This window comes from Ranitomeya imitator, chromosome 2 (genome assembly GCF_032444005.1).
Source record: "Ranitomeya imitator isolate aRanImi1 chromosome 2, aRanImi1.pri, whole genome shotgun sequence".
Lineage (NCBI taxonomy): Eukaryota > Metazoa > Chordata > Amphibia > Anura > Dendrobatidae > Ranitomeya > Ranitomeya imitator.
Window position 1 is genome coordinate 309,224,443 of NC_091283.1, and position 144,179 is coordinate 309,368,621.

Below are 144,179 nucleotides of genomic sequence, written 5' to 3' on the forward strand. Positions count from 1 at the left end.
GTAAAAAAGTTAAAAAAAAAATTTTCAAAATGTGTAAAAAAAAATAAAAAAAAATATTCCTAAATAATGAAAAAAAAAATAAAAATTATTATTTCCCTAAATACATTTCTTTATCTAAATAAAAAAAAAAACAATAAAAGTACACATATTTAGTATCGCCGCGTCCGTAACGGCCCGACCTATAAAACTGGCCCACTAGTTAACCCCTTCAGTAAACACCGTAAGAAAAGAAAAAAAAAAAACGAGGCACAAAACAACGCTTTATTATCACACCGCCGAACAAAAAGTGGAATAACACGCGATCAAAAAGACAGATATAAATAACCATGGTACCGCTGAAAGCGTCATCTTGTCCCGCAAAAAAAGAGCCACCATACAGTATCATCACCAAAAAAAAAAAAAAGTTATAGTCCTGAGAATAAAGCGATGCAAAAATAATTATTTTTTCTATAAAATAGTTTTTATCATATAAAAGCGCCAAAACATAAAAAAAATGATATAAATCAGATATCGCTGTAATTGTACAGACCCGAAGAATAAAACTGCTTTATCAATTTTACCAAACGCGGAACGGTATAAACTCCTCCCCCAAAAGAAATTCATGAATAGCTGGTTTTTGGTCATTCTGCCTCACAAAAATCAGAATAAAAAGCGATCTAAAATTGTAACGTGCCCGAAAATGTTACCAATAAAAACGTCAACTCGTCCCGCAAATAACAAGACCTCACATGACTCTGTGGACCAAAATATGGAAAAATTATAGCTCTCAAAATGTGGTAACACAAAAAATATTTTTTACAATAAAAAGCGTCTTTCAGTGTGTGACGGCTGCCAATCATAAAAATCCGCTAAAAAACCCGCTATAATAGTAAATCAAACCACCCTTCATCACCCCCTTAGTTAGGGAAAAATTTAAAAAATGTATTTATTTCCATTAGGGCTAGGGTTAGGGCTAGGGTTAGGGTTTGGGCTAGGGTTAGGGTTAGGGTTAGGGCTAGGGTTAAGGCTACAGTTAGGGTTGGGGCTAAAGTTACGGTTAGGGTTTAGATTACATTTACAGTTGGGAATAGGGTTGGGATTAGGGTTAGGGGTGTGTCTGGGTTAGAGGTGTGGTTAGGGTTACTGTTGGGATTAGGGTTAGGGGTGTGTTTGGATTAGGGTTTCAGTTATAATTGGGGGGTTTCCACTGTTTAGGCACATCAGGGGCTCTCCAAACGCGACATGGCGTCCAATCTCAATTCCAGCCAATTCTGCGTTGAAAAAGTAAAACAGTGCTTCTTCCCTTCCGAGCTCTTCCGTGTGCCCAAACAGGGGTTTACCCCAACATATGGGGTATCAGTGTACTCAGGACAAATAGGACAACAACTTTCGGGGTCCAATTTCTCCTGTTACCCTTGGGAAAATACAAAACTGGGGGCTAAAAAATAATTTTTGTGGGAAAAAAAGGATTTTTTATTTTCACGGCTCTGCGTTATAAACTGTAGTGAAACACTTGGGGGTTCAAAGTTCTCACAACACATCTAGATAAGTTCCATGGGGGGTCTAGTTTCCAATATGGGGTCACTTGTGGGGGATTTCTACTGTTTAGGTACATTAGGGGCTCTGCAAACGCAATGTGACGCCTGCAGACCATTCCATCTAAGTCTGCATTCAAATGGCACTCCTTCCCTTCCGAACCCTCCCATGCGCCCAAACAGTGGTTCCCCCCACATATGGTGTATCATTGCACTCAGGACAAATTGGGCAACAAATTTTGGGGTCCACTTTCTCCTTTTACCCTCGGGAAAATTCAAAACTGGGGGCTAAAAAATAATTTTTGGGGGAAAGATTTTTTTTTTCAATTTTCACGGCTCTGCGTTACAAACTGTAGTGAAACACTTGGGGGTTCAAAGCTCTCACAACACATCTAGATGAGTTCCTTAGGGGGTCTAGTTTCCAAAATGGTGTCACTTGTGGGGGGTTTCAATGTTTAGGCATATCAGTGGCTCTCCAAACGCAACATGGCGTCCCATCTCAATTCCTGTCAATTTTGCATTGAAAAGTCAAACGGCGCTCCTTCGCTTCCGAGCTCTCCCATGCGCCCAAACAGTGGTTTACCCCCATATATGGGGTATCAGCGTACTCAGGACAAATTGTACAACAATGTTTGGGGTCTATTTTCTCCTGGTACCCTTGGTAAAATTAAACAAATTGGAGCTGAATTAAATTTTTTGTGAAAAAAAGTTAAATGTTTTTTTCATTTTTATTTAAACATTCAAAAAATTCCTGTGAAGCACCAGAAGGGTTAATAAACTTTTTGAATGTGGTTTTGAGCACCTTGAGGGGTGCAGTTTTTAGAATAGTGTCACACTTGGGTATTTTCTATCATATAGACCCCTCAAAATGACTTCAAATGAGATGTGGTCCCTAAAAAAAAATGGTGTTGTAGAAATGAGAAATTGCTGGTCAACTTTTAACCCTTATAACTCCCTAACAAAAAAAAAATTTGGGTTCCAAAATAGTGCTGATGTAAAGTAGACATGTGGGAAATGTTACTTACTAAGTATTTTGTGTGACATATCTCTGTGATTTAATTGCATAAAAATTAAAAGTTGGAAATTTGCGAAATTTTCATAATTTTCGCCAAATTTCCGTTTTTTTCACAAATAAACGCAGGTACTATCAAAGAATTTTTACCATTGTCATGAAGTACAATATGTCACGAGAAAACAATGTCAGATTCCCTGGGATCCGTTGAAGCGTTCCAGAGTTATAACCTCACAAAGGGACAGTGGTCAGAATTGTAAAAATTGGCCCGGTCATTAACGTGCAAACCACCCTTGGGGGTAAAGGGGTTAATAAGTAGATTTTTTTTAATAAAACAATGGTTGGATCCATCTCAATATTACATGTATTGTTCTCCAATATTTCCTCTCTATTATTCTTATCTGTGTATTATCGTCTTGCGTCTTTTTCCTTCTTCCTAATATTCTGTGTTCCGCAGCTGCAGGAGTAAATGGTGAAAGTAATGACTATCATGAAGGAGAATCTTCTCCAGGTACAGGCAAGTGTCTATGACCAATCAGCGAGACTGAGGCAGTTCCAGCCCGGGAACCCCATGCTAGTGCTTTCACATGTAAAGCGCCATGGAATAAATGGCGCTATAAAAATGTATAATAATAATAAAATAATAATAGTGCTTATCTGTTTGGCGGAGAGCAAGTTCCTAGCTAAGTGGAAAGGCCCATATGAGGTGGTGGAAAAACTGGGTGAAGTTAATTACAAGGTACACAGCTGGGCTGAAGGAAGCCGCACCAAGTCTTATCATGTGAACTTGCTGAAACCTTGGTGAGACCAAGAATTGCTGGACGTCCCTTGCCTGGGAGCCAATCCCCAAGCCACAGTGGACAATGTCACTGTTGCGGAGACTCTTACACCCACCCAGAGGCAACGGTGTCGGGGGCTGTTGCAGCAGAACCATGACCTGTTCTCGGAGGTGTCAAGGCATACTGAGGTGGTAGAGCATGACATGTTAACAGAACCGCATGTCAGGGTGAACCTCAAGCTCCGGAACCACGTCAGGAGGTGATTTCAAATGAGATGAAGATGATGCTAGATCTCGGGGAGATAGAGGAGTCAAAAAGTGGATGATCGAGTCCAGTCTTCCTCGTGCCAAAGCCTGATGGCGAGTGGCGGTTCTGAAACGACTACCGCAAGCTGAATGAAGTCCAAAGATTTGATGCATACCCGATGTCTTATGTGGACGAGCTCATCGGGAGACTTGGTCCCGCAAGGTACATTACAACCCTAGACCTGATGAAGGGATATTGGTAAATCCCCATGTCCCATAGTGTGAAGGAGAAGATGGCCTTCTCGATGCCAGATGGATGTTTTCAATACACCAGAATGTCCTTCGGTCTTCAGTGGGCCACGGTAACCTTCCAGAGGGCGATGGATCGGATCCTGACTCCGCATAAGAAGTATGCCGCAGCGTACCTCGATGACATTGTGGTCTTTAATCGTGACTGGGCTAGTCATCTGTCAAAGGTACAGACAGTTATGGATGCTTTTAGAAATGCGGGGTTCACCATAATGCCAAAAAAATATGCCACGTACCTAGGCTATGTCGTTTGGAGGGGCGAAATTAAGCTACAAATAAACAAGATCGAGGCGATTCAAGACTGGCTGCAACCACTTTCCAAGAAACAAGTGAGGGCGTTTCTTGGAATTGTGGGGTACTATCGGCTATTCATTCTGAGTTTCGCTATAGCAGCCATGCCATTGATAGATCTTCTTAAAGGCACCTGTTAGTTAAAAAGTAAGAAATTGTTATTTTTTCTAAGAGGACAGTGAGGATAGAAATGAAAACAATATTGAATTGTGTGGATAAAACAAATCTTGTTTAAAGTTCATTCAAAAAATTGATTAGAAAAATGAAGAAAAGTTCATAGCACCCAAAAATATGTATTAGATTATAGTAGAGAAAACAAGCATTCATTGGTTCTTACATATGGTCTTGAGGTTGATGTGGTCTGGGTTGGATATTCTCAAGGTATGAGAGATCTGTCTGAACAGGAGTTAGGTCGGCTTATGTACTATTTTGACCCATAGACTTACATTGGTTGCTCTTTTTCCTGTCTCATAACCACATATGGCGATTTGCCGCTATATTCATAGCCTCTACCATATTAGAACAACACTAGTAACTTATGGAATATAATTTTTATTTATTTGCACATTACCTCATTTTGAAACACTTAAGCCTATGGCCTATGACCTTTGGGAACCATTTACTATCTCGAAATAGACACATATTGACAGTTCTGACAAAAGCCCTATACTTCTGACAGAGCACAGATGTATCTACCAAAGTCCTCAGAAATTATAACTCAGTCGCTCACTAACCAGAGTTAGACTTAACTGCATATGTTAAGTAATCTATATTTTTCATTATTGAAATAGATATTTTACAGTCCCCCGGATTATTATTTGAGAAATATTATAATCAATTCTAAACTCATTCTCTCACCATTCATATCACATTCATTCTTAATTCTGAAAACTTTGTATCAACACCTGTGTTGAATGACATCTGAGCTTTGAAAATTATATAAAAATTAAATCAGAGAGTTATATTTTTCCGTTTTATCATCTCTCTTAAAATATCATCTCTTTTCATTTCTGTCTTTATCTTTTTATAAATTGTCTTAATTATACACATAACTATTTGATATATTATACACAGCAAAACCACAATAAATATAAACAATCGGATTAGATAATACATTTCCTGCTGCCATTTTCGCTGAAGACTGTGACCAACTAGTTAGTGATTTCCCTAAATTTCTCCACCAAGATGAGCCTAACATACTCGTCCATTCATGTTCAATATCATTTAAATTCCCTTGCTCATGTCTGAATACAGTTTCAGCTTCTTTTAATTGTTTTGTTAACACATTTAAAGGGAACCTGTCACCCCCAAAATCGAAGGAGAGCTGAGCCCACCAGCATCAGGGGCATATCTACAGCATTCTGCAATGCTGTAGATAAGCCTCCGTTGTACCCTGAAAGATGATAAAAAGAGGTTAGATTATACTCACCTGGGCGGGCGGTCCGATCCGATGGGCGTCGCGGTCCCGGGCCTCCAATCCTCTGGCACAGGCGTACTTTGTCTTCCCTGTTGAGGGCAGAGCAAAGTACTGCAGCGCCCAAGAGCCGGACCTTTCCCGGTGCCTGCGCACTGCAGTATTTTGCTCTGCCCTCAACAGAGCAGACAAAGTACGCCTGTTCCAGAGCAGCAGCGTGAAGACAAGAAGAGGACATCATCGTAAGATGGGAGGCCCCGGACCGCGACGCCCATCGGACCGGACCGCAGCGGGACCGCCCCTGGGTGAGTATAATACAACCTCTTTTTTTTAGCAGAAACAACTTCTTTTTCTGACATAACTTGGAAACAAATCTTGTTAGCGCTTACTGGTGTCACCAAGTCATGTATCGTGTGTACATTCTCCACTCTGGCAGGTCATGAGGTATGATTATGGAAACATGAATAATTAATGACTTTATCCTGTCCAGGTAGACACATTACCTTAGGCCGGTTTCACATTTGCGGTTGTGTCCGCAGCGTTTTATACCGCATATATCCGCATGTGTTGTGTGTTCCTATATTTAACATTAGGGACGCATGCGTTTTTGATTGTTCACGTTTTGCCACGTTTGATGACGCATGCGTCGTTTCGTCGTCTGCGGCTTGGCGCGGAAATGCAACATGTAGTAATTTTTAGAGTCGTCAATTTGCCGCCTGGAAACGTATGCGGTCTATTGCACAAGGATTACGTCAAAAATCCACATTGCTGTCTATATGAACGCATGCGTTCACAAGCACATGCGTTTGCTTGCGTTCGTGAACGCATGCATTTCACAAGAGAAAAACATGTCTAGACAATGATAAGCCACCCCCACATAGAAGGAGATAAAGGGAGGGAGTGGACATTGGCAGGTCACTACTCAGCAGACAGCCAAGCAGAGCAGATAGCCAACAGCACCATGGAGCAAACAAGCCTTGCCTCTGAACAATGTGAGTATATCCTAGCAAATGCCTTTATTTTCTATTTTCTTTCTCTACATGTCCTAATTTCCCGCATTTCTTTCTTTCTACATGATCAGAATGTCTTCTTCTGATGAGGAGCAACGTCCTGGGCCTTCGGAAGTTGAACATGTCAGTGAGGTGAGTACTTGCCTCGTCCGATTGGCAAGTATTCACTGTCACATCTACACATATGACAATTTTTCTTTTTAATTTTTTTAGAACTCTTCTTCTACTGTGGCAGAGACTGGGCAGGAGCAGCGGAGTCAAGGTCGGGTTGGAAGGCGGCAGCGTGTATGTATACAAGGCTGACTGTTTACTGTATCCTCAGTGTAATATTCTTGAATCTACCTTTATTTCCATTCCTATTTCTTTACTTTTTTCTTCTGGGATCCTTTTGTATGTTGACTTTCCTATTCATGACATTTCTCAGCCTCTGTTTTCTTTCTTTTCCTTATGTTAATTGACCAAACTTTAATGACTTTATTTAATTTTTAGGTTCCACAACGGCAGGATGATCTAATCGAAAATGACCTCCTCATCTCCCTGGTCCAGGAGCGAGTCCCGTTGTGGGACACCCGGGATCCACTGCACTCAAACAACGTCACGAGCCGGCGCTTATGGAATGAGGTGGCCAAAGAGATGTGGGATGGCTGGGACAACGCCCCAACTCGGGTCCGAAATGCATTTGGTAAGTATTGCACTGCAGTGTGAAGCAGCAGAGACCTTGGCCGTGCTCACTCGACTGTGTGTGATGAAAGAAACTCTCAAGAGTTTCTTTCATCACACACAGATGTGTGAGCACGGCCAAAAGTCCTTTTTCTGACCATAATGTATTTTTTTTAACAGTGGCCAAAGTCAAAACACGTTGGCGTTCGATGAAGGACTGCTTCAACAAGGACCTGCGTCAAGAGAGCCATGTTCCCAATGGTTCAGGAGCAAGGATCAGAAGATACAAATACCATTGAGTTCTGGCATTTTTAAGACCGGTCCTTGCCCAGAGAACGTAAGTATTTATCACGTGCATAAGGTTGTATTGTAATGCCATAATCTGTATTTTTCTATTCCACAGGATTTTGCGTCCACAGGATTTTTGGTTAATTTTTGGTATTAATTTTCTTTTCCCTTTTTTCACAGCACATGGAGCGCTACTGTTGGCCCAGGTTCTGGAGCGGTCCTTCATCAAACAGCCACGGACCCGTCCCAGCCATCCAGCGGCGCTGCAGCAAGTGGGCCTGCCACACTAACTGGAGACCAGGAAGCTGGTCCATCAGGTGTTCCCCTTTCGCAGTCCTCTGCCACTGCCCCTTTTTTTGGGGCTCCTCCCGGCAGCGGCAGAAGGCATCGGACAGGTTCCTCATGCCCAAGTTTTTGCACTTGAGCTCGGTTTTTCACGAAGGAATCAAGGCTTTGGGTGACCGAATGGATAGTTCACAGAGCCTCTTGAATGCACGTATCCAGGAGGTCAGCAAAAGCCTTGACCAAGTGAAAGCCGACCTCCAGAGGCCAGCACATCATTTTTTTAACCAAATTGAGCAGGGCATGTCGGAACCTTACTCCTGATCTCCAGCTTAGTGTCATGCAGGCCTGCAATGTGCTTACGTGCAGGCTATGCAGCAGAGTCAGTATTTCCAGCAGACAGTGTCGGCATATCCACCTGTGCCTTCACTGTCACGATTAACCTCAATGCTGACCTCTGCTGCATACAACTGCACGGCCACCTCAATTCTTAGCACTGCCAGACACCACTACAGCACCACCACCATGCCGAGTGCAGTTGGACAGCCCACCGCCACCACCATGATGACCGCTGCTCCTGCTTGGACCTCCTCCACTGACACCACGATGCAGCAGGACCCCGGCATGACCTTCCATACCACCAACACCACAATGCAGCAGGACCCTGGCATGGCCTTCCATACCGCCACCACCACGATGCAGCAGGACCCTGGCATGGCCTTCCGTACCGCCACCACAACGATGCAGCAGGACCCTGGCATGGCCTTCCACTCTACAAGCGCTATGGACTCTTGCATGGCTGCACGCTCTACAAGCACTATGGACTTTGGCATGGCTGCACGCTCTACGAGCACTATGGACTCTGGCATAGCTGCACGTTCTATGAGTACTATGGACTCTGGCATGGCTGCACGCTCTACGAGCACTATGCACTCTGACACAGTGCAGCTGGACCCTGACAGGTCACCCACAACCACCATGTCACACCATATGAGCCCGCCAAGGCTTCCCAGAACCCAGCAAACCCCCCAAAAAACAAAAAAAAGCAGACTTAGTATTCCTCCCCCTTCACCTCCCAATGTGTCTGTAATGTCAGGTTTGTCTCACCCTTCCAGTGCGTCTCAAGCTTCTCATGTGTCAAGCCCCATCCCCGAACTTCCAGACCCCACTAGTTTCATTGCCCCTTCTGCCACCTCTGCGTCGTCCACGGTTAGCCAGGCCTCAGTGCTTCAGACCCCCTGTTTACATCACTCTACCCCAAGCCAGCGCAGTTAAATAAATTTTTTGGTTGCTAAAAAATAAATACAATTTTATTTGCCCCAATTATGTTTGGTTTATTGTGTCTTTCGCCGCCGGCAACACACACCGTGCGCCAAATAAGAAACTTCGCCACACACTTAATTTTTGGGCCACATCATATCTCCAGTAGTTATCAAATAAAAGGCTGCAGCTTTGTGTGTCTTTAGTATAAAGATATGAGGTGGGCCAAAAAAATAATTGATATATTATTTCCATAATCTATTCTTTCTGCTTAGTCTCTGACTAGTGTTGCAGTCTGAAGAGAAAATGGCGGAAATACAATGCAGAACTCTACTCAACAGGTCAGGTGTCAAAAAACTCATTAGTAAGGACACCTCACCTGGTGAGTAGAGAACTGCCTTGTATAACCTCCATTTTTTCTTCTGTGTACATAATCTATTACACACAAAGTGAAGGGACGATGGTGGTCACACACAGCATATCTATGCTCACCTGCACAGGTGTCAGAAATAGTGAATTCATGAGGCTGTTATATGTGCATCATGAATTCATTATTTAGGACACCTGACTTGATCAGTATAGATCTCTTTAGTGTGACAGTCATTGTCTCTTCAGTCTGTGTCCAATGGATACAGCAGAACAGAATCAGGACGCAATGACGTCAACAAGCTTACCAATAAAGCAACATGGCTGCCGTCACACTAGCAGTATGTGGTCAGTGTTTTATATCAGTATTTGTAAGCCAAAACAAGGAGTGGAACAATTAGAGGTAAATTATGATATTAACATAATAACTAGCACCTCTGCCTTTATCACCCATTCCTGGTTTTGGATTACAAATACTGATATTAAATACAGACCAAATACTGCTAGTTTGAGGACAGCCTTGGTTTGTAGAGGAAAACATAGGAGACACGGTCAACACAACCAAAACTAAAGTTTATTAATGACTCGGTGGTGTGCTTCCAGGCTATATGGTCCCCATGGGATTATTATGCAGCGGGATCCGACCTGTAGTTCGACTGAGTTCGGATTTGATTAATCGATTTAACTGAGGTTTTTCACTTTTTTTTGTTTTTTTCCTCTCTCTTTCCTCCCTTCCCTCTACCCCTTATTGTCTTGTCTTTGTCATTTACGTCTTTGTAGAATTAAGGTCATTGATGGCCTTATATCGTCTATATTGTTTATATCGTTTACTGTTCATGCATTCTATACAGAAACTAAATACTTGTAAGACCCTGTTTTGTTCTAAAATGTTTAATAAAATAAAAATTTTATGGTTAAAAAAAAAAAGTTTATTAATGAGAAATGTTATTATCATTTAAGAAAATTACTTGTACAGATATAATTACAACAGGACATTTACACAACATTGTCCTGCCATGACACACGTCCAATATCAGAATAAAAAAAGGCAGCAAATTGGTCCCGCATGTGACCAACTGCTGCAGTTGACCACATCGGGTGATGCTGGAAATCGGGCAGTGGGTGTGCAACTGGTTCATCCATTTCAATGTTGGGTTGCTCCTTAGCCATTATATAATTGTGCAGAACCACACAGGCTTTGACCACCTCGTCGACTGTCTCCACTTTTAGATTTATGGCTGATGCAAGAATGCGCCATTTAGAGACTAGAATGCCAAAGGAACACTCTACTGTTCTTCGGGCCCTGGTCAGTCTGTAGTTAAAGATCCTTCTAGTGTGGTTCAAGTCCCGACTGGAATTGGGCTTCAGTAGGTTTTCACACATCTGAAAGGCCTCATCCCCAACCATAACAAATGGCATCGGTGGACTTGTCCTTGAGTGTTGGGGAGAGGTTGTGGCGGTGGAAAATTAAAATTTTTGCCATATACACAGCGGCCCATATCCGAGTTCTTGAAAGTCTGGGAATCGTTGCCACGGCCAAAAGCTCCAATGTCCACGGCGATGAAACAGTCCGCATCGGCTATTGCCATGAGCACAACAGAAAAATATTTTTTATAGTTGAAATACTCCGATCCTGTTCTGGCTGGTTTGATAATGCAGATGTGCTTTCCATCCACCGCTCCTAAACAGCTGGGGAAATCACACACACTCCAGAATTTTTCTGCAATTTCAAGCCACATGTCCAAGGTGGGTAGGGGTATATACTCATCCCGGAGTACATTCCACAAAGCCCGGCAGGTGTCCACAACTATTCCGGACAGGGTGGATATTCCAAGCCGGTATTGGAAGTGGAAGTGGAGGGATAATAAACTCTCTCCGGTTGCCAGAAATCTGTAAGAAAAACAAACCCCCAAAAAATTACAATCTATTCTATTTATGGTGTGGTTACGCTAAAGAAAGAAAGGAAAATACCCAAAACATACATGTCAGAAAACACAAAATTTGGACTGTCATTGGTTTAAAAAACGAGCCGTGATACAGCATCATCAGCAAAAAAATAAAAAAGTTATAGTCCTGAGAATAAAGCGATGCCAAAATAATTATTTTTATTATAAAATAGTTTTTATCGTATAAAAAAAGCGACAGAACATAAAAAAATGATATAAATGAGATATCGCTGTAATCGTACTGACCCGAAGAATAAAACTGCTTTATCCATTTTACCAAACGCGGAACGGTATAAACGCCTTCCCCAAAAGAAATTCATGAATAGCTGGTTTTTGGTCATTCTGCCTCACAAAAATCGGAATAAAAAGCGATCAAAAAATGTCACATGCTCAAAAATGTTACCAATAAAAACGTCAACTCGTCCCGCAAACAACAGGACCTCACATGACTCTGTGGACTTAAATATAGAAAAATTATAGCTCTCAAAATGTCGTAACGCAAAAAATATTTTTTGCAATAAAAAGCGTCTTTCAGTGTGTGACGGCTGCCAATCATAAAAATCCGCTAAAAAACCTGCTATAACAGTAAATCAAACCCCCCTTCATCACCCACTTAGTTAGGGAAAATTTTAAAAAATGTATTTATTTCCATTTTCCCATTAGGGCTAGGGTTAGGGCTAGGGTTAGGGCTAGGGTTGGGGCTAGGGTTAAGGCTACAGTTAGGGTTGGGGCTAAAGTTAGGGTTAGGGTTTGGATTACATTTACGGTTGGGAATAGGGTTTGGATTAGGGTTAGGGGTGTGTCTGGGTTAGAGGTGTGGTTAGGGTTACCATTGGGATTAGTTTTAGGGGTGTGTTTGGATTAGTGTTTCAGTTATAATTGGGGGGTTTCCACTGTTTAGGCACATCAGGGGCTCTCCAAACGCGACATGGTGTCTGATCTCAATTCCAGCCAATTCTGCATTGAAAAAGTAAAACAGTGCTCCTTCCCTTCCGAGCTCTCGTGTGCCCAAACAGGGGTTTACCCCAACATATGGGGTATCAGCGTACTCAGGACAAATTGGACATCAACATTTGGGGTTCAATTTCTCTTGTTACCCTTGGGAAAATACAAAACTTGGGGCTAAAAAATAATTTTTTATTTTCACGGCTCTGCGTTATAAACTGTAGTGAAACACTTGGGGTTCAAAATTCTCATAACACATCTAGATAAGTTCCTTGGGGGGTCTAGTTTCCAATATGGGGTCACTTGTGGGGGGTTTCTACTGTTTAGTTACATTAGGGGCTCTGTAAACGCAAAGTGACGCCTGCATTCCAAATGATGCTCCTTCCCTTCCGAGCTCTGCCATGCGCTCAAACGGTGGTTCCCCCCCACATAATTGATATCAGCGTACTCAGGACAAATTGGACAACAACATCTAGTGTCCAAATTCTCCTGTTACCCTTGGAAAAATACAAAACTGGGGGCTAAAAAATAATTTTTGTGGAAAAAAAAATATTTTTTATTTGCACAGCTCTGCGTTATAAACTGTAGTGAAACACTTGGGGGTTCAAATCTCTCACAACACATCTAGATGAGTTCCTTAGGGGGTCTACTTTCCAAAATGGTGTCACTTGTGGGGGGTTTCTACTGTTTAGGTACATTAGGGGCTCTGCAAACGCAAAGTGACGCCTGCAGACCATTCCATCTAAGTCTGCATTCCAAATGGTGCTTCTTCCCTTCCAAGTCCTCCCATGCGCCCAAACGGTGGTCCCCCCACATATGGGGTATCAGCGTACCCAGGACAACAACTTTTGGGGTCCAATTTCTCCTGTTACCCTTGGGTAAATGTGCTCACCACACATCTAGATAAGTTCCTTAGGGGGTCTACTTTCCAAAATGGTGTCACTTGTGGGGGGTTTCAATGTTTAGGCACATCAGTGGCTCCCCAAACGCAACATGGCATCCCATCTCAATTCTTGTCAATTTTGAATTGAAAAGTCAAATGGCGCTCCTTCGCTTCCGAGCTCTGTCATGCGCCCAAACAGTGGTTTACCCCCCACATATGGGGTATCGGCGTACTCAGGACAAATTGTACAACAAACGTTGGGGTCCATTTTCTCCTGTTACCCTTGGTAAAATAAAAGAAATTGGAGCTGAAGTAAATTTTTTGTGAAAAAAAGTTAAATGTTCATTTTTATTTAAACATTCCAAAAATTCCTGCGAAACACCTGAAGGGTTAATAAACTTTTTGAATGTGTTTTTTAGCACCTTGAGGGGTGCAGTTTTTAGAATGGTGTCACACTTGGGTATTTTCTATCATATAGACCCCTCAAAATTACTTCAAATGAGATGTGGTCCCTAAAAAAAAAATGGTGTTGTAAAAATGAGAAATTGCTGGTCAAATTTTAACCCTTATAACTCCCTAACAAAAAAAAAATTTTGGCTCCAAAATTGTGCTGATGTAAAGTAGACATGTGGGAAATGTTACTTATTAAGTATTTTGTGTGACATATCTCTGTGATTTAATTGCATAAAAATTCAAAGTTGGAAAATTGCTAAATTTTCAAAATTTTCGCCAAATTTCCATTTTTTTCACAAATAAACGCAGGTAATATCAAAGAAATTTTACCTCTATCATGAATTACAATATGTCACGAGAAAATAATGTCAGAATCACCAGGATCCGTTGAAGCGTTCCAGAGTTATAACCTCATAAAGGGACAGTGGTCAGAATTGTAAAAATTGGCCCGGTCATTAACGTGCAAACCACCCTTGGGGGTAAAGGGGTTAAGCATAAGGAAATGTCTAATTGTTTAGTGTTTGTGCCATCAAATGCAAAATATGTGTCCTGTAATTGATAATATAGCAATTGTGTTTGACTAACAGGAATTCCCAGAACAGTTATAGGAACCAGGATTTCTTCTCTTCCCGACAACCATTGTTCTATTCCCATTTCCATGTTAATGAGATGTGATTGACACTGGGGATATCTAGAAGATTTTTTCCAGTTAGACAAGTTAAAAGTCCATATCATAGTCATAAACACTATATCTCGTAATAAAGGTTTAGATTGGAATTGATTGATTTGGAAAGGAGTAGATGGTTGAAACCTTGTCTACTGCTGACCATCCACTTCACATTCACATCTTTACATTGTTTGTCTTCATTTTTACTTAAAACGCAACATTGATAAAGTCCAGAATCCTAAGGAGGTGGATTATCTACAGAAAAAATAAAATTCTTATTCAACCAACTCACATTACCGGATTCACCTCTGTGTATAACATTTGTTGGACCATTTGAAAACTTCCCAAAAATAATCTATCTTTGGTCCATGACAACAGAGATTCTGAAGGTAATTCTAACCTTGTGTTGCATTTTAATAATAAAGGAGACATATTTTCTTGGCTATGTACTGCTTGTGGTGTAATCCCTTACTTCTGGAGCTAGAGTATTTGTTACTGTAAAAACTACAGATACCTGTACTTGTACTGGTTCTCTGTAAGTTCCATGTTTTTACCCAATCTTCATCTCCTTCTGTAACAGAAAGTAATGAAGGATCCAAAATTTTCCCTAAAAGTTGTGTCGTTAACCAAATATTTGTTTTGCATCTTCCATCTTTCCGTTTTGTGATCATATAATTTGTAATATCACCTGAGCACACAGCTTTGTCTTCACCTCTTACCTCTATATTCCAGTATAACAGATCTGTAGGATTACATTCCCATGTGCCTGTCTTATTATTGTGTACATAATCTCCTTGTAACTGTATAAACCCATCTAAGGTCCTGTGATAGCATGTAATATTATGTCAGTGTCATGTATGAAGTGTAGCTCAATACAGCATTTTACACCATAACCCATGCAAATGTTTCCGGTAATATCTACTGAATCATCAGGTATGTTGTCATCTATTAGGTTTTGTAGACTAGATCCTTTTGGTTTCTGTGAACGTAGAGTTCTTTTGAAAGGTTCATTCATTTCACTAGTATTCGTTCCATGATGTAAAATATCTTCTGCATAGATCACAGTTGAAATAGTACAAAGAAGCAGAAATTTAATTCCCATCAGATAGTAGCTTTTCCTGGGAAATGTCTTCTTCTCCTGCAGGATTGATGCTGAATCCCTTCCATCAAGGACATGGTGTTTCATATTCCAACTCTTATTGGAATCCATTTCTTCCTAAAAGAAATGCAGTATCATTATTTTGCAACATACAATTTGCATTGATCGACATGTACAAACACTCTTTGTTGTCTGTGGGTATTTTTAACCATATTAGATGATCGTCGTACAAGAATCATACCTTGTCCTATGGTTTCGATTATCTCACAGGGACCTTCCCAGTTACTTTCCCATGGTCCACTCTTCCTGAAAGTTTTAATCATCACTAGAGCCCCTTTCTTGAATTTGGATTCATATGGTGGCTCCATTCACTGCATTCTTGATGCAACATGTGGAAGAATAGTTTTCAAGTTTTCCGGCAACAATTACAACCATTTGGACCTTGCAACAGCATCTTTGTGAGGTGTGGACAAAAATGGTTCATGTGGAAAAATCAATGGCATTTTTTCTTCCTGTCATTAGTTCAAAAGGAGTAAATTGAGTTGTGGAAGAAGTTGTTCCTCTCACACTCAACAGTACAAAAGGTACGGCATCGACCCAAGTATTGCCTTTGTCCAATAGCATCTTGGCAATTCTGATTTTATTGTTCTATTCATCCTTTCCACAATACCAGCAGACTGTGGATGGTAATGTACATGGGACTGTTGTCGTACCCCTAGAATAGTACATACTTGCATGATTTTTCCTGTAAAGTGACTTCCTCTATCAGAGGAGATCATTCTTCGGATCCCACAAGTACAAAAGACATGATTAACTAATGCTCTAGCTGTAGACAAAGCATCATCTTTCCTGACAGGTAAAATTTCTATCCATTTAGAAAAAACATCTACTACAACCAATACATACCGGAGACCATTTTTACCTGATGGTAACGGACCAATGTAGTCGATTTGTTACGTAGACCGTGGATCATCTGCAGTTGCAGTTCAGAGTAGTGGCGGTTTCTTTCCTTTTGGTCTTGGATTAATTTGGGCACAAATGAGACATGATTGAACAATACTTTGAACGGTCCCTTCCATCTTTTCCCAGTAAAATTTCTCTCTGAGAATGCCTAACAAACTCTGTTGGTCCAATTGACCCAAACTTTCATGATTATATCTTGTGAACTCAACTTGCAGATGTTTTGGTACAACAGGACACAACTTCCCGTTTAAGTCATGACACAAAACACCGTTTTCACAAACAAAGGGACGTTTTGGATAAACCCGGTAAGCAACAAGAGATGTGTCTTCTTGTTTTTCCACAAAAGAAGGGATATTCGTGTCTGTTCTTTGAACTGCTGAAACCTTTAGGGGTTCAGGTTCAAACACTTCTTCTCCTGTCAGGCTGCCTCTTTGGCTAAAATATCTGTGGTGGCATTTCCAACAGATAATTCATCATCAGATTTTTTATGGGCAGGGACTTTGCAATAGCGAAACCATTAGGGTTTTTTGATGCTATCTCAAAACTTGTTTTCAGCATATCACTATGTACAAAAGTCTTATTAGAAGAATCTACATAGCCTCTTTTTTCCCAAACTGGCAAGTAACATAGTAACATAGTTAGTAAGGCCAAAAAAAGACATTTGTCCATCCAGTTCAGCCTATATTCCATCATAATAAATCCCCAGATCTACGTCCTTCTACAGAACCTAATTGTATGATACAATATTGTTCTGCTCCAGGAAGACATCCAGGCCTCTCTTGAACCCCTCGACTGAGTTCGCCATCACCACCTCCTCAGGCAAGCAATTCCAGATTCTCACCGCCCTAACAGTAAAGAATCCTCTTCTATGTTGGTGGAAAAACATTGTCTCTTCCAGACGCAAAGAATGCCCCCTTGTGCCCGTCACCTTCCTTGGTATAAACAGATCCTCAGCGAGATATTTGTATTGTCCCCTTATATACTTATACATGGTTATTAGATCGCCCCTCAGTCGTCTTTTTTCTAGACTAAATAATCCTAATTTCGCTAATCTATCTGGGTATTGTAGTTCTCCCATCCCCTTTATTAATTTTGTTGCCCTCCTTTGTACTCTTTCTAGTTCCATTATATCCTTCCTGAGCACCGGTGCCCAAAACTGGACACAGTACTCCATGTGCGGTCTAACTAGGGATTTGTACAGAGGCAGTATAATGCTCTCATCATGTGTATCCAGACCTCTTTTAATGCACCCCATGATCTTGTTTGCCTTGGCAGCTGCTGCCTGGCACTGGCTGCTCCAGGTAAGTTTATCATTAACTAGGATCCCCAAGTCCTTCTCCCTGTCAGATTTACCCAGTGGTTTCCCGTTCAGTGTGTAATGGTGATATTGATTCCTTCTTCCCATGTGTATAACCTTACATTTATCATTGTTAAACCTCATCTGCCACCTTTCAGCCCAAGTTTCCAACTTATCTAGATCCATCTGTAGCAGAATACTATCTTCTCTTGTATTAACTGCTTTACATAGTTTTGTATCATCTGCAAATATCGATATTTTACTGTGTAAACCTTCTACCAGATCATTAATGAATATGTTGAAGAGAACAGGTCCCAATACCGACCCCTGTGGTACCCCACTGGTCACAGCGACCCAGTTAGAGACTATACCATTTATAACCACCCTCTGCTTTCTATAACTAAGCCAGTTACTAACCCATTTACACACATTTTCCCCCAAACCAAGCTTTCTCATTTTGTGTACCAACCTCTTGTGTGGCACGGTATCAAACGCTTTGGAAAAATCGAGATATACCACGTCCAATGACTCACCGTGGTCCAGCCTATAGCTTACCTCTTCATAAAAACTGATTAGATTGGTTTGACAGGAGCGATTTCTCATAAACCCATGCTGATATGGAGTTAAACAGTTATTCTCATTGAGATAATCCAGAACAACATCCCTCAGAAACCCTTCAAATATTTTACCAACAATAGAGGTTAGATTTACTGGCCTATAATTTCCAGGTTCACTTTTAGAGCCCTTTTTGAATATTGGCACCACATTTGCTATGCGCCAGTCCTGCTGAACAGACCCCGTCGCTATAGAGTCTCTAAAAATAAGAAATAATGGTTTGTCTATTACATTACTTAGTTCTCTTAGTACTCGTGGGTGTATGCCATCTGGACACGTAGATTTATCTATTTTAATCTTATTGAGCCGGTTTCGCACCTCTTCTTCGGTTAGATTGGTGACCCTTAATATAGGGTTTTCATTGTTTCTTGGGATTTCACCTAGCATTTCATTTTCCACCGTGAATACCGTGGAGAAGAAGGTGTTTAATATGTTAGCTTTTTCCTCGTCATCTACAACCATTCTTTCCTTACTATTTTTTAAGGGGCCTACATTTTCAGTTTTTATTCTTTTACTATTGATATAGTTGAAGAACAGTTTGGGATTAGTTTTACTCTCCTTAGCAATGTGCTTCTCTGTTTCCTTTTTGGCAGCTTTAATTAGTTTTTTAGATAAAGTATTTTTCTCCCTATAGTTTTTTAGAGCTTCAGCGGTGCCGTCCTGCTTTAGTAGGGTAAATGCTTTCTTTTTTACTGTTAATTGCCTGCCTTACTTCTTTGTTTAGCCACATTGGGTTTTTCCTATTTCTAGTCCTTTTATTCCCACAAGGTATAAACCGCTTACAGTGCCTATTTAGGATGTTCTTAAACATTTTCCATTTATTATCTGTATTCTTATTTATGAGGATATTGTCCCAGTCTACCAGATTAAGGGCATCTTTAAGCTGGTCAAACTTTGCCTTCCTAAAGTTCAGTGTTTTTGTGACTCCCTGACAAGTCCCCCAAGTGAAAGACAGGTGAAACTGTACAATATTGTGGTCGCTATTTCCTAGATGCCCGACCACCTGCAGATTTGTTATTCTGTCAGGTCTATTAGAAATTATTAGGTCTAAAAGTGCTGCTGCTCTGGTTGGATTCTGCACCAATTGTGAAAGATAATTTGTCTTGGTTATTAGCAGAAACCTGTTGCCTTTATGGGTTTCACAGGTTTCTGTTTCCCAGTTAATATCCGGGTAGTTAAAGTCCCCCATAACCAGGACCTCATTATGGGTTGCAGCTTCATCTATCTGCTTTAGAAGTAGACTTTCCATGATTTCTGTTATATTTGAGGTTTGTAACAGACCCCAATGAGAATTTTGTTACCATTTTTCCTTCCATGAATTTCGACCCATATGGATTCGACATCCTCATTCCCTTCGCTAATATCCTCCCTTAAAGTGGACTTTAGACAAGACTTTACATAGAGACAAACCCCTCCTCTCCGATTTTTACGATCCTTTCTTAACAGACTGTAACACTGTAAGATAACTGCCCAGTCATAGCTTTCATCTAATCAAGTCTCGGTTATTCCCACTATGTCAAAGTTACCTGTAGATATTTCTGCTTCTAGTTCTTCCATCTTGTTTGTCAGGCTTCTGGCGTTTGCGAGCATGCAGTTTAGAGGATTTTGTTTTGTTCCAATCTCCTCGCTGTGGATTGTGTTTTGAAATCTGCTTTTGGGCTCCCTCCGGTGGTTGTAGGTGGTAATGCAGTTGTCCCTGGGCTGCAGTCCTGGTCAGGTGTATCTGCTGATTGCAATTCTGACTGGGGTATTTAGATTTGCAGGATTCATTAGTGCTTTCCAGTTGTCAATGGTTCTTGGGAGGTGTTGGACCTCTGTCTGGTTTCTCCTGCTTAGCTGCCAATTCAGCAAAGATAAGTGTCTGTTTTTTTCTATGGCACACATGCTGTGTGCTTGATTTTTGTTTGTATTCCTGCTCTGAGTGTAGGATTCTCTGGAGTTGCAGATATACGTTCCACGTCTTTAGTTAGATGGAGGAATTTCTTGTATAATCTGCTGTGGATATTTTTGGAAGGGTTTTAATACTGACCGCACAGTATTCTGTCCTATCCTTTCCTATTTTAGCTAGAGTGGCCTCTTGTGCTAAATCCTGTTTTCTGCCTGTGTGTGTTAAGGACTGGCGGAACACACCAAGTATAAGATGATATGGAACTAGGTGCGTTCGCAGTCCGAGGTCCACCGTGCAGGTAAAAACCCTGCTGCTAGTAAAGACGGACTATATGGCGGTGGCGGTACTATAAGAATACACACATGGGTTAACTTCACCCTGTGTGAAGGAAGCGACCCTGTTGCGTCACAGGACCGCGGTACCGCACATAGAGCGCAAGCAAGGAGTCTCTAATCTCAAACCCAAGACTGAGGATTTGAGTTCAGAAGACCTCATGCGCTCGACACCACAACTGGGGTGTCAGAGAAACATAAATTGTGCGTGCGGTGCCGCACTGACGGACGCCACAAACCCAGGCTTGGGTCAGGAAAGCGCAGAGAAAGCGCACGGCGCCGTACTGGCGGACACAGCAACTGGACGCTGTGATGTGTGTTACGTGCTGATGGCTAGTCGGGCGCTAGATAGCTACCTCCATTCACAAACAGACAACAACACTAGGAATGGGATATTTAGGAGCTTTCATCCTTCGACATACATCCATCTACACACACATAATATCAAAACAATACTAGCGCATGGCCGTGCGGTCATGCGCAGTTTATATAGTTGCAGCACAGGAAGCTGCTACCGAAGTTTTGCCCTTTCAGGACCTTCCTGGAGGACCAATGGGATGTGCTGCAGTACCTGAGCATGTGACCCTCGACCTCCAACGGGAGATCTTGCCCTGGGCATGCTCAGTGTGTGTAAATAAGGATTTAGTCCCAGAGAAGCCTGCTCGCCGCAGATCAGTGCAGGGTACCATAGGAAAGCCAGAAAAGGCAGTAGTGACCCTATGCACAGAATCAGCCTCAGCGAGATGCTGGGAGCGACGTCTCCGCAGAGCAGACCCCACTGCGGCCGATGCAGAATGGGAGACCGCAGCAGACACGGATCGAGATTCCCCCTGTGCAGCAGAGGAAACTCGACTCCTAACATTACCCCCCCTCCTAGCGCCCCCCCCTCCTTGAGCCTCACTACGCTCAAAAGCTGCAATAAGCAGTGGAGCCCGAATGTGCTCCACAGGCTCCCAGGTTCTATCCTCTGGGCCGTGAGCCTTCCAGTCCACCAGATAAAATTTCTTGCCACGTACCACCTTGCACCCCACAATGGCATTCACCTAAAACTCATCCGTGGATGAACCCGATGTCCCAGCAGATGACTCAGAAAACCGGGACAAACGAACGGGCTTTAAGAGGGAAACGTGAAAAGTATCGGTGATACCAAGGCGTGGAGGAATAGCCAAGCGGTAGACCACAGGGTTGACCTGTTCCAGAACCTTACGTAGCGAGGAGCAAACTTAGTGGTCTCAACTCGCAGCCTGATGTTACGGGCGGAGAGCCACACTAAGTCGCCAGGAACAAAGACCGGAGCGGGGCGCCGGTGTGTATCAGCCGAAACCCTCATTCTCTCCTTGGAGGCCCGGATGGCATCCTGTGTGCGGTCCCAGATGTCACGTGCCTCCACCGCCCAGTCTGCCACCCTAGAATCGGTGGATGACACGGGCATGGGCACAGGGACACGCGGATGCTGGCCGTAATTAAGGAGAAAAGGAGTCTGACCAGTGGAATCGGCTACGGCATTGTTCACTGCAAATTCCGCCCAAGGTAGCAAAGATGCCCAGTCATCCTGCCTAGCAGAGACGAAATGTCGCAAATATGTCACCAGAGTCTGGTTGGTTCTCTCCACCAACCCATTCGTCTCGGGATGGTATGCAGAGGAGAGGTTCAATTCTATGCTGAGTAAACGGCAGAGCTCTCTCCAAAACCGAGACGCGAACTGGGGACCCCGATCGCTGACAATCTTATCAAGCATACCATGCAATCGGAAAACGTGCTTAACGAACAACACCGCCAAGGCCCGTGCAGAAGGTAACCGAGGAAGTGGCACCAAATGCACCATCTTAGAGAAATGGTCGGTGACAACCCAAATAATGGAGCAGCCACGCGACTTGGGTAAGCCCACCACAAAGTCCATCCCGACCATCTCCCAGGGCCTGTCTGCCACCGGTAGAGGGTAAAGCAACCCAGCAGGCCATTGCCGAGGAGACCGATTCTGGGCGCAAGAAACACACGCCTGAATATAGTCCCTGACATCTCGGGCCATATGCGGCCACCAGTATGTTCTCGCCAAAAGCTCAGATTAAGGGCATCTCTAAGCTGGTCAAACTTTGCCTTCCTTAAGTTCAGTGTTTTTGTGACTCCCTGACAAGTCCCCCAAGTGAAAGACAGGTGAAACTGTACAATATTGTGGTCGCTATTTCCTAGATGCCCGACCACCTGCAGATTTGTTATTCTGTCAGGTCTATTAGATAGTATTAGGTCTAAAAGTGCTGCTGCTCTGGTTGGATTCTGCACCAATCGTGAAAGATAATTTGTCTTGGTTATTAGCAGAAACCTGTTGCCTTTATGGGTTTCACAGGTTTCTGTTTCCCAGTTAATATCCGGGTAGTTAAAGTCCCCCATAACCAGGACCTCATTATGGGTTGCAGCTTCATCTATCTGCTTTAGAAGTAGACTTTCCATGATTTCTGTTATATTTGAGGTTTGTAACAGACCCCAATGAGAATTTTGTTACCATTTTTCCTTCCATGAATTTCGACCCATATGGATTCGACATCCTCATTCCCTTCGCTAATATCCTCCCTTAAAGTGGACTTTAGACAAGACTTTACATAGAGACAAACCCCTCTTCTCCGATTTTTACGATCCTTTCTTAACAGACTGTAACACTGTAAGATAACTGCCCAGTCATAGCTTTCATCTAATCAAGTCTCGGTTATTCCCACTATGTCAAAGTTACCTGTAGATATTTCTGCTTCTAGTTCTTCCATCTTGTTTGTCAGGCTTCTGGCGTTTGCGAGCATGCAGTTTAGAGGATTTTGTTTTGTTCCAATCTCCTCGCTGTGGATTGTGTTTTGAATTCTACTTTTGGGCTCCCTCCGGTGGTTGTAGGTGGTAATGCAGTTGTCCCTGGGCTGCAGTCCTGGTCAGGTGTATCTGCTGATTGCAATTCTGACTGGGGTATTTAGATTTGCAGGATTCATTAGTGCTTTCCAGTTGTCAATGGTTCTTGGGAGGTGTTGGACCTCTGTCTGGTTTCTCCTGCTTAGCTGCCAATTCAGCAAAGATAAGTGTCTGTTTTTTTCTATGGCACACATGCTGTGTGCTTGATTTTTGTTTGTATTCCTGCTCTGAGTGTAGGATTCTCTGGAGTTGCAGATATACGTTCCACGTCTTTAGTTAGATGGAGGAATTTCTTGTATAATCTGCTGTGGATATTTTTGGAAGGGTTTTAATACTGACCGCACAGTATTCTGTCCTATCCTTTCCTATTTTAGCTAGAGTGGCCTCTTGTGCTAAATCCTGTTTTCTGCCTGTGTGTGTTAAGGACTGGCGGAACACACCAAGTATAAGATGATATGGAACTAGGTGCGTTCGCAGTCCGAGGTCCACCGTGAAACGTGAAAAGTATCGGTGATACCAAGGCGTGGAGGAATAGCCAAGCGGTAGACCACAGGGTTGACCTGTTCCAGAACCTTAAACGGGCCAATGTAGCGAGGAGCAAACTTAGTGGACTCAACTCGCAGCCTGATGTTACGGGCGGAGAGCCACACTAAGTCGCCAGGAACAAAGACCGGAGCGGGGCGCCGGTGTGTATCAGCCGAAACCCTCATTCTCTCCTTGGAGGCCCGGATGGCATCCTGTGTGCGGTCCCAGATGTCACGTGCCTCCACCGCCCAGTCTGCCACCCTAGAATTGGTGGATGACACGGGCATGGGCACAGGGACACGCGGATGCTGGCCGTAATTAAGGAGAAAAGGAGTCTGACCAGTGGAATCGGCTACGGCATTGTTCACTGCAAATTCCGCCCAAGGTAGCAAAGATGCCCAGTCATCCTGCCTAGCAGAGACGAAATGTCGCAAATATGTCACCAGAGTCTGGTTGGTTCTCTCCACCAACCCATTCGTCTCGGGATGGTATGCAGAGGAGAGGTTCAATTCTATGCTGAGTAAACGGCAGAGCTCTCTCCAAAACCGAGACGCGAACTGGGGACCCCGTCGCTGACAATCTTATCAAGCATACCATGCAATCGGAAAACGTGCTTAACGAACAACACCGCCAAGGCCCGTGCAGAAGGTAACCGAGGAAGTGGCACCAAATGCACCATCTTAGAGAAATGGTCGGTGACAACCCAAATAATGGAGCAGCCACACGACTTGGGTAAGCCCACCACAAAGTCCATCCCGACCATCTCCCAGGGCCTGTCTGCCACCGGTAGAGGGTAAAGCAATCCAGCAGGCCATTGCCGAGGAGACCGATTCTGGGCGCAAGAAACGCACGCCTGAATATAGTCCCTGACATCTCGGGCCATATGCGGCCACCAGTATGTTCTCGCCAAAAGCTCAGATGTCCTCTTTGTCCCAAAATGCCCACCCACTCTGGAGGAGTGAGCCCAAGAGAGAAGCTCCGGTCGCAAGTTAGCTGGCACGAAAGTCTTGCCCGGGGGCACAGACTCTAGCTAAACCGGAGCTACAGTTCTCAGGCTCTCAGAAGGGACAATAAGCCGAGGCTCCTCCTCTTCAGATGACACTACGGAGCGGGAGAGAGCGTCGGTCCGAACGTTCTTCTCCCCGGAGAGAAAATGGAGAGTAAAATGGAACTGGGAGAAGAACAGGGACCATCTAGCCTGGCGAGAATTCAGCCGCTGGGCCGTTTGTAGATATACCAAGTTCTTGTGGTCAGTGAAGACTTGGAAGGGAAAGCGAGCTCCCTCCAAGACATGTCTCCACTCTGAAAAAGCCAACTTCATGGCTAGCAACTCCCTGTCCCCGATTGAATAATTCCTCTCCGCTGGTGTGAAGGTCTTGGAGAAGAAGCAAGGATGCTTCCGACCTTGAGCATCCTTTTGGAAAAGGACTGCTCCAGCACCAACGGATAAGGCATCCACCTCCAAGATAAATGGTTTATCAACATCGGGGCGATGTAGGATGGGAGCGCTAGCGAAGTGTGACTTGATCGAGAGAAAGGCTTTGGAGACCTCCTCTGACCACAACTTGGGATTTGCTCCCTTCTTGGTGAGGGCAACCAAGGGAGCTACCAAAGTTGAGAAGTGTGGAATGAACTGGCGATAGTAATTAATGAACCCCATAAAGCGCTGCACCGCTTTAAGAGAATGGGGTTCATGCCAGTCCATTACAGCCTGTAGCTTGGCAGGATCCATAGCCAAACCCTAGGCAGAGATGATATAACCAAGGAAAGGCAAGGACTCCTGCTCAAACACACACTTCTACAACTTGGCGCAGAGGGAGTTTGCCCGTAAGAGGTCGAAGACTTTGCGAACATCTCTCCGATGGGAGTCAATATCTGGAAAGTAGATGAGAATATCATCCAGATAGACTACGACCGAGGTGGTGAGCATATCCCGGAAGATGTCGTTCACAAAGTCTTGGAAAACGGCTGGGGCATTACAGAGCCCGAAGGGCATCACCAGATATTCATAGTGCCCATCCCTGGTGTTAAAAGCCGTCTTCCATTCATCCCCCTCACGGATGCGAATCAGGTTGTAAGCACCCCGCAGATCTAACTTTGTAAATACCCTCGCTCCCCGTAGCCTGTCAAACAGCTCAGATATCAGGGGTAATGGGTACTTGTTCTTAACGGTGATGGCGTTAAGACCCCTGTAGTCTATGCATGGACGTAAGTCTCCAGTCTTCTTCTGTACGAAGAAGAGCCCAGCCCCTGCCGGTGACACTGACTTCCTAATGAATCTTCTTGCCAGATTCTCTTGGATATACTGAGACATTGCCTCCGTCTCCGGGAGAGATAACGGATAGACTCGACCCCGGGGAGGCTCAGCACCAGGCAAGAGGTCAATAGGACAGTCATAGAGGCGGTGAGGCGGAAGGGTCTCTGCAGCTCTTTTGGAGAACACGTCTGCATAGGGCCAATAGTGCTTGGGGAGAGAGGAAAGATCTGCGGGTACCTGTGTAGTAGCAACCTGAACGCACTCCCTCTGACATCTACCCTTGCAAGATTTACTCCATCCCAAAATTCTCCCAGAGGACCACTCAATATGAGGAGAATGGTAGCGAAGCCATGGTATCCCCAACAGGACCTCATCAATTCCCTCAGGAATGACTAATAGGGAGATTATCTCCTGATGTGATGGAGACACAGAAAGCGTGAAAGGAATGGTTTGGTGGGTAATCTGTGAGGGTAGTGTTGACCCATTTACCACTCGAACGGTTACTGGCTTGGCGAGCATCACCAAGGATATTGCGTGACGCTGGGCAAAAGCGGAAGACATAAAGTTACTCTCTGCCCCAGAATCCACGCATAGCTCGACCATAAGAGTGGATGGGCCTATGGTAATTGTCCCCTTGAAGGACAACTTTGAGGCAAACGTTGCCGTGTCTAGTGTACCTCCTCCAACTGCCACTAGACGCTGACGTTTCCCCGACCGCTGAGGACCCTTGGAGGCAAGATGTCCTGACTGCTGGCAAACATGACGGACCTTATGTGCACGGGCGGACTGAGATTTGGATCCCGCTCGTGTCATCTCTAAGGCCTCATGTGACTCGGATGCCTGGATTGGAGATTCCAAAGGTTTGGCGAAGGTGGGAGCCAGCCGAAACCTCTGCCTACACTGGGCTCGCTCTAACCTCCGCTCGTTAAAACGGAGGTCAATACGAGTAGAGACAGTTATTAATTCCTCCAGTGTGGCAGGAATCTCCCTAGTGGCCAGAGCGTCCTTAACGTGATCAGCCAGGCCCCTCCAAAATATGGGGATAAGGGCTTTATCCGACCACTCCAGCTCGGAAGCTAAAGTACAGAAGCGGACGGAAAAATGGCTGACCAAGGACTCACCCTGAGTTAATGCCAGTAGTTGGAGCGCTGTGTCATGGGTGACTTGAGGTCCTAAAAAGACCTTTTTCAGAGTGTTCAGGAACAACGGAGCACTCTGCACCACATGATCACCACGCTCCCACAGCGGTGTAGCCCACTCCAACGCCCTGTCCGACAAGAGAGACACAATAAATCCCACCTTAGCCCGCTCTGTAGGAAAACGTGCAGCCAGGAGCTTGAGATGGATAGAGCACTGACTCACGAATCCCCTACAAGTTTTGCAATCTCCAGAAAATTTTTCTGGCAACGGGAGGCAGGATAATGTCGGAACAGGGGTGGCAGTGGACAAGGCTGCTGCAGCCATGCTAGCAGCCTGTACAGCAACTGCGGTAACATCCATAGCTGAGGTTGAGCTCTCGAGAGCCGTCAACCTACCTTCCAGCTGCTGGATATACCGCAAAGATTGCTGAATGTCCGCCATTTACTAGCCAGACCTTGGCGTTAGTATTATGTTAAGGACTGGCGGAACGCACCAAGTATAAGATGATATGGAACTAGGTGCGTTCGCAGTCCGAGGTCCACCGTGCAGGTAAAAACCCTGCTGCTAGTAAAGACGGACTATATGGCGGTACTATAAGAATACACACATGGGTTAACTTCACCCTGTGTGAAGGAAGCGACCCTGTTGCGTCACAGGACCGCGGTACCGCACATAGAGCACAAGGAGTCTCTAATCTCAAACCCGAGACTGAGGATTTGAGTTCAGAAGACCTCATGCGCTCGACACAACTGGGGTGTCAGAGAAACATAAATAATAATATATAAAGGCACGAGAGTGCGTGCGGTGCCGCACTGACGGACGCCACTAACCACCCAGGCTTGGGTCAGGAAAGCGCAGAGAAAGCGCACGGCGCCGTACTGGCGGACACAGCAACTGGACGCTGTGATGTGTGTTACGTGCTGAAGGCTAGTCGGGCGCTAGATAGCTACCTCCATTCACAAACAGACAACAACACTAAGAATGGGATATTTAGGAGCTTTCATCCTTCGACATACATCCATCTACACACACACATAATATCAAAACAATACTAGCGCATGGCCGTGCGGTCATGCGCAGTTTATATAGTTGCAGCACAGGAAGCTGCTACCGAAGTTTTGCCCTTTCAGGACCTTCCTGGAAGACCAATGGGATGTGCGGCTGTACCTGAGCTTGTGGCCCTCGACCTCCAACGGGAGATCTTGCCCTGGGCATGCTCAGTGTGTGTAAATAAGGACTTAGTCCCAGAGAAGCCTGCTCGCCGCAAATCAGTGCAGGGTACCATAGGAAAGCCAGAAAAGGCAGTAGTGACCCTATGCACAGAATCAGCCTCAGCGAGACGCTGGGAGCGACGTCTCCGCTGAGCAGACCCCACTGCGGCCGATGCAGAATGGGAGACCGCAGCAGACACGGATCGAGATTCCCCCTGTGAAACTCGACTCCTAACAGTGTGTGTCTTTCCTCTCCTACTCACAGCCGATATTTGTGGGGGGCTGCCTATCCTTTGGGGTTCTGCTCTGAGGCAAGGTAGAATTCCTATTTCCATCTATAGGGGTATTTTGTCCTCCGGCTGTGACGAGGTGTCTAGGGTTTGTTAGGCACACCCCACGGCTACTTCTAGTTGCGGTGTTAGATCAGGATTTGCGGTCAGTACAGTTACCACCTACTCCAGAGAAAGTTTCATGCGGCTCCAAGGTTACCGGATCATAACAGGATTGTTTTAGAAATGTTCTTACCTCCCTTCTGAGTATGTTTTCCTGGGTCTTCTTTGTTTGAGTCTAATGTTTTTCTTCCCATCCCCTCTTCTTCTAGTTTAATGCCCTCCTGATGAGTGTAGTGAGTCTTCTGGCGAATGTGTGTTTCCCAGGTTTGTTGAGGTGTAGTCCGTCTCTGGCGAGGAGTCCATCGTACAAGTAATTCACACCGTGGTCCAGGAATCGGAATCTTTCTTGTCTGCACCATCGTCTTAGCCAGTTGTTCGCATCAAGGATCCTGTTCCATCTCCTGGTGCCATGCCCATCTACTGGAAGGATAGAAGAAAAAACTACCTGTGCATCCAGTTCCTTTACTTTCTTCCCCAACTCTTCAAAGTCCTTGCAGATTGTCGGTAGGTCCTTCCTTGCCGTGTCATTGGTGCCAACATGTATCAGAAGAAATGGGTGGATGTCCTTGGAGCTGAAGAGCTTTGGTATCCTATCGGTCACATCCTTGATCATCACACCTGGAAGGCAGCATACTTCTCTTGCGGTTATGTCCAGTCTGCAGATGGCTGCTTCTGTGCCTCTCAGTAGTGAGTCTCCCACCACCACCACTCTTTGTTGCTTCTTGGCTATACTTTTTGCTGTCACTTGTTGATGTGTGCCCTTTTCTTTTTTGTTTGCTGGTATTGCTTCATCCTTAGGTGTGCCATCTTCATCATCTACAAAGATTTGATATCGGTACTTCAGTTGTGTGGTTGGTGATTTCTCCATGGTCTTCTTGCTTCTTTTGGTCACATGCTTCCACTCATCTGCTTTTGGAGGTTCTCTGACACTTTTTTCACCTTCTGTGACCAGTAGAGATGCTTCTGTTTTGTCTAGGAAGTCTTCATTCTCTTTGATGAGTTTCAAAGTTGCTATTCTTTCTTCCAGACCCCGCACCTTTTCTTCTAAAAGGGCCACTAGTCTACACTTCTGACAGGTGAAATTGGATTCTTCTTCTGGTCGATCTGTGAACATGTAGCACATGCTGCAGCTCACCATGTAGTTTGTCACATCTGCCATGTTGCTCCTAGATCCTGCTGACTTGCTGTGTGTTTTCCTTCTTGTGTAATCTACTCAGCCAAGCTTTCTTGCAATAATGTCCTACAGGCAAAAATTCCCTGATTTGGTGATGCTTTCCAAGCAGCTGGTCCCGGCTGTACCCAACGATCTTCTTGCTGAGGGAGACTTCGCTTTTCCCAGAAGGCACCTGGAATATGCAAATTATCCTCCTCAAGCTTGAATCCCTGGTTTGGTGATGCTTTCCAAGCAGCTGGTCCCGGCTGTACCCAACGATCTTCTTGCTGAGGGAGACTTCGCTTTTCCCAGAAGGCACCTGGAATATGCAAATTATCCTCCTCAAGCTTGAATCCCTGGTTTGGTGATGCTTTCCAAGCAGCTGGTCCCGGCTGTACCCAACGATCTTCTTGCTGAGGGAGACTTCGCTTTTCCCAGAAGGCACCTGGAATATGCAAATTATCATCCTCAAGCTTGAATCCCTGGTTTGGTGATGCTTTCCAAGCAGCTGGTCCCGACTGTACCCAACGATCTTCTTGCTGAGGGAGACATCGCTTTTCCCAGAAGGCACCTGGAATATGCAAATAATCCTCCTCAAGCTTGAATCCCTGGTTTGGTGATGCTTTCCAAGCAGCTGGTCCCGGCTGTACCCAACGATCTTCTTGCTAAGGGAGACTTCGCTTTTCCCAGAAGGCACCTGGAATATGCAAATTATCATCCTCAAGCTTGAATCCCTGGTTTGGTGATGCTTTCCAAGCAGCTGGTCCCGGCTGTACCCAACGATCTTCTTGCTGAGGGAGACTTCGCTTTTCCCAGAAGGCACCTGGAATGTGCAAATTATCCTCCTCAAGCTTGAATCCCTGGTTTAATTGTGAAAGATGCCCAGTTAGTTGTTCATGCATATAAATACTGGTAGGTACTGTTAGATAAAAGGGCTGTACTCATTAACCCCTATTTCCACAAGAAAAAGTTATGCAATTATACACAATAAAGAACAATGCATATTCATTATGATGCACGGGGTCTATTAAAGGTACATGTTTCAAGTCACCATATCCCATGCCAGACCCTCATGTTTTTCAACAAAATGTTTAGAGAAAGGGTGGCCTGTTTTCCGAAATGCATTGGTTTGAATGGTCATTACTACGTTCCGTACCTCTTTCAAGTCACGCAGACATCACCTGGTCTAATACATCACAAAGGCCCTGCTCCAGCCGCAGCAATTACCTTACTGGCACGTGGAGTAAGCAGGAACTGAGAAGCATCATCGGAACCTGCAGTAGACACAACGATCGCAGTATCGAGGCGCAGCCCCGAGGCACTGTGACGGGACCCACCGCTGATCTTAGAAGATACTGAACAGAGATTTACTGGCACTGGCCGGGGCAGCTCTCTGCTATTTCTCTTGTGCAATTGCCTGGCAGACAACAATCCAAGGAAGACATTTGATCCTTCAGTGCTGAGACTGAGCCATATTCTATACGGTAGCAGTCAGACTAATACTGCTTTTACCGTACCAACATCTACCTTTAATACACTCTGTGCAGCATAATGAATAGGCATTGTTCTTTATTGTGAAATTCAAAAAATATGGAGTCAAAACTACTGTCTACAAAATACAAAAAAGCATTTATTAAATAGCAATGTCACATAATAAAGTAAAAGTTACAAAAGTACAATTAGATACATATAACCATCACAAGGGTATCAAAAGCAAGAAGGACACAGGTAAAGAGTCCAGAAAAGCACACTGAAAGTCCGACCAGAGGATTCAAGCTCTTAAGGCTAGTAAGCCTTATAATGAAGTATATGTAGGTCTTAAAAAAACGCTAGTCAGATAAATGAGCCCAAGACTGATCCTTACCCATAATGGTCGCAGTGTGGAAGCGGACTGCCAGCCCCTCTTCCACACTGCGACCAAGGGAAGGGAACAGAACAGATGCCGTGTTATCACACCCTCATTTAAATTTTTACTAGACCTTGCACTTAGTGCATAGACTTTATGAGTCTAGAAGTCCCACTTACTAACAATTTTAAAAGAATGTTTATGAGACCCTCCTTTATGTCTAATACAGGGTGTATCAGAGTCCCTCTTCCTACTCATTTTTGGAAGTTCTTGCATTGTCCGCATAGGATTTGTGATTTTCAGAGTCCCTTTATAAAGTAAACAGGATGTGCCTCACTATGTCACACACCACATGTCCAGATAAGGTATTAAAATATTAAAATTACATTTACAATGAATGTTTTTTTCACCATTCAAAGCAATGAGAAAATGGAAAAATGCAGCAAAGAGGCTACGTGTAAACACAAACTAAGGGGTGAAGGAAGATTATTTTTTCTCTTTTTTAAATTGCCTTATATACAAGAACGAATGTTTTTACTTGTAAAACACATTTTATTTTCGTAATGCAAATGCGGAACCAGCAAATCACAATGGCGCTAGTCATATTGTGCCTGAAGCCAAAGCAGCAGGCAATCCGACAGGTGTGGTGTGTAAAACTGCCTTAAAACCGAGAAATAAATGAACAGTAAAAGTTAGATTGCTGCGCTGAGAGGCACTTACAGGTGCACGTGTGGTCCTATAAAGGGTGGTCGGACTTGCGTGGTAGTTTCCTGCCCAATGTCCACTTGTATCAGATGCGGGAGCGTCCTCCCAAAGCTGCAACACCCTGTGAAAACTCTGGTGTTCACAGCGGTTAGCCTCAGCCGATAGCGCCGCTGTAGGAGTAGCATGGTGAGCGGGGGGCGTGACTGAACGGTGACGTCACCTGTCCGTTAATGACGGACGTGTGTAGGGGCCAATCCCCCTGTACATTTTATTTTCGGTTTTGGCTGTTTTGTTGTCACTCCTTAAAAGTGGCGTAATACTCCGACAACATTGATCCCAAAAGTTACCTGAGAGTCAGAGATGCATCCAGCCATCTTCCCCATGCTGTTCTCATTCCAATTTAGCGCAGTTTTCATCCATTTCAGAAATTTTCCTGCCCCCTCAGTCTTCCTGGAAACGTCTGCTGAGCATGCGACCTGTTGACTCAAATATTTTAGTGCTCGCTCATCGCTAATAATGACTGCTATCTGTGTGGGATTTTAGATGTTTAAAAGGGTTGTCCACCACTAGGACAACCCCTTCTTATTCCTCATAATTGGTCTATTTAACCCCTTAAGAACCAGGGTTATTTCTGTTTTTGAGTTTCCATTTTTTGTTCCCCTTATCCACACAGCCATAGCTTTTATATTTTTCCGTCAATATGTCCATGTGAGGACTTGTTTTTTGTAGGACAAGTTGTACTTTTGAAAGGCACCATTTATTTTACCATACCATGTAAGCGAAAATGGGAAAAAAAAAAATGCAAATGCGGTGAAATTGCAAGAAAAGTGCAATTCCACAACAGTTTTTTTTAGTTTTTTTTTACCATGTTCACTAAATGCTAAAACTGACCTGACATTATGATTCTCCAGGTCATTACAAGCTCACAGACACTAAACTTCTTTATTTAAGTGGTGAAAAAAAATTCCACAGTTTGTAAAAAAAAAAAAAAGTTGCCATTTTCCGAGACCCATAGCGTCTGAATTTTTCGGGACCTGGGGCTGGATGAGAGCTTATTTTTTGCGTACCGGTCTGACGTTTTTGTTGTTACCATTTTGGTGTAGATACGATCTTTTGATTGCATTTTATTGCAATGTTGCACCGACCAAAAAAACATAATTCTGGCGTTTCAATTTTTTTTCTCGCTACACAGTTTACTGATTGGATAAATTCTTTTTATATATTGATAGAGCAGGCGATTCTGAACGCGGTGATCCCAAATATGTGTATATTTGTTTTTTTTTATTTTTTTGAATGGGGGGAGAAGGGGTGATATAACTTTTATATTTTTTTATTTTTTTATATTTTTAAAACATTTTTTTTAACTATCTACTTGCTTCAATAGTCCCCATGGGAGACTAGAAGCTGCACTTGTGTGATTGCTTCTGCTACATAGAGCAGGGCTACAAAATACTTTCCACATTCTGAACATGAAAAAGGCTTCTCCCTTGTGTGGAGTCTCTGGTGTCTAACAAGATCGGATTTCTTCACAAAACGTTTTCCACATTATGAACAGGAAAAAGGCTTCTGCCCTGTGTGGGTTCTCTGGTGTCTAACAAGATCTGATTTCATCACAAAACATTTTCCACATTCTGAACAGGAAAAAGCCTTCTCCCCTGTGTGGCGTCTCTGGTGTCTAACAAGATCTGATTTCATCACAAAACATTTTCCACATTCTGAACAGGAAAAAGGCTTCTGCCCTGTGTGGGTTCTCTGGTGTCTAACAAGGAGATATTTCTCTGCAAAACATTTTCCACATTCTGAACAAAAAAAAGGCTTCTCCCCTGTGTGGAGTCTCTGGTGTCTAACAAGATCTGATTTTGTCACAAAACATTTTCCACATTCTGAACAGAAAAAAGGCTTCTCCCCTGTGTGGGTTTTCTGGTGGCTATCAAGATGCGTTTTCCGGATAAAACATTTCCCACATTTTGAACATGAAAAAGGCTTCTCCCCTGTGTGGAGTTTCTGGTGTATAACAAGAACTGATTTTGTCACAAAACATTTTCCACATTCTGAACAGAAAAAAGGCTTCTCCCCTGTGTGGAGTTTCTGGTGTGTAACAAGATGTGATTTTGTCACAAAACATTTTCCACATTCTGAACAGAAAAAAGGCTTCTCCCCTGTGTGGAGTTTCTGGTGTCTAACAAGATGTGATTTCGTCACAAAACATTTTCCACATTCTAAACATGAAAAAGGCTTATCCCCTGTGTGGTTTCTCTGGTGGCTATCAAGATTCACTTTGTGGATAAAGCATTTCCCACATTCCGAACAGGAAAAAGGCTTTTCTCCTGTGTGGATTCTTTGGTGTCGATCAAGATGATGTTTCCAATTAAAACATTTCCCACATTCTGAACATGAAAAAGACTTCCTTGCTTTAGGAGCAGTTTGTTTTTTAATGCCTCTTTTGGGTTTTTGATTTTCCTTAGTAGTCGGTATTGAATCAGATGACAGATCTTTGCTGTGAAGGGATGATACTCCAGATATACTAATGGCATTCACTTCAATTGTATCCTGTGAGATCTCAAGATCATCTGATTTTAAAATTGAAGATGTCAGCTGTCCCTCTGATCTCCAGGTACAGTCATCTGTCAAGAATAAAACCAATTATTTTTCAATAAAATATCCTTGAACTTTATATTTTTGAACATTTCTCCTAAAACTGTCTGTAAAAATGGTAAGTTGATGTATATACTCAAGTATAAGTAGAGGTTTTCAGCACATTTTTTGTGCTGAAATCCCCTCCCTCAGCTTATCGAGTGAGGTGTCCAGAACATGGAGGGGGAGAGGCAGCGGCAGAGCAGCGGGTCACAGAGGTAGGACCCGGCTGCTGCAGCTAACTGCGGTGCCCGCTGCTAAAAAGAAATTAATATTCATTTCTCTGTAAAAGCTCGCGCAGTGTCAGCTGCAGCAGCCGGTCCTGTAGCTGCCGGGAGGTCACATGTGCCGCTACTTAACAGAGATGAATATTCATTCTGAATATTAATTTCTCTTAAGTAGTGGCACACATGACCGCCTGGCGGTTGACGCTGTGTGCGCTACTTAATACTAACTTCCCCACACACACAGTTCAGGCGTTGGGAGCGGTGAGTATTCCGGAAGTCGTGCTCTGCTTGTGAGCAGCGCATGACTTCCCTGCCATGCAATGCTTACAAGCATAAAGCAGCTGCTGGCATCGAGACAAGACGCTGCGAGGGAGCGAAGGAAGGTAAGTGTAATGGTTTATTTTTTTATGTTTTTTGATGGAGGCCAATAATACAAGGATAGGGATGGGGCCGTACATACAAGGATAGGGATGGGGCCCATGCATACAAGGATAGGGGTAGAGCCATGCATACAAGGATAGGAATGGGGCCGTGCATACATGGATAGGGATGGGGCCGTGCATACAAGGATAGGGATGGGGCCCATGCATACAAAGATAGGGGTGGAGCCATGCATACATGGATAGGGATGGGGCCGTGCATACAAGGATAGGGATGGGGCCGTGTATACAAGGATAGGGATGGGGCCGTGCATACAAGGATAGGGATGGGACTATGCATACAAGGATAGCGATGGGGCCATGCATACAAGCATAGGGATGGGGGCCAATCATACCAGGATAGGGATAAGGAGCCTTGCATACAAGGATAGGGATGAGGAGCCTTGCATACAAGGATAGGAATGAGGAGCCACACATACAAGGATAGGGATGAGGAGCCATGCATACAAGGATAGGAATGAGGAGCCACGCATACAAGGATAGGGATGAGGGGACAATGCATACCCGGCTTATACTCGAGTCAATAAGTTTCCCACTTTTTTGAGGTAAAATTAGGTGACTCACCTTATATACGGGTCGGCTTATGCTCGAGTATATACGGTATGTAAAAATAGCTTTATTGATTTATTCTCATTTGCACAAGGAAAGACTAGAAGCAATGGGATGAAACTGAAGTGGAGGAGACACAGATTGGATATTCGAAAAAAACCTTTTGACATTGATGGTGATCAATGAGTGAAACAGTCTGCCACGAGAGGTGGCGAGTTCTTCTTCATTGGAAATGTTCAAATAGCATTATGACTTTTATAAACCAATCCATCTACCTTATATACTCGAGTATAAGCCGAGATTTTCAGCCCAAATTTTTGGGCTGAAAGTGCCCCTCTCGGCTTATACTCGAGTCACGGTGGGCGGCAGGGTCGGCGGGTGAGGGGGAGAGGGCGCTGAGGCATACTTACCTATTCCTGGCGCTCCTGACGCTGCCCCTGCCTGTCACACTGTCTTCGGGTGCCGCAGCTCTTCCTGTCAGCGGTCACGTGGGACCGTTCATTAGAGAACTGAATATGGACTCCACTCCCATAGGGGTGGAGCCACATATTCATTCCTCTGAGCGGTGCCAGTGACCGCTGACAGGAAGAGCTGCGGCACCCGAAGACAGTGTGACAGGCAGGGGCAGCGTCAGGAGCGCCGGGACTAGGTGAGTATTTTATATTCACCTGTCCGCGTTCCACACGCCGGGTGTCGCTCCATTTTCCCGGCGCCGCTCTGTCTTCCGGCATCTCTGCGCTCTGACTGTGCAGGTCAGAGGGCGCGATGACGCATATAGTGTGCGCGCCGCCCTCTGCCTGATCAGTCAGTGCGGAGAGACGCCGGGACCGGACGCCGGGAGCTGCAAGCAAGAGAGGTGAGTATGGCTTTTTTTTTAAATTATTGCAGCAGCAGCAGCAGCAGCAATGGCACAGCTTTATAAGGAGCATATATGGGGCAATAATGAACGGTGCAGAGCACTATATGGCACAGCTATGGGGCAAAAATGAACAGTGCAGAGCACTATATAGCACAGCTATGGGGCAAAAATGAACGGTGCAGAGCACTATATGGAGCATCTATGGGGCAAAAATGAACGGTGCAGAGCACTATATGGCAGAGCTATGGGGCAAGAATGAATGGTGCAGAGCACTATATGGCAGAGCTATGGGGCAAGAATGAATGGTGCAGAGCACTATATGGCACAGCTAGGGGGCAAGAATGAACGGTGCAGAGCACTATATGGCAGAGCTAGGGGGCAAGAATGAACGGTGCAGAGCACTATATGGCACAGCCTGTCACAGCTATGACAAACAAGATGGAAGAACTAGAAGCAGAAATATCTACAGGTAACTTTGACATAGTGGGAATAACCGAGACATGGTTAGATGAAAGCTATGACTGGGCAGTTAACTTACAGGGTTACAGTCTGTTTAGAAAGGATCGTAAAAATCGGAGAGGAGGAGGGGTTTGTCTCTATGTAAAGTCTTGTCTAAAGTCCACTTTAAGGGAGGATATTAGCGAAGGAAATGAGGATGTCGAGTCCATATGGGTCGAAATTCATGGAGGGAAAAATGGTAACAAAATTCTCATTGGGGTCTGTTACAAACCCCCAAATATAACAGAAACCATGGAAAGTCTATTTCTAAAGCAGATAGATGAAGCTGCAACCCATAATGAGGTCCTGGTTATGGGGGACTTTAACTACCCGGATATTAACTGGGAAACAGAAACCTGTGAAACCCATAAAGGCAACAGGTTTCTGCTAATAACCAAGAAAAATTATCTTTCACAATTGGTGCAGAATCCAACCAGAGGAGCAGCACTTTTAGACCTAATACTATCTAATAGACCTGACAGAATAACAAATCTGCAGGTGGTCGGGCATCTAGGAAATAGCGACCACAATATTGTACAGTTCCACCTGTCTTTCACTAGGGGGACTTGTCAGGGAGTCACAAAAACACTGAACTTTAGGAAGGCAAAGTTTGACCAGCTTAGAGATGCCCTTAATCTGGTAGACTGGGACAATATCCTCAGAAATAAGAATACAGATAATAAATGGGAAATGTTTAAGAACATCCTAAATAGGCAGTGTAAGCGGTTTATACCTTGTGGGAATAAAAGGACTAGAAATAGGAAAAACCCAATGTGGCTAAACAAAGAAGTAAGACAGGCAATTAACAGTAAAAAGAAAGCATTTGCACTACTAAAGCAGGATGGCACCATTGAAGCTCTAAAAAACTATAGGGAGAAAAATACTTTATCTAAAAAACGAATTAAAGCTGCCAAAAAGGAAACAGAGAAGCACATTGCTAAGGAGAGTAAAACTAATCCCAAACTGTTCTTCAACTATATCAATAGTAAAAGAATAAAAGCTGAAAATGTAGGCCCCTTAAAAAATAGTGAGGAAAGAATGGTTGTAGATGACGAGGAACAAGCTAACATATTAAACACCTTCTTCTCCACGGTATTCACGGTGGAAAATGAAATGCTAGGTGAAATCCCAAGAAACAATGAAAACCCTATATTAAGGGTCACCAATCTAACCCAAGAAGAGGTGCAAAACCGGCTAAATAAGATTAAAATAGATAAATCTCCGGGTCCGGATGGCATACACCCACGAGTACTAAGAGAACTAAGTAATGTAATAGATAAACCATTATTTCTTATTTTTAGGGACTCTATAGCGACAGGGTCTGTTCCGCAGGATTGGCGCATAGCAAATGTGGTGCCAATATTCAAAAAGGGCTCTAAAAGTGAACCTGGAAATTATAGGCCAGTAAGTCTAACCTCTATTGTTGGTAAAATATTTGAAGGGTTTCTGAGGGATGTTATTCTGGATTATCTCAATGAGAATAACTGTTTAACTCCATATCAGCATGGGTTTATGAGAAATCGCTCCTGTCAAACCAATCTAATCAGTTTTTATGAAGAGGTAAGCTATAGGCTGGACCACGGTGAGTCATTGGACGTGGTATATCTCGATTTTTCCAAAGCGTTTGATACCGTGCCGCACAAGAGGTTGGTACACAAAATGAGAATGCTTGGTCTGGGGGAAATTGTGTGTAAATGGGTTAGTAACTGGCTTAGTGATAGAAAGCAGAGGGTGGTTATAAATGGTATAGTCTCTAACTGGGTCGCTGTGACCAGTGGGGTACCGCAGGGGTCAGTATTGGGACCTGTTCTCTTCAACATATTCATTAATGATCTGGTAGAAGGTTTACACAGTAAAATATCGATATTTGCAGATGATACAAAACTATGTAAAGCAGTTAATACAAGAGAAGATAGTATTCTGCTACAGATGGATCTGGATAAGTTGGAAACTTGGGCTGAAAGGTGGCAGATGAGGTTTAACAATGATAAATGTAAGGTTATACACATGGGAAGAAGGAATCAATGTCACCATTACACACTGAATGGGAAACCACTGGGTAAATCTGACAGGGAGAAGGACTTGGGGATCCTAGTTAATGATAAACTTACCTGGAGCAGCCAGTGCCAGGCAGCAGCTGCCAAGGCAAACAGGATCATGGGGTGCATTAAAAGAGGTCTGGATACACATGATGAGAGCATTATACTGCCTCTGTACAAATCCCTAGTTAGACCGCACATGGAGTACTGTGTCCAGTTTTGGGCACCGGTGCTCAGGAAAGATATAATGGAACTAGAGAGAGTACAAAGGAGGGCAACAAAATTAATAAAGGGGATGGGAGAACTACAATACCCAGATAGATTAGCGAAATTAGGATTATTTAGTCTAGAAAAAAGACGACTGAGGGGCGATCTAATAACCATGTATAAGTATATAAGGGGACAATACAAATATCTCGCTGAGGATCTGTTTATACCAAGGAAGGTGACGGGCACAAGGGGGCATTCTTTGCGTCTGGAGGAGAGAAGGTTTTTCCACCAACATAGAAGAGGATTCTTTACTGTTAGGGCAGTGAGAATCTGGAATTGCTTGCCTGAGGAGGTGGTGATGGCGAACTCAGTCGAGGGGTTCAAGAGAGGCCTGGATGTCTTCCTGGAGCAGAACAATATTGTATCATACAATTAGGTTCTGTAGAAGGACGTAGATCTGGGGATTTATTATGATGGAATATAGGCTGAACTGGATGGACAAATGTCTTTTTTCGGCCTTACTAACTATGTTACTATGTTACTATGTAGCTAGGGGGCAAGAATGAACGGTGCAGAGCACTATATGGCAGAGCTATGGGGCAAGAATGAACGGTGCAGAGCACTATATGGCAGAGCTATGGGGCAAGAATGAACGGTGCAGAGCACTATATGGCACAGCTAGGGGGCAATAATGAACAGTGCAGAGCACTATATGGCACAGCTATGGGGCAATAATGAACGGTGCAGAGCACTATATGGCACAGCTATGGGGCCATAATGAACGGTATGGAGCATCTATTTTTATTTTTGAAATTCACCGGTAGCTGCTGCATTTTCCACCCTAGGCTTATACTCGAGTCAATAAGTTTTCCCAGTATTTTTTGTGGCAAAATTAGGGGGGTCGGCTTATACTCAGGTCGGCTTATATTCGAGTATATACGGTATATCCATTTTCACAAAGTCAAATCTTCCCATCGCTTCTGAGCCTTTCAGTTTGCCCAAATCAAAATTAGGACCCATGTAGTTGTCATTATTATTGTGAGAAGAACCCACTTAATTTACGGTGTGTGTCTCTTGGAGCACAATCTGGGCACTATGTGGTGAGTAATAAAATGGTATATTCGCAGTTTTCACTCTCCAACATCCACTGCACGCTAATTTTTGGAAAGTTGCTGTGGAGTCAAAATAGTCACTACTATAGATTAATTCACTGAAGGTTAATGTAGCACCCCAGGTAACCGGTTGCTACAGTGATGTTGCTTTTCCTTCGGGGAAGGTAATGTCATGATCACAGGCAAGGGAGTTCTCTTCACCAGGTAAGGCACCCACATGCAACACATTCTGATTCCAGGGGAGCGTCCCCCAGCTATACGTATCCTAACCTGGAGGAGGAGTTAGGTTAGTTGGAGAGGAACAATGAAGTGGACGGACGTCTAGGAGAGACGCAGAGAGATCTGACAGCCACGAGGGAGCTGCAGCCTCTGGGAAAGGAGAAAGAACCTGGAGGGTTGATGTGGAGTACCTGGAGAGGAAAGGACCAAAGGTTATGAACAGGGCTCAGAGGGGAACTGTGACCGGGCACCCTCAGAGCCATAGCGCAGGAACCAGGTACCGGGAGCCCGAGGCTTTTGTGGAACTCTAGGACACAGAGCAGAACCGGAGGGCCAGGAACTGTATGTAATTGGCCCACACCTCACCTGAGACGCAGCAGCACCTAAGGAGCTTGGGGCATGATAGAGTCCCTGTAAAACAGCTCGAACTGCCCGTCGTGCAGGTACCTGTCCCAGGACAGGGGGAAAGTGGAGAACCCTGTAGGAAATTTCAGGCAGCAAGGACTTCATCTTTAAGAGGCGCTAGAGGAAAGGCTCATGGACCTCACCTGGAGAAGGGGACCCTCCATTGCCTCTGAGCTGGCCGGACCATACCACCACCTGTGCCTGGTGCCCTGGACTGTGGCCAGCCAACTGCAGTAAACCAGGTAAAGACTTACAACTTATGTCCTATCTTTATTCACCAGCACATAACATCCACGCCTTACATCTTAGGACCCTGCTTCACCTGTGGGAAGAGTAACATCAGTGCTGCCAACACATCCCCCAGAGGACACCTTTAATGCAGCGTCGGTCCCACTATTGACCGAACTTCACAGGTGGCATCACAACAGACTTTAGACACTTTTCCTTTAAAAGACCGTTCCCCTTTAACGTTGAGGCCCAGGGCCACGGACCGGATCGCAGCCACCGTGACATTCCCCCTCGAGACCGGACCCGATACAGAGTACCCCACTGCCCTGGGGGTGACTCAATCATTTCCAAAATGGAGTCACTTTATGAGGTTTTAAACTGCTCTGGTTTCCTGCATTTTGTCATATTAAGGCTTGTGAAAATGGCGTGTACCATCTCGCCTGGGATCCACATCTGCCACCTCTACTTCTGTCACCAGGCATGGCCTCATTCATTCTGCAGGCAGCACTGGGGATGGAGGAGATATCAGAACCAGAAGCTCTGGATGGTGCAGGCTCTGTTCAGGCACTTAGATTAGGGTTGCTGTGAACTGTAGTACTGTCACGCTGTAAGCGGCGATAAAGGGGCAGGACGGCATACTGGGACCCGCACCTGTCCCTACCACTTTAATGGGGCCCTGGCTTTCCCTTATCTCGGGGGTACCTATGATGGTTAGGAGGCCCGAGCCGCCAGCGTATCCCTGTCTCCTGTGCAGGCTTTATCAGTGGCCCCCTCTCCCCCAAAGGAGGTGGACTGCACCAGTGTAATAATACAACAAATAACAGGGTATACAGACAAGGTAACTAAAAGTCTCAAACTCACCAAATGCTCACACAACCACAGAGGAAACACAGAGATGGGAAGAGAAGGAATAAACTTAGGAAGGAAAACAGGTTTAACATGCAACAAAAACAGCAGACACCAATCTCTGTAAATAAACCTCCAACACCAACACTACGCGCCTTCAACCTCCAAGCCAGGCAGTAGAACTGATCACTGACAATAGCTTGAAGTCAGGACTGGGTCTATATAGAGGAGCAGATTACAAAATCCACTTCAGCTGAGAGAGACCCAGCTCTCAGCAATAAGGTTAACTCCTGCACTGCTGGCACAAACGTCAGAACACAGGTGAAGAGCTTCTGTTCACTGTGTGTGAACGAGGCCCAGAGCGCTGCGGTTCTCTGGAACCTCTATGTCGCGGTAGCCCCGTGACAAGTACCATCCAGTCAGGCATTATGGGTGTGTGTGCTGTCCATCTGGAGTAATCTGCTTCCTGCTTTCGCCAATTGGAAAGCACCCCACCCTACTAAAGCTCAAAGCAAATTGCAGGAAGATGCCAGAAACAGCCTTATTCTCCTCTGGATCAGTCTTCTCTGTGCTAAGCTGCTGTGACCCCTTAATCTTGCTTCTTATGATTTTGTATTTTCTCTGCCCTGGTGGATCTGACCCAACTACTTGACTATTCGTCATCCCACCTCACTCCACAGAACAGCAGGTAATATCATGGCCCAAGCCTAGGGATCTTTGTGTAAGAACAGATCCATGTAAAGAATGTTGAGCAAGGCAATCCTTGGGATCTGCAAAGCTGAGTAGATAGTGCCAAGCCTGATTGTGGTAGCCACATTTTGAGCTGCCAGGTAACCAATACATTGTGTCTGGAATCTATTCCAACAAGATATGCATTCAAATAGCTAAATGGTGCTCCTTCCCTTCTTAACCCTGCCATGTGCCCAGACAGTAGTGTACAACCGTATACAGGGTATTGTTGGATTCAAGAGAGGTTGGAAAATAATTTGTGAGGTCCATTTGTTTCCTATTATCCTTTGTGAAGAATTCTAAAGTTATCACCACAAAAAGCGACATGTCAGATGTAAAAAATGGGAGTATGTTGGGCAGTAACTACTGTAGTCAAAAACTGTGACTAAGGACAATAACATCTATCAAAATGTTCAAATTCAACAGTCTTCATCAGTAAAATATGAGTAGTCGTATCAACTCTCTGGAGTAATTAGAGTATGGTGCTCGGTGGCTCTTGGCAATCTAAACTATCATAAGGGCCAATATTTTCTATCAGATGAGATTCAAGAAAAAAATATTAGACATTTAAAGAGAACTTTTTATAATACTGCAGAGCTGGGGCATCTTCAATTTAGATCTCGCACATTTGGAAGAGGTAATGGAGACTTTAAAAAAAAAAAAAGATACCAGGGAGTTCCAAACTTACAAACTCACCTAACTGAGGCAGGCTAAACCTACCACAATCAAAGTATCAACCAGAATGAACATGTAAAAAAAAACCCATAGAACAAAAAATATGTTACATATCCCCCAAAAAAGTATGTACGAGGGGAGAACTCCAACACTAAACTGGAGTTGCACTCGTTTATGGTGGACCATTGGAGCTACTGAGTCCTGACCAGAAGAGTAGAGAAAGTATTAGTGCCCCCATTTCAGGAGAGATTGTGCAGTAATCTGAATTCCTTATGATTGAAAACATAATGTAATTTATGATATGGAGTGAATCTATGAAACCAGGACTCGAGTCATGCCAACACATCTCCTGCAGGCATGCTATTCCACCCGGTTTGCATTTAGTTGGACCATCATTTATTTTTCAACAGGACAATGACCCCAAACACACCTCCAGGCTGTGTAAAGACTATTTGACCAAGAAGGATAGTGATGGGGTGCTACGCCAGATGACCTGGCCTCCACAATCACCAGACCTGAACCCAATCAAGAAGGTTTGGGGTGGAATTTATTGAAACATGGTTGAAAACTAAGGTGGGAGGAGATAGTCTCACTAAGTTATTCGCGGTTGAAAGAGCGCACAGGGTGCCGTCCAGACCTTTGCCCCCTGGATCCCCTCCAAGGACTTTTCTGGCTAAAATCCTGAATTATAGAGACCGAGATATTCTGATGAGGAAGGCCAGGAATATGGAGGAATTAACCATCGATGGAAATCGAGTATCCATCTATCCTGACTATTCCACAATTGTGCAGAGGCTTAGGATGAAGTTTGGAGAGACTAAAAGACGTCTGCGTGAACTGGGCCTGGCTTATTCTATGATGTATCCGGCAAAACTACGCGTGGTGGCTATGGATAAGGTCCACTTTTTCCAGAGCCCTGAGGAAGTGTCACACTGGTTGGATCTGAACGCGAAGCGTATTGAAGCGAAAGGGAACCGCTGAGGAGGATCAGGAGTGATTTTCTGTCTAAAGTGTTCATCTGACAGAATTAACTGAGCTACGGGTTCACTGTGACAGAATACTGGAGTAACTTGTTTTGAAGGACTAGTGCGCTTTGGTTGTGTTCGGCGGCGCAACTGTTTTTACATTATGTTTCAGATGGGCGGGGGGAGGGGAACGACTGTTGGATAGTGGGAAATTTATTGTGGGTGAGTGTCGGCTTCTAAGTCACTGGTAGGAGTGTTAGTACGTTCCCCTTTTTCTCATATAGAGAGGGAGTAGGAGTTTTGTGAGGGAGGAGGTTATTGAGGGAGGGAGAGGTAAGGTTTAGGTTAATTTGTAATAATGAGGGATGGGGGGGAGGTTTGGGGGGGGAGGGGTCAGTTTAGGGGAGGGGGGAAGAAGATCAAAGGATGGGAGAAGAATATTTTCATTGTTTGGCAATATGATGGGAGATAAAGTTAAAATTTTGAGCTGGAACATTAGAGGTCTATCAAACAATACAAAGCGTACGGCGATTTTGCAATATATCTTGAAACAGAGGCCCTCGCTGATATGCCTTCAGGAAACCCATTTAGTAAAAGAAAAAGTGGATATACTGCATAAAAGATGGGTGAGGAGGGCGTACCATGCGACGTTCTCGAACTATGCTAGAGGGGTGTCGATTCTGGTGCACACGAACGTACCGTTTGAGGAGGTGGAGGTGACGATAGACAGTGATGGACAATATGTATTCCTAGTGTGTAAAGTATTCGCTAAATTGATATGTGTAGTGTCGGTATATATTCCTCCACCGTACTCGGGGAAAAAACTGCAGGAAATTCTTAATATAGCCGGTAGATGGGGAGGAGTTCCTTTGCTTATATTGGGAGATGTCAATAACATTATTAACGATCACTGGGATAAGGGTCAACACGCACAGCTGAGGGCGGAAGGGAATGAGACAGCGTTTGGTAGTTATTTGAAAGAAGTAGCATGGAGGGATCTGTGGAGAGTCCGTAACACTGACACGTACTGCTTTTCCTGCTATTCGGCGACACATGGCTCGTTGTCTCGCATCGATTTGGCCCTGGGCAATGAAGGAATGGACGGGCTAGTGGAGGAGGTGGCGTATATGGCTAGGGTAGTCTCGGACCATAGTCCGCTTGTGGTAACACTGAAAATTGAAAGCCTGGGGGAGATAGCTAAGCGGGGGTTGAAAATTAACCCTTTCTGGTTGCAAATTCTGGATATGGGAAAGATAGGGGAGGAGCTGGAGGAGTTCTTTCTAATTAATAAAGGTAGTGCAGCGAAATATGTGGTGTGGGATACCATGAAGGCATTCTTGAGGGGGATATTATTTAGAGAGATATCTAGGCACAAAACACGAACAAGGGAATCTGATAAAGCGATAATGGAAGAATTGAAGGTAGCGGAGGCTGCATTGAATGATCTGCGCTCACAGGACACCATAAAACGTATGAAGAAGGCTCAGGAGGAGGTGAATAAGTTACACTTACGTAGAGCAGAAAGGACAAGGAATTTCCAAAGAGAGGCATTTTATGCGGAGGGAGAGAAAGTGGGGCATCTGCTGTCGGTGGTGGCATCGGCGCAAAGGGAATCGGCACATGTACATGCCCTAGAATTGGAAAATGGCAGTATTGTTACACAGGGGGCCCAAATTATGGAAGGATTTAAGGGTTTTTACAGCAAACTATATACATCACGATTGGAACAGGGAGAAGAAGAAATTGACAGGTTCTTAGAGGTGGCAGACTTGCCTAGAATAGAGACAGAGGATAGAGACTGGTTGGATAGGCCGTTTACGGTGGAGGAATTGGAGGGGGCCTTGAGGTCCATGGCGGGAGGGAAGGCGCCGGGGGCGGACGGCATTCCTGTCGAAATATACGGCAACTTTGCTGAGGAGCTGATGGCTCAGTTGTTGGAGGTCTTTGAGGAGTCACTGGAGAGGGGTATATTGCCTGATTCCATGAGGGAGGCCATTATTGTGGTCATCCCCAAACCAGACAAGAACCCAAGATTGCCGGAGTCATATAGGCCGATATCACTCCTAACGACAGATGTCAAGATTCTGGCTAAGGCCCTGGCGAACAGGCTGACCCGGGTGATAGAAAAAGTGGTTCATTCGGACCAATCAGGCTTTATGCCTAATAAATCAACTGCCATTAACTTGAGAAGGCTATTTCTTAATATGCAAATACCGGCTGATAATGCTGGCAAGAGAGTGGTGGTTTCCCTCGATGCACACAAGGCCTTTGATAGTATAGAATGGCAATACCTGTGGTCGGTGCTGAGTCGTTGTGGGTTTGGGCCAGTCTTTGTGTCATGGGTGAGACTCCTATACTCCTCTCCGGTGGCCAAAATCAGGGTGAACAATATGATGTCAGACAGCTTTCAGCTTTTTAGAGGTACAAGGCAGGGGTGCCCGTTGTCCCCGCTGCTGTTTGCTTTGGCGGTTGAACCGCTGGCAGCGACTATCAGACGGTCTCAAATGGTGAAAGGGTTTTTATATGGGAAGATGGAGGAAAAAAATCGCCTTATATGCAGATGACATACTGCTTTTCCTTGAGAGCTCTGGGGAACCACTAAGAAATGTAATAGCATTAATCGAGAGATTTGGGCAAATTTCAGGGCTAGTTATTAATTGGGACAAATCGAGCGTTATGCAGATAGATAGAGAAGTGGATTGTACAAGGGAGGTGGAAGAAGATACAAAATTAAGGGTGGTCACTCAGTTTAAATATTTGGGGATTCAGGTAGCTCTTCCCTTAACTAGATTTGAGGAACTTAATCTCGAGCCTTTAGTAACTAAGATACGCACTAAGATCTCAGCTTGGAGTAAGCTAAATTTGTCAGTGGTAGGAAGAGTAAATCTCCTTAAGATGGTGGTGATGCCTCAGATCCTGTATGTCCTACATAATTCTCCGGTATGGATCCCGATGAGAACATTCCGTAAGCTGAAATCGATATTTGGAGAGTTGGTGTGGGGAAAGAAGAGCCCGAGGATTAGGCAGGAGACTTTGCAGAGACCCAAAGATGAGGGGGGGCTTGCGTTACCCAACCCATGGTTATACTTTCTGGCTGCACAGAGCCAACATCTTAGGGGATGGGGGAAAGGGTTAGTGGAAGAAATGGGTCACAGTAGTCTGGTGCATATTAGCGGGGTATGGCCCTTGAGTTTGGGTCTGGAATCAGGACTATTTAGGAAATTGGGGAATGGCTTTCCCACCATGAATTTAATTCATAGAGTATGGCAGATGCTGAAGCGTATTAGGGGAATTGGGGGCTTCACGGAATTTTCACCTATCTGGGATAACTCATCTCTTCAAGAATTTAACCATATGGAAGGAATGGGAGAATGGAGAGAAAAGGGTATTAGGCTATTAGGACAATTGATTCACAGTGGGAGTCTTAGATCTTATGATGCGCTTCGGCAGGAATTTCAGTTTCCGGGATTAAAATGGTATCAATATAGGAGAGTTCAGCACGCTTTTCAGGCACAGAGGAAGAGGGGGCCCATAGTGGTTCAGAAAGATCTCATGTTAGACTGTATTCTAAATAACAATGGAACAAAGGGGGCTATATCGGAAGTTTATGGGGATTTACTACACACATTCTTGGAGGATTACCCGATTAAAGCTAGAGGAAAATGGGAGGCCGAACTGGGGGAAATAGACGATGACAAATGGGGGTCTATTCTGGAATACATACCTAAATTGTCAATGAGTGAGCCTGGGAGACTCTCGCAATTGTATGTGGTTAATAGGGCCTATAGGACACCTGACTTGTTGTTCAAAGCCGGAGTGAGATTGGATTCTGAGTGCCCTAGGTGCACTCAGACTGAGGCGGGTATGCTCCACATGTTGTGGGTGTGCCCCAGGCTCTTTTCATATTGGGTAGCAGTGTTGAACCAAATTGGAGTGCTTTATGGATGTGCGATTCCCAGGGATCCAGTGGTTTGTATACTTGGGTATGTGGAGGAGTTGTCGGCCGATGAAACTGCCAAAATGGCAATAGCTAGATTGCTCTTCGTTGCAAGGAAAGTGATTGCGAGATACTGGATTAGGGAGGAACCTCCAACCAGACGAGAATTTACCGCACAGGTGAATCATATTGTCCAGCTCGAAAAAAGCATTTATACCAAGAGGAATAGGATGGGGGTTTTTCAAAAGCTATGGCAGCCATGGCTAAATGGGAATGATTAAGAGGTTGTGGTAAATAATGTTAATAATACAATTTGTCTGTAATAAAAATGATCTTCTTGGGTAGGAGGGGGGAAAGTTGGGGTTGGTTATCTGAAGGAGGGAGGGGGGAGAAGGGGTATATTTTCTTGTTAAAATGAAAAACACAAATGCACTTTGTTGTATGAATAGATAACATTTATTATGTTCAATAAAAATTTATCTGATAAAAAAAAAAAGAAGGTTTGGGGTGAGCTGAACCGCAGAGTGAAGGCAAAAGGTCCAACAAGGGCTAAGCATCTCTGGGAACTCCTTCAAGATTGTTGGAAGACCATCTCCGGTGACTACCTCTTGAAGCTCATCAAGATAATGCCAAGAGTGTTCAAAGCAGTCATCAAAGCAAAAGGTGGCTACTTTGAAGAACCTAGAATATAATACATTTTCAGTTGTTTCACTTTGTTTTTGTTAAGTGTATAATTCCACATGTGTTAATTCATAGTTTTGATGCCTTCAGTGTGAATTTACAATTTTCATAGTCATGAAAATACAGAAAAATCTTTAAATGAGAAGGTGTGTCCAAACTTTTGGTCTGTACTGTATATATATTTATATGTAAATATACTCAATGGGTACTGTTTATAGGATTGGGGCTAGAATAGGATACAGGATAGGCTAGAAGTGTAGTGGGGCTAGAATAGATGGGGCACAGTAGTGATAGATGATATCATAGAATAGAGCAGGAGATAGGCAGCACAGGGGTTAACTAAAGGGGAGGTACAGCAAGGAGCAGGGAAGTATAATCAGGATACTTCCTGATTAGAGACAGACACCCGGGCAGCCGTGCCAAGGGCAGGATGCATGCAGTGTATGAGACAGCTACAGGTCCTGGGGGTAAAACTGCAGATGGCAATAAGGGGCCCCAGGCTGGAGAATAGAACAGTCGGGCATCAGCTCAATAGGATCATCCTCAGGGCGGTTCTGGGGTCTACGACTGGGGCTGGAGTCAGTAAGATGGAACTTCTGGCACCTTTGCAAGATGGAATCGGACAAGAGGCTGACAGGGCGCTGGTGATGCAGGTAGTACGGAAAAGGCACAGATTGTCCACAGAAATTGCATGGATTGCCGGGAGAGAAGAAGGAGAGGTTATAGAGGAAATGGAGTCTGCCCAGAAGGCAGGGAACGTGCAAGATATGATGCTTTGTGTGAAATGTGCTGCAAAAGTGATGGGTGCCCATGTTATCAGTAAAGTCGAACTGTTTGTAAAAGACTGTGACGCTGCAGTGTTTTAAGGAACCTGGAATCCTGAAGCTGGAGTGAAAGAAACCGAGGGAACTGAAATGAGTACTCTGCTGCACACATCACACACACAAACACACACACACACCAGAAAGGACTTTGTATTTCATCTGCGGGGTGCCAGCGTGTGGAAACACTACAGTTCGTTGCCACGACTACCACCCTGGCCGCCTTACACTTGCAGGTTGTAAGCGCTATACAAAAGAGTTTTCACAATTTCACAAAGCCATTTAAACATTTTCGGATGGAGGAGAATGTTATGCTCTACCCGCAAAATGAGGATCACATGATGCCACGTCCGAACTACACCATTGATAAAGCAGCCACAGCCGGTGACTGAGAAGAATCTGTGACTTCTCTGTAGTTAGTGGTCACTACTCACCTGGGTAGTCATATGTAGGAGTCTCCTCTTTACACCGCTCATCACCCCTCACATATGTCTCTGTAGTATTAATATGGGTCAGATCTTCACCCTGAAATAAATATTGTAAAAGTCACAGACAGATGGAGAAAGTCACATCTATGATCAGCTCTAATCCTGCCATCTCCACCGTTCTCATGAAACCAGTATAAAAATAAAATACTGGTGGATAAAACAAGACTAAGTACAAGACCTTCACAGCCATCTGCACATCATAGGAGAGATCTCAGGACACCTTATCTCCATCTACCTGATGATCCTGAGGAACATTGGGATCTTCTTGTTTACAGTCCTGTGGAAGAAGAGGACAGGGACATCTCTCTGGTGTTGTCCTCTTACTGGATAGATCTGGAGGAAACACACACAGGGACTGAATTCATTCCTTACATACAGATAATTATAGGCCGTGTGTATTTAATCCTATTACCTGGTGATGTGAGGGGCTGGGGAACCTCCATCATGATGTCCTCATACAGATTATTGTGTAATTCTAAATACTCCCACTCCTCCATGGAGAAATAGATAGCAACATCCTGACACCTTATAGGAACCTGACACATACAATGATACCGTCATCCCCCGATCCCTTCATAGCATTACTGTATAATGTCCCAGCATTCCCAGCAGTGTCACCTCTCCAGTCAGCAGCTCAATCATCTTGTAGATGAGTTCTAGGATCTTTTGGTCATTGATGTCCTCATGTATCAGTGGGTGAGGTGGAGGCATTGTGATTGGGCTCAGGGGTCTTTCCCATCCCTCTGACACAGGGTCCTGACAGCGCTCACTAGAGGTCTTCACTACTATGTAATCCTGGTTATGGAGAGACACATTAATAAATCTCACTACAGACATTTCCAGAGTCCTCACCTCTTGAGTTCCGTCCAACAGTTTTATTGCCATAAATAAGAATTATGTAATGTGACGCTATCAAAATCTCTCACCTCTCCAGTAAGACGGAAGAGGATCTCTAGGGTGAGGTGTAATATCCTCTCTGCCATCTTGTCCCTCTTCATATCCATTCTTGATGGGTAGTTAGGAAAAATTCTCTTAATATAGAAGATGTCTACTGAAAGGATCGGATATTGTAGGGACCTGAATAGGAAGACGATGAGACGATGAATCATTACAAAGAATTCTGTGTAATAATAAAATTACTGGAGATAACAAGGGAAACAATTCAGAAGACAGAACATGTAGATGTTGTATTCTCTAGTCTTGTATGGACTGGAACATAAGCTGAATTACTGAGTAAGACATCTCCTCCATGCAACCAATCACTGGCTATGTTACTCACTGCTTTGGCAATTAATTTGCTGTAGGTGTTAAGGACTGGCGGAACGCACCAAGAATCAGATGTTATGGTATTAGGTGCGTTCGCAGTCCGGGGTCCACCGTGCAGGTGAAAACCCTGCTGCTAGTATAGACAGACGATATGGCGGTACAATAAGTATACACACATGGGTTAACTTCACCCTGTGTGAAGGAAGCGAACCCTGTTGCGTCACAGGGCCGCGGTACCGCACATAGAGCGCAAGCAAGAAGTCTCTGAACACAATCCCAAGACAAAGGATTTGAGTTCAAAGACCTCATGCGCTTGACACCACAACTGAGGTGTCAGAGAGACAGAAATAATAATATATAAAGGCACGAAAATTAAAGGCTGGAAATTATAGGCCAGTAAGTCTAACCTCTATTGTTGGTAAAATATTTGAAGGGTTTCTGAGGGATGTTATTCTGGATTATCTCAATGAGAATAACTGTTTAACTCCATATCAGCATGGGTTTATGAGAAATCGCTCCTGTCAAACCAATCTAAATCAGTTTTTATGAAGAGGTAAGCTATAGGCTGGACCACGGTGAGTCATTGGACGTGGTATATCTCGATTTTTCCAAAGCGTTTGATACCGTGCCGCAAAAGAGGTTGGTACACAAAATGAGAATGCTTGGTCTGGGGGAAATTGTGTGTAAATGGGTTAGTAACTGGCTTAGTGATAGAAAGCAGAGGGTGGTTATAAATGGTATAGTCTCTAACTGGGTCGCTGTGACCAGTGGGGTACCGCAGGGGTCAGTATTGGGACCTGTTCTCTTCAACATATTCATTAATGATCTGGTAGAAGGTTTACACAGTAAAATATCGATATTTGCAGATGATACAAAACTATGTAAAGCAGTTAATACAAGAGAAGATAGTATTCTGCTACAGATGGATCTGGATAAGTTGGAAACTTGGGCTGAAAGGTGGCAGATGAGGTTTAACAATGATAAATGTAAGGTTATACACATGGGAAGAAGGAATCAATGTCACCATTACACACTGAATGGGAAACCACTGGGTAAATCTGACAGGGAGAAGGACTTGGGGATCCTAGTTAATGATAAACTTACCTGGAGCAGCCAGTGCCAGGCAGCAGCTGCCAAGGCAAACAGGATCATAGGGTGCATTAAAAGAGGTCTGGATACACATGATGAGAGCATTATACTGCCTCTGTACAAATCCCTAGTTAGACCGCACATGGAGTACTGTGTCCAGTTTTGGGCACCGGTGCTCAGGAAGGATATAATGGAACTAGAGAGAGTACAAAGGAGGGCAACAAAATTAATAAAGGGGATGGGAGAACTACAATACCCAGATAGATTAGCGAAATTAGGATTATTTAGTCTAGAAAAAAGACGACTGAGGGGCGATCTAATAACCATGTATAAGTATATAAGGGGACAATACAAATATCTAGCTGAGGATCTATTTATACCAAGGAAGGTGACGGGCACAAGGGGGCATTCTTTGCGTCTGGAGGAGAGAAGGTTTTTCCACCAACATAGAAGAGGATTCTTTACTGTTAGGGCAGTGAGAATCTGGAATTGCTTGCCTGAGGAGGTGGTGATGGCGAACTCAGTAGAGGGGTTCAAGAGAGGCCTGGATGTCTTCCTGGAGCAGAACAATATTGTATCATACAATTAGGTTCTGTAGAAGGACGTAGATCTGGGGATTTATTATGATGGAATATAGGCTGAACTGGATGGACAAATGTCTTTTTTCGGCCTTACTAACTATGTTACTATGTTACTATGAGTGTGCATGCGGTGCCGCACAAACGGACACTGCTAACCACCCAGGCTTGGGTAAGGAAAGCGCACGGCACCGTACAGGCGGTCACAGCAACTAGACGCTGTTATGTGTGTTTTGTGCTGATGGCTAGTCGGGCGCTAGATAGCTACCATCATCCGCAAACAGTCAACAACACTAGGGAGGGATATTTAGGAGCTTTCATCCTTCGACATACATCCATCTACACACACACACATATTTTCAAGACAATACTAGCGCATTGCCGTGCGGTCATGCGCAGCTTATATAGTTGCAGCACAGGAAGCTGCTACCGAAGTTTTGCCCTTTCAGGACCTTCCTGGAGGACCAATGGGACGTGCTGCAGTACCTGAGCATGTGACCCTCGATCTCCAACGGGAGATCTTGCCCTGGGCATGCTCAGTGTGTGCAAATAAGGACTTAGTCCCAGAGAAGCCCGCTCGCGGCTGATCAGTGCAGGGTACAACAGGAGAGCCAGAAAAGGCAGCAGTAACCCTTTGCACAGAATCAGTCCCAGCGAGACGCTGGGAGCGACGCCTCTGCTGAGCAGACCCCACTGCGGCCGAAGCCGAATGGGAGACCGCAGCAGACACGGATCGAGATTCCCCCTGTGCAGCAGAGGAAACTCGACTCCTAACATTACCCCCCCTCCTAGGGCCCCCCCCTCCTTGGGCCTCGCTACGCTCGAAGGCAGCAATGAGCTGCGGGGCCCGAATGTGCTCAACAGGCTCTCAGGACCTGTCCTCGGGACCATAACCCTTCCAGTCCACCAAATAAAATTTTTTGCCACGTACCACCTTGCACCCCAAAATAGCGTTCACCTCGTAATCGTCCGTAGACGAACCCGATGTCCCAGCAGATGACTCGGAAAACAGGGACATGTGCACGGGTTTCAGGAGGGACACGTGACGCTGGGAGCGACGCCTCTGCTGAGCAGACCCCACTGCGGCCGAAGCCAAATGGGAGACCGCAGCAGACACGGATCGAGATTCCCCCTGTGCAGCAGAGGAAACTCGACTCCTAACAGTAGGAATCACAAGTTCGTTGGGACAGACCAGAAAATACAGAGTCTGGCGGAGACCCAAGCAGCAATTACCGTATTTTTCGGTCTGCAAGATGCGCTTTTTCCCAAAAAATTTTTGGGTGGAAAGTGAGGGGGCGTCTTCTAGTCGGAATATACTTACAAGTAGTGTGACGGCAGCAGGAGTCGGGTGATTCTACGGCGGTCTTACACTGCAGGGAGATCACACTCCCTTCCTAGGCTGGGGCGGCAGTATTCGGCGGTGTGCAGTGGTGCGGGGCTCCGCCAACATTTTTGGAAAGCCCGAAGCACTGCTCATCCACACTGCTGTCATGCGGTAGCCCCTGATAAAATGGCCTCTGGGAAAAAAAGCCACCGGGTTGGCACATGCACACATTGAGATCTCGGGAGATGAGATCTTGGAGCCGAGATCTCAATTTGCAGCGGCATTTTCCCAGGGGCCATTTTACCGAAGGCCACTGCACTGCAGCAGTGGGGGTGTGCGGGGTTCGAGGGCTTTCACAAAATGACAGCGTAGCCCCCGCAACCCTGAGCACCGACAAACCTGCCTCATCAGCCTGGGATGGGATTTCCCAGAGGCTACTGCTTCACAGCAATGGATGTGCGGGTGCTCCGGGCTTTCAGAAAATGTTGGAGGAGCCACCGCACCACAAGAATCACAGAACCTACCGCATCAGTCTACGATAGGAGTCATATGCTGGACCACCGAACACCCCCTGTGACCACCCTCCACCAGCGTTACTGATTTCCCACGGTAAGCTGAATTCCGTCTGCATGACGGACCACCATTTGACACATTTTTTTCCCCCCATTTTCCTTCTGTAAATCTGGGGTGGGTCTTATGGTCCGGTGCATCTTATAGTCTGAAAAATATGTTTTTTTTTTAATTATTTTACAGCATTGTTTTTTCTCTGACAAAAGTTTAGGCCACAGACAACAAATAGTTTGTTCCTCGGAGTCGGCAGCTGAATACGTTTCTCATAGGCTCATCTTCCATAACGCTAATTCTCGTCTCATTTACAAACCCTGAAATCGGCATTAGCAATACTGCAGGAGATATTCATTATACGTGACAGGAGAAATAACTACTTCATGATGAGGACGACATCTTCATCTTTTACTACGGCTCTAGGAACATATTTTTCCAGAGTCCATCACTGACTACATCACCACCAGCCATCTATATGAATGTTTCCAGTCTTCCCTGCACTGTAATCTTTTATCACGTGAGATCTCATGCCTGATTTACGCACATAAGTTTGAGGCTTTTATAAAAAAAAAAAAAAATTGTTTTTGAAAACACCATGGTCAGAAATGACCATATTTTTTGGATTATAAGACACACTGGACCATAAGACGCACCCAGGTTTTAAATTTTATATATACAGCTCTGGCAGAAATTACGAGACCACTGCAAAATTTTCAGTTTCTCTGATTTTTCTCTTTATAGGTATGTTTTTGAGTAAAATGTACACTGTTTAATTTTATAAAGTACTGACAACAGGTCTCCGAAATTTAAAGCTAAAAATGTTGTATTTATTTTCAGCAAATGAGAAATTGACAAAATAATAAAAAGAAACAGTGCTTTCAGACCTCAAATAATGCAAAGAAAACAAATTCTTATTCATGTAGAAACAACAATACTAATATTTTAACTTAGGATGAGTTCAGAAATGAATATTTGGTGGAATAACCATGATTTTTAATCACAGTTTTCATGCGTCTTGGCATGCTTTCCACCAGTCTTTCCCACTGCTTTTGGGTGACCTTATACCACTCCTGGAACAAAAATTTAAGCAGTTCTTTGTTTGATGGCTTGTGACTATCCATCTTCCTCTTGGTTACATTCAAGAGGTTTTCAAGGGGGCTCAGGTCTGGAGATTGGGCTGGCCATGACAGGGTCTTGATGTGGTGCTCCTTCATCCACACATTGATTGACCTAGCTGTATGGCATGGGGCATTCTCCTGCTGGAAAAACCAGCCCCCAGAGTAAGGGAGCATTGCCTGAGCAGAAGGAAGAAAGTGGATAACCTTGTATGCAGCTTGATTCATACTTCCTTCGCAAAGATTAACCTGCCCAATTCCAGCCTTGCTGAAGCATCCCCAGATCATCACCGATCCTCCATCAAATGTCACAGTGGGTGCAAGACGATGTGGCTTGTACGCCTCTCCAGGTCTCCGTCTAACTATTAGATGACCAGGTATTGAGCAAAGCTGAAAATTAGACACATCAGAGGATTACCTTACTCCAGTCCTCTATGGTCCAATCCTTAGGGTCTTTGGCAAACTTCAGCCTGGCTCTCCTTTGCTTCTCATTGATGAAAGGCTTTTTTTCTAGCTTTACATGACTTGAGGCCTGCCTCTAGGAGTCTGTTATGAAATGTTCTTGCCACACACTTCACCCCAGCTGCTATTTGCCATTCCTTTTGTAGGTCACTTGATGTCATCCTGGGGTTGCTGAGTGACATTCGAATAAGAGGACAGTCATCCCGGTCAGTGGAGAGTCGCTTTCACCCTCTGCCGGTCTGTAGCTTTGTTGTCCCCAATGTCTGCTGCTTGACTTTGTTGTAATGGACTACAGTCCGTCTACTAGGAAAGCCAGAATTGAGCCCATCTTTTCCTCACTCAAGACTTTTCTTTTCAACTTCTTTGACATGGTTACAAATTATTTTTTCATTCAAATTACCGTACTTTTGGACTATTTCTAGCACTTGTTTGGTCATCCAGCTTGTCCTATTGCAAGAGGATTGTGAAGACCACAACAGTGTTTTTTTATACTTTCCCTCGTTAAATAAGATTTGGTTCAGGTGATCACCAAATCAGAAGCACATTAAGGAGAATGAGGTGTACTTTGGTTGGAAATGAACTGACCCTGGAATGGAATGGCTGTCAGACATGTAGAGATGGTGATTTTTAGAAAACTGTGCAGTGGTCTCTTGATTTTTGCCAGAGTTGTATATGTTCTAATCCTGATATAAGTGGCTCCATTCAGGTATATATAACATCTATCATGGTATGTATGTGTTCATTCAGTTATATATAGCCACCAATCCAGGTATACGTGCCCCCTACTGAGTATACATGGCCCCTTAACCTGGTGTATATGGCCCCCACCCCCATCCTGGTTTACATGGTTAACCATCCTGGTATATATGGCTGGCCCCATCCCGGTATACATGGCACCCCTTCCTGGTATACATGGCACCCCATCCTGGTTTACATGGCCACCATCCCCATCCTAGTATACATGGCCCCCCATCTCCATCATAGTATACATGGCCCCTATCCCCAACCTCATATACAGTACATGGCTACTATCCCCATTTTGGTAAACATGGCTCCCATCATTATCATGGTATAGATGCCACCCAATCCTGGTAAACATGGCCCTATCACGCTGCTCACATAAAAAAATAAACGATTTTACGCACCTTCCCTCTGCTCAGCGCCATGTTTGATTCAATCAGCTGATTTCAGAGGGCAAGCAGCGCACAACGTGTAAGTAGTCTCCACACGTCAAGGTCAGCTTCCAGAATATTCACTGCTCCCCACGCCCATATTTTTGGGCGTGGTGAGCAGTGAATATTCATTTTCTTTAAAAGTGGGTGGGCGATCATGTGTGCCCGCTATTAAAGAGAATGAATATTCACTGCTCCACAAGCCCAGTGAGAGGGATTGTGGGTGAGAGGGACTATGGGCGTGGGGAGCAGTGAATATTCATGTTCTTTAACAGTGGGCAAACGTGTTAGCCGCAGCTGCTGGCTCCTGCCTCCTGTAACCTGCTCCTCTGTCTCTGCCACTTCCCCCCTGCCCATAGCCACTATAAAGTACATCTGGGCTATAAGACGCACCCTTTTCTCTAAAATTTTGGAGGGAAAAAGTGCGTCTTATTGTCCAAAAAATATGGTACTTGACACCAAAGTCTCCATATACAGTGTTTTATGGGGTTTATTTCTGGCCTTAGGCTTTCCTACATTACAAGAAAGACACCAGAAAAAATGCAAATATTAAAATGTTTAAAAAAAGAATAGACACCAACAATTCTTGGAAGAAGAAGAAAAAACATAAAAAAGCAGAATACACATTCTATTATTTTTAACATGCTAAACATTTGTTTTTAAATAAACTCTTTTGGACCCCAGAACATAGATGTACACCGCAGGGACAGAACAGGTGCGGCTGCAACAAAAACCCTGGCAGTTTAGGGGTGGATGACTGTATGAAAATAGTCGTGCGTTCAGGCTTCCACTAAGTGCGCCTAGTGGATCCTGTGCCTCGGGCAGGTATTGTCAACCCACAGGATATTAACCTAAATGAGACCCGACTGAGGTCTCATTTAGCGGTAACCCTGATGAAGAAGGACGCTACTCCTTCTAAACGCATTGGATACCCTCTTGGCCTCAGCACTGCTCATCACACGCCAGGCTTTCCCATGGCCACTCTTCCCCCGCTCGTATCCACGGACGTGACCGGCCGGGGCTCTCCCTGGCTCTACGCAGCTTCTTTGCATTCCTGCTGTGCCGCAGCTGCCACTAATCCGCCTTCCTGCCATCTGAACACCAGGACCGCCACCACGGATCTTTATAGGCAGCAACATATAAAGCAGAACCACATCCACAACTCATTTGGATCCTGTTGAGTCCTCAGCCGGCCCTACCGGTGTATGTGGCTTACACAATTTACATGTGGGCATATATACGCCACACACCCATACCCTGTATTATGCAGAGCACCTTAGTCGGGTCACATTTAGTTTAATATCCTGTGGGTTGACAATACCTGCGCGAGGCACAGGATCCACTAGGCGCACATAGTGGAAGCCTGAACGCACGACTATTTTCATATAGTCATCCACCTAGAATATAAGACATAATTTCAGTTATTGCACACTTTTTTGTTAAGTGTATAATTCCACGTGTTTATTCATAGTTTTGATGCCTTCAGTGTGAATGTACAATTTTCATAGTAATGAAAATACAGAAAAATCTTTAAATGAGAAGGTGTGTCCAAACTTTTGGTCTGTACTGTAGATGTCCATCTGTAGCCACGCGCCCCGACGCGCATTTCGCAATGTCTTCCTTGGGGGGCTGGGATTTAATTAGAAACACCTGGAAAACTAATTATCACATGTGTTTAACCCCTTCATGACCCAGCCTATTTTGACCTTAATGACCTGGCCGTTTTTTGCAATTCTGACCAGTGTCCCTTTATGAGGTAATAACTTAGGAACGCTTCAACGGATCCTAGCGATTATGAAATTGTTTTTTTCATGACATATTGGGCTTCATGTTAGTGGTAAATTTAGGTCAATAACTTTTGCGTTTATTTGTGAAAAAAAAATGGAAATTTGGCTAAAATTTTGAAAATTTCGCAATTTTCAAATTTTGAATTTTTATTCTGTTAAACAAGAGAGTTATGTGACACAAAATAGTTAATAAATAACATTACCCACATATCTACTTTACATCAGCACAATTTTGGAAACAAAAATTTTTTTTGCTAGCAAGTTATAAGGGTTAAAATTTGACCAGCGATTTCTCATTTTTACAGTAAAATTTACAAAACCATTTTTTTTAGGGAGCACCTCACATTTGAAGTCAGTTTGAGGAGTCTATATGGCCCCATTCTAAAAACTGCACCCCTCAATGTGCTCAAAACTGCATTCAATAAGTTTATTAACCCTTCAGGTGCTTCACAGCAGCTTTTTGGAAGTGCATTTGAACAGCAAGGTGGATTGCTGTTAAGGGGAACTAGAGAAAAAAAAATCTATAAATCTTCAGCATAGCGAGTGTGAGCGAGCTGAGTGTGAGCTGAGCGTAAGTGTGAACGGCGGTAAGTGGGACTTGTGATTCAGTGACTTTGGATTCAGGGAGTTTCCAAGGGAGGAATTGCTGTCTGTTTTTGATTAATACTTTGTCTTTATTTATTTTTTTATTATTTAACTTTTCTGTCTGGTGCAATCCCCATTAGGAAATGTGCTCCACTATTGTTAATGCCATCCAGTGCACATCTTGCCACATGTATGCAGTCCTTGATCAGCCGATCTAGGGTGCATACTGCTGTGCGAGATGTGAGCACGTTGTGCATTTGGAAACCCAGATTCTGATTCTAATTGTGCAGCTGGCAACACTGAGATCCATAGACAATATGGAGAGGAGTCTTCTGCTCACAGAGCAGACGCTCAATGGGACAGATGAGGGGGGGTGGTAGGATGGAGCTGCAGGACGATGAAGTAGAAAGCTGGGTGACAGTTAGGAAGCAGGGTAGAGGGAAGAGTGCTAGGGAGGCTAGTCCTGATCTGGAGCACCCCAATAAGTTTGCTAAGTTGGCAGATGAGGGGGTGCCAGTACAGGGGTAGCACTGCTGCAGCCAGGCATGTCCTCTGAAAGCCGGGGGAGTAACTCCTCCAGTAAGGAGGGAAATAGGAGAGCAGGGCAGGCCAGACAGGTGCTGGTAGTGGGGGACTCAATTATTAGGGGAACAGATAGGGCAATCTGTCACAAAGACAGGGATCGTCGAATGGTGTGCTGCCTACCTGGCGCTCGAGTCTGACACATCGCTGATCGGGTGGACAGATTATTGGGAGGGGCTGGTGAGGACCCAGCGGTCATGATGCACTTTGGCACAAATGACAAAGTTAGAGGTAGGCGGAAGGTCCTTAAAGATGATTTCAGGGAATTAGGCTGCAAGCTGAAAGCAAGGACCACCAAGGTGGTATTTTCCAAAATACTGCCTGTACCATGTGCCACGCCAGAGAGGCAACGGGAGATTAGGGAGGTTAATAAGTGGCTCAAGAATTGGTGTAGGAAGGAGGGGTTTGGGTTCCTGCAGAACTGGGCTGACTTCTCAGTTGGCTACAGGCTCTACGCTAGGGATGGGCTGCACCTCAATGGGGAAGGTGCAGCTGTGCTAGGGGAGAAAATGGCTAGAAGGTTGGAGGAGTGTTTAAACTAGGGATTGGGGGGGAGGGTATTCAATTTATAGGAGGTGAAGATAGCGCACACAGAGACCTGGGCACAAATAAGGAAGTTGGGGGTGGCGGTGGCATGTGGGGGTGGGGTTAGAACAGTTAATAATTTAAGAAAGAATACAGGTACAGAGAGATACATAAAGTGCATGTATACTAATGCCAGAAGCCTCGCCAACAAAAATGGACGAATTAGAACTAATGTTGTTGGAGCATAATTATGACATGGTGGGGATATCTGAAACATGGCTGGATGAGAGCCCTGACTGGGCTGTTACCTTGCAGGGATATAGCCTGATCAGAAATGACCGTACAGATAAGCGAGGGGGTGGGGTGTGTCTATATGTAAAATCGTCCTTAAAACCCATCCTGCGTGATAATATAGGGGAATTTAATGAAAATGTAGAATCCCTGTGGGTGGAGATGAGGGGAGGGGGGAAAAATAATAAATTACTGATAGGGGTTTGTTATAAATCTCCAAAAATAATGGAAGCAATGGAGAATATCCTCGTAAAGCAAATAGATGAAGCTGCGACTCAAGGAGAAGTCATTATTATGGGGGACTTCAACTACCCTGAAATAGATTGGGGAACAGAAACGTGCAGTTCCAGCAAAGGTAATCGGTGTCTGACAACTATGAGAGACAATTACCTTTCACAACTGGTTCAGGACCCAACAAGAAGGGGGGCACTGCTAGACCTAATATTAACTAACAGGCCAGACCGCATAGCAAATATAAGGGTTGGGGGTTACTTGGGAAATAGCGATCACAAAATAATAAGTTTTCATGTATCCTTTAAAAAGATGTGTAATAGAGGGGTTACAAGGACACTAAACTTCAGGAGGGCAAATTTCCAACGGATGAGAGAGGATCTTGGTGCAATTAACTGTGACGATATCCTGAGACATAAAAATACACAAAGAAAATGGGAGACGTTTATTAGCATCCTGGATAGGACCTGTGCACAGTATATACCGTATGGGAATAAACATACTAGAAATAGGAGGAAACCAATATGGCTAAATAGAGCTGTAAGGGGCGCAATAAGTGACAAAAAGAAAGCATTTAGAGAATTAAAGGAAGTAGGTAGTGATGAGGCATTAAATAAATACAGAAAATTAAATACATTCTGTAAAAAGCAAATCAAGGCAGCAAAGATTGAGACAGAGAGACTCATTGCCAGAGAGAGTAAAAATAATCCTAAAATATTCTTTAACTACATAAATAGTAAGAAACTAAAAAATGATAGTGTTGGCCCCCTTAAAAATAGTCTGGGTGAAATGGTGGATGAGGATGAGGAAAAGGCCAATATGCTAAATGACTTTTTTTCATCAGTATTTACACAAGAAAATCCCATGGCAGACAAAATGACTAGTGATAAAAATTCCCCATTAAATGTCACCTGCTTAACCCAGCAGGAAGTACGGCAGCGTCTAAAAATCACTAAAATTGACAAATCTCCGGGCCCGGATGGGATACACCCTTGAGTACTGCAGGAATTAAGTACAGTCATTGATAGACCATTATTTTTAATCTTTAAAGACTCCATAATAACAGGGTCTGTACCACAGGACTGGCGTATAGCAAATGTGGTGCCAATATTCAAAAAGGGGACAAAAACTGAACTCGGAAATTATAGGCCAGTAAGCTTAACCTCTACTGTGGGTAAAATCCTGGAGGGCATTCTAAGGGATGCTATACAGGATTATCTGAAGAGGAATAACCTCATGACCCAGTATCAGCACGGGTTTACTAGGGACCGTTCATGTCAGACTAATCTGATCAGCTTCTATGAAGAGGTAAGTGCCGGACTGGACCAAGGGAACCCAGTGGATGTAGTGTATATGGACTTTTCAAAAGCTTTTGATGTGGTGCCACACAAAAGGTTGATACATAAAATGAGAATAATGGGGATAGGGGAAAATATGTGTAAGTGGGTTGAGAGCTGGCTCAGGGATAGGAAACAAAAGGTGGTTATTAATGGAGCACACTCGGACTGGGTCGCGGTTAGCAGTGGGGTACCACAGGGGTCAGTATTGGGCCCTCTTCTTTTTAACATATTTATTAATGACCTTGTATAGGGCATTCAGAGTAGAATTTCAATATTTGCAGATGACACTAAACTCTGCAGGGTAATCAATACAGAGGAGGACAATTTTATATTACAGGATGATTTATGTAAACTAGAAGCTTGGGCTGATAAATGGCAAATGAGCTTTAATGGGGATAAATGTAAGGTCATGCACTTGGGTAGAAGTAATAAGATGTATAACTATGTGCTTAATTCTAAAGCTCTGGGCAAAACCGTCAATGAAAAAGACCTGGGTGTATGGGTGGATGACAAACTCATATTCCGTGGCCAGTGTCAGGCAGCTGCTACAAAGGCAAATAAAATAATGGGATGCATTAAAAGAGGCATAGATGCTCATGAGGAGAATATAATTTTACCTCTATACAAGTCACTAGTTCGACCACACTTAGAATACTGTGTACAGTTCTGGTCTCCGGTGTATAAGAAAGACATAGCTGAACTAGAGTGGGTGCAGAGAAGAGCCACCAAGGTTATTAGAGGACTGGGGGGTCTGCAATACCAAGATAGGTTATTACACTTGGGGCTATTTAGTTTGGAAAAACAAAGACTAAAAGGTGATCTTATTTTAATGTATAAATATATGAGGGGACAGTACAAAGACCTTTCTGATGATCTTTTTAATCATAGACCTGAGACAGGGACAAGGGGGCATCCTCTACGTGGACGCGGGTTCTTTACTGTAAGAGCAGTGAGACTATGGAACTCTCTGCCGTATGATGTTGTAATGAGTGATTCGTTACTTAAATTTAAGAGGGGACTGGATGCCTTTCTGGAAAAGTATAATGTTACAGGTTATATACACTAGATTCCTTGATAGGGCGTTGATCCAGGGAATTAGTCTGATTGCCGTATGTGGAGTCGGGAAGGAATTTTTTTCCCCAATGTGGAGCTTACTCCTTGCCACATGGGTTTGTTTTGCCTTCCTCTGGATCAACATGTTAGGCTATGGGTTAAACTAGATGGACTTAAAGTCTTCTTTCAACCTTAATAACTATGTAACTAATAGATGCTCCATATTAAAATATGCCCCATATAATCCTGCATAAAGGGTAATAAGGGCCCCATAAGATGCTCCATAGAGATATTTGACCTATATAGTGCTGAACAAACGTTATGGCCCCATAAGATCATCCATACAGTCACTTGCCCCATATAGTGCTGCACAAGCTTTATGGCCCCATAAGATGCTCCGTACAGTCACTTGCCCCATATAATGCTGCACAAGCGTCATTGCCCCATAAGATGCTCCATATAAAGCTGTGCCATATACAATGCTCTGTACCGTTCATTATTGCCCCATAAGATGCTCCATATAAAGCTGTGCCCCATATATAATGCTGCTGCTGCAATAGACATGACATACTTACCTGCTCCCGGCGTCCCTGGCTCCTTATCCCGGACAGATGGTCTCCGGGCACTGCAGCCTCTTCCTCAGTCAGCGGTCACTGGCACCGCTCATTACAGTTATGAATATGCGGCTCCACCCCTATGGAAGTGGATTCCATATTCATAACTTTAATGAGCGGTAACACGTGACCGCTGAACATGGGAAGAGCTGCGGCACCAAAATACCGTGGGACAGGCAGGGACAGTGTCAGGAGCGCCTGAAGCAGGTGAGTATGCGACAGACCTCTCTCACCCTCACCCGCCGATCGTGACTCGAGTATTAGCCGAGAGGGGCACTTTCAGCCCAAAAATTTGGGCTGAAAATCTCGGCTTATACTCGAGTATATACGGTATATATATTTGCATTTTTTACATTTTAAAAAGTACAAAAAGGAAAAGACGGTGATGAAAAAGGTTGGGCAGGCTTGGAGAGGTGTGCGCTCAGTTATCTTTGACCCGGGTTTCACACCTTAATTAACCTGTTAGGGTTATCGCTTGTTCACTATCATTGTTAGGAAAGGTCAGGTGATGCAAATTTCCCAACTTTGTAAAAACCCAGCCTCCTCCAACCTTGTGCCAAAAAACAGCAGCCATGGGCTCTAAGCAGCTGCCGAGCTCTGACAATGGTGGAGGCCACAAAGCAGGAGAAGGATATAAGAAGACAAAGTGTTTTCAAGTTGCCCTTTCCTCAGTCCTAAATGTAATTAATAAATAGCAGTTACCAGGAACAGTGGAGGTCAAGATAAGGTCTGGAAGACCAAGCAATATATTTCTAATATTAATGCGCCAATAATGGGGAATCTCCACATACCTTCACCTGCAGAGCCGCACACCACATATATGGCAGTTCCGTGCGCACAGGACCTGTGATGAGGTCACAGGAGGGGAGGAGTCAGAGGTCACATGATCAGGGGCCTCAGTGTATGCAGAACTCTGCTGTGCTCGTTGTCATGGTGCTGGATGAGGGGAAGATTATGTGTGAGGTCAGGAGGGGTTTACAGTGTGGATGTAGCTGAGCCGTGTGTGTACGAGGTGTATAGAGCGGAGCCGTGTGTGTGCGAGGTGAACGGAGTGGAGCCGTGTGTACGAGGTGTACGGAGCAGAGCCGTGTGTGTACGAGGTGTACGGAGCGGAGCCGTGTGTGTACAAGGTGTATTGAGCGGAGCCATCTGGGTACGAGGTGTACGGAGCGGAGCCATGTGTGTACGAGGTGTACAGAGGAGAGCCGTGTGTGTACAATGTGTATGGAGCAGAGCCGTGTGTGTACGAGGTGTATGGAGCAGAGCCGTGTGTGTACAAGGTGTACGGAGCAGAGCCGTGTGTGTATAAGGTGTACAGAGCAGAGCCATGTGTGTACAAGGTGTACGGAGCAGAGCCGTGTGTGTACAAGGTGTACAGAGCAGAGCCATGTGTGTACAAGGTGTACGGAGCAGAGCCATGTGTGTACGAAGCGGAGCCATGTGTGTACAAGGTGTATGGAGCGGAGCCGTGTGTGTACAAGGTGTACGGAGCAGAGCCGTGTGTGTACAAGGTGTAAGGAGCAGAGCCGTGTGTGTACGAGGTGTACGGAGCAGAGCCATGTGTGTACAATGTGTACGGAGCAGAGCCGTGTGTGTACAAGGTGTACGGAGCAGAGCCGTGTGTGTACGAGGTGTACGGAGCAGAGCCGTGTGTGTATAAGGTGTACGGAGCAGAGCCGTGTGTGTATAAGGTGTACGGAGCAGAGCCGTGTGTGTACAAGGTGTATGGAGCAGAGCCATGTGTGTACAAGGTGTAAGGAGCAGAGCCATGTGTGTACGAGGTGTACGGAGCAGAGCCGTGTGTGTACGAGGTGTACGGAGCGGAGCCATGTGTGTACAAGGTGTACGGAGCAGAGCCGTGTGTGTATAAGGTGTACGGAGCAGAGCCGTGTGTGTACAAGGTGTATGGAGCAGAGCCATGTGTGTACAAGGTGTAAGGAGCAGAGCCATGTGTGTACGAGGTGTACGGAGCAGAGCCGTGTGTGTACGAGGAGTACGGAGTGGAGCCATGTGTGTACAAGGTGTACGGAGCAGACCCGTGTGTGTACGAGGTGTACGGAGCAGAGCCGTGTGTGTACGAGGTGTACGGAGCAGAGCCGTGTGTGTACAAGGTGTACGGAGCGGAGCCGTGTGTGTACGAGGTGTACGGAGCAGAGCTGTGTGTGTACGAGGTGTACGGAGCAGAGCCGTGTGTGTACAAGGTGTAAGGAGCAGAGCCGTGTGTGTTCGAGGTGTACGGAGCAGAGCCGTGTGTGTACAAGGTGTACGGAGCAGAGCCATGTGTGTACGAGGTGTACGGAGCGGAGCCATGTGTGTACGAGGTGTACGGAGCAGAGCCATGTGTGTACGAGGTGTACGGAGTAGAGCCATGTGTGTACGAGGTGTACGGAGCAGAGCCGTGTGTGTACGAGGTGTACGGAGCAGAGCCATGTGTGTACGAGGTGTACGGAGCAGAGCCATGTGTGTACGAGGTGTACGGAGCAGAGCCATGTGTCATATATGGAGTGAAGCTGCCTGTGTACAGGGTGTGTTGAGTGGAGCTGCGTGTGTACTGGGTTAAAACCAATGCAATACAACACGGACCAAAATCCAGAAAAAATATATAAGCATGGGAATATTAAAATATAGCTTTATTATTAGGAATGGCAATGATTAAATAATCAAAAAAATAGAAGTGTATAAAAACATACAAATTTTGCGCAACAACATGCTGAAAACATATAACTAAGTGTGAGATAGTACAGCAAAAATACATATACCTGGGGGGCTGAATCCTGTACCTGCGCACACCCTTTGTATGTTTTTATACACTTATTTTTTTTTATTATTTAATCATTGCCATTCCTAATAATAAAGCTATATTTTAATATTCCCATGCTTATATATTTTTTCTGGATTTTGGTCCATGTTGTATTGCATTGGTTTTAACTCTTCTCTTGCAGTGGTCTCCACTGCAGTTTTGCACAGCGCACCCTTGGTGGTTTATTTTATATTATCTCTATATATATTTTTCTATTCATTGATATGTGATATGGTGGATTTATGATCATCTGTGGGTATACTGTGATATATACTTAGTGTGTACTGGGTGTACGGTGCTGAGCCGTGTGTGTACTGTGTGTACAGAGCAGAGTTGTTTGTGTATAGACAGGAGCTAAGTTTGTACGGCGCGAAGCTGTGTGTCTACGACATGTACTGAGCAGAGCTGTGTGTATGAGGTGTATGGAGCGGAGCCGTGTGTGTATGGAGCGGAGCTTTTTCGTTTAATAAGTAGATTTTTTTTTCATAAAACAATGATTGGATCCATCTCAATATTACATGTATTGTTCTCCAATATTTCCTCTCTATAATTCCTATCTGTGTATTATCTGTGCAAGTTCCTAACTAAGTGGAAAGGCCCATATGAGGTGGTGGAAAAACTGGGTGAAGTTAATTACAAGGTACACAGCTGGGCCGAAGGAAGCCGCACCAAGTCTTATCATGTGAACTTGCTAGAACCTTGGCGAGACCGAGAATCGCTGGACGTCCCTTACCTGGGAGCCAGTCCCAAAGCCACAGTGGATGAAGTCACTGTTCCAGAGACTCTAACACCCATCCAGAGGCAATGGTGTCGGGAGCTGTTGCAGCAGAACCATGACTTGTTCTCGGAGCTGTCCGGGCATACACAGGTGGTAGAGCATGACATGTTAACAGAACCGCATGTCAGGGTGAACCTCAATCCCTATAGAATTCCGGAAGCACGTCAGGAGGTGATTTCAAATGAGATGAAGAGGATGCTAGATCTCAGGGAGATAAGTGGATGATCGAGTCCAGTCTTCCTTGTGCCAAAGCCTGATGGCGAGTGGCGGTTCTGAAATGACTACAGCAAGCTGAATGAAGTCTAAAGATTTGATGCATACCCAATGTCTTATGTGGCCGAGCTCATCGGGAGACTTGGTCCCGCAAGGTACATTACAGCCCTAGACCTGACGAAGGGCTATTGGTAAATCCCCATGTCCCATAGTGTCAAGGAGAAGATGGCCTTCTCGATGCCTGATGGATGTTTTCAATACACCAGAATGTCCTTCGGTCTTTAGTGGGCCACGGTAACCTTCCAAAGGGCGATAGATCGGATCCTGACTCTGCATAAGTAAGCCGCAGCGTACATCGATGACATTGTGGTCTTTAGCCCTGACTGGGCTTGTCATCAGCCAAAAGTACAGACAGTTATGGATGCTTTAAGAAATGCGGGGTTCACCATAATTCTGAAAAAATATGCCAAGTACCTAGGCTATGTCGTTTGGAGGGGCGAAATTAAGCTGCAAATAAACAAGATCAAGGCGATTCAAGAGTGGCTGCAACCACTTTCCAAGAAGCAAGTGAGGGCGTTTCTTGGAATTGTGGGGTACTATCTGCTATTCATTCTGAGTTTCGCCATAACAGCCGCGCCATTGATAGATCTTCTTAAACTGAACTGTATCGGGAGGATTTTCAGATTTCGTGTGCCTGTTGATGTAATATTTAAACTTCCTTCCTTTTTTGAGAGTTTTCACATTTTCCTCAATACTATATAAACCTATTGTCAGACTTTTGGCTTGTACACAAGATGAAAAGAATGCAGAAACAACTTTTTCTGCCATAACTTGGAAACAAATCTTGTCAGCACTTACTGGTGTCACCAAGTCCTGGATCGTGTGTACATTCTTCACTCTGGCAGGTCATGAGGTATGATTATGGAAACATGAATAATAATGACTTTATCCTGTCCAGGTAGACACATTACCTTAGAAATAACATTTAAGCATGAAGAAATGTCTAATTGTTCAATGTTTGTACCGTAAAATGCAAAATACGTGTCCTGTAATTGATAATATAGCAATTGTGTTTGACTAACAGGAATTCCCAGAACAGTTATAGGAACCAGGGTTTCTTCTCTTCCCGACAACCATTGTTCTATTCCCATTTCCATGTTAATGAGATGTGATTGACACTGGGGATATCTAGAAGATTTTTTCCAGTTAGACATGTTAAAAGTCCATATCATAGTCATAAACACTCCATCTCGTAATAGAGGTTTAGATTGGAATTGATTGATTTGGAAAGGAGTAGATGGTTGAAACCTTGTCTACTGCTGACCATCCACTTCACATTCACATCTTTACATGGTTTGTAGTTATTTTTACTTAAAAGCAACATTGGTAAAGTCCAGAATCCTAAGGAGGTGGATTATCTACAGAAAAAATAAAATTCTTATTCAACCAACTCACATTACCGGATTCACCTCTGTGTATAACATTTATTGGACCATTTGAAAAACTTCCCAAAAATAATCTATCTTTGGTCCATGTCAACAGAGATTCTGAAGGTAATTCTAACATTGTGTTGCATTTTAATAATAAAGGAGATATATTTTCTTGACTATGTACTGCTTGTGGGGTAACCCTTACTTCTGGAGCTAGAGTATTTGTTACTGTAAAAACTACAGCTACCTGTACTTGTACTGGTTCTCTGTAAGTTCCATGTTTTTACCCAATCTTCATCTCCTTCTGTAGCAGAAAGTAATGAAGGATCCAAAATTTTCCCAAAAAGTTGTGTCGTTAACCAAAGATTTGTTTTGGATCTTCCATCTTTCCGTATTGTGATCATATTATTTGTAATATCACCTGAGCACACAGCTTTGTCTTCACCTCTTACCTCTATATTCCAGTATAACAGATCTGTAGGATTACATTCCCATGTGCCTATCTTATTATTGTGTATATAATCTCCTTGTAACTGTATAAACCCAGTCTTAGGTCCTGTGGTATTATAATAGGATCCACCGCACTCCCTATGTGGAATATCTTATACAGAAATCCAATTTTTTGAAATTTGCTAATTTATTCATGTGCAAAAGAACAATCACTCAGGTATATCAGATCAAAACAGAATTATTACAAAGATGGTGAATGCGACTCAATATGATTTCGACGTTTCGACCCTTCCCGGGTCTTATTCTTGTGGTCGCACTGTGGATATAAAACGGTATATACATATCTTAACATAGATAATAAACAATGGATAAATACAATACAACAGACAAATATATGGTACACTGTATACAACATGGATTGATTATTTGGTAAGTGCTCCCCATACGAAAAATATTAATACTATGAGGCTAGGCTCTGTTGAATATTGTAAAGGGAGTCTGTCAAGTGACATAGTATCTTACGAGAACTTCAATCTCATCGAGTAGGATTATTACCTTAGTCCAGGGTATGCGAATAGTTCTTAGGATAGAAATGATGTCCCTGTAATGTCCAGGGGCTATGGAGAGTGATAATTAAATTAATATCCGGTGGTGAATATCATAGGGCAGAGTCAGGTATATGCATCTAAGGAGGTAAATTACCAGGTATAGTCTCTTTGATATTAACGTGCAGCCTAGAGATTGATCTGTCTCCGGATGTGACCTGTAAAGTCACATACAGCTGTAAGTGGTAGTGGGTGGTAGAATCCCAAAGAGATTTGGTAAAGTAATTACCTTAATAAAGACCAATGGTGACGTTTCAGTGTCTTGCTGATAGTTGTTATTTAGTTTGGGGGCTAATTCACCTCTCTGTATAACCTGGAAGGTTACATGTATAATGGTAATATGATATATAAAATAAAGTGAAATAGATATAATATACACAACCCCATGATCATGGTAAAGGGTAATTACCTCCTCCGGCCGTAATGGTCTAAATAATATAGGTGATTGGTAGGGTGGTGCGTGCAGCCTTCTGGGTATAACGTTTCCAGGGAAAGCCTGAAATATCATAGGTCGATCTAGTGAGATACAGTTATTTATATGGAAGTGTCCCAGGGAGGGTGAAAGAAGATTATTACCTTAGGGAGTAGTAACAGCGGCGCATCCGCGTCTTGCTGTTGTTTACAGAGCCTAGCCTCATAGTATTAATATTTTTCGTATGGGGAGCACTTACCAAAGAATCAAACCATGTTGTATATAGTGTACCATATATTTGTCTGTTGTATTGTATTTATCCATTGTTTATGATCTATGTTAAGATATGTATATACCGTTTTATATCCACAGTGCGACCACAAGAATAAGACCCGGGAAGGGTCGAAACGTCGAAATCATATTGAGTCGCATTCACCATCTTTGTAATAATTCTGTTTTGATCTGATATACCTGAGTGATTGTTCTTTTGCACATGAATAAATTAGCAAATCTCAAAAAATTGGATTTCTGTATAAGATATTCCACATAGGGAGTGCGGTGGATCCTATTAAAATACTAGTAATAGACCCTATGGTCTGTCACACCAGCACCCCGACTCAATTTTAGAGTGCAGGCCAAAATATTTGTATTTATAGGTTATTTTTCTTGGCACTAGCACCTATTTCCCCATGTCTACTGAGACATTCGCATACGATGAGGCCACAAGTTCTAACATTTTGTCACTAGTTACTGGGTCAAACGAGTTTCTTCATACTCCGGTACAGGAGCTAAAGACCCGTGACTACGAAAAAGAAAGACGTAGATTTATCTCATATGATCTCCACTGCACCACTTTAGCAGAATATCATAAACAGAATAAAATACCCAGGGGACTTAGGAGTAATTTACGTCCCACTTTATTCTCGGATAACCAGGAATTTTGTGAGAAGTATAAGAAAATTCTCAATAAATGCTCCCTAGATCTCATTATCCTAACTGTGGAATATCTTCAGAAATCAATTAGTGAAACTAAATTAAATATACAGGCGATTGAAACACAATTATCCACCACCCTTTCTTCTACTGAATGGACTAACCTTAAAAGTAAAACGGACAAAATTCTGACTGAATATCAAAAGACTTTACAGGAAAGGAAAAGGCAAAAGTTTCAAAGAGACAACGAAGACTACTTGAAAGATCAGGTCTATAGATGGAACACCTCCTACACTACCTAGCGTCGACCACCCAATCAAAGGAGACAAGGATCCTTCAGTTCCAGCAGCGACTCTTCAGCCAACACAAATCGATACCGTTTTTTATCGAAGGGCCGCAGGGGAGGACTACAACATACAGACGTACCAGACGATCGAGGCGAAAGGATGACCACAAGGTCCCAGGTAAGTCTACAAACCTGGTAATTAATATTTCTAGTTACCTTCTCTCCCCTGCAGAGTTATCACTTCTACAGAAAGGGCTATCCTTCTGCCCAACCCCCAGTTGGGACGATTTTCAACTGGAGAGAGAACTACAGCGGTTTTTTCGGACAGTTAGACTTAAGACTCATTTTGGGACTAAGGATGATACCAACAACAACGCTACAGTATCGCAAGGAACAACCTCCGTTCCGGTGATATCCATTTCATCACTGGGTCTACGGAATCCCAGCAACTACCAACCACCACGTACCTACCACGCCACAGAGACCTTTATCGAGTTAGTGGATCGAGAGGTTAAGCAACTCTCGCACCAACAAAAATTGGGTTTGTTTCCAACACACCCTAGCTTAGCACCAAATGAGAAAAAGGCACTGAGGTCACTGACTGAGAATAAGGGGATCATCATAAAGCCAGCGGACAAGGGTGGGGCAATTGTAGTCATGGACCGACACACTTATTGCCAGGAAGTCCATAGACAATTGTCAGATACTGAGACCTGCCGGGCCATACCGAGGGATCCAACTTTCGATATCGACCAAAAGATCAAACATCTAGTTAAATCATATCTTGACCGGAATATCATAGACCACAAAACAGCTACCTTTCTGTCACACCCCCATCCGATCACACCCGTATTTTATATCCTACCGAAGATACATAAATCACTCATCAACCCGCCGGGGAGACCAATTGTAGCTTCAACGGAATCTATCCTCTCGCCCCTATCTGTCTTCCTGGAGAAGATTCTAACTCCCCTAGTTAGGAAAACTAAGTCCTTTCTATTAGACACCGGACACTTCCTATCCATCCTCAAACAACTTGGGTCAGTCCCCCCGGATAGTCTATTAGTAACTTTTGACGTTAATAGCCTCTATACATCGATCTCACATGACAAGGGGATTGAGGCTACCAAATCATTACTAGAGGAATCCAATCATACACCGGATACGGTCCAACTCTGCCTGGACCTCCTGAGTCTAGTTCTCTATGAGAACTATTTTCTATATGAAGATACGTTTTATAATCAACAACAGGGTACCGCAATGGGGTCTAACATGGCACCGGCCTATGCCAACGCCTTTATGAACCATTTTGAGGTTAGACATGTTTTCACCAATTCATTATTCCAACAAAATGCTATTTGCTATCACAGGTTCATAGATGACATATTCCTCATCTGGAAAGGCACGACCACCACTCTTGACATATTCTTTACCTTCCTAAACTCCATTTACCATGAATTGCAGTTCACCATTCACCAAGATAGCAACTCCGTACCATTCCTCGATACATTAATAGTCAAAGACTCATTGGGCAATCTCCAGACTGACTTATTCTGTAAACCCACAGATTGCAACAGTATACTGCATGATACTAGTTGCCATCCCAAGAGTACAAAAAATAGCATACCTCGCTCACAATTCAATAGGGTCACACGAATTGTTTCTGAAATGACCACAGCAACTACCAGACTTGAAACAATGGCACAAAAATTTCAAGAACGCAGCTATCCATTAAACTTATTAGCCAAAAAAAAAACCCGCGCCATCACTCCACCTTCGCCTTCTCTACATATTCAACACAATGAAAGAGTGCCGTTTGTGCATACATACCATCCCCTTATGCCTAAAGTTCACTCCATTATTAGGAAACACTGGCCACTTTTGGCCCGGGCCTATCCCAACATTGAATCATTCAATAACCCCACATTAATGTGTACCAAGAGGGCAGCCAATCTGAGAGACAAACTAGTACGAGCGGACATAGGCAGCGCTCACCCAACAGTCACACAGAGACTATTAGGTACGAGACGCAATGGTACATTTCCCTGCCTTAGTTGTGCTTCCTGCTCAAACGTCATAAAATCAGAAAATATTGTGCATCCCAGAACTGGTAAATCCTACCCCATAAAAGGGTATTATACCTGCAATTCTAACTTTGTTGTGTACCTGGTGAAATGCCCATGTGGCCTCCTGTATGTAGGAGAGACCACACAACATATAAAAGACAGGATATCCAGTCATAAGTCCACCATAAGATGCAGCAAGACCTGGCTCCCCTTACCGGATCACTTCTTGAAAAATCACCATTCGATAGCACAACTCAAATTTCAAGTAATAGAGCAAATAGACCGCCCTAGGCGTGGGGGCGATCGAGTGAGGACCCTTAAACAAAGGGAGAGTTACTGGATCCACACCCTGGATACGTTAGAACCCAGGGGCCTTAATAGGGAAATCAACTGGCTAATATAATAATACTAACTGTTCTTCCTTTTTACTCCTTTTTTAGACACGCTGATGCCATTCGGTTCTAGGTGAGTGTCGACTCCTGGCTCCCCTGGTTCTATTTTTTCTGTTCCATTTTTATTTTATTTCATTCTATTTTTTACTTTTTTGTCCACATATATATATATATATATATATATATATATATATATATATTCATATAATCGTCATTCCCCCTTTTTTCTTTTGTATTTTTATTTTTTGATTTATTTTATTTTATATTTTTCTGGTTTTTCCATCCAGGCCTATTTTATTTTTATTATTTTTATTTTTATTTTAACTTCTATTTTGTTCATTATTTTTCGATTTTTCTAGTTTGAATCTCCTACTTTCATTTTATTTTCACTTTTGTCTGCATTACTTTATCCTACATATATCCACTATATCCGGTAGGATGATATATCCCCCAGCCCTTTTAAGCTCCTTAGGACATAGATAGGGACATGAATAGGTCCCTGCTTCCTTCCACCAATAGCGATGACTTATCCCTGGGACATACGATAGTGCATTCAAATAGGGCGCTACATCCTGATAATCTTCTTTCACCCTCCCTGGGACACTTCCATATAAATAACTGTATCTCACTAGATCGACCTATGATATTTCAGGCTTTCCCTGGAAACGTTATACCCAGAAGGCTGCACGCACCACCCTACCAATCACCTATATTATTTAGACCATTACGGCCGGAGGAGGTAATTACCCTTTACCATGATCATGGGGTTGTGTATATTATATCTATTTCACTTTATTTTATATATCATATTACCATTATACATGTAACCTTCAAGGTTATACAGAGAGGTGAATTAGCCCCCAAACTAAATAACAACTATCAGCAAGACACTGAAACGTCACCATTGGTCTTTATTAAGGTAATTACTTTACCAAATCTCTTTGGGATTCTACCACCCACTACCACTTACAGCTGTATGTGACTTTACAGGTCACATCCGGAGACAGATCAATCTCTAGGCTGCACGTTAATATCAAAGAGACTATACCTGGTAATTTACCTCCTTAGATGCATATACCTGACTCTGCCCTATGATATTCACCACCGGATATTAATTTAATTATCATTCTCCATAGCCCCTGGACATTACAGGGACATCATTTCTATCCTAAGAACTATTCGCGTAGCCTGGACTAAGGTAATAATCCTACTCGATGAGATTGAAGTTCTCGTAAGATACTATGTCACTTGACAGACTCCCTTTACAATATTCAACAGAGCCTAGCCTCATAGTATTAATATTTTTCGTATGGGGAGCACTTACCAAATAATCAAACCATGTTGTATACAGTGTACCATATATTTGTCTGTTGTATTGTATTTATCCATTGTTTATTATCTATGTTAAGATATGTATATACCGTTTTATATCCACAGTGCGACCACAAGAATAAGACCCGGGAAGGGTCGAAACGTCGAAATCATATTGAGTCGCATTCACCATCTTTGTAATAATTCTGTTTTGATCTGATATACCTGAGTGATTGTTCTTTTGCACATGAATAAATTAGCAAATTTCAAAAAATTGGATTTCTGTATAAGATATTCCACATAGGGAGTGCGGTGGATCCTATTATAATACTAGTAATAGACCCTATGGTCTGTCACACCAGCACCCCGACTCAATTTTAGAATGCAGGCCAAAATATTTGTATTTTTAGGTCCTGTGGTAGCATGTAATATTATGTCAGTGTCATGTATGAAGTGTAGCTCAATACAGCATTTTACACCATAGCTCATGCAAATGTTTCCGGTAATATCTACTGAATCGTCCAGTATTTCTTTATCTATTAGGTTTTGTAGACTAGATCCTTTTGGTTTCTGTGAACGTAGAGTTCTTTTGAAAGGTTCATTCATTTCACTAGTATTCGTTCCATGATGTAAAATATCTTCTGCATAGATCACAGCTGAAATAGTACATAGCAGAAATGTGATTCCCATCAGATAGTAGCTTTTCCTGGGAAATGTCTTCTTCTCCTGCAGGATTGATGTTGAATCCCTTCCATCAAGGACATGGTGTTTCATATTCCAACTCTTATTGGAATCCATTTCTTCCTAAAAGAAATGCAGTATCATTATTTTTCAACATACAATTTGCATTGATCGACATGTACAAACACTCTTTGTTGTCTGCGGGTATTTTTAACCATATTAGATGATCGTCATACAAGAATCATACCTTGTCCCATGGTTTCGATTATCTCAAAGGGACCTTCCCAGTTACTTTCCCATGGTCCACTCTTCCTGAAAGTTTTAATCATCACTAGAGCCCCTTTCTTGAATTTGGATTCATATGGTGGCTCCATTCTCTGCATTCTTGATGCAACATGTGGAAGAATAGTTTTCAAGTTTTCTGGCAACAATTACAACCATTTGGACCTTGCAACAGCATCTTTTTGAGGTGTGGACAAAAATGGTTCATGTGGAAAAATTAATGGCATTTTTTCTTCCTGTCATTAGTTCAAAAGGAGTAAATTGAGTTGTGGAAGAAGTTGTTCCTCTCACACTCAACAGTACAAAAGGTACTGCAACAACCCAAGTATTGCCTTTGTCCAATAGCATCTTGGCAATTCTGGATTTTATTGTTCTAGTCATCCTTTCCACAATAACAGCAGACTGTGGATGGTAATGTAAATGGGACTGTTGTCGTACCCCTAGAATAGTACATACTTGCATGATTTTTCCTGTAAAGTGACTTCCTTGATCAGAGGAGATCATTCTTGGGACCCACAAGTACAAAAGACATGATTAACTAATGCTCTAGGTGTAGACAAAGCATCATCTTTCCTGACGGGTAAAATTTCTATCCATTTAGAAAAAATATCTACTACAACCAATACATACCTGAGACCATTTTTACCTGATGGTAACGGACCAATGTAGTCGATTTGTAACGTAGACCATGGACCATCTGCAGGTGCGGTTCAGAGTAGTTTCTTTCCTTTTGGTCTTGGAATAATTTGGGCACAAATGAAACATGATTGAACAATACTTTGAACTGTCTCTTCCATCTTTTCCCAGTAAAATTTCTCTCCGAGAATGCCTAACAAATTCTGTTGGCCCAAATGACCCAAACTTTCATGATTATATTTTGTGGACTCAACTTGCAGATGTTTTGATACAACAGGACACAACTCCCCATTTAAGTCATGACACAAAACACCGTTTTCACAAAGGGAGGTTTTGGATAAACCTGGTAAGCAAAAACAGATAGATATGTCTTCTTGTTTTTCCACAAAAGAAGGGATATTCGTGTCTGTTCTTTGAACTGCTGAAACCTCTAGGGATTCAGGTTCAAACAATTCTTCTCCTGTCAGGCTGCCTCTTTGGCTAAAATATCTGTGGTGGCATTTCCAACAGATAATTCTTCATCAGATTTTTTATGGGCAGGGACTTTGCAATAGCGAAACCATTAGGGTTTTTTTGATGCTATCTCAAAACTTGAATCTACATAGCCTCTTTTGGGGCAAAGAATTCCAGAGGATGGGGGATATTCCAGAGAAGTCTTGGAGGCGGTTGGGTGAGGAGCGAATAAGTGTGGAGGAGAGGTGGTCTTGGGAGGACAGGAAATTACGCAAGGGAAGATATCGGGAGATTAGTTCAGAGATATATGGAGGAGACAGGTTATCGATGGCTTTGTAGGTCAGTATTAGTAATTTGAACTAAATAAACTGAGGGAATGGAAGCCAGTGAAGAGCTATGACTGTAGATTACAATGGGACACTGATATCAGCTTTGTTCAGCTGTAGTACCATTTTTTACCGCTTCTAGCTCTGTCCTTTGAGCTGAAAAATGACTCGGCAATTTGTGTTTCACAACCTGTCCTCTTTTGAGATAAAAAATGGCATATCCTGAATAATGGTACCCATCTGAATAGAATCTGGAACCATCTACAAAAATTGTTTCATCTGTTACCTCTGCCTTCCATCTGAAAAGCGATGGACTAGGATCCTGAAAATACTGTAGATAATCAAGAGTTTGCCCTTCATATTGTATCAACAGAGGAAGAACATATTTGTCCTTATAATCTACCCAGAGGCGTAGCTAGGGTTTTGGTTCATGGGGGGCAAAGCTTCTGAGTGGGCCCCTAGCCAGGTAACCTTGATAACAACTGGATGAAGCACCCTAATAGTGGAGAACCTCAGCAGATGACCGCGCTGTTGCTGAAGATAATCTCTATATAAAGACCAATATGGATATTACCGCCATGTGGTCAGTGGTAGATACCAGTCCTACAGAACATATAACAGATCACAGCACAGTTACAGATAATGACTTACCGCTGAAGTCCTTTCTGATGGAATCGTTCATTTTTCCCATCTTTTCCATCTGGCCCAGACTGACATGACAACTTCTTCCAGCAACGACTCACCTGCAGAGAATACAACAAAGACCCATTTCACTTATCATATTCCAGCCTCATCACCATCTATTCCCAACCTGCACAATCTCCTCATCCTGCTGATACCCCAATACTGAGCCGCTGCTGCCGTATGTGTCCCTATTACTGCACCCGATACCCCAATACTGAGCCGCTGAGGCCGTATGTGTCCTTATTACTGCACCTGATACCCCAATACTGAGCCTCTGCTGCCGTATGTGTTCCTATTACTGCCCGATACTCCAATACTGAGCCGCTGCTGCCGTATGTGTCCCTATTACTGCACCTGATACCCCAATACTGAGCATCTGCTGCCGTATGTGTCCCTATTACTGCCCCTGATACCCCAATACTGAGCCGCTGCTGCTGTATGTGTCCCTATTACTGCACCTGATACCCCAATACTGAGCATCTGCTGCCGTATATGTCCCTATTACTGCCCCTGATACCCCAATACTGAGCCGTTGCTGCCATATGTGTCCCTATTACTGCCCCTGATACCCCAATACTGAGGCGCTGCTGCCTTATGTGTCCCTATTACTGCACCTGCTGTGTGGTTCTCTGTGCCCTCTAAATTCTAAAGCAACTCTCTACAATATAGTAATGCCAGGTGCAAGTGCCTTAGAACAGAGGTCCCCAACTCCAGTCCTCAAGGCCCACCAACAGGTCATGTTTTCAGGATTTCCTTAGTCTTGCCCAGGTAATAATTTCATCACCTGTGCAATGCAAAGGAAATCCTGAAACATGACCTGTTGGTGGGCCTTGAGGACTGGAGTTGGGGACCTCTGCCTTAGAAAACAGAGCCCATATTTTGCCCCTAGAAAGTAATAATGCCCTGTGTGCCCCTTTGATGGCAACAGTAACCTGAGTTCCCCTATAACAATAAGTGTTCACTTTACATTTAATAAAGTCCCGAGTCTCCCCCTGTACAGCTCCCCTATACACAGCATAATGCTCTCTTATACACAGTATAATACACCCACACATTAAACTGACTCCTTAGTAGCCCCCAAACTGTTTGATGGCTCGAATAATGTATAATGACCCCCACAATGTAATCTTCATATTGTATGATGGCGCCCTAGATATCCTCCATATACAGTAGCATAATGCACCAAATAGTCCACAATATAGTATAATAATAATAATAATAATAATCTTTATTTTTATATAGCGCTAACATATTCCGCAGCGCTTTACATTTTGCACACATTATCATCACTGTCCCAGATGGGGCTCACAATCTAAATTCCCTATCAGTATGTCTTTGGAATGTGGGAGGAAACCGGAGTACCCGGAGGAAACCCACGCAAACACAGAGAGAACATACAAACTCTTTGCAGATGTTGTCCTTGGTGGGGTTTGAACCCAGGACTCCAGCGCTGCAAGGCTGCTGTGCTAACCACTGCGCCACTGTGCCGCCACCGTGCACTTGCCATAGGCAGACTCTATAGCATACGGCAGCCCCCATAGGCAGACACTGTAATAAGGCAGCAGACCCTGTAATAAGGCAGCACCCCCATAGGCAGACTCTGTAGTATAAGGCAGCACCCCCATAGGCAGACCCTGTAATAAGGCAGCACCCCCATAGGCAGACTTTGTAGTATAAAGCAGCACCCCCATAGGTAGACCCTGTAATAAGGCGGCAGACCCTGTAATGAGGCAGCACCCCTATAGTGAGAAACTGTAATGAGGCAGCCCCCATAGTCAGACCCTGTAATAAGGCATACCCCCAGAGGCAGACCCTGTAATAAGGCAGCACCCCTATAGTCAGACCCTGTAATAAGGCAGCACCCCCATAGGCAGCCCCTGTAATAAGGCAGCACCCCCATAGTCAGACACTGTAATAAGGCAGCACCCCCATAGTCAGACCCTGTAATAAGGCAGCCCCCATAGTCAGACTCTCTAATGAGGCAGCCCCCCTATAGTCAGACCTTGCAATAAGGCAGCCCCCATAGTCAGACCCTGTAATAAGGCAGCACCCCTATAGGCACACCCTGTACTAAGGCAGCCCCTATAGTCAGACTCTGTAATGAGGCAGCTCCCCTAAAGTCAGACCCTGTAATAAGGCAGCCCCCCCATAGTCAGACCCTGTAAAAAGGCAGCACCCCTATAAGCAGACCCTGTAATAAAGCAGCACCCCTATAGGCAGACCCTGTAATAAGGCAGCACCCCCATAGTCAGACCCTGTAATGAGGCAGCACCCCTATAGTCAGACCCTGAAATAAAGCAGCCCCCAGTCAGACCTTATCAGACCCTGTAATAAGGCAGCCCCCCATAGACAGACCCTGTAATAAGGCAGCACCCCCATAGTCAGACCCTGTAATGAGGCAGCACCCCCATAGGCAGACCCTGAAATAAGGCAGCCCACACAGTCAGACCCTGTAATAAGGCAGCCCCCCTATAGTCAGACCCTGTAATGAGGCACCCCTATAGGCAGACCCTGTAATAAGGCAGCCCCCATAGTCAGACCCTGTAATGAGGCAGCTCCCCTACAGTCAGACCCTGCAATAAGGCAGCCCCCCATAGTCAGACCCTGTAATAAGGCAGCACCCCTATAAGCAGAACCTGTAATAAGGCAGCACCCCTATAGGCAGACCCTGTAATAAGGCAGCACCCCCATAGTCAGACCCTGTAATGAGGCACCCCTATAGTCAGACCCTGTAATAAGGCAGCACCCCTATAGTCAGACCCTGTAATAAGGCAGCCCCCACAGTCAGACCCTGTAATAAGGCAGCCCCCCATAGACAGACCCTGTAATAAGGCAGCACCCCCATAGTCAGACCCTGTAATGAGGCAGCACCCCCATAGGCAGACCCTGAAATAAGGCAGCCCCCACAGTCAGACCCTGTAATAAGGCAGCCCCCCATATACAGACCCTGTAATAAGGCAGCACCCCCATAGTCAGACCCTGTAATGAGGCAGCCCTCTATAGTCAGATCCTGTAATAAGGCAGCCCCCCTATAGTCAGACCCTGTAATAAGGCAGCACCCCTATAGTCATACCTTGCAATAAGGCAGCCCCCCATAAACAGACCCTGTAATAAGGCAGCACCCCTATAGGCAGACCCTGTAATAAGGCAGCACCCCTATAGTGAGACCATGAAATAAGGCACACCTATAGGCAGAACCTGTAATAAGGCAGCCCCCCATAGGAAGACCCTGTAATAAGGCAGCCCCCCATAGGCAAACCCCCCACCCATAGGCAGACCCTGTAATAAGGCAGCAGCACCTATTAAAAAAAAAAAAAAAATACCTCTCTTCTTCCTGGTTCGTGCACTGCTCCCGCTGATCTCCTGACAGCGGGCGCCGGGCAGTGATGTAATCGCGCCTGCTGTCAGTGTTGGCGACATCAGATGCCGGCACTGACAGGGATTTTGGGAGAAGGAGCGTAGCGCTCCTTCTCCCATCATTGCGATCAGCTGTATCGGCTACATGCCAGTACAGCTGATCTTCCGATGATGGCGGGGGGCCCACTGCTGGCACCGAGCCCCCCGCCTGCTCAGGGGCCCATAGCGGCTGGGCGGCAGAGCAGGGAGATCGATTCTCCCTGCTGTGCCGCACAATGTAACTGTATCGGCACGGGCAGCGCCCACACCCTCTTCCCCGGTAGCTACGCTACTGAATCTACCTCAATTTGTTTGTCAGACAATGACAATAACCAATCAGTAAATCTCTGATGTGACACTACCTGGGATTTTCCTCTCAAAGAGAAGTTTTAGTGTAGAATGAGGAGTTTGCAAAGTGATTTTGTTGAACCCAGCAATGTGTTTAGTTGCTTTGACTGAAAAGTACTAACACCTACCAAGTCAATACTATAGAGGAAAGAATCGTACACCGCTGCAACACCTGAGCCCAAATATACACCATGTGTGATTACCACATCAAATACGGATTCACGGGTGCCAAACCCTGTAAGCAATTGCATAAATCCATATACTGAAGAGAAAAAAGGGTGGCACTCACCGTTTCTAAAATCTAATCTTTATTGTGACGATTTAAAAGATCTTCAGCAGAGGGGTGTAGAACGGGAAGAAAAAAATCAGACGACGGCCGTTTCACTTCTACAGGTCCCGTTGGTACTGGGAAGTGACGAGGCAGAAAAAATACCCTATGGCAAATAGGGTCCTCCCCCATTGGGGGCGTGCGCTAGCGATGCGCTCGCCATTGAAAGTAATGGCGGCGTTAACGGACTACGTTACACCGCGTTATGCCGTGGTGTAATGTAGTCCGTTAAACGGGTTCACACAACGCAGTGTGAACCCAGCCTTACGAGTGCCCATACCCAGCCAGTCTTTTCTATCAGCCCTCATGCGATTATGAAGGAGTACATCTCGCAGACTCGTATTTCTCCTACAAGTAACCAATGATCCCCTATTGGCCATTTCTGCTATATCTGAATCTCGTTCCAAGATATGCCAATTTTTCCTAATAGTCGTACGAATCTGTCTGTCCATTAGACCATACTTGAAGCAAAATACAAATCTATCATTGGAATTTTTCTTTCTCCTCCTACCATCATGTGTTAAATCCTCCAAATTCTCTGATCTTTCTAAGCCTGTATCTAATAATTCTTTGGGGTACCCCCTTTCCCTAAACCTATCATATATCACAGCAGATTGTTTTTTTGAAACCTTCAACATTATTATTCACCCTCTTAAGTCTGAGAAACTGACTAAAAGATAATGACTTTTTTACATGCAGGGGATGCATACTATTAGGATGTAGAAGGGAGTTTGTCGAGGTAGGCTTGCGATAAACTTCCGTGGTGATTATACCCTGATTGATGTGAATTTTAACATCCAAAAACTCAAGGGATAAACCTCCAAAATTGGAAGTGAATTTCATGTTCTTTGTGTTGGATAGATTGAGGAACTCCACAAATCCCTGGAAATCCTCCCTGCTTTTATGCCACACCATGAACATGTCATCCACCAATTGCATATATAATTTGATGTGTTTCAAAAAACTGTTTTGATCAGAATAGACATATTTCTCTTCGAAAACTGCCAAAAAAAGATTAGCAAACGTACCTGAACTCCTGGGGTGCCACATGTACCACGGTGGTGCTGCCTCCCTCTCTGGGAAAGTGACATCATGTCTGGAGACAGGAGGGATCCCTTTGGCAGGTAATCTTACATGCAACATATTTTGACTTCAGGCCAGAAGGGGGAGCTCTAAAGCCGGTTTAAGGGGAGCTTCCCTATATACATCCTGGTCTGGAGGAGGAGTTAGACAGTCTGGTGCAGACAAGAGACAGAGAAGGAGCAGAAGAGTGATCAGGAGCTAGAGGAGGGCTGCGATTGGGCCTCCTCTAAGCCAGAGCACAGAAATCAGTCCCATGGCAGAACCTGAGGGCAAGAAGCTAACAGTGACTTGACCAAATAACAACTGAGGTACAGCAGCATTCAGAGCCCGGAATCACTGTGTACAGAGACCCCAAGGGAATGGCTCAACTTGCCAACTGTGCAGGTACTGTCCCAGGATAGGAGAAAAAGGGTACCTTGTCAGACAACCACATTTACTAAGGGACCAGAAACCAGATCAAAGTGGAAGGCTCCCAAACTGACCTGTCAAAGGGATTCCCACTTGTTTCTGGGCTGCCTGGACTCTATTGACACCTGTTGCCGGTACCCTGGACTGAGGCTAACTGCAACATCAATAAACCAGGTAAAGACTGCAACCCTTTGTCCTTCATTTATTTGCCGGCATTCACCATCCCTGCCAAACACACCGGAAACCCTGGGGATCCCGCTTCACCTGTGGGAAGCGTCACCATCTTTGCTGCAGTAACATCGCCCCAGGGGACCCCTTTAAGCAGCGTCAGTCCCTTCTGACCGAGAACCACAGGTGGCGTCACGAACACAAACTTTATTCCTATAATCCTTTTTAAGACTTTACCCTTAATTTGGGCACCCAGGGCCACAGACCGGGTTGCTGCCACCGTGACCACCCCTTTAATTGCGACCAGACCCGGTACCGCAGGGGTGTCAAACTGCATTTCTCGAGGGCTGCAAACAGGTCATGTTTTCAGGATTTCCTTGTACTGCACAGGTGATAATTTAATCACCAACTCATTATTTGTGTAGGTGATTAAATTATCACCTGTGCAGTACAAGGAAATCCTGAAAACATGATGTTTGCAGCCCTCGAGGAATGCAGTTTGACACCCCTGCGGTACCGAGTACCCCACTGCCCTGGCGGGCGACTCATACATGCTACCGGAGTTCTCATCGCAGTATCGGTTCTTTGCATACTTTGCATACTCCCCTCCAGTCACCGCTCACAAAGGGTTAATGCCAGCGGTAACGGACCGCGTTATGCTGCGGGTAACGCACTCTGCTACTGCTGCTATTAACCCTGTGTGTCCCCAACTTTTTACAATTGATGCTGCCTTTGCAGCATCAATAGTAAAAAGATGTAATGTTGAAAATAATAAAAAAACAAAAAACCTGCTATTCTCACCCTCCGTCGTCCAACGATGCGCTCGCGCCTTCCGCCATCTTCCGTTCCCAGAGATGCATTGTGAAATTACCCAAAAGAATTAGTGGTCTCGCGAGACCGCTACGACATCTGGGTAATGTCGTAATGCATCCTGGGAACGGAAGATGGCGGCAGCCGCGTGCGCATCGCCAGAGCTTTGCTGGATCCCGGTGGGTGAGTATATAACTTTTTTATTTTAATTAATTTTTTTTTTAACAGGGATATGGTGCCCACAGTGCTATATACTATGTGGGCTGTGTTATATACTGCGTGGCTGCTATATACTACGTGGCCAGTGTTATATACTGCGTGGGCTGTGCTATATACTACGTGCCCTGTGTTATATACTGCGTGGCCTGTGTTATATACTAAGTCATTTGTGAGATAAAACACTATCTGTGCTCCTTTTTCTTACAAGTTATTTTACTGGTCCTAATTTTTGGCAGCTCTTGCACTTAGTGTTTAGGCTTATGAGGAGGCTATATTATTGTAGGGCAAGCTGCTGGATAAGGGATAGTTTAGCATTAGAGGCATATAGGCAGGTTTATTGCTTTACAGTCCTTGCTGCTGCAAGTTAAAACCAAAAGTCCTTTTTTCGGGCTACATCTATTCTTTTCCAAGATGTTCCAATCATCACGCAATTTAATGCAAATCCTCACCTCCTTAGAAAGATAGTAAATAGACATTGGGATATTTTAAAGGAGGACAAGATCATTGGCGAAAAGTTACCGGAACGTCCAAGATTTATCTATTAAAAGACCAACAATCTGGGCAATAAAATAGCTCCTACTGTCCCAAACCTCCATGTTCCAATAACGTATTCTTTTCATTACAAGTGCTCAGGCTTTTATCCGTGCTTAAAATGCAAACCTTGCAAGCAACTTAAGACAAAAAAAAATTCTCGATCTCTAATGGTACTATGGACTGGTCAATTAAAGACTATATATCATGCAATACAGAAGGAGTCATTTATTCAATGAAGTGCACTTGTGATAAACTATATACAGGGAGAACGAAACGTCCCCTTCATGTAATAAAAGAACATCTACGGAACATTAACAATAAATTCCTAGGCCCTCCGTTATCAAAACATTGTGTGACTCATCATGGATGTTCAATAAAAGGTACCATTATCACTGGCTTGAAACTAGTTCATAAAAGCTGGAGAAAAGGTAATTATATTCAGCAAATGTCAAGGGAAGAAAGCGAGATGATATTTGAATTGGACACTTTGATGCCTAATTGTCTCAACAGCGAAATTGAGCTGTTTGCATTCAATACATAAATAGGTCAGGCGATCGCCGCTAGAGATATAGGTACAGACATCCTTCTATGGACCATCCCTGAGGAATGAATACGTCTATTCCGAAACGCGTAGGAATTGGTCCACCGTGCTCTCCTTAGCCAGTCACGTGAGCAATCAAGCAAGGTCCTGTACTTACAGTAAGCCGAGCGGGTACACAAGCAGCGTTCATTTACTCCACGTTGGCAACTACTTAGGGGTGTTCTGCCGCCGGCCGGGGCAGCGCCCACAGTCCTTACACCGCAAGGAGATATTTATGACCTCCTAATACGGATTTTTGTAATGGTAACATCAAAGGATCAGAAGAGAGTGAATCATACGCCTAGGCGCATCAGGTAAATTCACCTTAGTCATACCGTAAGCAGGTGTTTTATGGTCCTCATGTGATACTTTTTAATAGACATTTACATGTTTATTAGATTTCTTTTATATTTTTTACTACAGCTGCAGGGGATTGAATAGGTGAAGCACGCTTGCTGATCTATTATCCTTGTACATGATTAGATCACCATTATTGACTATAAACTAAGTGCTATTTTGCTACTTGTTCATATAACAAGGGAGGGATTGAATCTAGCGCAGATATAAAATTACATACATATATTGCAGTCTCTCCCTCTATTTTTTGGCAGCCCTTGTACATAGTTCATAGGCTTTAGCAGTCTAGGAGTCCCACTGTTTTGAAACTTCTTTCTTTCATTCAAGTTAAGTTCTTGCTTTTTCCCATCTTGTTCTATTTCTCATTGTCTCATGTCAGTATCATCTAATGGAAATGAGTTTTCCTTCTGGTCACATAAATCTATTCCACAGTCATGACAGCTGTTTCCATGAATTCTTGGACAAATGTAGGCTGTTTGTGGTCATCTGTAGACAGATATTCACAATGCAGCAAAATGTAATGTGGTCCAAGGAGGTAGTCATGGGAGAGGGCTCCATCACAATCTTTATAAAATTGGCAAAAAAATTATTCCGACGTCATCCTCTAGGTGTCTTTGTAAGAGATCTCACAGGGGAAGGGGGCGGGTCAACTTCGCTCACCACGGGGGAGGGGAGAGAAGGACCCAGCAGGGATCGGGTCTCTGGCGCCACCATCTGCCTCAGGTCCGTCAGGGAACTGAACCGAAGGCGGATAGTCGCTGGAAAGGCCACCATTATAGATACGAGTTAGTGAGGGGGAAAATATATCACTAGTCCAGGCTGGGGATATATATCTAAACCTCCAGGATGTCGCTGCCAGAGTTCCTCACTAACACAGTATGGTATTCTGCCACTAGTTCCTCATTTGAAGTAAGCCCCTTCCGACAGCAGGCTTATATCGCGCCAACTGAGCGTGAGGACGTGGGGATTCGTGGATAGAGATAAAAGAGCAGCCCAAGATTAATTTTATATTTAATCGCTGAGGAGGAGCACTAGAAACTACAGTTATATATACAAGAGCAAATATATACAGTCAGGAGTGTAGTACAAACATAGGGTATAGATAGGTTGCAATTACCGTGTTATGTAGCATGTGACCACAGGAAGGCGCTGATGGATCACAGGTCCAAATCTTAGTAACAGGCTTTCCGGGCTACATCAGCTAATGTATCCTCCGGCCATCAGAAAAACTAAGCCTAAAATGAGGGGCTACTTTATTTCTCATAGGCTACTACCTCACACATTTGCTCCCACCCCTGGGTGGTGCAGCCTCTCTCCTCCCATCTCTGAGAACATGATTATCTGTCCAGAATGGTGGCTGGCCCATAACTTTGCGGCCAAAGCTCTGAATGGGTTGGTTGTACCGCCACTAGATTCCGCTGGATGTTATCTGTGCATAGAGACTAAATTTGCCTACCGTATGTAATTCCTGTTAGCTATGCTTTATAACTCCATAATCCAGAGTGCTACATGTGGCTAAATAATATGGGCGCGTGGGGAAAGGAACGATGATTCGGATTATGTGCTTGGCTAGTCCAGAGATATTTCATTCTGCTATTATAAATCATTTTCCAGATTCAATACCTCAGAGCTTGCTGCGACTTGTTGTACCATGTGCTTAGTCACACAAAGGGGCCAGCTGGCTTGCAGCTGCAGAAAATTTCACACCATTGTATCAAGAGCTTCAAAGAGTTTGAGTTAACTAAGGTAAACAATGATCCTGGGGAATGAATGCCAAGGGTGGGGGCAAATTTCAGGAGTGGAGAGACATTTACTTTGTCCCTCACAGTCTTCCATAGTGTATTGCAGTCCCTCTGTAGAGACATTGGGGTCAGCGGGTGCTCTAGTCCGCTAGCCGAAATCGCATGGACCAGAGCTCATCCCACTGAATGTCCGCTCTCTTTTTACCGTGTGCACAATACTACTCAGACAACACAGGATGAGGATAAAACAATGTGGCAATTCTTTATTGGACCACAAAACAGGCAAATAACTAATTAGATAAGTATTATGAATATTCGCGCTGATACACCTTGGTAAAATTGAAAAATAACTGGTGAACAGTGTGAGCTAGCTTTTGGCCTTGTAGCGCTAGCTTTGGGCCTTGTGCCTGTTCACACCAGTCAGTACAAAGAGGACCCATAAGATAGTATAACATATAGAATGATCTGTGGGCAGTGTGAATAAAGGGGGAAGTTAACAGGATTAAAATACTGTAGACCTTGTGCCTATTCACACTATTTTAATTGTGAAAGATGACCAGTTAGTTGTTCATGCATATAAATACTGGTAGGTACTGTTAGATGAAAGGGCTGTACTCATTAACTCCTATTTCCCCAAGAAAAAGTTATGCAATTATATACAATAAAGAACAATGCATATTCATTATGATGCACGGGGTCTATTAAAGGTAGATGTTTCAAGTCACCATATCCCGTGCCAGACCCCCATGTTTTCCAACAAAATGTTTAGAGAAAGGGTGGCCTGTTTTCCGAAATGCATTGGTTTAAAAGGTATCAACCACTGAGGACTCTCAATTCTAAATAATTGGTTTGAATGGTCATTACTACGTTCCATACCTCTTCCAAGTCACGCAGACATCATCTGGTCTAACACATCACACAGGCCCTGCTCCAGCCGCAGCAATTGCCTTACCGGCACGTGGAGTACACAGGAACTGAGAAGCGTCATCAGAACCTGCACTAGCCACAGCGATCGCAGTATCGAGGCGCAGCACCAAGGCACTGTGACCAGACCCACCGCTGATCTTAGAAGATACTGAACAGAGATTTGCTGGCACTGGTCGAGGCAGCTCTCCGCTATTTCTCTTGTGCAATTGCCTGGCAGGCAACAATCCAAGGAAGACATTTGATGCTTCAGTGCTGAGACTGAGCCATATTCTATACGGTAGCAGTCAGACTAATACTGCTTTTACCGTACCAACATCTACCTTTAATACACTCTGAGCAGCATAATGAATAGGCATTGTTCTTTATTGTGAAAGTCGAAAAATATGGAGTCAAAATTACTGTCTACAAAATATAAAAAAGCATTTATTAAATAGCAATGTCACATAATAAAGTAAAAGTTACAAAAGTACAATTAGATACATATAACATCACATGGGTATCAAAAGCAAGAAGGACACAGGTAAAGAGTCCAGAAAACCTAACTGAAAGTCCGACCAGAGGATTCAAGTTCTTAAGGCTAGTAAGCCTTATAATGAAGTATATGTAGGTCTTAAAAAAACGCTAGTCAGATAAATGAGCCCAAGATTGATCCTCACCCATAATGGTCGCAGTGTGGAAGTGGACTGCCAGCCCCTCTTCCACACTGCGACCAATATGGGTCAGGATCTATCTTGGGCTAATTGATCTGACTAGAGGTTTTTTAAGACATACATATACTTCATTATACGGCTTATTAGCCTTAAGAACTTGAATCCTCTGGTCGGACTTTATCGGTGTTATTTATTTAATAAATGCTTTTTGAATTTTGTAGACAATAGTTTTTCGAATTTTGCATGTAATTAGGAGTTCCTATCAATATTTCCAGATTTTGTACGATACTTTTATTGCTCTGATCTATATATTTACATTGTTCTTTATCTACTATATAATTGTCTAAGGGTCACTTCCATCTGTCTGTCCTTCCGTCTGTCTTTCCGTCTGTCACAAATATTCATTGGTCGCAGCCTGTCTGTCATGGAATCCAAGTCGATGATTGGTCGTGGCAAAACGCCCACGACCAATCAGCGACGGCCACAGTCCGGCGGCAATATGGCCGCTCTTTCCTCCCCGCAGTCAGTGCCCGCTCCATACTCCCCTCCAGTCATCCAGTCAGCACTCACACAGGGTTAATGCCAGCGTTAGCGGAGCGCGGTGTAACGCACTCCGGTTACTCAGCTATTAACCCTGTGTGACCAACTTTTTACTATTGATGCTGCGTATGCAGCATCAATAGTAAAAAGATCTAATGTTACAAATAATAATAATAAAAAAAACAAACGTTATTCTCACCCTCCGACTTCGCGTCCTGTCCTCGGTAGTGCAAGCGGCAGGTTCCGGTGCCAAGGATGCTATGCGAGAAGGACCTCACATGACGTCACGGTCATGTGACCGCGACGTCATTACAGGTCCTGCGTGTTATGATCTGGTGGCCTAGGAGCAGCATGTGATGTACTCTGGAGAAGGTGGTACCTGTACTGACCGCAGACCCTGAACTTAGCAGCTCAACTACAAATAGCCGTGGGATGTACCTAACACTCCCTAGACACCTCGACACAGCCTAAGAACTAACTTCCCCTAAAGATAGAAACGGAAAACTATCTTGCCTCAGAGAAAATCCCCAAAGGATAGACAGCCCCCCACAAATATTGACTGTGTGAGGAGAGAGAAATGACAAACGCAAATCGAAATCAGGATTAGCAAAGGAGGCCTTACTAGCTAAAAGGAAAGTATAGGACAGAGTACTATGCGGTCAGTATTAAAACACTAGAAAATATCCACCACAGAAAATACAAAACTCCACATCTGACTAAAGACATGGAGGGTATATCTGCATCTCCAGAGATACCGCTTGGCTGCAAAAAAATCCTTTCACAGACAAGCTGGACAAGACAATACATTAAAATGCACAGAACTATAAGGTCCACAGCATGTGGACAGCAGAAACAAAGCCAGGACTTATCTTTGTAGAAAAGCACAGCAAACAGGAGAGACCAGAAAGGGATGTGAAATCTCCAAAAACAATGGACAACTGGCACTGACTAAAGGATCAAGCAGGACTAAATAGCGGAGTCCAAATTGCAAAAAGTGAACACACCTCATAAATGCTGCGATCCACAGACAGCAGCACTACCACTCATAACCACCGGAGGGAGCCCAAGAGCAGAATTCACAACACCTGCGCTCATACCAACCCTGGGAACGGAAGCTGCCGCGTGCACCGCACTCAGGCGACAGGAAAACAAGGGGCCTTCGGAAGGTGAGTATATGTTTCTTTTTTATTTTTTAACCTGTTACATACTCGACTGGCCAATATACTACGTGAATGGGCTGTATACTACGTCGCTGTGCAGTATACTAGATAGATGGGCAATATACTACTTAGCTGGGCAATATACTACGTAGCTGGGCAATATACTATGTGGCTGAGCAATATACTACGTGGCTGGGCAATATACTACGTGGCTGGGCAACATACTACGTGGCTGGCCAATATACTACGTGGATATGCATATTCTAGAATACCCAATGCGTTAGAATCGGGCCACCATCTAGTTGTGTATAATTGCATAACTTTTTCTTGTGGAAATAGGGGTTAATGAATACAGCCCTTTTATCTAACAGTACCTACCAGCATTTATATGCACAACTTTTCAATTAAACTAGTGTGAATAGGCACAAGGTCTACAGTATTTTAATCCTGTTCCCTTCCCCCCCTTTATCCACACTGCCCACAGATCATTCTATATGTTATACTATCTTATGGGTCCTTTTTTTACTGACTGGTGTGAACAGGTACAAGGCCCAAAGCTAGCTCACACTGTTCACCAGTCAATTTTCAATTTTTGCCAAGGTGTATCAGCGCAAATATTCATAATACTTATTTAGTTTTCCGGTAATTGTCTTATTCACTGCAAATAAAACCTTAACACTTGCGCCACTATTTTCATTTTATACTTCTAAATAACACATAGAACAGTACCAGCAAAATACCCAAGATGGTGCAAATTAAAGTCTCACCCACTGACTCGCTGGGATAAGAGCAGCTGTGACTTCAGAGCTTCCAGGGCCAACTACCTCGACATCTCTCGTAACGTCAAGAATAGGAAGCTGACAGTCCATTGAGGTACAAGGCCAGGTGCCAGGAAGGTCACAACCTGGCTTCTCCGAACATCTCCATGGAGCCAGGTGACCGGTGAGTCCCATTCCTGGCTTTCACAAATGTATCCATGGGCCTCCGGTGAGTCCAAATCCTGACTACCCCAAATGTATTCATGGGTTCAGTGATGGTCAATGAAGCAGATGTATATTCTTTCAGCTGGGGCCTGGCTGGCATCCTGTGATAGTTGCCAGATCGTGGTTCTATCCTGTAAAATGTTCCTAGCTGTGTTTATGTAAAGAGTCTCTGGTTCTTTGGATCTCTTGGCTGTCAGGATGCATATTTTTAGAGGCATATCCCACTTATATAGCTCACAATTGTTGTCTTTCAAGCCAGCATCCAGAGGTCAAAGGCCCCGTCACACATAGCGACGCTGCAGCGATACCGACAACGATCCGGATCGCTGCAGCGTCGCTGTTTGGTCGCTGGAGAGCTGTCACACAGACCGCTCTCCAGCGACCAACGATGCCGGTAACCAGGGTAAATATCGGGTAACTAAGCGCAGGGCCGCGCTTAGTAACCCGATGTTTACCCTGGATACCATGCTAAAAGTAAAAAAAAACAAACACTAGATACTTACCTACAGCCGTCTGTCCTCCAGCGCTGTGCTCTGCTTCTCTGCTCTCCTCCTGTACTGTCTGTGAGCCGGAAAGCAGAGCGGTGACGTCACCGCTCTGCTTTCCGGCTCACAGCCAGTACAGGAGGAGTGCAGAGCACAGCGCTGGAGGACAGACAGCGGTAGGTAAGTATCTAGTGTTTGTTTTTTTTTACTTTTAGCATGGTAACCAGGGTAAACATCGGGTTACTAAGCGCGGCCCTGCGCTTAGTTACCCGATGTTTACCCTGGTTACCAGTGAAGACATCGCTGGATCGGTGTCACACACGCCGATCCAGCGATGTCTCCAGGGAGTCCAGCGACGAAATAAAGTTCTGGACTTTATTCAGCGACCAACGATCTCCCAGCAGGGGCCTGATCGTTGGTCGCTGTCACACATAACGATTTCATTAACGATATCGTTGCTACGTCACAAAAAGCAACGATATCGTTAACAATATCGTTATGTGTGAAGGTACCTCAAGAGGAAGACTTGATGAGGTTATCTTGTATAGTTTGACTAATCTATTTGCATAGTTCTTATTCCTTTGTTTTGTAATTCAACAAGCCACAAGACCCACACAATGGTCATTCAATAAATTAAGCAAACATCCATTGTTCAATGACCCTGCATCAGTGTCTTGCACAGAAAGCAGACAATAAGTTGTAGGAGCTGATGTAAGAGGCAAACAATAGCCATTGAAAATTATAAAAAATCAACATTTAAGACTCATGACAACAGTGTATGGTTTTTGACCAACTGAAGAACAATTGCATAAATTCAAAAGTCGTCATATAGATAACAGTCTATTCCTCCTGGCTTACTGAAAATAGACATCTGGTTAATTAAAATAAAATGCTGTGTCATCTCACCCTCATTTAAATTTTTGCTAGACCTTGCACTTAGTGCATAAACTTTATGAGTCTAGAAGTCCCACTATCTAACAATTTTAAAATAATGTTTATGAGACCCTCCTTTATGTCTAATACAGGGTGTATCAGAGTCCCTCTTCCTACTCATTTTGGAAGTTCGCATTGTCTGCATAGGATTTGTGATTTTCAGAGTCCCTTTATAAAGTAAACAGGATGTGTCTCACTATGTCACACACCACATGTCCAGATAAGGTATTAAATATTAAAATTACATTTACAATGAATGTTTTTTTAACCATTGAAAGCAATGAGAAAATGGAAAAATGCAGCAAAGAGGCTACGTGTAAACACAAACTACAGGGTGAAGGAAGCTTATTTTTTCTCTTTTTTAAATTGCCTTATATACAAGAACAAATGTTTTTACTTGTAAAACACATTTTATTTTCGTAATGCAAATGCTGAACCAGCAAATCACAATGGCGCTAGTCACAATGTGCCTGAAGCCAAAGCAGCAGGCAATCCGACAGGTGTGGTGTGTAAAACTACCTTAAAACCGAGAAATAAATGAACAGTAAAAGTTAGATTGCTGCGCTGAGAGGCACTTACAGGTGCACGTGTGGTCCTGTAAAGGGTGGTCGGACTTGCGTGGTAGTTTCCTGCCCAATGTCCACTTGTATCAGACGCGGGAGCATCCTCCCAAAGCTGCAACACCCCGTGAAAATGCTGGTGTTCACAGCGGTTAGCCTCAGCCGATGGCGCTGCTATAGGAGTAGTGTGGTGAGCGGGGGGTGTGACTGAACGGTGATGTCACCTGTCCGTTAATGACGGACGTGTGTAGGGGCCAATCCTCCTGTACATTTTATTTTCGGTTTTGGATGTTTTGTTGTCACTCCTTAAAAGTGGCGTAATACTCCGACAACATTGATCCCAAAAGCGACCTGAGAGTCAGAGATGCATCCAGCCATCTTCCCCATGCTGTTCTCATTCCAATTTAGTGCTGTTTTCATCCATTTCAGCAATTTTCCTGCCCCCTCAGTCTTCCTGAAAACGTCCGCTGAGCATGCGACCTGTTGACTCAAATATTTTAGTGCTCGCTCATCGCTAATAATGACTGCTATCTGTGTGGGATTTTAGATGTTTAAAAGGGTTGTCCACTACTAGGACAACCCCTTCTTATTCCTCATGATTGGTCTATTTAACCCCTTAAGAACCAGGGTTATTTCTGTTTTTGAATTTCCATTTTTTGCTCCCCTTATCCACACAGCCATAGCTTTTATATTTTTCCGTCAATATGTCCATGTGAGGACTTGTTTTTTGCAGGACAAGTTGTACTTATGAAAGGTACCATTTATTTTCCCATACCATGTAAGGGAAAATGGGAAAAAATCCAAATGCGGTGAAATTGCAAGAAAAGTGCAATTCCACAAAAGTTTTTTTTATTTATTTTTTTACCATGTTCACTAAATGCTAAAACTGACCTGACATTATGATTCTCCAGGTCATTACAAGCTCACAGACACTAAACTTTTTTATTTAAGTGGAGAAATAAAAATTCCAAACTTTGTAAAAAAAAAAAAAAGTTTCCATTTTCCGAGACCCATAGCGTCTCCATTTTCGGGACCTGGGGCTGGATGAGAGCTTATTGCTTGGTGTAGATACGATCTTTTGATTGCATTTTTGCATTTTATTGCAATGTTGCAGCGTTTCAATTTTTTTCTCGCTACACCGTTTACTGATTGGATAAATTATTTTTATATATTGATGGAGCAGGCGATTCTGAATGCGGTGATCCCAAATATGTGTATATTTGTTTTTTTTTATTTTTTTTGAATGGCCCGAGAGGGGGGTGATATGAACTTTTATATTTTTTTTATTTAATATTTTTAAAAACATTTTTGTTAACTACCGTATATACTTGAGTATAAGCCGACCCCCCTAATTTTGCCACAAAAAACTGGGAAAACTTAATAACTCAAGTATAAGCCTAGGGTGGAAAATGCAGCAGCTACCGGTAAATGTCAAAAGTAAAAATAGATACCAATAAAAGTAAAATTAATTGAGACATCAGTAGGCTATGTGTTTTTGAATATCCATACTGAATCAGGAGCCCCAAATAATGCTCCATAAAGTTTGATGGGCCTCATTAAATGCTCCATATTAAAATATGCCCCATATAATCCTGCATAAAGGGTAATACGGGCCCCATAAGATGCTCCTTAGACACATTTGCCCAATATAATGCTGCACAAAAGTTATGGCCCCATAAGATGATCCATACAGTCACTTGCCCCATTATAGTGCTGCACAATCGTTATGGCCCCATAAGATGCTCCATACAGTCACTGCCCCTTATAGTGCTGCACAATTGTTATGGCCCCATACAGATGCTCCATACAGTCACTTGCCCCATATGCTGTGGCTGCCATAAAAAAAAAAATCACATACTCACCTCTCCGTCGCTCAGGACCCTGGCACTTTCACCTGCTCCTCGTTCGGGTGCGGCTCCATCCTCAGCACTGACGTTCAGCCCTCTGACCTGAGCGTCACAGCCAGAGGACGCTGATGACGGAGCCGCACCAGAACGAGGAGAGGTAAATATCGCACAGCGCTGCGCTCCCCCTCCTCGTATACTTACCTGCTCCTGGCGCGGTGCAGTCCCTGCTTCTCCCGGCGCTGCATATTCTTCCTGTACTGAGCTGTCACATGGTAGCGCTCATTACAGTAATGAATATGCGGCTCCACCCCTATGGGAGGTGGAGCCGTATATTCATTACTGTAATGAGCGGTACCATGTGACCGCTCAGTAAAGGAAGAATATGCAGCGCTGGAAGAAGCAGGGACGTGCAGGGACCGCGCCAGGAGTAGGTGAGTATAATTAGATAGACCCCGCTCCCCCTCCCCTGCCGACCCCTGGGTATGACTCGAGTATAAGCCGAGAGGGGGACTTTCAGCCCCCAAAAAATGGGCTGAAAATCTCGGCTTATACTCGAGTATATACGGTATCTACTTGCTTCAATAGTCCCCGTGGGAGACTAGAAGCTGCACTTGTCTGATTGCTTCTGCTTACATAGAGCAGGGCTACAAAATATTTTCCACATTCTGAACAAAAAAAGGCTTCTCTCCTGTGAGGAGTTTCTGGTCTCTAACAAGATCTGATCTTGTCAAAAAACATTTTCCACATTCTGAACAAAAAAAAGCTTCTCCCCTGTGTGGGTTATCTGGTGATTATCAACATCCGATTTCCAGACAAAACATTTCTCACATTTTGAACATGAAAAAGGCTTCTCCCCTGTGTGGAGTTTCTGGTGTCTAACAAGCTGTGATTTCGTCACAAAACATTTTCCACATTCTGAACAGAAAAAAGGCTTCTCCCCTGTGTGGCGTCTCTGATGTTCCATAAGAGTTGATTTCGTCACAAAACATTTTCCACATTCCAAATCTAACAAGATTCTCTTTTTTCTGAACAGAAAAAAGGCTTCTCCCCTGTGTGAGTTCTATGGTGGTCATCAAATGCCCTTTCTTATTAAAATATTTTCCACATTCTGAACATGAAAAAGGCTTCCTTGCTTTAGGAGCAGTTTGTTTTTTAATGCCTCATTTGGGTCTTTGATTTTCCTCAGTAGTCGGTAGTGAATCAGATGGCAGATCTTTGCTGTGAAGGGATGATACTCCAGATATAATAATGGCATTCACTTCAATTATATCCTGTGAGATCTCAAGATCATCTGATTTTAAAATTGAAGATGTCAGCTGTCCCTCTGATCTCCAGGTACAGTCATCTGTCAAGAATAAAACCAATTATTTTTCAATAAAATATCCTTGAACTTTATATTTTTGAACATTTCTCCTAAAACTGTCTGTAAAAATGGTAAGTTGATGTATATACTCGAGTATAAGTAGAGGTTTTCAGCACATTATTTGTGCTGAAATCACCCCCTCAGCTTATACTCGAGTGAGGTGTCCAGAACATGGAGGGGAGAGGCAGCGGCGGAGCAGCGGGTCACAGAGGTAGGATCCGGCTGCTGCAGCTAACTGCGGTGCCCGCTGCTAAAAAGAAATTAATATTCATTTCTCTGTAAAAGCTCGCGCAGTGTCAGCTGCAGCAGCCGGTCCTGCAGCTGTCGGAAGGTCACGTGTGCCGCTACTTAACAGAAATGAATATTCATTCTGAATATTCATTTATCTTAAGTAGTGGCACACATGACCGCCTGTCGGTTGATGCTGTGTGCGCGCTACTGAATACTCACTGCCCCACACACATAGTTCCGGCACTGGGAGCGGTGAGTATTCCGGAAGTCGTGCTCTGCTTGTGAGCAGCGCATGACGTCCCTACCATGCAATGATTACAAGCATAAAGCAGCTGCTGGCATCGAGACAAGACGCTGCGAGGGAGCGAAGGAAGGTAAGTGTAATGGTTTATTTGTTTATGTTTTTTGATGGAGGCCAATCATACAAGGATAGGGATGGGGCAGTGCATACAAGGATAGGGATGAGGCCATGCATACAAGGATATGACTGGAGTCTTGCATACCAGGATAGGAATGGGGCCATGCATACAATGATAGGGATGAGGGCATGCATACAAGCATAGGGATGGGGCCGTGCATACAAGCATAGGGATGGGGCCGTGCATACAAGGATAGGGATGGGGCCGTGCATACAAGGATAGGGATGGGGCCGTGCATACAAGGATAGGGATGGGGCCGTGCATACAAGGATAGGGATGGGGCCGTGCATACAAGGATAGGGATGGGGCCGTGCATACAAGGATAGGGAAGGGGCCGTGCATACAAGGATAGGGATGGGGCCGTGCATACAAGGATAGGGATGGGACTATGCATACAAGGATAGGGATGGGGCCATGCATACAAGCATAGGGATGGGGGCCAATCATACCAGGATAGGGATAAGGAGCCTTGCATACAAGGATAGGAATGGGGCCATGCATACAAGGATAGGACTGAGGCCAATCATACCAGGATAGGGATAAGGAGCATTGCATACAAGGATAGGGATGAGGAGCCTTGCATACAAGGATAGGGATGAGGAGCCTTGCATACAAGGATAGGGATGAGGAGCCTCGCATACAAGGATAGGGATGAGGAGCCATGCATACAAGGATAGGGATGAGGGGACAATGCATACCCGGCTTATACTCGAGTCAATAACTTTCCCACTTTTTTAGGTGAAATTAGGTGACTCACCTTATATTCGGGTCGGCTTATGCTCGAGTATATATGGTATGTAAAAATAGCTTTATTGATTTATTCTCATTTGCACAAGGAAAGACTAGAAGCAATGGGATGAAACTGAAGTGGAGGAGACACAGATTGGATATTAGAAAAAAACCTTTTGACAGTGAGGGTGATCAATGAGTGGAAGAGGCTGCCACAAAAGGTGGAGAGTTCTTCTTCAATGGAAATGTTCAAATAGCATTATGACTTCCCATCGCTTCTGAGACTTTCAGTGTACCCAAATCAAAATTAGGACCCATGTAGTTGTCATTATTATTGTGAGAAGAACCCACTTAATTTACGGTGTGTGACTCTTGGAGCACAATCTGGGCACTATGTGGTGAGTAATAAAATGGTATATTCACAGTTTTCACTCTCCAACATCCACTGCGCGCTAATTTTTGGAAAGTGGCTGTGGAGTCAAAATAGTCACTACTATAGATTAATTCACTGAAGGCTAATGTAGCACCCCAGGTAACCGGTTGCTACAGTGATGTTGCTTTTCCTTCGGGGAAGGTAATGTCATGAGCAGAGGCAAGGGAGTTCTCTTCACCAGGTAAGGCACCCACATGCAACACATTCTGAATCCAGGGGAGCGTCCCCCAGCTATATGTATCCTGACCTGGAGGAGGAGTTAGGTTAGTTGGAGAGGAACAATGAAGTGGATGGACGTCTAGGAGAGACGCAGAGAGGTCTGACAGCCACGAGGGAGCTGCAGCCTCTGGGAAAGGAGAAAGAACCTGGAGGGTTGATGTGGAGTACCTGGAGAGGAAAGGAGCAAAGGTTATGAACAGGGCTCAGAGGGGAACTGTGACCTGGCACCCTCAGAGCCATAGCGCAGGAACCAGGTACCGGGAGCCCAAGGCTTTTGTGGAACACTAGGACACAGAGCAGAACCGGAGGGCCAGGAACTGTATGTAATTGGCCCACACCTTGCCTGAGACGCAGCAGCACCTAAGGAGCTCGGGGCATGATAGAGTCCCTGTAAAACAGCTCGAACTGCCCGTCGCGCAGGTACCTGTCCCAGGACAGGGGGAAAATGGAGGACCCTTTTGGAAATTTCAGGCAGCAGGGACTTCATCTTTAAGAGGCGCTAGAGGAAAGGCTCATGGACCTCACCTGGAGAAGGGGACCCTCCATTGCCTCTGAGCTGGCTGGACCATACCACCACCCGTGCCTGGTGCCCTGGACTGTGGCCAGCCAACTGCAGTAAACCAGGTAAAGACTTACAACTTGTGTCCTATCTTTATTCACCCACACATAACAACCACGCCTTACATCTTAGGACTCTGCTTCACCTGTGGGAAGAGTAACATCAGTGCTGCCAACAAATTCCCCAGAGGACTTCTTTAATGCAGCGTCGGTCCCACTATTGACCGAACTCCACAGGTGGCATCACAACAGACTTTAGACACTTTTCCCTTAAAAGACCGTTCCCCTTTAACGTTGAGGCCCAGGGCCACGGACTGGACCTCAGCCACCGTGACATTCCCCCTCGAGACCAGACCCGATACAGAGTACCCCACTGCCCTGGGGGTGACTCATAATAATTTCCAAAATGGAGTCACTATGAGGTTTTAAACTGCTCTGGTTTTCTGCATTTTGTCATATTAAGGCTTGTGAAAATGGCGTGTACCATCTCGCCTGGGATCCATATCTGCCACCTCTACTTCTGTCACCAGGCATGGCCTCATTCATTCTGCAGGCAACACAGGGGATGGGTGAGATATTGGAACCAGAAGCTCTGGATGGTGCAGTCTCTGTTCAGCCACTTAGATTAGGGTTGCTGTGAACTGTAGTACTGTCACACTGTAAGGGGCGATAAAGGGGCAGGACGGCATACTGGGACCCGCATCTGTCCCTACCACTTTAATGGGGCCCTGGCTTTCCCTTATCTCGGGGGTTCCTATGATGGTTAGGAGGCCCGAGCCACCAGCGTATCCCTGTCTCCTGTGTAGGCCTTATCAGTGGCCCCCTCTCACCCAAAGGAGGTGGACTGCACCAGTGTAATAATACAACAAATAACAGTGTATACAGACAAGGTAACTAAAAGTCTCAAACTCACCAAATGCTCACACAACCACAGAGGAAACACAAAGATGGGAAGAGAAGGAATAAACTTAGGAAGGAAAACAGGTTTAACATGCAACCAAAATAGCAGACACCAATCTCTGTAAATAAACCTCCAACACCAACACTACGCTCCTTCAACCTCCAAGCCAGGCAGTAGAACTGATCACTGACAATAGCTTGAAGTCAGGACTGGGTGTATATAGAGGAGCAGATCACAAAATCCACTTCAGCTGAGAGAGACCCAGCTCTCAGCAATAAGGTTAACTCCTGCACTGCTGGCACAAAGGTCAGAACACAGGTGAAGAGCTTCTGTTCACTGTGTGTGAACGAGGCCCAGAGCGCTGCGGTTCTCTGGAACCTCTCTGTCGCGGTAGCCCCATGACAAGTACCATCCAGTCAGGCATTATGGGTGTGTGTGCTGTCCATCTGGAGTAATCTGCTTCCTGCTTTTGCCAATTGGAAAGCACCCCACCCTACTAAAGCTCAAAGCAAATTGCAGGAAGATGCCAGATACAGCCTTGTTCTCCTCTGGTTCAGTCCTCTCTGTGCTAAGCTGCTGTGACCCCTTAATCTTGCTTCTTATGATTTTGTATTTTCTCTGCCCTCGTGGATCTGACCCAACTACTTGACTATTCGTCATCCCACCTCACTCCACAGAACAGCAGGTAACACCATGTAAAGAATGTTGAGCAAGGCAATCCTTGGGATCTGCAAAGCTGAGTAGATAGTGCCAAGCCTGATTGTGGTAGCCATATTTTGAGCTGCCAGGTAACCAATACATTGTGTCTGGAATCTATTCCAACAAGATATGCATTCAAATAGCTAAATGGTGCTCCTTCCCTTCTTAACCCTGCCATGTGCCCAGACAGTAGTGTACGACCGTACAACCGTATACAGGGTATTGTTGGATTCAAGAGATGTTGGAAAATAATTTGTGAGGTCCATTTGTTTCCTTTTATCCTTTGTGAAGAATTCTAAAGTTATCACCACAAAAAGCGACATGTCAGATGTGAAAAATGGGAGTATGTTGGGCAGTAACTACTGTAGTCAAAAACTGACTATGGACAATAACACATCTATCAAAATGTTCAAACTTAACAGTCTTCATCAGTAAAATATGAGTAGTGGTATCAACTCTCAGGAGTAATTAGAGTATGGTGCTCGGTGGCTCTTGGCAATCTAAACTATCATAAGGGCCAATATTTTCTATCAGATGAGATTCAAGAAAAAAATATTACACATTTAAAGAGAACTTTTTATAATACTGCAGAGCTGGGGCATCTTCAATTTAGATCTCGCACATTTGGAAGAGGTAATGGAGACTTAAAAAAAAAAAAAAAGAAAAGATACCAGGGAGTTCCAAACTTACAAACTCACCTAACTGAGGCAGGCTGATCCTACCACAATCAAAGTATCAACCAGAATGAACATGTAAAAAAAAACCCATAGAACAAAAAATATGTTACATCTCCCCCAAAAAAGTATGTACGAGGGGAGAACTCCAACAGTAAACTGGAGTTGCACTCGTTTATGGTGGACCATTGGAGCTACTGAGTCCTGACCAGAAGAGTAGAGAAAGTATTAGTGCCCCCATTTCAGGAGATATTGTGCAGTAATCTGAATTTCTTATGATTGAAAACATAATGTAATTTATGACATGGAGTGAATCGATGAAACCAGGACTCGAGCCATGCCAACACATCTCCTGCAGGCATGCTATTCCACCCGGTTTGCGTTTACTTGGACCATCATTTATTTTTCAACAGGACAATGACCCCAAACACACCTCCAGGCTGTGTAAAGACTATTTGACCAAGAAGGAGAGTGATGGGGTGCTACGCCAGATGACCTGGCCTCCACAATCACCAGACCTGAACCCAATCAAGATGGTTTGGGGTGAGCTGGACCGCAAAGTGAAGGCAAAAGGGCCAACAAGTGCTAAGCATCTCTGGGAACTTCTTCAAGATTGTTGGAAGACCATTTCTGGTGACTACCTCTTGAAGCTCATCAAGAGAATGCCAAGAGTGTTCAAAGCAGTCATCAAAGCAAAAGGTGGCTACTTTGAAGAACCTAGAATATAAGACATTTTCAGTTGTTTCACTTTGTTTTTGTTAAGTGTATAATTCCACATGTGTTAATTCATAGTTTTGATGCCTTCAGTGTGAATTTACAATTTTCATAGTCATGAAAATACAGAAAAATCTTTAAATGAGAAGGGGTGTCCAAACCTTTGGTCTGTACTGTATATATATTTATATGTAAATATACTCAATGGGTACTGTTTATAGGATTGGGGCTAGAATAGGATATAGCATAGGCTAGAACTGTAGTGGGGCTAGAATAGATGGGGGCACAGTAGTGATAGATGATATCATAGAATAGAGCAGGAGATAGGCAGCACAGGGGTTAACTAAAGGGGAGGTACAGCAAGGAGCAGGGAAGTATAATCAGGATACTTCCTGATTAGAGACAGACACCCGGGCAGCCGTGTCAAGGGCAGGATGCATTCAGTGTATGAGACAGCTACAGGTCCTGGGGGTAAAGCTGCGGATGGCAATAAGGGGCCCCAGGCTGGAGAATAGTATAGTCGGTCATCAGCTCAATAGGATCATCCTCAGGGCGGTTCTGGGGTCTACGACTGGGGCTGGAGTCAGTAAGATGGAACTCCTGGCACCTTTGCAAGATGGAATCGGACAAGGGGCTGACAGGGAGCTGGTGATGTAGGTAGTACGGAAGGGGCACAGATTGTCCACAAAAATTGCATGGATTGCCGGGAGAGAAGAAGGAAAGGTAATAGAGGAAATGGAGTCTGCCCAGAAGGCAGGGAAAGTGCAAGATATGATGCTTTGTGTGAAATGTGCTTCAAAAGTGATGGGTGCCCATGTTATCAGTAAAGTTGAACTGTTTGAAAAGGACTGTGACGCTGCAGTGTTTTATGGAACCTGGAATCCTGAAGCTGGAGTGAAAGAAACCGAGGGAACTGAAATGAGTACTCTGCTGCACACATCACACACACAAACACACACACACACACACACACCAGAAAGGACTTTGTATTTCATCTGCGGGGCGCCAGGGTGTGGAAACACTACAGTTCGTTGCCACGACTACCACCCTGGCTGCCTTACATTTGCAGGTTGTAAGCGCTATACAAAAGAGTTTTCACAATTTCACAAAGCCATTTAAACATTTTCGGATGGAGGAGAATGTTATGCTCTACCCGCAAAATGGGGATCACATGATGCCACGTCCGAACTACACCATTGATAAAGCAGCCACAGCCGGTGACTGAGAAGAATCTGTGACTTCTCTGTAGTTAGTGGTCACTACTCACCTGGGTATTCATATGTAGGAGTCTCCTCTTTACACCGCTCATCACCCCTCACATATGTCTCTGTAGTATTAATATGGGTCAGATCTTCACCCTGAAATAAATATTGTAAAAGTCACAGACAGATGGAGAAAGTCAAATCTTTAATCAGCTCTAATCCTGCCATCTCCAACGTTCTTATGAAGCCAGTATAAAAATAAAATACTGGTGGATAAAACAAGACTGAGCACAAGACCTTCACCACCGTCTACACATCATAGGGGAGATCTCATGACACCTTCTCTCCATCTACCTGATGATCCTGAGGAACATTGGGATCTTCTTGTTTACAGTCCTGTGGAAGTAGAGAACGGGGACATCTCTCGGGTGTTGTCCTCTTACTGGATAGATCTGGAGGAAACACACACAGGGACGGAATTCATTCCTTACATACCGATAATACAGATAATTATAGGCTGTGTGTATTTAATCCTATTACCTGGTGATATGAGGGGCTGGGGAACCTCCATCATGACATCCTTGTATACATCTTTGTGTCCTGCTAAATACTCCCACTCCTCCATGGAGAAATAGACGGAGACATCCTGACACCTTATAGAAACCTGACACATACAATGATACCGTCATCCCCAGATCCCTTCATAGTTTTACTGTATAATGTCCCAGCATTCCCAGCAGTGTCACCTCTCCAGTCAGCAGCTCAATCATCTTGTAGGTGAGTTCTATGATCTTCTGGTCATTGATGTCCTCATGTATCAGTGGGTGAGGTGGAGGCTTTGTGATTGGGCTCACGGGTCTTTCCCATCCCTCAGACACAGGGTCCTGACAGCGCTCACTAGAGGTCTTCACTACTATGTAATCCTGGTTATGGAGAGACACATGAATAAATCTCTCTACAGACATTTCCAGATTCCTCACCTCTTGAGTTCTGTACAACAGTTTTATTGCCATAAATAAGAATTATGTAATGTGACGCTATCAAAATCTCTCACCTCTCCAGTAAGACGGAAGAGGATCTCTAGGGTGAGGTGTAATATCCTCTCTGCCATCTTGTCCCTCTTCATATCCATTCTTGATGGGTAGTTAGGAAAAATTCTCTTAATATAGAAGATGTCTACTGAAAGGATCGGATATTGTAGGGACCTGAATAGGAAGACGATGAGAGGATGAATCATTATAAAGAATTCTGTGTAATAATAAAATTACTGGAGATAACAAGGACAAGATTTCAGAAGACAGAACGTGTAGATGTTGTATTCTCTAGTCTTGTATGGACTGGAACATAAGCTGAATTACTGAGTAAGACATCTCCTCCATGCAACCAATCACTGGCTATGTTACTCACTGCTTCGGCAATTAATTTGCTGTAGGAATCACAAGTTCATTGGGACAGACCAGAAAATATAGAGTCTGGCGGGGACCCAAGCAGCAATTACCGTATTTTTCGGACTGCAAGATGTGCTTTTTCCCAAAAAAATTTTGGGTGGAAAATGGGGGTGCGTCTTCTAGTCGGAATATACTTACAATTAGTGTGACGGCAGCAGGAGTCGGGTGATTCTACGGCGGTCTTACACTGCAGGAAGATCACACTCCCTTCCTAGGCTGGGGCGGCAGTATTCGGCGGTGTGCAGTGGTGTGGGGCTCCGCCAACATTTTTGGAAAGCCCGAAGCACTGCTCATCCACACTGCTGCCATGCAGTAGCCCCCTGATAAAATGGCCTCTGGGAAAAAAGCCACCGAGTTGGCACATGCACACATTGAGATCTCGGGAGATCAGATCTTGGAGCCGAGATCTCAATTTGCAGCGGAATTTTCCCAGAGGCCATTTTACCGAAGCCCACTGCATTGCAGCAGTGGGGGTGTGCGGGGTTCGAGGGCTTTCACAAAATGACAGCATAGCCCCTGCAACCCTGAGCACCGACAAACCTGCCGCATCAGCCTGGGATGGGATTTCCCAGAGGCTATTGCTTCACAGCAATGGATGTGCGGGTGCTCCGGGCTTTCAGAAAATGTTGGAGGAGCCACCGCACCACAAGAATCACAGAACCTACCGCATCAGTCGCGATAGGAGTCATATGCTGGACCACCGAACACCCCCTGTGACCACCCTCCACCAGCATTACTGATTTCCCACGGTAAGCTGAATTCCGTCTGCATGACGGACCACCATTTGACACATTTTTTCCCCCCCATTTTCATTCTGTAAATCTGGGGTGGGTCTTATGGTCCGGTGCGTCTCATAGTCTGAAAAATATGGTTTTTTTTTAATTATTTTACAACATTGTTTTTTCTCTGACATCTACTAATAAAACCAATAAAGTTTAGGCCACAGACAACAAATAGTTTGTTCCTCGGAGTCGGCAGCTGAATACGTTTCTCATAGGCTCATCTTCCATAACGTTAATTCTCGTCTCATTTACCGACACTGGAATCGGCATTAGCAATACTGCAGGAGATATTCATTACACGTGACAGGAGAAATAACTACTTCATGATGAGGACGACATCTTCATCTTCTACTACGGCTCTAGAAACATATTTTTCCAGAGTCCATCACTGACTACATCACCACCAGCCGTCTATATGAATGTTTCCAGTCTTCCCTGCACTGTAATCTTTTATCACGTGAGATCTCATGCCTGATTTACACACATAAGTTTGAGGCTTTTATAAAAAAAAAAATTGTTTTTGAAAACACCATGGTCAGAAATGACCATATATTTTGGATTATAAGACACACTGGACCATAAGACGCACCCAGGTTTTAAATTTTATATATACAGCTCTGGCAAAAATTACGAGACCACTGCAAAATTTTCCGTTTCTCTGATTTTTCTCTTTATAGGTATGTTTTTTGAGTAAAATCTACACTGTTTAATTTTATAAAGTACTGACAACAGGTCTCCGAAATTTAAAGCTAAAAATGTTGTATTTATTTTCAGCAAATGAGAAATTGACAAAATAATAAAAAGAAACAGTGCTTTTAGACCTCAAATAATGCAAAGAAAACAAATTCTTATTCACGTAGAAACAACAATACTAATATTTTAACTTAGGATGAGTTCAGAAATGAATATTTGGTGGAATAACCATGATTTTTAATCACAGCTTTCATGCGTCTTGGCATGCTTTCCACCAGTCTTTCCCACTGCTTTTGGGTGACCTTATACCACTCCTGGAACAAAAATTTAAGCAGTTCTTTGTTTGATGGCTTGTGACTATCCATCTTCCTCTTGATTACATTCAAGAGGTTTTCAATGAGGCTCAGGTCTGGAGATTGGGCTGGCCATGACAGGGTCTTGATGTGGTGCTCCTTCATCCACACATTGATTGACCTAGCTGTATGGCATGGGGCATTCTCCTGCTGTAAAAACCAGCCCCCAGAGTAAGGGAGCATTGCCTGAGCAGAAGGAAGCAAGTGGTTTTCAAGGATAACCTTGTATGCAGCTTGATTCATACTTCCTTCGCAAAGATTAACCTGCCCAATTCCAGCCTTGCTGAAGCATCCCCAGATCATCACCGATCCTCCACCACATGTCACAGTGGGTGCAAGACGATGTGGCTTGTACGCCTCTCCAGGTCTCCGTCTAACTATTAGACGACCAGGTGTTGGGCAAAGCTGAAAATTAGACACATCAGAGGATTACCTTACTCCAGTCCTCTATGGTCCAATCCTTAGGGTCTTTGGCAAACTTCAGCCTGGCTCTCCTTTGCTTCTCATTGATGAAAGGCTTTTTTTCTAGCTTTACATGACTTGAGGCCTGCCTCTAGGAGTCTGTTATGAACTGTTCTTGCCATACACTTCACCCCAGCTGCTATTTGCCATTCCTTTTGTAGGTCACTGGATGTCATCCTGGGGTTGCTGAGTGACATTCGAATAAGAGGACAGTCATCCCGGTCAGTGGAGAGTCGCTTTCACCCTCTGCCGGTCTGTAGCTTTGTTGTCCCCAATGTCTGCTGCTTGACTTTGTTGTAATGGACTACAGTCCGTCTACTAGTAAAGCCAGAATTGAGCCCATCTTTTCCTCACTCAAGACTTTTCTTTTCAACTTCTTTGACATGGTTACAAATTATTTTTTCATTCAAATTACTGTACTTTTGGACTATTTCTAGCACTTGTTTGGTCATCCAGCTTGTCCTATTGCAAGAGGATTGTGAAGACCACAACAGTGTTTTTTTATACTTTCCCTCGTTAAATAAGATTTGGTTCAGGTGATCACCAAATCAGAAGCACATTAAGGAGAATGAGGTGTACTTTGGTTGGAAATGAACTGACCCTGGAATGGAATGGCTGTCAGACATGTAGAGATGGTGATTTTTAGAAAACTGTGCAGTGGTCTCTTGATTTTTGCCAGAGTTGTATATGTTCTAATCCTGATATAAGTGGCTCCATTCAGGTATATATAACATCTATCATGGTATGTATGTCCTCATTCAGTTATATATGGCCACCAATCCAGGTATACGTGCCCCCCACTGAGTATACAAGGCCCCTTATCCTGGTGTATATGGCCCCACCCCCATCCTGGTTTACATGGCTGGCCCCATCCCGGTATACATGGCACCCCTTCCTGGTATACATGGCCACCATCCCCATCCTAGTATACATGGCCCCCCATCTCCATCATAGTATACATGGCCCCTATCCCCAACCTCATATACAGTACATGGCTACTATCCCCATTTTGGTAAACATGGCTCCCATCATTATCATGGTATAGATGCCACCCAATCCTGGTAAACATGGCCCTATCACGCTGCTCACATAAAAAAATAAACGATTTTACGCAGTTTCCCTCTGCTCAGCGCCATGTTTGATTCAATCAGCTGATTTCAGTGTGCAAGCAGCGCACAACGTGTAAGTAGTCTCCACACGCCAAGGTCAGCTTCCAGAATATTCACTGCTCCCCACGCCCATATTTTTGGGCGTGGTGAGCAGAGAATATTCATTTTCTTTAATAGTGGGTGGGTGATCATGTGTGCCCGCTATTAAAGAGAATGAATATTCACTGCTCCATAGGCCCAGTGAGATGGACTGTGGGTGAGAGGGACTATGGGCGTGGGGAGCAGTGAATATTCATGTTCTTTAACAGTGGGCAAATGTGTTAGCCGCAGCTGCTGGCTCCTGCCTCCTGTAACCTGCTCCTCTGTCTCTGCCACTTCCCCCCTGCCCATAGCCACTATAAAGCCACATCTGGGCTATAAGATGCACCCTTATCTCTAAAATTTTGGAGGGAAAAAGTGCGTCTTATTGTCCAAAAAATATGGTACTTGACACCAAAGTCTCCATATACAGTGTTTTATGGGGTTTATTTCTGGCCTTAGGCTTTACTACATTACAAGAAAGACACCAGAAAAAAATGCAAATATTAAAATGTTTAAAAAAAGAATAGACACCAACAATTCTTGGAAGAAGAAGAAAAAACATAACAAAGCAGAAGACACATTCTATTATTTTTAACATGCTAAACATTTGTTTTTAAATAAACTCTTTTGGACCCCAGAACATATATGTACACCGCAGGGACAGAACAGGTGCGGCTGCAACAAAAACCCTGGCACTTTAGGGGTGGATGACTGTATGAAAATAGTCATGCGTTCAGGCTTCCACTAAGTGCGCATAGTGGATCCTGTGCCTCGGGCAGGTATTGTCAACCCACAGGATATTAACCTAAATGACACCCGACTGAGGTCTCATTTAGCGGTAACCCTGATGAAGAAGGGCGCCAATCCTTCGAAACGCATCGGATACCCTCTTGGCCTCAGCACTGCTCATCACACGCCAGGCTTTCCCACGGCCACTCTTCCCTCGCTCGTATCCATGGACGCGACCGGCCGGGGCTCTCCCTGGCTCTACTCAGCTTCTTTGCATTCCTGCTGTGCCGCGGCTGCCACTAATCTGCCTTCCTGCCATCTGAACACCAGGACCGCCACCACGGATCTTTATAGGCAGCAATATATAAAGCAGAACCACATCCATAACTCATTTGGATCCTGTTGAGTCCTCAGCCGGCCCTACCGGTGTATGTGGTTTCCACAATTTACATGGGTGCATCTATACGCCACACACCCATACCCTGTAGTGTGCAGAGCACCTTAGTCGGGTCACTTTTAAGTTAATATCCTGTGGGTTGACAATACCTGCGCGAGGCACAGGATCCACTAGGCTAACATAGTGGAAGCCTGAACGCACGAGTATTTTCATATAGTCATCCACCTAGAATATAAGACATAATTTCAGTTATTGCACACTTTTTTGTTAAGTGTATAATTCCACGTGTTTATTCATAGTTTTGATGCCTTCAGTGTGAATGTACAATTTTCATAGTAATGAAAATACAGAAAAATCTTTAAATGAGAAGGTGTGTCCAAAAACAAAATTTTTTTTTGCTAGCAAGTTATAAGGGTTAAAATTTGACCAGCGATTTCTCATTTTTACAGCAAAATTTACAAAACCATTTTTTTAGGGACCACCTCTCATTTGAAGTCAGTTTGAGGGGTCTATATGGCCCCATTCTAAAAACTGCACCCCTGAAGGTGCTCAAAACTACATTCAAGAAGTTTATTAACACTTCAGGTGCTTCACAGCAGCTTTTTGGAAGTGCATTTGAACAGCAAGGTGGATTGCTGTTAAGGGGAACTAGAGAAAAAAAAATCTATAAATCTTCAGCATAGCGAGTGTGAGCGAGCTGAGTGTGACCTGAGCGTAAGTGTGAACGGCGGTAAGTGTGACTTGTGATTCAGTGACTTTGGATTCAGGGAGTTTCCAAGGGAGGAATTGCTGTCTGTTTTTTTATTAATACTTTGTATTTATTTATTTTTTTATTATTTAACTTTTCTGTCTGGTGCAATCCCCATTAGGAAATGTGCTCCACTATTGTTAATGCCATCCAGATCCAGCCGATCTAGGGTGCATACTGCTGTGCGAGATGTGAGCACGTTGTGCATTTGGAAACCCAGATTCTGAATCTAAATGTGCAGATGGCAACACTGAGATCCATAGACAATATGGAGAGGAGTCTTCTGCTCACAGAGCAGACGCTCAATGGGATAGATGAGGGGGGGGTGGTAGGATGGAGCTGCAGGACGATGAAGTAGCAAGCTGGGTGACAGTTAGGAAGCAGGGTAGAGTGAAGAGTGCCAGGGAGGCTAGTCCTGATCTGGAACACCCCAATAAGTTTGCCAAGTTGGCAGATGAGGGGGTGCCAGTACAGGGGTAGCACTGCTGCAGCCAGGCATGTCCTCTGAATGCCGGAGGAGTGACTGCTCCAGTAAGGAGGGAAATAGGAGAGCAGGGCAGGCCAGACAGGTGCTGGTAGTGGGGGACTCAATTATTAGGGGAACAGATAGGGCAATCTGTCACAAAGACAGGGATCGTCGAACGGTGTGCTGCCTACCTGGCGCTCGAGTCCGACACATCGCTGGGAGGGGCTGGTGAGGACCCAGCGGTCATGGTGCACATTGGCACAAATGACAAAGTTAGAGGTAGGTGGAAGGTCCTTAAAGATGATTTCAGGGAATTAGGCTGCAAGCAAGGACCTCCAACGTGGTATTCTCCGAAATACTGCCTGTACCACGTGCCACGCCAGAGAGGCAACGGGAGATTAGGGAGGTTAATAAGTGGCTCAAGAATTGGTGTAGAAAGGAGGGGTTTGGGTTCCTGCAGAACTGGGCCGACTTCTCAGTTGGCTACAGGCTCTACACTAGGGACGGGCTGCATCTCAATGGGGAAGGTGCAGCTGTGCTGGGGGAGAAAATGGCTAGAAGGTTGGAGGAGTGTTTAAACCAGGGACTGGGGGGGGAGGGTATTAATTTTATAGGAGGGGAAGATAGTGCACACAGAGACCTGGGCACAAATAAGGAAGTTGGGGTGGCGGTGGCATGGGGGGTGGGGTTAGAACAGTTAATAATTTAAGAAAGAATACAGGTACAGAGAGGAACATCAAGTGCATATATACTAATGCCAGAAGCCTCGCCAACAAAATGGACGAATTAGAATTAATGTTGTTGGAGCATAATTATGACATGGTGGGGATATCTGAAACGTGGCTGGATGAGAGCCATAACTGGGCTGTTAACTTGCAGGGCTATAGCCTGTTCTGAAATGACCGAATGGATAAGAGAGGGGGTGGGGTGTGTCTATATGTAAAATCGTCCTTAAAACCCATCCTGCGTGATAATACAGGGGAATTTAATAAAAATGTAGAGTCCCTGTGGGTGGAGATGAGGGGAGGGGGAAAAAATAATAAATTACTGATAGGGGTTTGTTATAAATCTCCAAAAATAATGGAAGCAATGAAGAATATCCTCGTAAAGCAAATAGATGAAGCTGCGACTCAAGGAGAAGTCATTATTATGGGGGACTTCAACTACCCTGAAATAGATTGGGGAACAGAAACCTGCAGTTCCAGCAAAGGTAATCGTTTTTTGACAACTATGAGAGACAATTACCTTTCACAACTGGTTCAGGACCCAACAAGAAGGGGGGCACTGCTAGACCTAATATTAACCAACAGGCCAGACTGCATATCAAATATAAGGATTGGGGGTTACTTGGGAAATAGCGATCACAAAATAATAAGTTTTCATGTATCCTTTAAAAAGATGTGTAATAGAGGGGTTACAAGGACACTAAACTTCAGGAGGGCAAATTTCCAACGGATGAGAGAGGATCTTGGTGCAATTAACTGTGACGATATCCTGAGACATAAAAATACACAAAGAAAATGGGAGACATTTATTAGCATCCTGGATAGGACCTGTGCACAGTATATACCGTATGGGAATAAACATACTAGAAATAGGAGGAAACCAATATGGCTAAATAGAGCTGTAAGGGGCACAATAAGTGACAAAAAGAAAGCATTTAGAGAATTAAAGGAAGTAGGTAGTGATGAGGCATTAAATAAATACAAAAAATTTAATAAATTCTGTAAAAAGCAAATCAAGGCAGCAAAGATTGAGACAGAGAGACTCATTGCCAGAGAGAGTAAAAATAATCCCAAAATATTCTTTAACTACATAAATAGTAAGAAACTAAAAAATGATAGTGTTTGGCCCCCTTAAAAATAGTCTGGGTGAAATGGTGGATGAGGATGAGGAAAAAGCCAATATGCTAAATGACTTTTTTCATCAGTATTTACACAAGAAAATCCCATGGCAGACAAAATGACTAGTGATAAAAATTCCCCATTAAATGTCACCTGCTTAACCCAGCAGGATGTGCGGCGGCGTCTTAAAAATCACTAAAATTTACAAATCTCCGGGCCCGGATGGGATACACCCCCGAGTACTGCAGGAATTAAGTACAGTCATTGATAGACCATTATTTTTAATCTTTAAAGACTCCATAATAACAGGGTCTGTACCACAGGACTGGCGTATAGCAAATGTGGTGCCAATATTCAAAAAGGGGACAAAAACTGAACTTGGAAATTATAGGGCAGTAAGCTTAACCTCTACTGTGGGTAAAATCCTGGAGGGCATTCTAAGGGATGCTATACTGGAGTATCTGAAGAGGAATAACCTCATGACCCAGTATCAGCACGGGTTTACTAGGGACCGTTCATGTCAGACTAATCTGATCAGCTTCTATGAAGAGGTAAGTTCCGGATTGGACCAAGGGAACCCAGTGGATGTAGTATATATGGACTTTTCAAAAGCTTTTGATACGGTGCCACACAAAAGGTTGATACATAAAATGAGAATAATGGGGATAGGGGAAAATATGTGTAAATAGGCTAAGAGCTGGCTCAGGGATAGGAAACAAAGGGTGGTTATTATTGGAGCACACTCGGACTGGGTAGCGGTTAGCAGTGGGGTACCACAGGGGTCAGTATTGGGCCCTCTTCTTTTTAACATATTTATTAACCCCTTCCCGACCCATGACGCCACGTAGGCGTCATGAAAGTCGGTGCCAATCCGACCCATGACGCCTATGTGGCGTCATGGAAAGATCGCTTCCCTGCAGATCGGGTGAAAGGGTTAACTCCCATTTCACCCGATCTGCAGGGACAGGGGGAGTGGTAGTTTAGCCCAGGGGGGTGGCTTCACCCCCCGTGGCTACGATCGCTCTGATTGGCTGTTGAATGTGAAACTGCCAATCAGAGCGATTTGTAATATTTCACCTATTATAACTGGTGAAATATTACAATCCAGCCATGGCCGATGCTGCAATATCATTGGCCATGGCTGGAAACACTAATGTGCCCCCACCCCACCCCACCGATCGCCCCTCCAGCCCTCCGACCTGTCCGGTACACTGCTCCGGCTCCCCTCCGTCCTGTGCTCCGCTCCCCCCGTGCTCTTGTCCGCTCCCCCCGTGCTCCAATCACCCTCCCCCGTGCTCCAACCACCCCCCCTGCACTCCGATCCACCCCCGCTGCAGTCCGATCCACCCCCACTGCAGTTCGATCCACCCCCCAATGCTCCAATGCACCCCCCCGTGCTCCGTTCCACTCCTCCCGCGCTCCGATCCACCCCCCATGCTCCCCCCCACCCTATCATACTTACCGATCCTGCCGGGGTCCGTCCGTCTTCTCCCTGTGCGCCGCCATCTTCCAAAATGGCGGGCGCATGCGCAGTTCGTTCCAAAGCACATTTTGATCACTGAGATAGATTATATCTCAGTGATCAAAATAAAAAAAATAATAAATGACCCCCCCCCCCCCCTTTGTCACCCCCATAGGTAGGGACAATAAAAAAATAAAGAATTTTTTTTTTCCACTAATGTTAGAATAGGGTTAGGGGTAGGGTTAGGGTTAGGGGTAGGGTTAGGGGTAGGGTTAGGGCTAGGGTTAGGGCTAGGGTTAGGGCTAGGGCTAGGGTTAGGGTTTTGGTATGTGCACACGTATTTTGGTCCTCTGCGGATTTTTCCGCTGCGGATTTGATAAACCGCTGCGGATTTATGGCGGATTTACCGCATTTTTTCTGCGCATTTCACTGCGGTTTTACAACTGCGATTTTCTATTTGAGCAGTTGTAAAACCGCTGCGGAATCCGCAGAAAGAAGTGACATGCTGCGGAATGTAAACCGCTGCGTTTCCGTGCAGTTTTTCCGCAGCATGTGTACAGCGATTTTTGTTTCCCATAGGTTTACATTGAACTGTAAACTCATGGGAAACTGCTGCGAATCCGCCCCGTTTTCCGCAGCGTGTGCACATACCTTTAGAATTAGGCTATGTGCACACGGTGCGGATTTGGCTGCAGATCCGCAGCGGATTGGCCGCTGCGGATTCGCAGCAGTGTTCCATCAGGTTTACAGTACCAAGTAAACCTATGGAAAACCAAATCCGCTGTGCCCATGGTGCGGAAAATACCGCGCGGAAACGCTGCGTTGTATTTTCCGCAGCATGTCAATTCTTTGTGCGGATTCCGCAGCGTTTTACACCTGTTCCTCAATAGGAATCCGCAGGTGAAATCCGCACAAAAAACACTGGAAATCCGCGGAAAATTCGCAGGTAAAACGCAGTGCCTTTTACCCGCGGATTTTTCAAAAATGATGCTGAAAAATCTCACACGAATCCGCAACGTGGGCAAATAGCCTTAGGGTTAGGGTTGGAATTAGGGTTGTGGTTAGGGTTGTGATTAGGGTTATGGCTACAGTTGGGATTAGGGTTAGGGGTGTGTTGGGGTTAGTGTTGGAGGTAGAATTGAGGGGTTACCACTGTTTAGGCACATCAGGGGTCTCCAAACGCAACATGGCGCCACCATTGATTCCAGCCATTCTCGTATTCAAAAAGTCAAATGGTGCTCCCTCACTTCCGAGCCCCGACGTGTGCCCAAACAGTGGTTTACCCCCACATATGGGGTATCAGTGTACTCAGGATAAACTGCGCAACAATTACTGGGGTCCAATTTCTCCTGTTACCCTTGTGAAAATAAAAAAAATGCTTGCTAAAACATCATTTTTGAGGAAAGAAAAATGATTGTTTATTTTCACGGCTCTGCATTATAAACTTCTATGAAGCACTTGGGGGGTCAAAGTGCTCACCACACATCTAGATAAGTTCCTTTCGGGGTCTAGTTTCCAAAATGGGGTCACGTGTGGGGGGTTTCTACTGTTTAGGCACACCAGGGGCTCTGCAAACGCAACGTGACGCCCGCAGACCATTTCATCAAAGTCTGCATTTCAAAAGTCACTACTTCCCTTCTGAGCCCCGACGTGTGCCCAAACAGTGGTTTACCTCCACACATGGGGTATCAGCGTACTCAGGAGAAACTGGACAACAACTTTTGGGGTCCAATTTCTCCTGTAACCCTTGGGAAAATAAAAAATTCTGGGCTAAATAATTATTTTTGAGGAAAGAAAACGTATTTATTATTTTCACGGTTCTGCATTATAAACTTCTGTGAAGCACTTGGGGGTTCAAAGTGCTCACCACACATCTAGATAAGTTCCTTTCGGGGTCTAGTTTCCAAAATGGGGTCACTTGTGGGGGGTTTCTACTGTTAAGCCACATCAGGGGCTCTGCAAACGCAACGTGACGCCCACAGAGCATTCCATCAAAGTCTGCATTTCAAAACATCACTACTTCACTTCCGAGCCCCGGCATGTTCCCAAACAGTGGTTTACCCCCACATATGGGGTATCAGCGTACTCAGGAGAAAGTGGACAACAACTTTTGGGGTCAAATTTCTCCTGTTACCCTTGGGAAAATAAAAAATTGCAGGCTAAAATATCATTTTTGAGAAAATATTTTTTTATTTTTTATTTTCATGGCTCTGCGTTATAAACTTCTGTGAAGCACTTGGGGGTTCAAAGTCCTCACCACACATCTAGATTAGTTGCTTTGGGGGTCTAGTTTCCAAAATGGGGTCATTTCTGGGGGATCTCCAATGTTTAGGCACACAGGGGCTCTCCAAACGTGACATGGTGTCCGCTAATGATTGGAGCTAATTTTCCATTTAAAAAGCCAAATGGCGTGCCTTCCCTTCCGAGCCCTGCCGTGCGCCCAAACAGTGGTTTACGCCCACATATGGGGTATCAGCGTACTCAGGACAAACTGGACAACAACATTTGGGGTCCAATTTCTCCTATTACCCTTGGCAAAATAGGAAATTCCAGGCTAAAAAATCATTTTTGAGGAAAGAAAAATTATTTTTTATTTTCATGGCTCTGCGTTATAAACTTCTGTGAAGCACTTGGGGGTTCAAAGTCCTCACCACACATCTAGATTAGTTGCTTTGGGGGTCTAGTTTCCAAAATGGGGTCACTTGTGGGGAAGCTCCAATGTTTAGGCACACAGGGGCTCTCCAAACGCGACATGGTGTCCGCTAATAATTGGAGCTAATTTTCCATTCAAAAAGTCAAATGGCGCGCCTTCCCTTCCGAGCCCTGCCGAGTGCCCAAACAGTGGTTTACCCCCACATGTGAGGTATTGGTGTACTCAGGAGAAATTGCCCAACAAATTTTAGGATCCATTTTATCCTGTTGCCCATGTGAAAATGAAAAAATTGAGGCTAAAAGAATTTTTTTGTGAAAAAAAAGTACTTTTTCATTTTTACGGATCAATTTGTGAAGCACCTGGGGGTTCAAAGTGCTCACTATGCATCTAGATAAGTTCCTTGGGGCGTCTAGTTTCTAAAATGGGGTCACTTGTGTGGGAGCTCCAATTTTTAGGCACACGGGGGCTCTCCAAACGTGACATGGTGTCCGCTAAAGAGTGGAGCCAATTTTTCATTCAAAAAGTCAAATGGCGCTCCTTCCCTTCCAAGCCCTGCCGTGCGCCCAAACAGTGGTTTACCCCCACATATGAGGTATCAGCGTACTCAGGGCAAATTGGACAACAACTTTCGTGGTTCAGTTTCTCCTTTTACCATTGGGAAAATAAAAAAATTGTTGCTAAAAGATAATTTTTGTGACTAAAAAGTTAAATGTTCATTTTTTCCTTCCATGTTGCTTCTGCTGCTGTGAAGCACCTGAAGGGTTAATAAACTTCTTGAATGTGGTTTTGAGTACCTTGAGGGGTGCAGTTTTTAGAATGGTGTCACTTCTGGGTATTTTCAGCCATATAGACCCCTCAAACTGACTTCAAATGTGAGGTGGTCCCTAAAAAAAATGGTTTTGTAAATTTCGTTGTAAAAATGAGAAATCGCTGGTCAAATTTTAACCCTTATAACTTCCTAGCAAAAAAAAATTTTGTTTCCAAAATTGTGCTGATGTAAAGTATACATGTGGGAAATGTTATTTATTAACTATTTTGTGTCACATAACTCTCTGGTTTAACAGAATAAAAATTCAAAATGTGAAAATTGCAAAATTTTCAAAGTTTTCGCCAAATTTCCATTTTTATCACAAATAAACGCAGAATTTATTGACCTAAATTTACCACTAACATGAAGCCCAATATGTCACGAAAAAACAATCTCAGAACCGCTAGGATCCGTTGAAGCGTTCCTGAGTTATTACCTCATAAAGGGACACTGGTCAGAATTGCAAAAAACGGCAAGGTCTTTAAGGTCAAAATAGGCTGGGTCATGAAGGGGTTAATGACCTTGTAGGGGGCATTCAGAGTAGAATTTCAATATTTGCAGATGACACTAAACTCTGCAAGGTAATCAATACAGAGGAGGACAATTTTATATTTCAGGATGATTTATGTAAACTAGAAGCTTGGGCTGATAAATGGCAAATGAGCTTTAAAGGGAACCTGTCACCCCGTTTTTTGAGATTGAGCTATAAATACTGTTAAATAGGGCCTGTGCTGTGTGTTACTATAGTGTATGTAGTGTACCCTGATTCCCCATGTATGCTGAGAAATACATTACCAAAGTCGCCGTTTTCGCCTGTCAATCAGGCTGGTCTGGTCAGGTGGGCGTGTTCACAGCGCTCTTTTCTTCCCCAGCTTTCCGTTGGTGGCGTAGTGGTGTGCGCATGTCCAGAGTTCCGACTTCCCTGCGCCCACGTGAAGACACAGCGCGCGATCTGCGCTGTAATCCCTTGTATCGGTGGGGGCGGCCATCTTCCTGGGGCCGCGCGTGCGCAGATTGAGTACTCTGCTGCACGGGGCTTCAGGAAAATGGCCGCGGGCAGCCGCGCGTGCGCATTAGAGATCGCGGCGGCCATTTTCCCAAAGCCGAGTTTGCATCTCGGCTTTGGGAAAATGGCCGCCGCGATCTCTAATGCGCACGCGCGGCTGCCCGCGGCCATTTTCCTGAAGCCCCGTGCAGCAGAGTACTCCATCTGCGCACGCGCGGCCCCAGGAAGATGGCCGCCCCCACCGATGCAAGGGATTACAGCGCAGATCGCGCGCTGTGTCTTCACGTGGGCGCAGGGAAGTCGGAACTCTGGACATGCGCACACCACTACGCCACCAACGGAAAGCTGGGGAAGAAAAGAGCGCTGTGAACACGCCCACCTGACCAGACCAGCCTGATTGACAGGCGAAAACGGCGACTTTGGTAAGTTATTTCTCAGCATACATGGGGAATCAGGGTACACTACATACACTATAGTAACACACAGCGCAGGCCCTATTTAACAGTATTTATAGCTCAATCTCAAAAAACGGGGTGACAGGTTCCCTTTAATGGGGATAAATGTAAGGTCATGCACTTGGGTAGAAGTAATAAGATGTAGAACTATGTGCTCAATTCTAAAACTCTGGGCAAAACCGTCAATGAAAAAGACCTGGGTGTATGGGTGGATGGCAAACTCATATTCAGTGGCCAGTGTCAGGCAGCTGCTACAAAGGCAAATAAAATAATGGGATGCATTAAAAGAGGCATAGATGCTCATGAGGAGAACATAATTTTACCTCTATACAAGTCACTAGTTCGACCACACTTAGAATACTGTGCACAGTTCTGGTCTCCGGTGTTTAAGAAAGACATAGCTGAACTAGAGCGGGTGCAGAGAAGAGCGACCAAGGTTATTAGAGGACTGGGGGGTCTGCAATACCAAGATAGGTTATTACACCTATTATTATAGGGCTATTTAGTTTGGAAAAACGAAGACTAAGGGGTGATCTTATTTTAATATATAAATACATGAGGGGACAGTACAAAGACCTTTCTGATGATCTTTTTAATCATAGACCTGAGACAGGGACAAGGGGGCATCCTCTACGTCTGGAGGAAAGAAGGTTTAAGCATAATAACAGACGCGGGTTCTTTACTGTAAGAGCAGTGAGACTATGGAACTCTCTGCCGTATGATGTTTTAATGAGTGATTTGTTACTTAAATTTAAGAGGGGACTGGATACCTTTCTGGAAAAGTATAATGTTACAGGTTATATACACTAGATTCCTTGATAGGGCGTTGATCCAGGGAATTAGTCTAATTGCCATATGTGGAGTTGGGAAGGAATTTTTTTCCCCAATGTGGAGCTTACTCTTTGCCACATGGTTTTTCTTTTGCCTTCCTCTGGATCAACATGTTAGGGCATGTTAGGTTAGGCTATGGGTTAAACTAGATGGACTTATAGTCTTCCTTCAACCTTAATAACTATGTAACTATGTAACTAATAGATGCTCCATATTAAAATATGCCCCATATAATCCTGCATAAAGGGTAATAAGGGCCCTATAAGATGCTCCATAGAGATATTTGCCCTACATAGTGCTGCACAAATGTTATGGCCCCATAAGATCATCCATACAGTTACTTGCCCCATATAGTGCTGCACAAACTTTATGGCCCCATAAGATGCTCCGTACAGTCACTTGCCCCATATAATGCTGCACAAGCGTTATTGCCCCATAAGATGCTCCATATAAAGCTGTGCCATATACAATGCTCTGTACCGTTCATTATTGCCCCATAAGATGCTCCATATAAAGCTGTGCCCCATATATAATGCTGCTGCAATAAACATGACATACTTACCTGCTCCCGGCGTCCCTGGCACCTTATCCCGGACAGATGGTCTCCAGGCACTGCAGCCTCTTCCTCAGTCAGCGGTCACTGGCACCGCTCATTACAGTTATGAATATGCGGCTCCACCCCTATGGAAGTGGATTCCATATTCATAACTTTAATGAGCGGTAACACGTGACCGCTGAACATGGGAAGAGCTGCGGCACCAGAATACCGTGGGACAGGCAGGGACAGTGTCAGGAGCGCCGGAAGCAGGTGAGTATGCGATAGACCTCTCTCCCCCTCACCCGCCGACCGTGACTCGAGTATAAGCCGAGAGGGGCACTTTCAGCCCAAAGATTTGGGCTGAAAATCTCGGCTTATACTCGAGTATATACGGTATATATATTTGCATTTTTTACATTTTAAAAAGTACAAAAAGGAAAAGACGGTGATGAAAAAGTTTGGGCAGGCTTGGAGATGTGTGCGCTCAGATGACTTTGACCCGGGTTTCACACCTTAATTAACCTGTTAGGGTTATCGCTTGTTCGCTATCATTGTTAGGAAAGGTCAGGTGATGCAAATTTCCCAACTTTGTAAAAACCCAGCCTCCTCCAACCTTGTTCCAAAAAACAGCAGCCATGGGTTCTAAGCAGCTGCCGAGCTCTGACAATGGGGACGGACTAAACTGCATATTGGGATGATGGGATGATGGGCTGCAATACTAGACTCCACCACTAGATGGCAGCACATTTTACAAATGCAGCCCAGGAAATTACTTCTTGTAATATAGCAAGAAGGGAATATGAGTATAACTATTGTTCTGTATGGGGATTATGGGTGAAATATCACAAATACACATGCCCAGGAACATACTTCATCTACTTCTGATAGGAATATGGGTATAATTATTGTTCTGTATGGGGATTATGGGTGAAATACCACAAATACACATGCCCAGGAACATATTTCATCTACTTCTGATAGGAATATGGGTATAATTATTGTTCTGTATGGGGATTATGGGTGAAATATTACAAATACACATGCCCAGGAACATACTTCATCTACTTCTGATAGGAATATGGGTATAACTATTGTTCTGTATGGGGATTATGGGTGAAATACCACAAATACACATGCCCAGGAACATATTTCATCTACTTCTGATAGGAATATGGGTATAACTATTGTTCTGTATGGGGATTATGGGTGAAATATCACAAATACACATGCCCAGGAACATACTTCATCTACTTCTGATAGGAATATGGGTATAACTATTGTTCTGTATGGGGATTATGGGTGAAATACCACAAATACACATGCCCAGGAACATATTTCATCTACTTCTGATAGGAATATGGGTATAATTATTGTTCTGTATGGGGATTATGGGTGAAATATTACAAATACACATGCCCAGGAACATACTTCATCTACTTCTGATAGGAATATGGGTATAACTATTGTTCTGTATGGGGATTATGGGTGAAATATCACAAATACACATGCCCAGGAACATACTTCATCTACTTCTGATAGGAATATGGGTATAATTATTGTTCTGTATGGGGATTATGGGTGAAATATCACAAATACACATGCTCAGGAACATACTTCATCTACTTCTGATAGGAATATGGGTATAATTATTGTTCTGTATGGGGATTATGGGTGAAATACCACAAATACACATGCCCAGGAACATATTTCATCTACTTCTGATAGGAATATGGGTATAATTATTGTTCTGTATGTGGATTATGGGTGAAATATCACAAATACACATGCCCAGGAACATACTTCATCTACTTCTGATAGGAATACGGGTATAATTATTGTTCTGTATGGGGATTATGGGTGAAATATCACAAATACACATGCCCAGGAACATACTTCATCTACTTCTGATAGGAATATGGGTATAATTATTGTTCTGTATGGGGATTATGGGTGAAATATCACAAATACACATGCCCAGGAACATATTTCATCTACTTCTGATAGGAATATGGGTATATCTATTGATCTGTATGGGGATTATGGGTGAAATATCACAAATACACATGCCCAGGAACATACTTCATCTACTTCTGATAGGAATATGGGTATATCTATTGATCTGTATGGGGATTATGGGTGAAATATCACAAATACACATGCCCAGGAACATACATCATCTACTTCTGCTAGGAATATTGGTATAATTATTGTTCTGTATAGGGATTATGGGTGAAATATCACAAATACACATGCCCAGGAACATACTTTATCTACTTCTGATAGGAATATGGGTATAATTATTGTTCTGTATGGGGATTATGGGTGAAATATCACAAATACACATGCTCAGGAACATACTTCATCTACTTCTGATAGGAATATGGGTATAATGATTGTTCTGTATGGGGATTATGGGTGAAATATCACAAATACACATGCCCAGGAACATATTTCATCTACTTCTGATAGGAATATGGGTATAATTATTGTTCTGTATGGGGATTATGGGTGAAATATCACAAATACACATGCCCAGGAACATATTTCATCTACTTCTGATAGGAATATGGGTATAATTATTGTTCTGTATGGGGATTATGGGTGAAATATCACAAATACACATGCCCAGGAACATATTTCGTCTACTTCTGATAGGAATATGGGTATAATTATTGTTCTGTATGGGGATTATGGGTGAAATATCACAAATACACATGCCCAGGAACATACTTCATCTACTTCTGATAGGAATATGGGTATAATTATTGTTCTGTATGGGGATTATGGGTGAAATATCGCAAATACACATGCTCAGGAACATATTTCATCTACTTCTGATAGGAATATGGGTATATCTATTGTTCTGTATGGGGATTATGGGTGAAATATCACAAATACACATGCCCAGGAACATATTTCATCTACTTCTGATAGGAATATGGGTATAATTATTGATCTGTATAGGGATTATGGGTGAAATATCACAAATACACATGCCCAGGAACATACTTCATCTACTTCTGATAGGAATATGGGGATATTTATTGTTCTGTATGGGGATTATGGGTGAAATATCACAAATACACATGCCCAGGAACATACTTCATCTACTTCTGATAGGAATATGGGTATAATTATTGATCTGTATGGGGATTATGGGTGAAATATCACAAATACACATGCCCAGGAACATACTTCATCTACTTCTAATAGGAATATGGGTATAATTATTGTTCTGTATGGGGATTATGGGTGAAATATCACAAATACACATGCCCAGGAACATATTTAATCTACTTCTGATAGGAATATGGGTATAATTATTGTTCTGTATGGGGATTATGGGTGAAATATCACAAATACACATGCCCAGGAACATACTTCATCTACTTCTGATAGGAATATGGGTATAATTATTGTTCTGTATGGGGATTATGGGTGAAATATTACAAATACACATGCCCAGGAACATATTTCATCTACTTCTGATAGGAATATGGGTATAATTATTGTTCTGTATGGGGATTATGGGTGAAATATCACAAATACACATGCCCAGGAACATACTTCATCTACTTCTGATAGGAATATGGGTATAATTATTGTTCTGTATGGGGATTATGGGTGAAATATCACAAATACACATGCCCAGGAACATATTTCATCTACTTCTGATAGGAATATGGGTATAATTATTGTTCTGTATGGGGATTATGGGTGAAATATCACAAATACACATGCCCAGGAACATACTTCATCTACTTCTGATAGGAATATGGGTATATCTATTGATCTGTATGGGGATTATGGGTGAAATATCACAAATACACATGCCCAGGAACATACTTCATCTACTTCTGATAGGAATATGGGTATAATTATTGTTCTGTATGGGGATTATGGGTGAAATATCACAAATACACATGCCCAGGAACATACTTCATCTACTTCTGATAGGAATATGGGTATAATTATTGTTCTGTATGGGGATTATTGGTGAAATATCACAAATACACATGCTCAGGAACATACTTCATCTACTTCTGATAGGAATATGGGTATAATTATTGTTCTGTATGGGGATTATGGGTGAAATATCACAAATACACATACCCAGGAACATATTTCATCTACTTCTGATAGGAATATGGGTATAATTATTGTTCTGTATGGGGATTATGGGTGAAATATCACAAATACACATGCTCAGGAACATATTTCATCTACTTCTGATAGGAATATGGGTATATCTATTGTTCTGTATGGGGATTATGGGTGAAATATCACAAATACACATGCTCAGGAACATACTTCATCTACTTCTGATAGGAATATGGGTATAATTATTGTTCTGTATGGGGATTATGGGTGAAATATCACAAATACACATGCCCAGGAACATACTTCATCTACTTCTGATAGGAATATGGGTATAATTATTGTTCTGTATGGGGATTATGGGTGAAATATCACAAATACACATGCTCAGGAACATACTTCATCTACTTCTGATAGGAATATGGGTATAATTATTGTTCTGTATGGGGATTATGGGTGAAATATCACAAATACACATGCTCAGGAACATACTTCATCTTTTTCTGATAGGAATATGGGTATAATTATTGTTCTGTATGGGGATTATGGGTGAAATATCACAAATACACATGCTCAGGAACATACTTCATCTACTTCTGATAGGAATATGGGTATAACTATTGATCTGTATGGGGATTATGGGTGAAATATCACAAATACACATGCCCAGGAACATACTTCATCTACTTCTGATAGGAATATGGTATAATTATTGTTCTGTATGGGGATTATAGGTGAAATATCACAAATACACATGCCCAGGAACATACTTTATCTACTTCTGATAGGAATATGGGTATATCTATTGTTCTGTATGGGGATTATGGGTGAAATATCACAAATACACATGCTCAGGAACATACTTCATCTACTTCTGATAGGAATATGGTATAATTATTGTTCTGTATGGGGATTATAGGTGAAATATCACAAATACACATGCCCAGGAACATATTTCATCTACTTCTGATAGGAATATGGGTATATCTATTGTTCTGTATGGGGATTATGGGTGAAATATCACAAATATACATGCCCAGGAACATACTTCATCTACTTCTGATAGGAATATGGTATAATTATTGTTCTGTATGGGGATTATAGGTGAAATATCACAAATACACATGCCCAGGAACATACTTCATCTACTTCTGATAGGAATATGGGTATAATGGTTCTTTGTGGGTATTATAGGTGATATATCATGAATACACATGCCCAGTGTCATATTCGATCAATTCCTGGTAAGATCACGTCTGTGTACAATTATTGTTTTATATGTTGGTTATTGGTAAAATATGATGAAACATTTCATTAACTTCCGGTAAGAATATGGGTATATTTATTATTCTATATGGGGTTGTGGTCAGAATGCTATGGATATACAGATCCTGTAACCTATTTGCATCTGACAGGATTACATGTCCATTGACTTCTCCCTCCCCTGGGAGATGTGAGCCCTGGCATCATAGGTCTTTGACCCAGTGTTCCCACCTCCTTACTAGGCCGGCCATGTCATAGAGATGAGCAGTCTTGCACCATACTTCTTGCTTATATACCTATATTATTCTCAATACATTGTTCTTTATAGGATGTTGGATCTTTTGCAGGATTTTATTGGTTACTTAGGTTTGTTGACATCAATAACTTTTAATGGAGAGATATAGAATTTTTTTTAAATAACTTTTAATAAAATAATAGGTTTTATCTTAACAAAAATATTTGGAAATGGAACATGTATTTTAGTGTATACTGGTCTCTAGGTTAATACGAAGGCCATCATAACAAATCCAACAAAATAGCTTTCATGGAACAATAAATGATCCTGCTTACGTTCACATGTCTGATATAGGACTCGGTATTGCTTCTTCGTCAGTTGGCAAGGCATAATTGAATCTTATGTGCCTGTTTTCCATCCAGGTTCACTTGAATGGGAATGGAAACTTTCATATTGTTCCCCGCTATACAGGGCAGATTTTTTTTTTTTTGTGTGGCTGTGGGAAAAAGATGAGGGTAACGTATACTGTACAGCACTTTGCCAGCCAATTTACTGCTTTATCCAAGCATCCAGGCGGCTGCCCAGGGCTCCCCTTTTAGACAAAAAAAATGGACAAAAGCGGACAGTAGAACATAAAAGAGAGGTAGGATGACACAAAAGGAGGATACTCAGAGGGACAGAAGGATACAAGAGGGACAGGAAGACCCAAAGCGGGACAGCAGGATACAAAGGGGGGCATTTTATTCAGTTGTTTGAGTTATCCCAGTTTTTCACAAATCCAAGCACCCTCTGCTCCCGTTTAGCTTGGATAAAAGGGACTCTACTGGATATTTTTATCAGGTAAAGGATAAATATGGGAGTTGGGATTTGTAGCCATGTTATCCGAATCATAATCCCCATATAAATGAATATTGATAATAATCAATAATATAATCATCCACATCTGATGATCATATCACATTACATTTTATGTGAAATTAGTGGGGTAAGGTGTTTGTTGGTTGACAGCACACGCTATGCACGATTGAGCAGCTAAGTATTAAATTTCACAAGGAAAATAGAATTATTCTTACCGTTAATTCGGTTTCTAGGAGCCTTCCACGACAGCCACCAGGAGGTTGTCTCCATTCCCTAATGGGGGACAGGAAGCACAAGAGGTTAAAAACCCCTCCCACCTCCCATTAACCAGTGACTTACAACTGAACCCATAGCACCGGTTACCTTTAGGTTCTCAGAGAAATATCCAAGAACATCGGGAGGGAATTAATGCTGTCGTGGAAGGCTCCTAGAAACCGAATTAACGGTAAGAATAATTCTATTTTCTCTAGTAGCCTTCCACGACAGCCACCAGGAGGGATGCCAACCAATTCCATATTCAGGGAGGGACCACAGCTTGAAGAACCTTTCGGCCGAAAGCAAGATCCCGATTGGACCAGAAGTCCAATCTAGAATGCTTGGTAAATGTGTGTAGAGAAGACCATGTTGCTGCCCTACAAATCTGCTCTGTTGAAGCGCCAGCCCTTTCAGCCCAAGAGACGGAAGTAGATCTGGTGGAATGAGCTTTTAGGCCCGCAGGAACAGCAATATTCTGAATTAGGTATGCTTCAGAAATGGCCTTTTTTATCCAGTTGGCAATGGTACTCTTCGCTACCTTCTTGCCTTTGTTTCTGCCAGAAAGATGAATGAAGAGATTTTTGTCAATTCTAAACGATTTAGTATATTCTAAATAGTATAACACTATACGTCGTACGTCCAAAGTATGGAATCTGTGTTCTTCCGGATTTTAAGGATTGTGACAAAACGATGGGAGGACTATATCCTGTGATCGATGAAATTCTGACACTACCTTCGGTAGGAAACAAGGATCTGGACGGAATACGATGGAGTCATCTCTTATGGTAAGATAAGGCTCTCTAATTGAGAGAGCTTGTATTTCCCCCACTCTTCTTGCAGTAGAAATTGCAACCAAGAAGGCCGTCTTGCAGGACAGAAGTTGCGAGGAACAAGATGATAATGGCTCAAATGGAGGAGCCGTAAGACCCTTTAGAACTATATTTAAGTCCCAAGATGGCACAAAAATTTGTTTTCTTGGACAATGCCTTGATGCTGCGACCATAAACCTCTTTACCCAACGATGACCCGCAAGGTCCTGATCGAAGACGGAACTCAAGGCTGACACTTGAACTTTCAAGGTACTTGGCTTCAGCCCCAATTCTAATCCTTTTTGTAAAAAATCTAATATTTGTGAAATATTAGGATGAAAAGGGTCAGGTTTATGAGGATGACACCACGAGGAGAATCTTTTCCAGATTTTTCCATATATGGCATTGGTAATAGGTTTCCTAGATTTCTGTAGAGTAGAGATTACTGACTCTGAAAGGCCCTTAGCTCTTAGTACCTGGGCTTCAATAGCCAGGCTGCCAGCTTGAACTTCTGCGGTTCCGGATCATAAAAGGGGCCCTGGCAGAGAAGGTCTTCTGATACTTGAAGAAAGACTGGACCGTCCACCTTCAGTTCTTCGATGAGGTGGTACCAGCTCCTCTTCGGCCATGCTGGAGCTACTAAGATAGTCTGGACCTGATCGTCTCGGATCTTCCGAAGGGTCTTCGCAAGTAACGGTATTGGAGGGAACCCGTATGCTAGATGGAACCTCCAAGTATGAGCGAAGGCGTCTACTCCCTGAGACCTGTCCTTGGGGTTTAGGGAGAAGTAGTTCTCGACCTGTGCATTCTGGCTGGACGCTAGAAGGTCTATATTGGGAAGACCCCACCTGTCTGTCAACATTCTGAAAACGTCCGCCTTCAGGCTCCATTCTCCTGGATGCAAGTCGTGACGACTTAGGCGATCTGCCTGAACGTTCACCGACCCCTTGAGGTGTATCGCTGAAAGTGAGAGGAGATGTTTTTCTGCCCAGCAAAATATTCTGTTTGATATTGCTCTTAGTTGGTTGAACTTCGGACTTCCCTGGTGTTTTAGATGCGCAACAGTCGTCATATTGTCCGAATAAATTCTGACATGTTGACCTATAATGAGACTGCTGGCTGCCAGAAGGGCCCTCTCCGCTGCCAACAATTCTCTGGAGTTGGAGGAACTGGAGCTCTCTTTCTGATTCCAGTGACCCTGGAATGGGATTTGCGAGACCACTGCTCCCCAACCTTTTTGACTGGCGTCCGTTGTTACCGTAATCAGCGGATCTTGCACCCAGTCTACTCCTTTCAGTAGGTTTGATTGGATCACCCACCAGGTTAACAAAGCTTTTACCTTCCCTGGTGTGTAAACTCTTCTGTTTAGGGAATTTGGATTCCCGTTCCAGTTCCCTAAGATGTGCGCTTGCAGAACTCTGGAGTGGCTCTGAGCCCACTGGACCGATTGTTTACAGGCCGTCATTGATCCCAGAAGAGACATCGCAGCTCGTAAGGTCGGAGAACGTTGTTTTCTGAAGTGCGAGACCTTGGAAATTAGATTTATCCGATGTTCCTCTGGTAGGAAGGATTTTTGACCTTCTGAATCCAGGAGGACTCCGAGGAATTTCCTCACCTTTGATGGTGATAGCTGAGACTTTTTTAGATTTGGAATCCAACCCAAACCCTGTAAGATGTTCAGAGTTTTGGAAACTCTCTGATTGAGAACTTCGGCGGAAGGACCAATTATTAACAGGTCGTCTAAGTACGGGACTATAGCGATGTCTTGGCTCCTGATATGGGCTACTGCTTCCGCCATGACTCTGGAAAACACCCTTGGGGCTGAGGAGATCCCGAAGGGGAGAACATTGTATTGGAAATGTAAGATTTTTTGGTTGAATTGGACCGCAAATCTCAGGTATTTCCTGTGGCAAGGATGTATTGGAATATGGAAATAGGCATCCTTGAGGTCTATTGTTGCCATATACGAATGAGGAGCTATTAGAGGGATGGCTGTTTTTACTGACTCCATCTTGAACTTGCGGTAGGTTATGTATCTGTTGAGAGCCTTCAGATTTATTATAATCCAAGATTGCCCGGAAGGCTTTTTTACTATGAAGATACGGGAATAGTGTCCTTCCCCCCGCTCGTTCACCGGAACCAAGGAAATAGCTCTTGAGTTTAGCAAGTCCTGTATTCCAGCCATCATTAACTTTTGGGTCTCCCGAGATGACAGGGAGGTGACTCTTAAGATCCTGGGAGGAGGCACATCGAACTCTATCAACAGACCCTGTTGAATAACACTTACCACCCAGGGGCTGTTGGAGATATTCTGCCAACTGTGGACAAAGTTCGAAAGCCTCCCCCCCACCGGGGGGTGCTTGTTGGGGAACAAGGATGTTTTTAGGCTTCCCCTTAGCATAGCTCCACCTCCCGGATTTTCCTTTTCCTCTACCCTGGGAGGGCTGGGGCTGGGAGGGTCGAAAAAAACGCTTCCTGGGAGGCCTCTGTTCAGGAAGGGTTTTCTTTCTGTCTGTGGCTTTCTCTAAGATATCATCTAAGGAGGGCCCAAACACGTAGTCACCCTTAAAGGGAATAGAACATAGTTTTATTTTTGACGTAACGTCTCCGCTCCACATTTTTAACCAGAGAGCCCTTCTGGCTGAATTTGTCTGGACTAAGGATCTGGCGGCCACACGGATAGATTCCAGTGAGGCGTCCGCAAGGAAACCTGTTGCTCTGTGCAAAATAGGCAAGGAGTCCAGTACTTCCTCTCTTGGGGTACCTTGAGAGATGTGGCTTTCTAACTCTTCTATCCAACGGAAGAGAGAGCGGGCCACACATGTGGATGCTATATTGAATCGGAGGGCCGAGGTAGACGTTTCCCAGGACTTTTTGAGAAGGCTCTCAATCTTCCTATCCAAGGGGTCTTTTAATTGGGAAGAATCCTCGAACGGCAGAGCCGTCTTTTTAGCCACTCTAGCCACTTGGACATCAATTTTTATATAGTTATATAGTTATTAAGGTTGAAGGAAGACTATATGTCCATCTAGTTCAACCCATAGCCTAACCTAACATGTTGATCCAGAGGAAGGCAAAAAAACCCCATGTGCAAAGAGTAAGCTCCACATTGGGGAAAAAAATTCCTTCCCGACTCCACATACGGCAATCAGACTAGTTCCCTGGATCAACGCCCTATCAAGGAATCTAGTGTATATACCCTGTAACATTATACTTTTCCAGAAAGGTATCCAGTCCCCTCTTAAATTTAAGTAATGAATCACTCATTACAACATCATACGGCAGAGAGTTCCATAGTCTCACTGCTCTTACAGTAAAGAATCCGCGTCTGTTATTATGCTTAAACCTTTTTTCCTCCAACCGCAGAGGATGCCCCCTTGTCCCTGTTTCAGGTCTATGATTAAAAAGATCATCAGAAAGGTCTTTGTACTGTCCCCTCATATATTTATACATTAAAATAAGATCACCCCTTAGTCTTCGTTTTTCCAAACTAAATAGCCCCAAGTGTAATAACCTATCTTGGTATTGCAGACCCCCCAGTCCTCTAATAACCTTGGTCGCTCTTCTCTGCACCCGCTCCAGTTCAGCTATGTCTTTCTTAAACACCGGAGACCAGAACTGTGCACAGTATTCTAAGTGTGGTCGAACTAGTGACTTGTATAGAGGTAAAATTATGTTCTCCTCATGAGCATCTATGCCTCTTTTAATGCATCCCATTATTTTATTTGCCTTTGTAGCAGCTGCCTGACACTGGCCACTGAATTTAAGTTTGTCATCCACCCATACACCCAGGTCTTTTTCATTGACGGTTTTGCCCAGAGTTTTAGAATTAAGCACATAATTATACATCTTATTACTTCTACCCAAGTGCATGACCTTACATTTATCCCCATTAAAGCTCATTTGCCATTTATCAGCCCAAGCTTCTAGTTTACATAAATCATCCTGTAATATAAAATTGTCCTCCTCTGTATTGATTACCCTGCAGAGTTTAGTGTCATCTGCAAATATTGAAATTCTACTCTGAATGCCCCCTACAAGGTCATTAATAAATATGTTAAAAAGAAGAGGGCCCAATACTGACCCCTGTGGTACCCCACTGCTAACCGCTACCCAGTCCGAGTGTGCTCCATTAATAACCACCCTTTGTTTCCTATCCCTGAGCCAGCTCTCAACCCACTTGCACATATTTTCCCCTATCCCCATTATTCTCATTTTATGTATCAACCTTTTGTGTGGCACCGTATCAAAAGCTTTTGAAAAGTCCATATACACTACATCCACTGGGTTCCCTTGGTCCAATCTGGAACTTACCTCTTCATAGAAACTGATCAAATTAGTCTGACATGAACGGTCCCTAGTAAACCCATGCTGATACTGGGTCATGAGGTTATTCCTCTTCAGATACTCCAGTATAGCATCCCTTAGAATGCCCTCCAGGATTTTACCCACAGTAGAGGTTAAGCTTACTGGCCTATAATTTCCGAGTTCAGTTTTTGTCCCCTTTTTGAATATTGGCACCACATTTGCTATACGCCAGTCCTGTGGCACAGACCCTGTTATTATGGAGTCTTTAAAGATTAAAAATAATGGTCTATCAATGACTGTACTTAATTCCTGCAGTACTCGAGGGTGTATCCCATCCGGGCCCGGAGATTTGTCAATTTTAGTGATTTTTAGACGCCGCCGCACTTCCTGCTGGGTTAAGCAGGTGACATTTAATTGGGAATTTTTATCACTAGACATTTTGTCTGCCATGGGATTTTCTTGTGTAAATACTGATGAAAACAAGTCATTTAGCATATTGGCTTTTTCCTCATCCTCATCCACCATCTCACCCAGACTATTTTTAAGGGGGCCAACACTATCATTTTTTAGTTTCTTACTATTTATGTAGTTAAAGAATATTTTAGGATTATTTTTACTCTCTTTGGCAATGAGTCTCTCTGTCTCAATCTTTGCTGCCTTGATTTGCTTTTTACAGAATTTATTTAATTTTCTGTATTTAATTAATGCCTCCTCACTACCTACTTCCTTTAATTCTCTAAATGCTTTCTTTTTGTCACTTATTGCGTCCCTTACAGCTCTATTTAGCCATATTGGTTTCCTCCTATTTCTAGTATGTTTATTCCCATACGGTATATACTGTGCACAGGTCCTATCCAGGATGCTAATAAACGTCTCCCATTTTCTTTGTGTATTTTTGTGTCTCAGGATATCGTCCCAGTTAATTGCACCAAGATCCTCTCTCATCCGTTGGAAATTTGCCCTCCTGAAGTTTAGTGTCCTTGTAACCCCTCTACTACACATCTTTTTAAAGGATACTTGAAAACTTATTATTTTGTGATCGCTATTTCCAAAGTGACCCCCAACCCTTATATTTGATATGCGGTCTGGCCTGTTGGTTAATATTAGGTCTAGCAGTGCCCCCCTTCTTGTTGGGTCCTGAACCAGTTGTGAAAGGTAATTATCTCTCATAATTGTCAAAAACTGATTACCTTTGCTGGAACTGCAGGTTTCTATTCCCCAATCTATTTCAGGGTAGTTGAAGTCCCCCATAATAATGACTTCTCCTTGAGTCGCAGCTTCATCTATTTGCTTTACGAGGATATTCTCCATTGCTTCCATTATTTTTGGAGATTTATAACAAACCCCTATCAGTAATTTATTATTTTTTCCCCCTCCCCTTATCTCCACCCACAGGGATTCTACATTTTCATTAAATTCACCTATATTATCGCGCAGGATGGGTTTTAAGGATGATTTTACATATAGACACACCCCTCCCCCTCGCTTATCTGTACGGTCATTTCTGAATTTTTGGAATGTTCCATTTTATTGAGTCCTCATCAAGAGGAAATCGATGCTTAAAATCTGGAGGCGTTGTTAGCCGTTTCTCGGGCAACTCCCATTCACTATTAATCATATCAATTATGCTTTTATGGACGGGGAACCCCGGGTGTTTTTTAGTATGTATACCAAACAGTTCGTCTTGTATAGACTGAGGTACTGATTCCTCTTTTAGCCCCATCGTGTTCCTCACAGCCGATACCAATTCCTCAATATATTCCGAGGAAAAAAAGTATTTCCTAATTTCCGTAGATTTATGGGGTAACGCATCTTCCCACTTGACAGAGGAAGACGTATAGGACCCCTCAGACTCTGACTCGGAGTACTCCTGGATTTTCCTCTTTTTGGGGAGTGATGGACCAGGAGAGGATGGTGGTGGCGGTGGAGGTGGGGCGAGTGTGGCCAAAGAGGTTTGAACCTCCTGCCTAACCAGGGAGCGGATTTCATCAATCAAAGAAGGGTGTTCCGCTCTGACGATTTTATCCGTACAGGGTTGGCATAACTTTTTCTCCCAATCTGGAGACATTTTCGCATTACAGGTAGCACATCTACGCTTGGTAATGTTTTTAGGGCCAGGCTTGACTCCCTGCAATGAGAGAGGAAGCCGTGTAAGAAAAGGTATATTAAAAATGTACCTTTAAATGGGACACCCTCTGCCGTACTTACTAGGGCCTGAGGAGCGCTGGGCTCTGCAGCTGCAGGGCAAGACGAATCCATGCTTACAGCAGGCTTACCTGAGACGTCTTCGCAGCTTATATAGAAAATAAGCTGCCCAGCGCGTGGCACTTAGCCGCCCCTCCCCCTCCGCGGTCCCAGGCAGGCGTGCGAGGATGCAGCGTGCCTCGCACGCCGTTCGGTAATCCATTGGTCTGGATTGTGTCGCTCCTGTACAGGAGCGCCGACCCGGAAGTGGAGCATCACCTGACTTCCGGGTCGCCGAACAGCGTGCGCTGGAGGGGGAGACGCCGGAGAGCTCAGGGAGGCCTCCGGGTGGGCTCACCGGCCAGCTTTGTCCCCGCAAGAGAACGCAGGAGGACCGGGAACGCGGTCCCAGAATCCGGAGGAGACGGGAGGCACAGCGCAGGAGGAAGATGCGGGGGGCCCGACCATGAGTGCCCGGCAAGGAATTGAATTCAGGTACTCTGCTAGAGCCGCCGCAGCAGCGCACCAATAACCTCTCCATGCCCCATGGGGGACAGGAAAGACACTGGTTAATGGGAGGTGGGAGGGGTTTTTAACCTCTTGTGCTTCCTGTCCCCCATTAGGGAATGGAGACAACCTCCTGGTGGCTGTCGTGGAAGGCTACTAGAGAAAACACAGGCTATTTTCAACTCGACGCTTTAAAGAGGACCTGTCATCACATTCAATGCCACCAAGCCGCAGCTATGGTGGCATAGTTGACAGGTCCAGCTGTGTGGAGAGACCTTTGTCCACCTCCCTGGGTGCCTCCTCATTGAAATACTAAACTTTATTGCTCCCTTGGCGCGCGTAACGGGAATCAAGAAGTGGTCCTGTTGGTGTTTTGGAGTGTGAACCAATCAGTGCTTGAGCCCTGCGCTGTGCCGCTTCATCAGTCGTTGGGCAGTAAAAAAATTCCTGCCCAGCAACTGATGACGCAGTGCATTGTAGATAGCGCAGATTTGTTCACACTCCATCGGACCGATACAGACACATCATGCTTCCAGTGGTGCCCGTCGAGAGGAATAAAGTGTAATATTTTAGTGCGGAGGCACCAGGGAGGCGGATAGAGGGCTGTCTACACTGCTGGACCTGTCAGCTATGCCACCATAGCTGCGGCTTGGTGGCATTGAATGTGATGACAGGTCAGCTTTAAGCCTTTTTTTCAGTACTGAAGATAAGCAGTTAAAAGTCTCTTAAATCAGCCTTTATTTACTTATTTCAGCAACCTTGACGTCCAACCACAAAATATATCAATAAAGTCACAAAAGCTATTTTCAAGTCAATGCTTCAGACAGTTTTCACAATCTTGAAGAAAAAAAAAAAACAAGCAAAAACTTTGTTAAACCTGTCTTTCCAGGCCTGTTTCAGCATCTTTGAGCGTATAAACACTGCATATGTCCAGGAAATCAATGCAGATATTTTCAAATTAATAGTTCAAACTGTTATCGCTATATTAATGAAAAGCCGTCATATAGAGACAATAAACAGCCTATACTGACTTATTACAGCGCTATTGAATGCAGAATTACCAAGCTGTAAAAGGAAATTACTTAGCCTATTTGACGCTGTAATATAAATGTACATATAGGTATTCATTTATTATGGAGCTTAGGTGCCCACAAGTTTTTAAAGATATTTTTTCAAACAAAGCTGCAAAATTATTTGGCCTCTGTAAATATATTTCACATTGAATTACCATGGAGGTGAATAATTCTATTCATGTTATTATGGGCAATTCATCAAATGTGGTACTGGGCATGACTATTTGGGATAAATATATATGTTCTTAAAATAATGATAAAATATGTTCCTGAGCATGTGTATTTGTGATATTTCACCCATAATCCCCATACAGATCAATAGATATACCCATATTCCTATCAGAAGTAAATAAATTATGTTCCTGGGCATGTGTATTTGTGATATTTCACCCATAATCCCCATACAGATCAATAATTATACCCATATTCCTATCAGAAGTAGATGAAGTATGTTCCTGGGCATGTGTATTTGTGATATTTCACCCATAATCCCCATACAGAACAATAATTATACATCTACTTCTGATAGGAATATGGGAAGTATGTTCCTGAGCATGTGTATTTGTGATATTTCACCCATAATCCCCATACAGATCAATAATTATACCCATATTCCTATCAGAAGTAGATGAAGTATGTTCCTGAGCATGTGTATTTGTGATATTTCACCCATAATCTCCATACAGATCAATAATTATACCCATATTCCTATCAGAAGTAGATGAAGTATGTTCCTGGGCATGTGTATTTGTGATATTTCACCCATAATCCCCATACAGATCAATAATTATACCCATATTCCTATCAGAAGTAGATGAAATATGTTCCTGAGCATGTGTATTTGTGATATTTCACCCATAATCCCCATACAGATCAATAATTATACCCATATTCCTATCAGAAGTAGATGAAGTATGTTCCTGGGCATGTGTATTTGTGATATTTCACCCATAATCCCCATACAGATCAATAATTATACCCATATTCCTATCAGAAGTAGATGAAGTATGTTCCTGAGCATGTGTATTTGTGATATTTCACCCATAATCCCCATACAGATCAATAATTATACCCATATTCCTATCAGAAGTAGATGAAGTATGTTCCTGGGCATGTGTATTTGTGATATTTCACCCATAATCCCCATACAGATCAATAATTATACCCATATTCCTATCAGAAGTAGATGAAATATGTTCCTGGGCATGTGTATTTGTCATATTTCACCCATAATCCTCATACAGAACAATAATTATATCCATATTCCTATCAGAAGTAGATGAAGTATGTTCCTGGGCATGTGTATTTGTGATATTTCACCCATAATCCCCATACAGAACAATAATTATACCCATATTCCTATCAGAAGTAGATGAAGTATGTTCCTGAGCATGTGTATTTGTGATATTTCACCCATAATCCCCATACAGAACAATAATTATACCCATATTCCTATCAGAAGTAGATGAAGTATGTTCCTGAGCATGTGTATTTTTTTTTTTTTTAAATTCGTTTATTAATTGCAGAATAAATCATACAATACACACATTTGCATTTGATTCTATCATTATCCATTATGACATACTACGCATTGTAACGATTCACATTGTATTACAAAAGTAATAAATAGTGCATGTCAATCACAAGTATCTTATTGTAAAACCTTAACTACCTCAACTACTAAAAGAACAAAAAGAACTAAAAGAACGCCGCCAAAAGAAAGTTCCGTATAGATTTCACCCTGTAAGTAATGTCTCCAAAACCACAGGCCTCACTTCCTATGTATATATTAGAGTATTATAGGTTATAGAGTAAGATGAGAGGAGTTCCATTTACCCCATATTTTCTCAAATTTATCTGGACATCCTCTATTCTGATATAGTGTCCGTTCATACGGGATAATTGAGTTCACTAAATCCACCCAAGCTCTAAGAGATGGGCAAGAACCACCCATCCATCTCAGCGCCAGTACTTTTCGCGCCAGGAACAGTGTCTCTCGCAAAAAAATCCCAGTGTGGTGGTCCCAAACTCCTGCATCCCACACCCCAAATAAGCAGGTCAATGGCTCAAGTGGGACAGGGATCAACAGCAAGGATGTCAACAATGTTGTCACCTCTTTCCAATAATGAGAGATAATGGGACATCTCCATATCATATGAATAAAATCCGCATCACTTAAGTGACATCTCAGACAATCTGACGAATGGAGACGTCCCATCTTGAAAAGACGAGTCGGGGTCAGATAGGATTGATATATTATGTACAGCTGAGTCATCCTATTGTTAATTGATGGGGAAACCTTAGTTGGAGATTCCAAAATGTCTTCCCATTCTTCCCCCAGCGTATCCGGAAGAAGCCCCTCCCACCTTTTCTTAATAGAATCTATAGTAGACCCCTCTCCTATGGATAATAGATAAGTGTATAAAGAGGAGATAAGTCCTTGAGGGCCTTGTGAATTGAGAATACCTATCAGTGGAAGAGATGAAATGGCTCGACCCGTACCCACATTTCGCATGTGTGATTGAAAGGCTGATCTCAACTGCAGATAGCGGAAAAACTGGGATCTTGGGATGTTATAAGTATTTTGTAATTGTTCAAAGGAGGTAAAAAAACCCTGGTTGTGTACATTTCCTACTGAGAGAACACCGTGTGATATCCAAAATTCCGTGGATGGGTGGCCTAATAATCCCGGGAAATAACTGTTATTCCACAGTGGCATTTCAGCCACTATATCAACAAATTTGTTTTTTTTTTTATTTGACTCCATATTGATCTTGCCAACCGAAGCAAAGGAAGCAAACGGGGAACACCGACCCTCTCCATCTCCAAAAACCCCAGTGGACAATCGATCCTAGCAGAGTAAAGCAGATGACTCTCTGAATTAGGAAGAGGATTAGAATTATTGGGCATCCACTTATTTATCATTTTAACCTGCCCGGCTAGATAATATAAGTAGAAGTCTGGCAAAGCCGCTCCTCCCCCCCGTCTCGGTCTCTGTAGAGTAGATAACCTAAGTTTAGGCCTACTTTTCCCCCATATAAAAGACGTGGTTAGGGAATTTAGAGTCGCAAAGAGGGATTTAGGTATTGGGACAGCACTATGTTGAAGGCAGTAGTTTAACTTGGGAAGCAGTATCATTTTGATCAAATTAATGCGGCCAGCCACAGAGAGAGGGAGTTTATCCCAAGTATTAAATTTAGATTTTACCAGATCAATTAATGGGTAAATGTTAAATTGTAAATCAAATCTACTATGTTGAGACATATGTATTCCTAGATATTTGAAATTAGAGACAATGGGTAACGCCGAGAGAGTCCCGAGACGCAACATTGGGACATGAGAAAGAGGCATCAGGGCAGACTTATCCCAATTTATATAAAGACCAGAGAATTTGCTAAATTTGTCTATAATTGTTATTACTTTTGGTAGCGTATCCTCTGTTTGATCCATAAATACCACCATATCATCAGCATAGAGGCCAATAAAATCTACCCGATCTGCAATGCGTATCCCCTTGATGTCGCTGGAGGATCTCATCTGTATTGCCAGAGCCCCTATTGCCAATGCAAATAGAGCAGGGGAGAGAGGGCACCCCTGGCGAGTCCCTCTATGTAAAGAAAAAGGCTCGGATATTGAGCCATTCACTATCATACGCGCCCTAGGTTTCGTATATAATGTTCCTATCCCTTTCAGAAATCTGTCCCCAAAACCATACTTCCGCAAACATGCAAACAGAAAGGACCACTCGAGGGAGTCAAAAGCTTTGGCTGCATCCAGCGATGCCAATGCCCACTTATTATCTGGCTCCAAAGAGCTATATTGAATAACCGATTGGACCCGTCTAATATTGATGGAAGTACTTTTCCCAGGCATAAAGCCTGTTTGATCCGGGTGTATGAGATCTAATATAATCGTATTCAGTCTGGTAGCCAGAATTTTAGTAAAAATCTTGTAATCTACGTTCACCAGGGATATAGGTCGGTACGATCCACAATCGAGAGGATCCTTCCCCTCTTTCCTGAGTACTATAATATTGGCATCATAAAACGTTTCAGGGACAGACTCTCCCCTCCATATTCCCCCGAGTACCTTCAATAGAAGTGGTGCCAACTTGTCCCTGTATTTCCTATATAGCTCAATGGGGAACCCATCAGGACCCGGGGCCTTCCCTGTAGCCATGTCCGCTATAGCCTGCTCCACTTCCTCCAAAGTAAACTCCGCATCCATAAAGGCCTGTTGGGATGGGCTCAACGAGGGAAACGTTATATCCGATAAATAATCCAAACATTCATTAGTATCAAAACCGCTACCAGATTTATATAACAAATTATAATAATCGTGAAAACCTTGAAGTATCTCATCAGTAGAGGATACTAATGTGCCATCAGGCATACGGATTTGTAATATTGTGTTGGATGTATTGTGTTGGCGCACTAAGAAAGCCAAGAGCGTACTGGCCTGGTTCCCCAGCTCAAAATAGGACTGGCGGGTAAAGAATAATTTACGTTTCGATTTAACGTCTATATGTTGGGCATACAATCTCTGGGAGGTGAGCCACTCAGCCCTGTTACTGCTGGTCTGATTTGCTGTTATTTACATCTTTTACTAGCACTTGCGGATTACTGCAAACATTTTTTCAAACTGAGTGTTTTTGGTTTTACCATTCTCTTTTGTGTCTTCAGGTTTCTTGGTGGTGTGTGAACATGTTCTTACAGACTTGTTCACTGTGCAAGTAGCCCATGTGTTCCTGTTTCCATGATTGTTCTCTTGTGTCTACAAGACTGGGGAGTTCCACCACTCCTCTTGGGCTAGCTGCACAAAAGCTGTTCTGCCCTGTATGCACACATGGATTTTTCCTCTCTGAACCCTGTTCACACAGGTAATATACAGATGATCAGGTTTTTAAATACATCAGATAGGGATTGCATACATTAGTTAGGACTGCTCTGATATGGGTATACCGTGAAGATTGGTAGAGCAGCTTAGTATACATTTTTTGCAAAAAACGTA

At 43.7% G+C, this 144,179-nt stretch overlaps 2 protein-coding genes and 1 long non-coding RNA gene across 3 annotated transcripts in view; all 3 read right to left on the reverse strand.

Annotated features, from left to right (window-relative positions):
• Nucleotides 1-10,336: 10,336 nt before the first annotated feature.
• On the reverse strand, nucleotides 10,337-17,169 carry LOC138663382 (uncharacterized). The gene is made up of 2 exons (XR_011318180.1): nucleotides 14,243-17,169; nucleotides 10,337-11,320 (listed from the first exon to the last, which is right to left on the reverse strand). It is a non-coding gene; the product is annotated as an uncharacterized lncRNA (long non-coding RNA).
• A 16,758-nt stretch (nucleotides 17,170-33,927) lies between these two features.
• Nucleotides 33,928-66,621, reverse strand: LOC138663383 (gastrula zinc finger protein XlCGF57.1-like). Its single transcript, XM_069749559.1, has 7 exons — nucleotides 66,568-66,621; nucleotides 52,125-52,275; nucleotides 51,817-51,993; nucleotides 51,611-51,734; nucleotides 51,434-51,531; nucleotides 51,145-51,235; nucleotides 33,928-35,260 (listed from the first exon to the last, which is right to left on the reverse strand). Exons 2-7 carry the CDS (start codon nucleotides 52,200-52,202, stop codon nucleotides 34,182-34,184), a joined length of 1,647 nt encoding a protein of 548 aa, XP_069605660.1. The 5' UTR covers nucleotides 52,203-52,275; nucleotides 66,568-66,621; the 3' UTR covers nucleotides 33,928-34,181.
• A 29,940-nt stretch (nucleotides 66,622-96,561) lies between these two features.
• LOC138663384 (oocyte zinc finger protein XlCOF8.4-like) overlaps nucleotides 96,562-144,179 on the reverse strand; it is a 55,795-nt gene continuing 8,177 nt past the window's right edge. The window contains exons 2-7 of the mRNA XM_069749560.1: nucleotides 107,769-107,919; nucleotides 107,461-107,637; nucleotides 107,255-107,378; nucleotides 107,069-107,166; nucleotides 106,780-106,870; nucleotides 96,562-99,917 (exon numbers count right to left, since the gene is read on the reverse strand). Of these exons, the coding sequence (XP_069605661.1) occupies nucleotides 99,733-99,917; nucleotides 106,780-106,870; nucleotides 107,069-107,166; nucleotides 107,255-107,378; nucleotides 107,461-107,637; nucleotides 107,769-107,846 (753 nt within the window). The 5' untranslated portion in view covers nucleotides 107,847-107,919 and the 3' untranslated portion in view covers nucleotides 96,562-99,732. The remainder of the gene's footprint in view (nucleotides 99,918-106,779; nucleotides 106,871-107,068; nucleotides 107,167-107,254; nucleotides 107,379-107,460; nucleotides 107,638-107,768; nucleotides 107,920-144,179) is intronic.

Coding starts and splice junctions, on each gene's coding strand:
- LOC138663383 (XM_069749559.1), bottom strand. CDS start 52,202: ATGGATATGAAGAGGGACAAGATGGCAGAGAGGATATTACACCTCACC. Junction 51,994..52,124: donor TCTTCCGTCTTACTGGAGAG/GTGAGAGATTTT, acceptor CTCCATAACCAG/GATTACATAGTAGTGAAGAC. Junction 51,236..51,433: donor ATGTTCCTCAGGATCATCAG/GTAGATGGAGAT, acceptor TATTTATTTCAG/GGTGAAGATCTGACCCATAT.